General features: G+C 42.7%; 5 protein-coding genes across 16 annotated transcripts; 1 reads left to right on the forward strand and 4 right to left on the reverse strand.

Annotated features, from left to right (window-relative positions):
• Positions 1-788: 788 nt before the first annotated feature.
• dyrk3 (dual specificity tyrosine phosphorylation regulated kinase 3) lies at positions 789-11,428 on the reverse strand. 5 transcript variants are annotated; one of them, XM_040115616.1, is made up of 7 exons: positions 10,739-11,428; positions 10,540-10,593; positions 8,561-8,670; positions 4,679-4,884; positions 4,248-4,551; positions 3,693-4,109; positions 789-3,582 (listed from the first exon to the last, which is right to left on the reverse strand). In XM_040115616.1, the coding sequence occupies exons 2-7, from the start codon at positions 10,580-10,582 to the stop codon at positions 2,851-2,853; spliced, it is 1,812 nt and encodes a 603-aa protein (XP_039971550.1). In that variant the 5' UTR covers positions 10,583-10,593; positions 10,739-11,428; the 3' UTR covers positions 789-2,850. The 5 variants fall into 5 exon arrangements, with proteins under 5 accessions (XP_039971550.1, XP_039971551.1, XP_039971553.1 ...); XM_040115617.1 differs by having other exon boundaries at positions 11,316-11,417; XM_040115619.1 differs by lacking the exon at positions 10,540-10,593 and having other exon boundaries at positions 11,316-11,428.
• Positions 11,429-14,857: 3,429 nt separating this feature from the next.
• rassf5 (Ras association domain family member 5) lies at positions 14,858-43,901 on the reverse strand. 2 transcript variants are annotated; one of them, XM_040158634.1, is made up of 6 exons: positions 43,073-43,901; positions 27,446-27,573; positions 18,405-18,518; positions 17,046-17,379; positions 16,842-16,957; positions 14,858-16,590 (listed from the first exon to the last, which is right to left on the reverse strand). In XM_040158634.1, the coding sequence occupies exons 1-6, from the start codon at positions 43,899-43,901 to the stop codon at positions 16,447-16,449; spliced, it is 1,665 nt and encodes a 554-aa protein (XP_040014568.1). In that variant the 3' UTR covers positions 14,858-16,446. The 2 variants fall into 2 exon arrangements, with proteins under 2 accessions (XP_040014568.1, XP_040014570.1); XM_040158636.1 differs by lacking the exons at positions 27,446-27,573; positions 43,073-43,901 and adding an exon at positions 23,712-24,787.
• A 1,762-nt stretch (positions 43,902-45,663) lies between these two features.
• ikbke (inhibitor of nuclear factor kappa B kinase subunit epsilon) lies at positions 45,664-57,602 on the reverse strand. Of its 4 annotated transcripts, none has more exons than XM_040115652.1 (22): positions 57,482-57,602; positions 56,195-56,294; positions 55,820-55,957; positions 55,232-55,361; positions 54,973-55,154; positions 52,991-53,151; positions 52,518-52,628; positions 52,120-52,299; positions 51,274-51,470; positions 50,875-50,933; positions 50,664-50,755; positions 50,404-50,505; positions 50,022-50,079; positions 48,997-49,109; positions 48,839-48,915; positions 48,702-48,741; positions 48,487-48,588; positions 47,248-47,344; positions 46,913-47,004; positions 46,225-46,296; positions 46,017-46,103; positions 45,664-45,922 (listed from the first exon to the last, which is right to left on the reverse strand). In XM_040115652.1, the coding sequence occupies exons 1-22, from the start codon at positions 57,493-57,495 to the stop codon at positions 45,907-45,909; spliced, it is 2,220 nt and encodes a 739-aa protein (XP_039971586.1). In that variant the 5' UTR covers positions 57,496-57,602; the 3' UTR covers positions 45,664-45,906. The 4 variants fall into 4 exon arrangements, with proteins under 4 accessions (XP_039971586.1, XP_039971589.1, XP_039971588.1 ...); XM_040115655.1 differs by lacking the exon at positions 57,482-57,602 and adding an exon at positions 56,984-57,154; XM_040115654.1 differs by lacking the exon at positions 57,482-57,602 and adding an exon at positions 56,714-56,977.
• Positions 57,603-58,197: 595 nt separating this feature from the next.
• srgap2 (SLIT-ROBO Rho GTPase activating protein 2) lies at positions 58,198-108,997 on the reverse strand. Of its 3 annotated transcripts, none has more exons than XM_040159338.1 (23): positions 108,610-108,997; positions 81,345-81,537; positions 75,583-75,745; positions 72,512-72,574; positions 70,915-71,130; positions 70,446-70,574; positions 69,044-69,265; positions 68,858-68,959; positions 68,529-68,726; positions 68,294-68,378; positions 67,650-67,677; positions 67,374-67,404; positions 66,555-66,615; positions 66,252-66,329; positions 66,012-66,146; positions 65,820-65,925; positions 64,616-64,840; positions 63,817-63,896; positions 63,244-63,424; positions 62,071-62,208; positions 61,567-61,780; positions 61,369-61,479; positions 58,198-61,282 (listed from the first exon to the last, which is right to left on the reverse strand). In XM_040159338.1, the coding sequence occupies exons 1-23, from the start codon at positions 108,674-108,676 to the stop codon at positions 60,719-60,721; spliced, it is 3,390 nt and encodes a 1,129-aa protein (XP_040015272.1). In that variant the 5' UTR covers positions 108,677-108,997; the 3' UTR covers positions 58,198-60,718. The 3 variants fall into 3 exon arrangements, with proteins under 3 accessions (XP_040015272.1, XP_040015270.1, XP_040015273.1); XM_040159336.1 differs by having other exon boundaries at positions 63,244-63,442; positions 108,610-108,996; XM_040159339.1 differs by lacking the exon at positions 108,610-108,997 and adding an exon at positions 82,092-82,240 and having other exon boundaries at positions 63,244-63,442.
• A 1,410-nt stretch (positions 108,998-110,407) lies between these two features.
• fam72a (family with sequence similarity 72 member A) lies at positions 110,408-114,661 on the forward strand. 2 transcript variants are annotated; one of them, XM_040116521.1, is made up of 4 exons: positions 110,410-111,075; positions 111,310-111,387; positions 111,916-112,040; positions 112,131-114,661. In XM_040116521.1, exons 1-4 carry the CDS (start codon positions 110,924-110,926, stop codon positions 112,223-112,225), a joined length of 450 nt encoding a protein of 149 aa, XP_039972455.1. In that variant the 5' UTR covers positions 110,410-110,923; the 3' UTR covers positions 112,226-114,661. The 2 variants fall into 2 exon arrangements, with proteins under 2 accessions (XP_039972456.1, XP_039972455.1); XM_040116522.1 differs by lacking the exon at positions 111,310-111,387 and having other exon boundaries at positions 110,408-111,075.
• The last annotated feature ends 29,518 nt before the right edge of the window (positions 114,662-144,179 follow it).

A 144,179-nucleotide genomic window follows, 5' to 3' on the forward strand; every position in this document is an offset into this window, starting at 1 on the left:
CCCTTAAATGTGAATGTGGACTTAGAAAGCTGTTTCATCCCAGTTATCCAATGAACTTGGTCTTTAAGTCCATAGTTAAAGAGTATTACTATAGTAACATTGGTTTCTATACTGTTGCCTTTGACTTCATACTCCTAGATAATATCTTATGAGCCGAATTGCTAAAAATTCTTCACAAATGTATATTAAATGCTTTTCTGATTCTGTTCTGTATTCTTCAAGACTTTTATGGAAGTGCATAATAACAGCTGAAGTGGTGTCACTGGCCACTGACTCCTCAGTGTCCCACTGTTCACCGAATCTATAGCCTAATCACAGACTGAACTCCAGCCCACTTTATAATGATTCACTATAGCAACTGAACCAGGGGAAGTCTGGAGATACACTTCTGTTTCATAACACAGGCCCCAGGTATCAAGTAACAACACTGGTTATCGATGATTACAAGAGCCTCAGGTTTGGAGACAAATGATGAAAGATCATCTGAATTTAAGTTTCTTTCCATCTATTGTCTCACTGTCTCTACAGATCCCACCAGAAAACAGCTTTCCACAGAACTGAACTGAAAATCAGATTATAAAAAATTACTTTAAGGGTTCATGGGCAAGGGTCCTTATCTGGCTCCCTGTGGACAGTATATACTGGATTTGAAAGATCTTGGAAATGTCGCCTCAACCCAGCCTGTTAAATAGATCAACTACAATTCTGCTTTTATAATGTAAGCTAGCCAGTTTTATTCATGTTAAAATATTCCTGTTTTAAACCAGAAATCACCCCAGAGCAGCACATTTCAGTTAATAATCATTTTTATTTTCTTTAGAAAAAGAAACTATCACAACTTCATTTGGTTACTGTACAGTTTCTCTTCTCATTGTCACTCAGTCTGATAACAGCTTGTGATTTCATGCTGGAACACCAAACACCCTCCTACTAACGCACACCACTAGTACAACATGACAGTATACAATTTTCTCTTTTTCCACTTTTGCATTTTACATCGTCTGATATTCTGGAGTGAATAGCAATAGAAACCACTTCTATAAAAAATGGAGACATAGTAGAAATCCCCGACAGTTAGAAAACGAGGGATGAGAGAAAGAACTCTTTGAGCGGTGTGGTCCATACCAACATGCACCGGGTGTGTCTGTGTGTGCTTGCCTATGTGTACGTGTCTGTGTGTGCGCGTTCTGGACAGCACCATAATTCACTATGTGTGTGTGAGTTTAAGAGGTTCCCTGCCCTACATGAGACAGAGTGAGAAAAACGAGAGAGAAAGAGATGGTGGGGGAGTAGAGGAAAATCTAGGTCAGATTGTGGAGCATGCAGACCCCCTTTGCAGACACATACGTGTCTGCATTCTCTCGCTCTCAGTGGACAGAACTGCATGCATGTTCATCCATAGTCGGGACAGAAGACTGTAAGTGGAACAAAGTTAATATAAGATTAAGGGATGTATGAAGTATGTCTCCCTGAGAAACACTTCTTTCTGCAGTACCATAAAAACTCTCATGTGTAACTGGCCTGTCCTGTCAACTCATCAACACTCCCTCAGAGGGGGAAAAAAAAAAAAAAAAAAAAAAGACCATGGCTCATATTAAACATACTGCCCTTCATGTTACCCCATGATCCTTCTCGCCTTGCACCATTCTTCCATTAGGATTAACGCACCACTGCCAACAATAACAGCAGCCAATTAGGGGAATGGGCAGGTGACATTCATACAAACTTTAACTTTCCAATGCAACTTTCCTAGCAATCACCCCACAGGTGTGTCATGTGCAATGACTTGCAGCGCTCTATCTCTCTGCCTCACACGGCAGTCTCATGCAAACCAGTTTGTGAAGTACCGAGTGTGACGGTGACACCTTTGTGACAGAGTTCGAGTGGAGCTACTGTCCTCCCCACCCCCCTATTTCCACTCAAACGGGAGAGTTGGGAGAAGTGGGAGTTGGGCTGTAAATAGGTTGTCCTACACCCTCTCAATGTCTACCACAGTAGCACCACAAAGCTAACGCACACACATATTAACGTCACATATTGAGCTGTCGTGCAAGCACCAGGGCTCAGGAAAGGTAGAAAAAGAGCGCAATTAGAAATATGAGGAAGTGAGACTTATTGCTAAAAAATGTTTCATAATTATTCACTACATAATGCCAATCCCTCTTTACCTATGTGAAGGCATTTATGTTGTATACATTAGGGATAACTGTCAGTGTGTGCAGGGACCAAACACTACAGCATGAGCCTTTTTTTTCTATTCACTGATGTTGGCTGAGTAAATCTTTGCTTGCTAACTCTAACCTGATAAGAGTAATCTCTGTAGCCCTTTTCAAGTGTCACTCATACAAACGATTCCCCAGAAAGGGGGCGTCCTATGAGCGTTAAGTGTGTGAAGTGAGGCAAGTGACAGTGTGCTTGAGTGTGTTTTACTAAAACACAAGACTCACGTGACAACACACATAGGTTAAAAACATTTGCTCATTTACGAAGCTGTCCACTCACACAAGGAAGATTTTAAAAAGCATTATCTTAATCAAACCTTATCTGTTGGCTGTATACAGAAACTCCACAGCCGCTCAAGGAAATCCTCTGTATAAAAACTTTTTTTTAGAGTGTTTCTTTTATTGTCTCTCTCTCTCTGTGTTCAGCTAATATTAAAAACCAGGAACTGGGGTGTCGGCACCTGTCAGTAGAAAACAAATAAAAGAACAACCAAACAAGTTTTAAAACCTGGGCTCCACTTTCTCCTATACTCTGACTCCTCCTGAGAAGTGCAGAGCAGGAGGGAGGGAGTGGAGGGAGAGAGGAGATTAGAGGACTCTCTCTCTCTCTCTCCATCTCTATCTCTATCTAAGAGACAAGTTTGGGAAGGACCGTGCGAAGAGGTATGGCCTCCCCTGAATCACCCATCATGTTGCTCCTCAGTTTGTTGTTGGCAGCTGTGGTGCCTAAGCCAGGCCCCCCTTTGGCCAGGATGGAGGGGAAGGAGGTGCTGTGGTGCTCGGGGAGTCTTTTTACTGTGGCCCCTTGGCTCTTCTCGGTCCCAGGTAGGGGCTTAGGCAGCCTGCGATACAGCCAAGGGTGCCTGAGGGCCTGGCTAGGGGTGAGACGAGATGAGGGGTCCCAGTCCAAACACTTCTTTATGAAGTCAGTAAAGGTGGGGTCCTCACAGCCCTTGAGGGCAGCACTCCACTCCTTGCTACCAGGAGGGCCTCTCATCTTGCCACGGCGGGAGCGTGACCCCGTCAGCACAGTTGCCCCTGTGGGCAGGGTGTTGGCTCCACAGTAGCGAGGGTGGCCCTTGGAGTTGATGAAGTTCTTTGCCCTTTTGGCCTGCTCCAGAACCTTCTGCGGAGGCATGCCCAGCAGCTCCATGACACAGGCCAGCTGGTCACCCTCATCCTCACCAGGGAATAGGGGGTAGCCAGTCAGCAGCTCGGCCAGTATGCAGCCGAAGCTCCACATATCAATAGGAAGGCCATAACGTGAACCGAGAATCACCTCTGGAGCGCGATAGAAACGAGACTGGATGTACGTATACACTCGCTGGTGTTCAAAACAGCTCGAGCCAAAGTCAATCACCTGCCGGAGACGAGAGAAAAAAAAGAATTGTATGAGTGAACATCAACAAACCTGTTATAGGGCATGTGTGTAGTTTCACAAGACATCCATGACTGTTCCAGGTGTCTTACCTTGATGCCGCTGCGTCCTTGCTGTTTGAGCAGGATGTTCTCTGGCTTGAGGTCACAGTGGATGATTCTGTGTCTGCTCAGGGCCTCCAGGCACTGCAGGATAGAGTGTGCAAACTTCCTGACCAGTTGTAGGCTGAAGCCCTGGAACTTGTTGCGCTTGATAAGCTCATATAGGTTCATGCTCAGCAGCTCAAATGTCATGCAAATGTGGTTGCGGAACGTGAAGTTTTCAAGCATGTGCACAACATTCATGGTGCCATTACGATCCTGCTTGCGCAAGTGCTCCAGGATGCGGATCTCCTCCTGTGCCTGCCGGTGGAAACGCTTCTCGTTACGCACCATTTTCAGAGCCAGGTGTTGCTGCAGTTTGTGGTCGTATACCTTGGCCACCTGGCCAAAGCTACCCTTACCAATAATCTGAACAGGGCAAAGAAGAGGGAGATAAGAATTTGGGGATAGCTAAAAACAACAACATTATTAGTTTACAGGCACTCAGGTATAATTGTGATAGCCTTCGCAAAACTTCACAGTATCAAAATACAGTATGTATCTGACCTTGAGGAACTCATAGCGGTAAGCCAGGTGGTCATGGGGGACGTGAATGTAACCGCCTTGCTCATCATCATAGCCACAGTTGTTGTTGCCTCCAGCAACGGCAGGCCTCTTCTTGGCATTGGGTCCCACAAAGTAGATGTCTGGGTAGGAGTGGATCTCTGTCTGCTCCAGGGTGGTCAGCTGAGATCGGTACAGTCTCAGAGCCTGGTCAGGAGTGAGTGGACCACACAGCTTCCCACTGTTCCCCCCATTCCCCACTCCATGTATACCAGAGGATTCAGAGGAGCCCTTACTGGATTCAGTGCTGTGGCAAACAAGCAAGTAGTATTACTGGTGCACGTGAATTTGTTTTGAATTTTTTTGAGCAACTAAACATGCCTTGAGAGGTTTTTTAAGTTCCTTTGGTGTCTTCCTATGTGTATTTCTCTCACCTGTCTACACTGTGCTCCTTAGAAAGGCTGGAGACCGGGGCAGATTTACTGGGCGTCTGACCAGTGGTCCCACTGTTCTGAGTGGTTGCTGTGGTTATAGCATTGATCTTTCGGTTGTTGGTAGAGTCTTCATACAGGTACTTGACCTTCAGCTGGCCACCTCGCACAGTTACCTGATCCCTCATTACAGCCTTGTTACTGAGAACCTAATAGAGAAAGAAGAGAGAGAGATAGAAAATCCACTTGGTAAACACTGGACCATAACATATGCAGTCTTCTAACAGGGGTGTACGTATTGTATTTTCTTGTGTAAAAGACACGGCTTATTGTTTTCTATGACTTTATTCAAAAGAGTTAAGAGAAGACCTCTCTCTGTGAAAATTATGCTAGCTACAAACTACTGATTCATTGTGTACAACAGGGACTTCTTGAAGTCTCCAAAAGCTCATTTGAGAGGTTGGTAAACACTATCTTTCAAAAAATATTTCTTTGTTGAATTGAATGATATCAATATTTCATATATAATAATACAGACTAATTGTCGGTTTTAAGCTCATTTTGCAAGCAAAGTGGAGGGATGGGAAAGAGATGTAAACGGTGAAAACAGACAATGGCTCCCTCTGGATCTATCTATTTAAATATCACCACCACACACTAATGTGCGCTTTAGTGGAACCTATTGGGATGTGCCCAGAGAAAAGATAAATGTGCGTACAAGGTTTCCCAATGAACTCATGACTCACTGTGCAAACGAATGTAAAATGTGCAACTAGCCAGCAGATCTAGGGTTTTTGTTTTGCTACATACAGGCCTAAATATTAACAGCTAACTTCAGAGTCATGGGCAGTGAGGCCCTAGCAGAGATGCAGCTAGCAGTGGATGAACCAGCAAAACTGGGTCTAGTTACAGTCTGGTAGGAAATTCAAAAGAACAAACCCACCCCTAATCGTAACACATGCAAAAGAACCCAAGTCTCTGCCTACTTGTTTATTTGCTAGTTGTTAGCAATTAGGCAAAGGTATAAATGATCTTTGAACCAGCATTGCAATATTCCTTTACTTTGTGAAGTCCAGCATTTAACTTCTTGAAAGGATTTAAACAGTTTGATTGGGGTTCAATATGACTGCTAATAGTGGCTATCCATTGTCACTAAAACCTACCACTGAGGTTTGCACAAATGAAAAACAAAAGCAATGCAATTCCAATCGAGTAACAGGCTATGTATTTGTACTGGACTAAATCACAGTCACTGTACATTTCATAATCTCTTTTGGAAATATTTGCCCACCAAATTTAAAAGTGACAGGTCAACCTTTGTTTGAGAGGACCTCAAAGGTTAGAAGAGTTTACGGAAAGCTCTAGAGTCTTGTTCTTGCCTGCCAGTAAACAGCTTTATTTCAGCAACCCCAGGAATTCATTCCTCCTCACTCTCTGTCTCTCCCTCTTTTCTCTCTCTCACCAGCGGAAAGAACCCTCCACAAGATTATGGAGCACAAGGGAAATGACAGTCATTAAAGTTAGATTATACTCTTAAATTGTAGAAGCAGAATGGCTGTTAATAAGACACGCTTTCATAAACCCGGCATGGCGTTCCTATATACAGACACATAGGAGAGGCATATTAACTGGGTCTTTCTGGCCATCTCTCTTTCACATGAACACGTTTTGTTTTAATGGCAGCGTGGTTTCACCCATCTGGGGGAGGGGAAATGTTTGGCCTTGATGTTTTCTTTTCTCCCATTAGTTTTCTATGCTGTCCTGTGGAGCTTCTGGCCTCTAGCATGTACACATATCTGAGCAGGTCTATGGCTGAACCCATGTCAGCTGATAAAGACAACACAACAAGGAAACATGTTGACCTGTTCCACTGGAAAAGAACTCAGCTTGGAGTGTGTTTGTGTTGTAAGTTTGAGTCCTAAAATAGAGGTGGAACGCAGCATGTGTTTCCATACATGTAACCATATAGTCTTAAGTTATTACAACAGCCCTCCTGCTGACCCAGGGTTCCATGCAGCCGTTGTCCCAAGGCTGTGCTGCAAACACAGTGAATGTCCTTGATTGAGCCAATTCACCCACAGACACAGACACAAATCAGGGGCATAAAAATCAAAGCTTTCTACATGTAGAGCACCAACTGTGCTGGATCACTGATTGACCGGGCAGGGGGTGCCATCAGTAAAAAAAAATATTTTCAAAAGTGGCCAATCATGGGAACAAAAACCAGAGTGTGAGAATCTTCTTTAACACAGGTAATACTGGGGCTGGAGAGTCTTCTGTGAGCAAATCTGCATTGTGCAACAGATGGAGAAGAGCTAATCTCTTTGCTGTCAGAGGAACACCTAAGTATGCTTTTCTCCATCTCTCAAGCACCCACATACACAGTTGCACAACTTGACACATGTAGGAGACACAAGCAGACTTTTGTCACACACATCGGGAAATCATAGTCATGCAGAGAGGGAAATTGTGTAAAAGACATAACAAAATTGATGTCTGTTGTAGTGTTGAGCCGAGCTGTCCACCCTCTCACTCATTAATGTTGTACTACGACCTGGAACTAAGTGCTGCTACAAATTATTTGTTTGTCCCTTCCTCTAACAGAGAACGGGGATGACATCACTTTATTACTTTAATAGATGACGAGGCAACTCTCTGAGCAATGTACATGCTGAACTGGGCCGGGCTACCGTCAGTCACATTCAGCAGAGTGTATTACCTATGTGAGCGTGACAGAAAATACAAAGGAAGAAGGACAGGACTAGAATAGAAAACTAGGCCTAACCTCTGTGCAAGCACACTGATGGAGGATTACACGAGACAGAAGAAGGGGAGGAGGGGGAGAATGTTGATTGGTGATTCTGTTAGTGGGTCACATTTTCAAGCCCAATAAATCTTTACAATATATCAAACCAGCCTTTTTTCCTCTGCTGGTGTGAGAGGCAATGGAGTATCATTGTCTGTGTGTGTGTGTGTGTGTGTGTGTGTGCCTTTTCTGAAATAGGGGCTTTTCAGAAAGGCCAACATAGCGGGAAGGTACTCCACTAGGGCTGCAACTAACATTTATTTTCAGTGTTGATCAATTAATGTAAAACATATTGAATGAGACAAATGCCCACGACAGGTTGTTATCGAATGTCAAAGTGATGTCCTTGTCTTACCAACAGTCCAAATAGGTGTTCAAAGTTATGAAACTAAAAAAAGCATCGAATATATTTACTGATCAGCAAAAAGGTGACTTACAATGATATCCTTGGATAAATCTACTGAAATATATAAACTCTGCTTTATCAATGCATTCATTATATCTGTATATCAAAAATCTGTCATTTTCTCTGTCATTTGACCGAGCAGATGAGGACAGTCGTGTATCAAGCAAATGGAGACCATAGAGTACGTCAATATACTGTACGTTGGTTAATTTACATCCTGTGAACTGCAAAATACACTGTTATTGAATGTTTTGCACATTCAAATAACAAATGTTCACAAGGCTGGTAATTACTGTTGCTGGACACAAAATGGCTACTTCACTTCAGCTAATCTGATACAGCCACGGAGAATTGCCTGCTGTAACACACATTCTTGTCTCCCCTCTGGCAGTCAATCAATATTACTCACATGATCACGTTATTTTCATTTGAAGGAAATAAAACTTGACTGGATTACACAGGTTCGGAGAAAAAAGATAAGCGATAAGCTATCCACCCTGCAAAGCAACGCTGAGGAAAAGATGAGGGTTACAAAAGGGGATGAACAGGAACAAGGGTGAGTGAGGAATATCTCTCTGAGGAACAGGATGTCTGGAGACAGAGCGTGCTTCAACACAGGAAATAGGGCTTTGCTGGCTTTGAGTGTATGTTGTGTGTTTGTGTGTATACTTACTGTGTGTTTGGACATTGGGGGCAGCCCAGACGGACTGTTTGTATCTGCTTCGTCTTTAAGGATATGGTCTGTCCTCATGTAGGAGTCATATAGGCCGTCACCATGGCGTGCTGAGTGGACAAAGATGAACAAAAAATAAATAAATCAGTGTGATAATAACAGAATCGCCCAAATCTGCAACATTGACACACTCATGAATAAAAGCTGAGGATGAAGCCCAGAGGTAACGTCTACAGAATGCAATCTTATCTTTTCCACAGAGGCAGACAATTCCTTGTTTGTTCAAACCAGGCAAGGTCCCACTGATTATTTCATCAATCGACCTACCAGTTCCAGCAACTACCTTGAGACTCAAACAAATGATTTCGCTGTGGGCTAAAAAATCTCTAGAGCTAGCCTTATCATGACAGCCCCACTACACTGCTCTCTGTAGACCAGGGGGATGCATTTTGTCTGCCACAACATCCTAACCCACATTTACTGTGAAAAGGCCATTATTAGCAGATACACCATTGAATCTATTGTGTCCCATACAGTGTATCCAAGGCCAGGGCTCCGACCTGACCAGCTTAGATAGGGCTTAGGGTCTCAGATCGCTAGCGCTGCAAGTGGTATTATTGGCCTAATGGGGGTAACAGATGCCTCTGTGACGACAGCATCTTTCCGTCTGCCCATCTGTCCATTCAGGCCGAGTCATATAGTGCGTACACCAGGTGTGCTCAGAAATAGAGCTCATATGGAAGGATGCAGGTGCTTGTCATTCAATAGTGCTGTGCGTGCACGTTCATCTCGGTGGCATCAAGCCAAACACCTAATGTGAGATGACACAGACAAGAGTAGATGGGTGAGCCGACCATTTGGGACTGTAGGAGGAAGCCAGCTACTCAAATGACAACCCCCCCCCCCTTATGCACAAATTGCCACTTCAATAGAAGTAAGAAGCCAGTATAATCTCTGATAGTTTCAGATGATGTTGTAAGCCATTTACAGAGCTATTGTGTTGGCTTAGCTCATGAGCAAAAGCTCAAAACTATGGCAGGGTTGGTGTTCTCTCTGACTGGCCCCTGAGAGTGTTGTAGCTATGTGCAGGTGCATCAGAGCCCATGTCCCTTGCGCTAGCTCGACAACAGACCAGCTCTGGGACAGATTAGCCCTGCTGCCTGGAAACAGACGCATTAGACCTGCACAGCACAGCAAACAGAGGCATTAGGGCTCCAAACACAATATTAAGCAAGTACAGACCCCATTAGCCCTCTGCAAACTCCTAATCACTCAGTGGGGGCTCAGCTTTTTTCTGTCCACAACTGACTTTGTTGTACAAGAAAACGTTCCTGAGGGGGAAAAAAAAATTAAACAGAGCCCAAAACTGCTATGTAACCAAACATCCAGCCTACTACGTCCAGCTGGCGTTCAGGTCTCGGCAATGTGAAAAATTCCCCTCTGCACAACAAATGGTAGAGAACAAAGTTCATACCAACAGACATACAGAAGATCATCTGTCATAAAACGTCACTGGGAGTGTGGTGGACAGACATCGAGGCTTATAAAGTCTTCCAAAACATTCACAGTCTGAAGTCTCGTGACTGATATGGAGTTGCAAAGCAAAAGAAAACATGTTTACAACCTCGCGTCTTGTGAAAAAAAAAACCCCACGGCATTGTGACACTAGCGACATCTGTCCGTTCTGTCAACAGAATGACATGGCGTGACATTTAAGTTGGGAGCCACGGGATAGGAAAAAAAAAAAAGTCAATCGTAGACATTTTAAGCACAAGGTATTTCCGTAAATGCCAACAGCTGCTCGATGATGAAACGGATGAAACGAATGCCACGAGATAGGTACTTTAACACCACCTCATTTTCGTACAGTTAAAACAAGTCTGCATTAAAAAAAAACCAGGCAAGAATACTTCGACAACGTAGGAAAACAAGGAAACAAAAGGTACTGACAAAAGAGTGCAACTATTTGTTGTGGTTACCTGTTGCTATTGGGCCCTCTGGTTTTCTGCTTATTATCATCATGATTGCAATTGCTATGGGATGCCAGCATCCGAAGTGGAAAAAAATCCCGAATAAAAAAAAAAGTGGAAAACAAAAGGTTCAAACTAGTCACGTAGCCAACTTTGCTAACAGCATTTATAACTTTGTCTTGTTTGCTAACGAGTGGAGTCCCAGTACCTTTGAGCTGCAGTTTCGACTGAACTAACTCAAGTTGGGGTTGCCTAGCTTTTTTCTCGGCTTTGTCTGTAATTTATCCTTGTTCTACTAAAACAAAGCTGGGTATTCAGTTTGCTACTCTCACACTTGCCCTGGCTGACATTAGCCTTGGCTGCCGTTTGAAAAACCTGAGCAGGCGGTGGTGGTCGTTTCCCTCAGCTAGCTAGCCAGCTAGCTCGCACAGCCACAAACACACTCGTCCGCCCGAGAGCCGCTCCCTCTGTTAAAAATAGTCTGAGTCCAAATATTACAGTTTGGTGGTCTGACCCCAGTGCCCCTCGCCTTTCTCTGTCGGTGCAGTGAGTCGATCCAGAGCACCATTCCCGTGTTTATTCCCGGTTAGCTGACTTTGTAGCTAGCAAACAGCGATGCTACCACTCGGTGAACCCCAAGGATTGTGTCCTCCTTCGGGACAGCTTGGGGTGCTTCGCTCGTCTTCGGGGATGGCTAGCCAAAATAGGCTAGCTCGCTAGCTGTACTGATGCCCCATGTTAACTGCAGAAACAACCGGAGCATCCCCCTCGCAGGAAAGCTTCACCTGAAGTCAGTGCAATAAAGCGGCAGGGTTTAATCCTTCTTCTCCGCGGTAGGAGTATCTTATTCGACGTAGCTGTGTGTTGTTGCTAAGGGCGTCTTCACTAAGCCTGGAGTCAGCAGGCAAGCAGAGGGAGGGCGCAGGGCGGCGCTTAGCATCGACACAACCAGCAGAAGGGCGCCCCGCCGCGGCCAACTGGAGCTCTGCAGAGGAGCCGACATGGATGTACCCGAGCTGTCATAAAGTGTAAGTTTACTCTATCATAAAAGTGGCAGTACTGTAAAGCATGAATTATACATACATATACATACCTGTGTGTGTATATATAGGTTATTAGGGTACACCCATCACTAAAACTAATGTAGTCTAATACAACAGTCCTGCAATTAACCCTAACTTCATGAAGGTTATAATGTTCAGCTTTTATTGAACTGAGGTGTTAATTCAACTTTATGGTCATTTTGGAGGCTGCAGTTTGTGGTGCTATATACATACATATACATATGTGTATACCTCTTTCTGATAGTTCACGCTTTATAACGTGTTTATAACTTCTACCTTATGGCTTTATGAATGGTTAAGAAGTTTAATGATGCTTTATAGATAGGTTGTAAGCAGTTAATAAGAACGTCATTTGGATTAACGCGCTTTGAAATGGCTGTTGAGTCATTAATGTCAATCAGTAGATTGAACTGTTTGTGCACATGCAAATTATTTTACAGGTTCATATTTTTCACAGTGCAAAGCTTGAGACTGGAGGGGCTCGGTAGAGCTGAAACAACTGGTTTACTAATTAAAAAGCTGATTAATATGCAACTATTTTCATTGTGGCTTAATTGTTTATGTCATTTTTATGCAAAAGTGCTGAAATTCACTGGTTCTGACTTCTAAAATATAAATATTTGCTGCTTTTCTTAGTTCTCGATCGTAGTAAATTGGCTTTGGCTGGTCAAACAAACAGACAATTTAAAGACGTCAGCTCGGCCTTTGGGAGCCTGCATTGGGCATTTTTCACTATTTTCTCACAATTTATAAATTGGACAAAGAACTGATTAATCAAGAGAATAATCTGAAGATTAACTGGTGATGAAAACAGCAGCACAGGGGCTAAGAAGACCTCTCCTAAGGCCCACACAGTGCTGTTGGTCATTCACTTTGCATACCCTGTCAGGAAAGCTGAACTGTAGATTGAAACTGTAGAGGATATGGAGATCTATACAGGTCTGGATATAGTTAGAAGCAGGGCAGAGGACAGACCAAGTGAGACCAAGCAGGCATGAGAAGGGGAACAGGCTAATTTCAGACAGTGATACATGCTGGGCAGAGGGTGATGCTAATCTTAGCTCTTTCTCAGAGGTGAGAAGAGGGGTCTGTCTATATTTGCTGCCATAAATAAGCATACTGACACAGTTTTAGGTGGTCCTCTGGGATACAGCCAGCCCTTAAGGCCATCTTGGCAATGCAGATTATTCTTAGACGGTGGTGTATAAAGAGAGTAGGGTGTCAATCCCTATAAATTGATCTGCTTATTGCATTTTCATCTCTTCTTCATAATCACGGCCAGTGAATTTACAACCACAGCAAGAGATGGGACCAGGTGCAAAGCTACCTATAGGTCTTTGCGGGGGTTGGAAGTTCTGGCTGTATTTGGTCTCATAGTCTGTGACAGACACTGACACCTGTGGGTGTATTGGTCTAACGCCTTATTTTGAATGCTGTTTGAAAACAGAATCAGAGTAGGAACAGCCACGGAGAAGGATTGTGATACTGTGAGTGTCACAGCAAAATCTAAATGCTTTATCGTGTGAAGCTTATCAGAGTATATGAAAACAAAATCACACACGTCTATTCGGGTATTCATATACACAGCTTACCATCTGCAGGGTCAACATAGTACTGGCAGTTCGGATGATGTATTGCCACCTGCTGGTGATTTGAAAGCAATACAAGCTAGCTTCTGGAGAAGAAAATGAAATGAAAGGCTCAACATCTCCTACTTGGGTCATGTCTGGACAACACCCAAAAAGTGGTGCACATCTGTCTCTCTTAAGAGAAGCAAACAAATAAATAAATCTGATGCCACAAGCACTAAAATTTTTACTGTCTACAATACGATGACGATGTGCACATGGTGACAGTAATAACAGCTAATAATATCATTTCAGTTTCATGTATTTATTTATAAGATTTTCTGAGACCAACGAAGTGATGAATCCTTTGCAGCATTACTAGCTTGAATTTAGCTCACAGAAACTTCTGCTGGATGAACCACCATCAAGAAGTGAAACTATTGTAGGTGGTTTTAGTATTTTTTTTTTTTGTGTGACCAACCCTATAATGTATAGTCAGTCAAAGCAACTGAGAGGAATCTCTATGGGCTTTCTTCTAGGATACACCCTGTAGGTTATAACTTTCTGAGAAAGTTTCTGTGTTGAAATATTTCATGTGATGTGATAAAGGTCTACATATAGTGTGCTCAAATTAGGGATGAAGTCCTACACGCTGGGAGCTATTTGGGGCCTCATGATGTACAAAGAAATACTGAGACATGAAACAACTTAAGATGCTGAAAAGGTCTCACTGACGTAACTCCAAGTAATGATTTATATTCCTGTATTGCCTTTAATGAAACCATGAGGAAATAAAGAACATTTCATTAAAGGGACGACCTTTTTATTTAATTTGATATTCTGTACAGTTCTACTTATATATTTATACACACTTCTTAAAATAAAATAAAACAAAATAAATTGCAAAAAAGCATTAAGTCTCAACATCCTTCATATAATACCATGTGGATGGTGTGAACCATGAAATAAATAACATGCACGCACGCACATGTGCACACGCACATGTGAACACACACACACACACACACACACACACACACACACACAGAGGGTTTGTTGAACAGACACACGAGTGTTAAGGATAGGGGACAGAAAGAAAAGATACAACACCACTTAAGAAACACATGAAAAAGCACCCATACATACACTCAGGCACCTGTGTGCTGAAACACACCTTACATAGATACATGGGGGTACGCGAAACAAAAGGCACTGCCAGCAGAACAGCTTGGGCTTTGGGTGGTGACTTTTAAAAAATGAATAGGTTTGGGTTTACCGAGAAGCATGTGCTTATGGACAATTGGCCTCATTTATCAGCATGTACATGGAATAAATTTAGAAACATAAGGATCTATAACTTTTTTTTGAGTGATTGGGTTCAATGCATTCATTTTATGATACATGTACACCAAATACCAAAACAACCTAATTTGCAGTTGTAATGTGTTACATGTGCACTCAATGCATGTTTTAATACTTGATAAGTGAGGCCCAATGAGGGAGTGCTGATGACACACAGACACTCATTACAAAACACTATTCACATTTTCCTCACTGCCCTAGAAGAGCACACAGACACACAGACACAGACAGACAGACAGACAGACAGACAGACACACACACACACACACACACACACACACACACACACACACACACACACACACACACACACACACACACACACACACACACACACCAACCAGTAGGAATGATACCAAAAGAAAATTAATATTTGTAATCACAACAAAGTTAAACCTTGTCACTCATTTCCAGTGTCTACATAATACATATGCATTGCAAACACATCATTGGTACATCGTAGCCATTATCATGAATTTTATATATTTTCTGTTTCTTTTTTTGGGTGGATGATAGGGAGATAATAGAAAAGGAAAACAGCAATGCATGCCCAGCCCCGGAGTTGTGGGCCATTCAGTGACCTGCATCAATATGTGCAAAACAGAAGCTGGTTTAAGTTTTACATACACCACCTTTAATTCCATAAACTTCCAAATGTCTCTCGTCCCTTTAAAATCCTCTCAATAGATCTGTACCTCTAAGCTTTGGTGTAAAAAAATCATCTCACATTCAAATACAACCCATATACCATAACAGTATATGTAAAGTGTAAAATCTGTGAAGGTATGTGAATTGCCTCCCTTCAGGCTTCATTTGACGGTGGAGTTCATGCAAGGTTGGTTAGATCAGGATTTAGGGAGGGAAAATGGGAATGAAATCACAGTTATCATCTGAGAAGAGTTTAGGATTGCGTGTCTGTTTGGAGGAGCAAGGAGAGAGGTGGTAACTGGGTCTGACTGAAGATCTCCTCTGTCAGGTGAAGCACCTGACGGCATCTTCACACAAGTCTTTCACATGGCATTTAGGTGGGCAAATAAGAACAGATAAAAGCGGCTAAAATAGGGGGGTGTAGGGTGGAAGAGGGTTCTCTTTCCTCCTTTACGTTTTCTCTTTGCTCAACACATGCTCCCTGAGAAAAATCAGAGAATGGATCTCGCTTTCTTAGTCTTCCATTCCTTCTTGCTCTAAGCACTGAAAGCAAACGCAGCCTTATAATTCCTACTCTTGCTTAAGGAGAAGCACTGATATCCAGTAATCCAGCCCTTATCCTAAACACCTCCCTCACAAATTCACACGTGTTATATTCCCAGCAACATAAATAAAACATCTTGTGATAACCCTATACATCAATTCCAAGAAAAGAAAAAAAGAAACACACAGTATGATTGTCCTTCCATCCCAGAGAGATGCAGAAAAAAGTAATCATGCCTTCCGTTTGTATTCTAACGCTATGTGCAGGGGGGATGAGCTGAGAGAGACTCATGCATAAGTAACACTTGCAGTAGCAGCAGCAGTAGCAGAAGAAGACGGAATCTTTAAAAACAACATTGATTCACATCAGTCCCAAATGAGATCCCAGGTCGGAGTTTTAGATCTTTCTGTGTGTGTGTCCTTGGCAATGAAAACACTATTTGTCCAATCAGCAAGCAGACCACACACCCTGTAGCCTTTCACGTCCCTTTCAACCCCTGATTCCCTCAGGGTGTGGACGTATGGAAGGTGGGGTGGGTGGGCTTGTATGCGTCCTGAGAAAGGGTATGAATCTGTGTTTGGATGTACTTTGTGTTTGTGTGTATATGTGGAGGGTGGAAACAAGTTCAGCGCCGGCTCCAGTCTCTGAATAGATCACTGGGTCTTGAGGGGTCAGCGTTCAAAGGGTCAGTCTCTCCCTGGCTTGAGGTCATAAGGTAACAGGTGAGGGGTCAGGGGTCATGTTGTTGTAGGGCCTGTTGTAGTTTCTGTCGGTACATGGCATATTTTTGCTCCACTACCCGCACATGCTCTGCTTCCTCTTTTTGCAGGATTACCAAGAAGTTTTGTAGCTCAGGGACAGAGAATGCATGCCACTGTTACGAGAAAGAGTGAAAATGAGAGAACCACATTAATATATTATTGCAGATACTTATTATCTTTGGTTACAAGCCTTTCGAGAATGTCTCCATAACAGTATATTGCCTCTGCCCCCCAGCCATGCCAAATAGAGCATGTAAAAATTTGACTGTGAAAAAAGTGACATACTGCAGATACATAGAATCTGCCTGCCAACTATAAGTGTGTGTGTATATGTGTGTTTGCGTATGTTACTGTGCTTTCTCACCTGCACCTCTTCAGTCTCATTTTCCTTAAGGACAAAGCTGAGTTGCCCCGGGTCAGGCCCCGCAATCAACCTCAGAAGAAGAGGACGCTCACATAGAGGAAGCTTCTGGAACAGATCTGCACGCACAAAGAATAAAAAATGATTATTCAGTGCTGTCTATTTATATTCTGCAGATGAGCTGGTGACTAGGTGTGTTTTCCTTACCCTGACCGTCGCGGTGCATCTGCCTGTACAATGCAAACTTGCGGGGATTGTCCAACACCATGAACTTCTTCAGCAAGGCCTGGATGACCTCTCTGGTGGTGGTCAGAGAGGTGATGTGGAGCTGCTTCACAGAGTCGCAAGGTAGGTAGAAGGATGTTCTCTTTTCATTCTGCCCCCTGTCCGTCCCCTCCTGGTCCTCTGACGGTGCTCGATTGCGACCGCCCATCTGCCTGGACTCTCCCTCTGAGCCCGCCGGCTCCACAGCAGTGACTGTGACTGGTCGACTGAGCCTCAGGTGGACCTTAATGAAACCTGTGTAGGATCCATTTGAAGCCTGGGACACAGAGGGAGACAGAGGGAGACAGTAAGAGAGTGGTAACACATTTCAGTGTTGATATGTGCGCTACAGCATGACTGGAAAGAAATACTGTACGTGGTTCTTTATGGGAACATTTCGACATTTTAGGAAATACACTTATTCGCTTTCATGCTGAGAGTTAGATCAGAAGGATGATATGCCCGGCAGCAGCCAGTTAGCTAGGTTAGCATAAAGGCTGGAAAGAGCTAGCATGGGTGTGTATAAAAGGTAACAACATTTCTTTTCGGGTGTAGTACCAGCCAAGAAATAGTGTGGAATATAACTCCTCATAAAACCAGTGTCTCCTTTTTTTTTTTACTTTGGCTTTTGCACAGATTAAGCAAACAAGATATAATGTTGATAAGTGAACTTTAGAGGTGCTGGGAAGAGGACTGTGTTATCTTCTGACAGACGCTGGCTAGCTGTTTACCCCTATTTCCAGTCTTTAAGCTAAGCTAACATGCCGCTGGCTGTAGCTTCATATTTACTGGACAGGTATGAGAGTGGGATCAATCTTCTCATCTACTGTTACTCTTGGCTAGAAATTGAAAAAGTGTATTTTCTAAAATGTCAAACGTTTCGTTTAAAATCACAACATCATGGAAACTGTTTTTGTTTTTTAACCTCTTTCACCTTTACCAATGTCCAAGTCATTACATATACACATTTATCAATAAAAAACAACAGATATAAAAGTGTATTTTATTCTACTGTACATCAAAGTTACTTCATGTTGATGCAATCATGCACCTTTTAATAGTTATTTTACTGTACATCACTTAAAATTTTAAATCAATGCCATGTTACTCTTATCTCTTTCAAACTAATATCCTACTTTTGTTCTAACTTTTGCATGATTGCTTGCTACACTATGCCCCAGCTCAATTTCCTATTTCTATTGTATACAGTAAGAAAAAGAGGAAGCTCTAAAAATCCAGTTTCCTTGTTAGTTTGACATTATACAGTACATTCACCAGCTACAAAAACTGTTCAGAACTCACCAGTTTCATGCCATTTTCCGTGACTTGAGCGTTATACTCCTCTATCCTGGTCCGCACTTCTTCCTCTGACAGGTCTTTTGTTCCTCCCGGTTCTTCTTCCTTTGCCTCATTCTTCTGTAATGTGAAGGAAAGATAAAATGTCGGTGTTGAAATATCAGAGTCCTCTTAAGAGTGGTACGAATGTTTTTATCTTAACCAGCAAATGATGCTACTCCCCCCACCACGAGTCTTTTAAAAAACAAATGGTCTATCTCGCTTTGCTCAATTATTTATGAATACTTATCTGAATACACCAGAATCAAGGGATTTAAAAGAAAAGTGGACTGAGGGATTTGTAGTTATGCCGGATGTCATATTTGGTTGCAAACAAGACTAAACTGCATCTAAGCCGGTTCCTGCGCTATGTGGTCTTTCTCCTTAACAACCACTTGTGACAACACTTGCCCTTCCCGTCCTCCATCTTTGCCATTCTCAGAAAGAAAAGCTGCTACCCTGACTGTTGCTGATGAGGATTCTTACAGACACTTCGCTAGCTCTTCCTCCTCACAACTCTGCAGCTCTACATGGCGAAAGGAAATGCTGTGAATGGAGCAAATCACACATTCAGCATCACAGTGTGAGAATAGTGACAGCATTTCCTCCCTCTCACTGGTTGTCATTTCCCCCTGGGACTAGGAATGAGTGAGAGAAAGAGAGAGAGAGAGAGAAAGAGAGAGAGAGAGAGACAGAAAGAGGGAAGAAGTAATGAAATGAGGACGAGAGGCAGGGAGGAGAGGGAGTCAAAGAGGGGGAGGCAGTGAAAGAAGCAAGTAAGGGGTAAGGACTGACAAAAGAGCGGCTGATGAGCCAGCCTTAGCAACACAGAGTTCGACTAGGTTATTTATAGTACAGTGGGATGCATCCTCTCTATCTCACAATAGTTGTCTTTTTTTCCTTTCCTGTTCGTTTGCATTTTCTGGGGCAGAGAGAGCGAATCGTTTCTGTAGGGGGAGTCCTCAGGTTGTGTGGTGAAGTCACTGGTTCATTCAGAACAGATGCAGTGTGCGTAACTGCATGTGTTTCTCTGTGTGTGCGCACGCATATGGATTGAGGCACCTTGTGGAAATAGACAACATAAATACATAGCAACACAGGTGTAACTTAGCTCATCCTGGCGGACACCCAGCAAAAAGAGGAGATAACATTATAACATTTCAAATTCAAGGCTGGCATTTGGAAATATGTGTCCATGTGTGAACAGAAACAGCGAGAACAGGGGGATTTTTTATTTTGCCCACCACGAAGCTCTTTCTCGCTGTTGCTGCCGTTATCTCTCTTCAACACTTATCATCAGCCACTCGTCTGTGCAATTGTGATCCTGTTATCATGGTAACTTCAGTGAAACAGCAGTGAAAGAAGCTAATGCTATTATGGTCACTGCATGTCAAAAATAATTGAAAGCCTTGCTAATCTAATTTGTCTAGGACAAAAACACATTTAAATATAAGAGTTAACCAGGCCTGGTTCTGTACCTCATAAAGAGTCACTGAGTGCGCACAAGTGTACTGGTCTAATCACATTCATATAAGACTAAAAAGAATCTGAGGGATATGGGGGAGCTGACTAGTATCTAAAATTCCTCCCTAAATCAACAAAGTGAAAAGAACCTTGCAGGAATTCCTGCTTTTGTATGCAAGTTTCTAAATGTATCAGAGGCAGTGCCCTGCCCTCCCTTTCTGCATACCAGTGAGAGTGGTCAGAGGACAATAGAGAAGGACAATAGAGCAATTTCCTCCCCTGGGAGTTCCACAAAGTCCTGGGACACTGCCCTGACTGGACCTGGTCAGGAGGGAGCCAATGACCGGCAAGACACAAAAACAGAGAGACGTGAACACTGAAAAAGCTTGCGCTGTCTACAAGAAAACACCAAACACTTTGGTCAACTATTTATGAAGTGGTAAAAACTGTGACATCAAACTCATTCACATTCCCCCCAGTAGATTAATGTTTTTCATGCTCTCTTTTCGCTCATTAGTATAAACTGATTGATACAGTAGCTATCAATATGCAAGGTAGTAAGACTGATCTTATGTTTTGCCAGCACATTCATACATATATTAACACTATATCATTGATTCAATGTGAGTGATGCAGCCAGGGTAATCTGCAGATATAGTCTTGGCTACTTTTGTAGTCTTCCATTGCTCACTTTGCTCATAGCATTTGTTAATATTAAGATAATTTGTCCAAAATTTTCCAATCTCATACACAAACCTCATACACAAACCTAGCCTCTGGCAGTAAGCGTACCCACTGAATGATTTGTCACTGTCTGATAATAACAACATTACAGATGACAGAGACAGGTCCGGGGCCTATTTTCCAGTTTTATGGTGTGATTCAGATAGATGCAAGGCAGCTTCAATGTTTAAGATATCTAGGACTGTTACATAAGGGTCACACACTCATATATACACACATGCTGTCTAGATGCACACACCCTCAGGGTGACATGGGTAAGTGTTGATGCTCTCATTCTGATGAGATCAGACGAGAGAGGACTGCTTGAAATGTCGCTGCAAAGTAGTCCGTTTTAAAACATTGCGCTAGACCGATCTCCGCATGTGTGTGTATAACCTGACCACCTTTTCCTTAACTTGAACTTACTCTTGACTTTGTCAGTCAAACCTGTAAGTGTGTGTGATTGTTCTTCCAATTGAAATTCTGATCCTCAGGAAACACTAAACTCTGGGATCTATTACAACTGGCATGTAAGTCTAAGGACATGATGGGCTCTGCCAAAACTAAACTGACAATGGTCAAATAATAAAAGCCAAAAAAGGTGGTAAGAATTAAACAACCACACATTAACACACACACACACACACACACACACGACACACACACACACACACACACACACACACACACACACACACACATATGCACACACACTGATAACAGCGTGTGTTAGCACAAAGTGATGAGGAGGAGAAACACAATTGAGAACACACACGCTGATTCTGTTTCACAGCTCAGAGACTGCTGCGTGTCAGCACTGCCAGCAGTACACACACACACAAACACACACACACAATGGTAAAAGTATTCTGACCCTTTGCTTACTTAAAATTAGCATACCACACGGTATAAATACAAGCTCACAAGTAAAGGTCCTGCATTCAAAGTTTCACTTATGCGCCAGTTGCAAAAGATACGTCAGTACCAAGTAAGTGTATGCGAGTATACTCATAATGAAAAAGGAAGCGCCAATAACTCACTAAATTGTGTTATTTTGATGTTGTATCTGGTTCCGGGGATGCTAAGTCTAACTACTTTTTATAGTGTTGTAATGTATAGCTATACATCATATTATATAGTTTAATACATTTTTTGTACATACAATCTTTATCTGTGACAAAACTAACTACTAAAAATATCTTATTTCCATCTGAAATGTAGCCGAATGGGGGTTTAAAGTTGTGCTCATGTTAAGTACCTGTACTCCAAAACTGCACAGTACATGAGTACTACAATAAGTACTGTAGTAGGTCCTTGTCAATAACAAACAGGCAATATTAGTTTCCTACCAGTGTTCCCTGAGTGTGTGCTTTGATAGAGTTTGAACGTGTAGCCAACACATGTATGCGAAAATGCACTTTGTAGTTGACGTGATGTAACTCGTTCATTTTCACTGCATCTGCATCGACTCTCGTTCTGGAATGCTTTGAAAAGCAGACCAGAGAAAATTGCACATACCCTCCACTCTCCAATGGTACACTCAGATGCACGTGCACACACACAAAACATATTAAAACCGGCTGGCTTATCTGGAGCAAAAGGCTCAGCTCTTGAAATAATTCATAAAGAAAAGAGGATCTGACCTCCTCTTCCACTGTTTTGGTGAATGTAAGTATCTCCCTGTGTGTCTGAGTACATAACTGTATGGAAGAAGACTTAACAGAGTGACACATATTTAATGCCTTATACGCAAAAAACATCATCATGTCTCTATTCACAGGATGCAACACAGACCTTTGCATATCTCTTTTCCATATTCAAACACAGGAAAGAACAGGACACTTTCTGGGAAAATGCAGCACACTCCAGGGCTACTGTTGGAGCCTACAATTCATCTACTGTTGTAGAGCAATTCCCTCCCATGTTCACTAGCTAATAGTGCAGCTATATTATATTTCACACCATATTTCTCCGGCTGTGTGGTGCCAGAGAAATCAGTCTCCATCCGCCGGCAGCTTCTGCGCTGGCAGCCCAGACAAGCTAACCCCAATACCCTTGTGTCTCAGCATGGCAGCAATCCTAACTACACACACTGACAACACAGCTGGTCCATTATTCAGAGATTACCTTCTCCAAGTCAGACACCAAAGGCACTGCCCGGAAAAGGACAGTAAGAAGAGTGCTGAACATGTTTTGCATGAATGTAAATGTCTATGTACTGTAGTTTCAAGAATTTCTTCTCCAGGCTTCTTGTGCAACCAGACACACTTTCCTCATTTCTATCTGTCTCAATCCTCCCTCCTTTTGCTATAGAAAATAAATCAATCACTTCACGTGCAGACAAGACCCAACGACAAACAAGCAACACCTAACACCCTGCAGAGCCAGTAGTACTGTATATACTGTAGTTACAGGACTGTAGTTGACACAATTATGTGTAATCAAATGTACAGTAGACCAAAACAAAATCTCAGGAAGTGCATAGAGGGTGCCAACAAGTCTATGAGTTGCTATGGTAACTAGGAAAATGGTTTGCTACAGTTAGGTAGTTGCCCTGCACACACACACACACGGAAACCTCTCCCACGCAGTGTAGAGAAGTGGCCTCTTAGGAATCGGTAGGTTAGCTTCAGTATCGCAGTATCTTTGCTAAAATACATGCATGATCTCTGTTGACTGCTGTTAACAGTCTGAGATGAACCCACACTGCGGTACGTCTTCGGTCTCCAGGCAGTGTTTTCAGACTATGATGCTAAATCTATGCTAGCATGATAAATGAGGTGCCAAAAGGCATCAAGGCTGAGGAACAAGGCAGAGAGGACGGCAGATCAATATTACACAACACATGGCCGACACTAACCCCCTCCTACACTCTCACATACATTCACACACACCTAGAGGCCCACTTAAGCATGCACAAACACTACCACTTCCTCTCCAGACTTCTGCTATTTTGCTGCATGTTTTTGATATAAATGGCAGTACGTTACCCAGCCCAACTGAAACATCAAGTATCGGACCCATCTGAGTTTGTCTAACTCTTACAATCTCATCTATCAGAGTCAGAGTTTTATCCCGATTCTATACCTTCGCTGTGTTCCTGGGCTTGTGGAAGAATGAGGTCTTGGCTGTGAAGAAAGTGAAGTCTTCAGGCTCATCTTCCTGGCTGCAGTACCCACTGCTCATGCTGTTACTGCTGGTCATGGAGGGGGTCAGCACTGTATTGACAGTCATGGAGAGGTCCAAGGACAGCCTCCGACACTGGAGCAGCACCAGAGCAGCAAGTTGATGGCTTGAGGAAGTGCAGGTTTATCTCGAAAGGCAGGGCTGATGTGACACTCAGCCACAATCACAGTCTACAAGGATCTAACTGTCCTTTACTCGTCCAGAAAAAGTCAGCGCTCCTCTGATGATGCATCCAGAGAGTTTAAGTCCCACCTGTGAGGGCGGGACAGGTGAATTCGTCTCAGATTCGGCACTTTGCTTGCCACCAGAGAGGAGAGCAGGAAATCCGAGAGGGAGCGGAGACGTGTCACTTCCTCCTGACGTGTGTGCGCGTGTCTGTGTGTGTTCTGATGCCGGTGTCACAAACACGCACAAACCATACTGTATATGCACCTGGTGGTTTGCAGCTAAACATACACACAATGTACAAACTCATACACAACATGTAACTGTCTCACACACACACACACACACACATATAGGCACACGCCGGTGTCATGGAGTCAGTTTACAGGTTGGTTTCAAGTTAAGCCCGATCACGTGTGAGCACCTGCTATACCTGCAAACAAACATAAAACCATGCCTGCAATATCACATCCTTCTTTGGTCTTGCTCTGTGTCTCTGTGAAGACCCACGACAGTGTTGTAGGTTCTGTTCAAGTCCTGGTCAAATATTCCGGCATTTATGATTGTGAGCATCCATCCATCCCTTGTTTCCAGAGTAAACAGCAGCAGAAGATCTCTTGGCTGCAGCAACAAGACACTCACAGACCCTGCACTGCCTCCTCTCTCCTCTTCTCACCGTTGCTTTGGTAATAATACCAGAGAGACAGATGCCTCCCACTCAGCTCTTCTATATTTCTTGCTCTCTCCTGCTCCTCTCCTCTCCTCTAATTCTGTCTGTCTTTGCACCCGCTTTGCTCCCTCACTCTCCTACAGCCTTGCTCAATCGTCTGTGGTTGAGTGTGTTATCAGCCTGCAAGCACCCTCCCCCTTTCCCTCCACTCTCTCTCTTCCTGCAAGCAACTGCACCCTGCAGAGCACGGCAACTTCCTCTTACAGAGAGAGAGAGAGAGAAAGAGAGAGAGAGAGAGAGTGTGTCATGGGTAAGTAGAAAGAGAACCGATGCTGAGAGAGAGATATGAAGCCTTGCAGCTCCTGTTTTACATACATAAGAGCAGCAGTGACAGGAAGTGGCTCAGAGGCTGGGAAAGATGGCTGCTTTGCTACTAACAATCTGTTCCAGCATGCAAAAGACTAGAAAGCATTACATCCACTGTAAACATCTGGCTTTTATGTAGGAATACGACATATTCAGAACTTTTTTAATCGACGCTGAAATCAACCGGGGACAGATACAGTACAGCAAAACCCAGAACAGGCTCCACTACCAGTGCTGAGTTGCTGGTGGAGCTGTGGGCTCACAGTGCTGAAAGTGAGATTAAGAAAAAAATAAATGACTGCCATCAGGAAAGAGATTACAGTGACCTCTAACACTGCACTGACCCTAAAATCTGCCCTCTGACTCTGGCAGTGACCCCCTTGTCAAAAAGCAGCTAATACCGCTGTCACTGTCGAGATTGATTGCGCATGTGCGCATCTGTCTGCACATGCTGTTTTTGTTTGTGTAAAATGATGTTAAAATCGACTAAGGCTCGATTGTAGGTAGGCCTATATTCTGCTGGAGGGCTGCATCAGGCAGGGACAGTGTGTCATCCTTTCATCGGGTATCTTTCAGTCAGGTTTGAGTCAGCTCAAGACTGATTACTAGCAGCTTTGCTCCTTGCATCCATCAGTGTAATCACTATGAGAGAGGGCAGTGTGCAGGTGGGTGTGATGCTACACACAACCACACACACACATGCATGCATATTGAACAACGCGCCTGCTGGCCTCAAGTCGATGAAGCCTGGTCAGTCTGCTGCAGGTATATTGGGACTCTAGCAGTCACAAAAGAGGACCTCTAAAGATAAAGGAGAAAGAACCCACAACCACATACACACAGAGCTGCAGCTATAAAACAGAGTGAAGGGGAGATAGGGGAAATTAAGGAAATTAAGTCTCATCGCTCCTCTTGTCTGCAGCACTGGTGCACTCTATAAAACAAATGGGAGTGTGGAGAGAGACAGGCCTTAATCACAGAGAGTTCACATACCTCTAAGACAGACATCATCAACATCATCAAGGCTCACTTAATTCTGACATGCAGCTCATCATCTTCAACTACGCAGTTAACAATCGTACTGATAGTAGCAGTGGTTAAGCTAAAAATGACTCTACAAAAAAAAAAAAGGTTAAAAAAATGTATGCCATTATTTTGTTCCAGTAGATTTTGTATATGGAAAGAAATGAGGATGGTTTTTGTTAAACAGTCTAAACTGTAGTTTGAGCAGTTCCTGCTCGGCACCAAACAATCAAACAGACATTTGGTGAAGGACGTTTAGTAAAATTTACACTGTTTATCCTCCTCCTCCCTCACTCCGATTCTCGTCATCCCCATCGATATGTTCAGAGAAGCATGATTGTATTTATTTGTTGGTGCTCTCTAGAAGCGGAGTGGTGCCTGGCACACTACCAGAGGACTAATTTTGTTATCTGCCCCCTGGGCATAGATTATCTGCCAACATTCTGTTGCCGGCCTGTGGGGATACCCAGCTTTCTCTCGTGCATGATATGTGAATCTGTGTATATCTATGTCTGTGTGTGTGTGTGTGTGTGTGTGTGTGTGTGTGTGTGTGTGTGAGCAGAAACACATTGCGTGGGTGACAGAGGCTGGGATGCCAAGAGCAGTATGCAAGCTTATGCTCTCTAGGTTCCTATACACATACATGTGCTTGCACAAAGAGTGGGTGCACATAATTACTGTGTCACTGGATATCCTGTGGATCGAACAGCACATGAGTATGAAAGCTGAAATTATAGATTTTGAATTTAACTTGCTAGAAAACATTAAAATAGAGGATAACTGAATATAGTCCACTAGCATGCAAAGCCATCCTAGAATAGCTAATAGCTAATACAGCTATGCCATAATGGAGGTCCCTTCAGAGAACAGTGATTAACCTAATTAGTTTGCATTCATTTGACAGAAGCCAAGGAAGTGAGGATGTCAGGATCCACCACCGCTTGAATAAAACAGAGCAATTCTACAGCGGGGAGATGACAGAGAGACTCCAAACAGAAAGATGAGAGAGGCCATGAGAGTAAGAGAGCAGGCTGGAGAGAGGGAGGCGCATCAGGTGCTGAAGTGACATAGTGTAGCAGATTCTGTCCTGAGAACATTCTGTGACCACAGGGAGCAAACAAGCACATATATAAATTTATAATTAGACAGCCGAGGAGGTGGGACACCTTGTCATGAAAGAGGAGGATGGCTATGTAAAAGTGCAGGCTCTAAGAGATGCCGCAGAATGAACCTTGACATTACCCCTTCCTGACTCCTGTAGACCTCTTCACCACACACACACACAAAAGTTCAATATATTTAAAATGTTAGCTTTTCATCAACGCCTTAAAAATGCCAGAAACAACCTAAGCATCCCTTTTTTAAGACTTATTTAGACAAATTAAATGTTATTTGTCTTTGAAATGCTCACCTTGTGCTGAGGGGCTGTGGAGGAGCAGTTGCTTCTGGGAGTTGGAGTTTTTTCGGGCTGTCTGTCCCTCTGGTTGCAGTCCAGCTGGACCTGGCTCTGACACCCCAGGTGACAGGTGTAGCTACAGTCTGATGAACACAAGAACACACTGATCAGAGAGAAGAGCACACACAGTAGGACAGAACCACTGAAAAGCAGTGAAGGAGAAGTCATCAAACACTGATCCAACACTGTGGCCCATACTCCTCTGTGGTATTGGTACATTGTCAGAATGTGTAATGCCGATCAGTCACCTGTAACTGTGTGAGTCAGCAATGAGAATTCTGATTTAGTCCCCCAAACACTCCCCTCACACAGAAAACTAGCTCCATCTAGTGGCTAGTGCCAGACTCACATGCTCAAGCTATTAAACCGAACAGACAGTATTCCTTAATAAAACAAATCTGACAATACATGTTTGTGTGTAGAGTGATTAGATTTAGGTGCTTCCCCCAAAACTTCCGCAAATGGTCTGCTGTTGTTCTTTAATTTTCAGTTGGTTCCACATATGACAGGCTCAGCTTGTTTATGCCTTGCGGACTTTATTGTGGCCAGAGGCTTTTCCACTGAGATGCACAGTCTCACATATCACTTTCCCCGCAGTTGGTGAGCTACTCCATGGTAAAGAAAAGAGAGATTCAAAACCAGATGGGCAAAGGGAGGACTGTAGTTTGGGGAAATTCTGAGTCAGATCATTTTTATGGTCCTCAAGCAGGAAAGCTTCTTAAATAAAACACTATAGGCTACACAGAATCAGCAAGACACCTTAAAACCCTGTAGACAATATTCTGTTTAATTATAAGCTTATACTAAATGTTTGTTCACAAGAATCATATTGTTTTCTGCTGCACCTCTTTGTTGCTGCAGCCGGAATAAGCTGAGCTAAGCCTGGCTGTTTTTCTGTCTACTAATATTAATGTGTCTGTCCTTATCCTGCTTAGAGAGGGACACCACTGCGTCTCTCATGCTCAGCAGCAGCACCGTAACCATGGCGACAAGCTTCTTGTTGACCATTGTAGAAAGAGAAGAGCTGTACTTACATAAGGTCACTGTTTTGTTTTTTCTTCGTTATTAATTTGCAATAAATCTAAGCTGAATCACCAAAGACTTCCACTTTCACGCCGGGAATTAAAGGTATTTTTTTAAAACAGCTTGTTCGGGAATTAAAAGCTCCACGTATTTTGCACTGGAAAATAGCAGGCCTGATTAGTGAAGTAGGGACAAGTAGGGGAGAGTAAAGGGAGACAGGACAGGGCTTACTGACAGGAGAGACATGTCTAGCAAAGAGGAAAGGATATTTTGCGTGTGACAGTTTAGAGGTCACTGCATTAAGAGAGGAAGACAGGCATAAGTATGTGTGTGTGTGAGAGACAGGTTGGCAGAGAGAGAGTGAAAAGGGAAGGGCCGCTATGCCTTGCTGATAGCAGAGATGTGTCGAGGAAAGAGGAGAGTTCAGATAAGGGATACTCTGCTCGTGACAGTTTAGAGGTCACTGCAAAAAGAGTGAAAGAAAGGAAACACATAGGGGAAGGGAAGAGAGAAACTCCTTTCCTGTCCTGCTTCACTTCGTTCACTCCATCCAAGAGACTGCGCTTCTAAATCCCTCTGATATATTTAAAAGACATAATTTGACATTTTGGGAAATAATCTTATTTACTGTCTTTCCAAGAGCTAGATGAGAAATTGATACCACTCACATGACTGTACAGTAAATATGAAGCTGCCACCAGCTAACTTAGCGTAGCACAAGGACTGGAAAAAAGTGGGAAAGAGCTGGCCTGGCATTATCCAGAGACAACAAAATCCACATACAGAACTTCAACTAATGACAAATCACCATTTAGAGGTGCTGGTAGGCATATTTTGTTACCTTTGGACAGAGCCGGGCTAGATGTTTCCAGTCTTTGTGCTAAACTAAGCTGGCCAGCTGCTGGCACAGGCTTCATATTTAGTTTATAGACACAGGAGTGGTAGGGATGTTCTCATCAAAAAATGAATGAGCGTATGTCCGAAAATGTCACTTCTTCTTTAAGGATGCCCTGTGGAGTTCTCTTGTAAACAAACATCAAAGTCATTTTTACATTCAGCACCAAAATGCACTGTGTGTATCCTTTGTATTGTGTTTCTTTGCATCACGTATGCGCATGTGTTCTCGTGCGCACACATGATAGAAAGAAAAATGGGACCTACTTTTGAAAAAAAAAAAACCAAAACACTCCAAAAGCCCAAAGTGGCCAAAAACTCCACAGCGTACCTTTAAACTTGTTTTACTGTTTTTCTCAAGACAGAAATCAGTGTTTGTGCTGGGTGGTGGCTACTTAGAGAAGGCCCTGGCTCCTTCCTTGGCCTTTCTTGTGATAATTCATTTTGAAGACAGGAATTGGAAAAACCTTCAAGGAAAATGGGAGCAACGCTCAGGAGAGGAAACCTTTTCGTGGCCCACACCTACAGAATGATACACCACTGTCAGCAAGTCATGGTTCACCTAGGATCCAGACTATTCCCACACTGATAAGACACACTGTTTCTGCCTCTCATTTGCACACATATATACGCACGAAATCTAACAAAATATAACGAAATCAGCATTTCAGCATTTTGGCCCAAGTGTTGACTGTCTGCTGCCTGATTACAAACTGACAGACAAACACATAAATTAACAAATATTTGTGGTTTGATTTTGTGACCACAGGGGCAGTGTGTATTTTTGCTGACATCCTTATGAAAACATGTTTGTTTTACAACCCCCAGGGTATGGACTTAAGTTAAATTAAATTATAGGATTTGGCTTAATTTAAAGTAATTGTTAGAGTAAAGGCACAAGGTTCTGCTTTCAGTGAATTCAAGGCTACTCTGTTGAATGTGGAACTCAAGGGATTTAGGCTTTTTCCAGTATGTATGCGTGGGTGCGTGTGCAGGCAAAGTATTAGGTGTACCTCTTTGGGATGCAGAATCATGCATGTTTGAGTGCTAATGAGCAGGTGAAGAAACTGCAGCAGTGATCCAGTGACCCAGAAGGGCTCGGAAGGTTACACCCACTTGGCATTTTCTTGGGAACATCTGTACACCTGCTTATTGATGCAGTTATCCAAATAGCCAATCATGTGGCATCAGTGTATAAAATTATGCAGAGACAGCACGGCAGTCTGGAAACGCCTCGTTGATGAGAGGGGAATGGCCAGACTGGTTGGAGCTGACAGAAAGGCTACAGTAACTCAGATAACCACCCTTTAAAACTGTTGTGAGCAGAAAAGCATCTCAAGATGGACAACGCGTCCAACCTTGAGGCGGATGAGCTACAACAGAGAAGGACCGCAGTGTGTTCCACTCCTGTCAGCCAAGAACAGGAATCTGGGGCTGCAGTGGGCACAGGCCCAGCAAAACTGGACAGTTAAAGGCTGGAAAAACATAGCCTTGTCTGATGAATCTGGAGTTCTACTGAGGCAAGCATATGGTAGGGTCAGAATTTGGTATAAACAGCATGAATCCATGGACCCAACCTGTCCAGGCTGGTGGTGGTGGTGTAATGGTGTGGGGAATGTTTCTTGCTCACCTTGGGCCCCTTAATACCAATCAGTCATCGTGAGAACGCCACAGCCAATCAGAGTGTTGCTGCTGACCATGTGCATGTACAATTTACCATCTTCTAATGGCTACTTCCAGCAGGACAATGCAGCATGTCACAAAGCAAAAGTCGTCTCAAACTGGTTTCATTATGATTACAGTGAGTTCAGCGCACTCCCATAGCCTCCCCGGTCGCCAGATCTGAATCCAGTAGAACACCTTTTGGATGTGGTAGAACAGGAGATTGGCAGCGTGAATGTGAAGCTGACAACCTCTTGTGGAATCCTCGCCACCAAGAACTGAGGCTGTTTTCCTAGTGAAGTGTGCGGTGAGTGTATACAGGCATGCTGACACAGGCACAGTCACAGGAATTGCGAGAGAGAAGAATGAAAGAAAAAGGGGAAAGGGAGTCAGCGAAAAGAACATATTTTCTTGTGTGACGTTTTGTTTAACAGTGGTTTGGATGCCTCAGACAAAATCCCCTTCTGGACTACATGTTAGTACTTGCAGGGCTTCCCTTTTGCTCTTCTGTGGAAAGTCCAGTATTACTCAGACTGTCGAATGGGGAAGTTGCTTGAATTTAAAGAGACCAAAGCCGTTTCCCCTCTGCTGGAGTTTTAGGGGAAGTTGTATTCAAGGTCCATTTGTGGGAATGCAACAGCATGTTTTTTAGAAGAGCCCCCAATGTGAATTCTGCACATACATAGACACCTATTTTGCAACAGCAGTCTTGCTATCCTGCCTCTACATTTATCACTCCAAATTAGGCTGGGAAGGACCTTATACTCCCTATATTTGCTTTTGATTCCTCATTTAGTCTACTCCCTTTGACTGGAAAGTGCGTCAGTCGCACACAAAACTTCAAGTGCCTGTCTCAATGGTCTTTTTGATTTGAAGGCAAGCTAATCTAGCTGTCAGTGTTCATAGAGCATTTGATTTGATTTGCCTTTTAAGATTCTTCGTCTGGTATGATTCTTCTCATACTCACATCCATCCTCATATCTCATATCCAACAGGTCAATTGTTTTTATTATTCCACTTTATATTTTTTGGATTTTAGTATATTTCTTGTGTATTGGTTCTCTACTTTTCTAATTTACATCTTTGATACCATTTTACATGATCCTTCAGACCGGATTCTTTACATAATTCAATTATTTTATCATAAGTCTGAATTATATCTTTTGTAACTGCTATTTCCTGTGTGCTGCTGTTCCTGTAAAAGAGCTTTAATCTCAAATGAGGCATTTCCTTTTTAAATAAAACTATTATAAAACTACTGAATGTGCTTGGACTCGTGCATCTGAGGACGGGACACCATGAGATGACTCTAATGAAATTGAGCCATAAACACTCACACAGAGCCATAATGTCTATCGTGTGTGTTTGTGTGTGTGTGTGTGTGTGTGTGTGTGTGTGTGTGTGTGTGTGTGTGTGTGTGTTGTCTCAACATGGAGAAGGGCTGCAGTGTTATGTGTCGCCATGGTAGACTGGCCTCGGTTGCTCCTCCACGGTAGGAGATACGTGCACAGACTCCCTCTTTGTCTCTCATCCCATCATTCCAGTCCGACTGCTTTTTAACTTACACTGCCTCCGGACAGAGAGAGACGATAATGCAGATAGATAGAGATGGAGACAGAGACGGCACAAGGAAACTCCAGGAGTGCAGTGGAAAGAGATGAAGGAGCATAGAAGTACAGTATATAAAGATCTATATGTAGTGGCTGTGTTAACTTCCACTGCTGCACTTGGGTCGATAACGCTCTCTGTGAGGCAAGACAGGAAAGGAGGAGTTTCAATAACAGCATGTTTAATGACAACAGGTCAGATTGTCTAGGTGGAGGCTGCTAAATGAAAATTTTCCACGGTCATGCTTCTCTTTTCCATCTCCTAAAATCTCTGTCTTTTGTTCTCGTTCCACTCCTGTCATTCTTTGAAAGGCCAAGGAGCCAGAAAATTGTCCCATTTCGGCTGTACCTGAGACTGTAACCTGAGATGTTGCTGTGTGTAAACAAAACTGGACTAAGTGCTGTGTGTGTGGGTTTGTGTAAGACAGAAAGAGACAGGAATTGGAAGATAGGGGATCTGGGTGGTTCGTTTTTTCTGTGAGACAGTGGGTGTGGGACAGACAGGGGAGGGTAAAGACACAGATTAGCCGTGTTTCTCAGGTCCTGGAGGATGTCTCTTTGGCGCCAGACAGAGACAGAGGGAGGGACATACTGTGTTTTCTCCTTGTCTGGGTGAGAGGGGAGCGGGTAAATAGGGGTTAGGTAGCTATAATGTTGGGGCGATGATATTAACACGGTCACTAATGGAACTAAAGGGAGCTCTGCAGGTCTTATGAAGGAATTAAGAGCAGCTTGAAGGTCTTTGGGGGGCTTTAAGCAGTCTGATCCCATCATAGCTCATTTGGAGCAGTAATCCATGTTCTCCTACTGTTTAGCTTATGCACACACAAACACACACACACACACACACACACAAACACACACACACCACACCAAGGTTCTTATACTAATGTGTCTCACTCATTCATACACAAACTCAATAAACTAAAATCTCCCCTAACCTAAATAAAATCTGACCCTTCGCCTTGACATCTGTGTGTATTTGTGTGAAGAGTAATTTGATATTTGATACTGACACAGTTTATCTCCACAAACGCAGCATCTCTATCTTCCTCTCTTTCAGCACCTCCATCTGTGCAGCCACAGAAGCTCCCTGAATTAACTAAACAAACAAGACAAGGAGGGAGCCCTAATTTGTTTTTTAAAGGCCTATTCTGTCCAGTGAGCTGTGAATGTGCAGCTGAAAGCTTTAAGGGGTATTTGTTGCTCATCACTGAGATTTCATGTTTTGGTGATTTCACATTATAATTTCAGATGGATGCTCTAACTGTGGATTAATAACACTGGCGTTATAAGAACCTCTCAGGATTAATTAGATAATAAAGGACGCATTGTTGTCAATCTTTAAACGGCTGTGTCTGTTTTAGAAAACATTTTGAAATTCTGAAGACATTTCACCCATGTAACGGCAACATACTGTAGCTCTTGTGACTACCTCGCACTGAACAGACTGGTCAGTATTACACTTGAGCCTCCGGACAAGGTAAATCTGGGTGCATGTCTCTTTATGGTAAAGTCATCTTGATTGTTTGCCATCTAATTGCAGTAGTCTCCCCAACAAGTCTGTGGATATATCTCACCCGCCTGACCATCTGTGCAGAAGATGGGTTATATGTATGAAATACATATAGCATGTAATTTGAAATTTCAAAATAGTGAAAAATATATTATTCTGATATGGATATAATGATGTAGTAAATGTGGGCAAAATGAAAGGAGATAATTACATTGATGTGACAAAAAAAATTCTTAACTCAAGGTCCACTTACCATATTTTACCATATTACCCCCCCCCCAAGATTGTCCTGTTCTACTGGGCAAATGTCCACACTTTTCTAATCCCACGCCCCCCTGTTTGTAACACAGGCTTTCCGTTATCAATTTTTAGTCTCTAATTTGAATCTAAGATGACCCTGATGACATCACTGGTGTTTCTTCCTCAGACTTCAGAAGTGACCCCCCAGGGCCACAGACTTTCTTCACATGCTGAGTAGTACTTCTCGGTACTCCTCGTGATGAGTTAGCTGACTTTTATATGCAAAATTAATTTGGAAAATAGATTTTTGGAAAATAATAACTCAATGTGATCTTGTCTTCAGATGCAATTCCCCAATACTTTACATGGAGTAATACTGAAACACTGTCAAAAGCATCCTCTGAAAGAAATATGGAGTGTTGTCTACTCTAGGCCTTGAACATATACAACCTCTTAACAGTCCAGAAGCTGATGAGACTACACTCCGCAAATTATTATATTCGTAGTAGTTCATAGCATTTGAGAGGAATTTCCAGACAGCTGGCATCATCCCCAATTATGACACACTTTGGCAGAAGATAATTATAGATTGAAGATGCAACAGAAGAGGAACTGAGGAATCTGGTTTGGGCCAGTTCATTCTTAAAAAGATTAGCTGGGGTTTCCTTTACAGGGAACACCATCTAAAAATATCCATTATCCGTCTGTGTTAGCTGTGTTGATGCTGTTGATGCTGTTGATGCTGTTTCCTGAAGCTTTTGAGGCTGCAGCATGACGTCACTCAGGTGGAGTGGTGCGCTCTTGATGAGCTGCTCCCTTGACTCATGTTTGGTCAGGGTCTTATCAGGTTTACACAGGAGTGCGTGTGCCTGCCGGGCACACACACACACACACACACACACACACACACACACACACACACACACACACACACACACACACACACACACACACACACACACACACACACACACGCACGCACGCATGCACGCACGCACACAAAACAGCTGCAGTAAACATCTTTTTTTTATTCAGCTGTCAGTCTCTTGGATCAATAATTCTGCAGCACCCAGCCACTTTGCTCTCTGCCTCTTTTCACCCCAGCCACACTTTGTGCTAATGTTACATCATGTAAAAAAACGGAATAAAAAACTGCATTAGCCAGTCATCTATTTGGAGAAAACATGGGAAAAATCGATGCCATGCAGCCTCCAGCAGGCTCACTCTTATCTCACATTCATGCTACAAATATAAAAGTCAATATGGTAATCCACTTACATAGGATTTTCTCGGCATATTGATAATGTGTAGTTTTTATGTGTTTGTCTGTTTGTTTGGATGTGAAAGATGGACGTCTGTCTGGAGCCAGAATAAACTGTAGATCCTGCTGCTCTCATCTGACCTGTTTACTGGACTATTCTACCGTTTACAACCAATGTGCAGCCCCTGTCCTCACTGTTCACACACAATCTTACACGCATAGACACTATGTGCTCTTACACAAAAGCGTGGGGGATAGCTCAGCCAATAGAAAGGGGGTATAGACAAAGAGTAACAGGGCTTGAGGGCATTGCAGTTCACAGATAGACTGATGCACACAATACCCAGATATTTTGGCCCGCAGCCGCCCTTTGAGGCCAACCCGGCTCAACCTGTCTACTCATCATCTTTCCCTTTTTCCCAAAGTACTGTTCCCTGTGGTGGTTTTCATCACCACCAAAACGATTTGGATTCCTTGTACAACTTCTAAGTCTCCACTCCCAGTTTTTACTACTTGTGCACACTCCATTCTCGTCTCCTCTCCATACCTGAGGTGGTAAGCAGAGATCCATTAGAGGATGATCGTCGGAGGATCCGCAGGCTGTCACTCCAGGAGCGAGACTTGGGCAGCCTCTTCAGTAGCCGCCCCAGCCGCCGTGAGACCTGTCCGAAGCAGGCGCTGCCAGCCTCCCCTTCTGAATCACCCCTTACCTCCTCCAGATGCAGCGACACCTGGCCGAGAAACGTTCGGCCCACCCTTACGCCTTCAACTCCCCCGGGCCCGACCCCCGCACCTGCCTCCCCCTTCGCCTCCTCCCGCCCCGGGACGAGAGGTGCTATCTGTGCCATGGAAGGAGCATGGTGGCACCATCCGGCAGGCACCGTCCTGTGTCCGTAACCCTCGCTGGCTCTCCTGTCCTGCCCCCGGCTGCCCCTGTCCCTCTGAGGACTGCCCCAGCGCCAGCCCCCCCAGTTCCCCCCTCTGCCATCCCAGCGCAGCCACTCTGCCACCGGTGCCACGCTCCGAATAAACAGCCCCCTCTCCACTCGCTCTGCCACCCCTCCACCTGTACTCCTCACACACTCCCTAATGCTCTCACCTCTCTACTTGCCTCACTCTCTTCTCCTCTGGTCTGCACCTGACCGATCGTCCTCACACCTCAGCGTGCGGACGTGAGCCCTGATTCTCTGCTGTACTACTTGTTCCTCTCGAATGTCGCTCTCTGCTATCAGTGCTCCCTCATCCGCTCTTGTTCTCTCTCCCTCTCTGTCTCTACTGCAGCACCCACACACTCTGCAGTAACAAACAGCCAGCTTAAAGAGACAGAGACCCCCACATACAATCGCAATCCTGGCTCCTCTGTTCCCCTCTCTCCTCCCTTTTGAGCAACAGGAGCCTTTCTCCGTCCTGTTCGCTCAGTGGTTGACTGTACGCTCCTCATTCAGTAGCTGAGGACATGGTGGGATCTCCATACAATAGAGCGCAAACGTCACATACCACTGCAGAGCTGGTTACCGACGCTGCCTCCTCTCTCTTCTCCCCCTTTTCTGTCTCCTTGGTGTGAAACCCCACAGCCTGGTTGAGGGGAAGTGAGTCAGCCATCCTGTCTAACCCCACAACAGTGACATATCTTGTCACTGTGAAGGACATGCATCACCTCAAGTGTGTGTGTGTGTGTGTGTGTGTGTGTGTGTATGGATGCTGGTATGTGTGGGATGAGGTGACGTGCAGTCCGTCTCTTATTAATATGCAGTGTGAAAGAGGAAAAGAGAGAGCTACTGGGAATTATCCTTCTGCCCTACTTCTAAAATTGAAGAGTTTGGAGGAACAGGATGTGCTTCACTCACAAGTGTATGATATAATCACAGGCAACGCCATAAGAAGGGTTGGCTCTGATGTCACCTCTTTTTCCACTGCACTGCCCGTCGTGTTTGTGTAGGGGGTGAATATGATGTAATGCGTGTTCTTTTTTTATCCAAATTTTCAGAATCGCTTTCAACTAACTTGTGCTTACGAATGTATTTGTCCTGTCCTCTCTGCCCTAACCACTTCTTCCTCCGCAGTCCTCCTATCACTATCCACCAAGGGCGACCTAAATATAGCCTTCTTGAAAACCCCCACTGTTCTGCCATACATACGGCAGAGCGGCAATGCACAGTGAGGAGAGCGCACAACACCACGCAGGTGTTTCTGCGAGAACAGAGTGCCCCTTTCCGCCCGTCCTATCTTGTCACTTCCTATATTTATCAAGGCCAAATAATGTCAAACAAAAAAAACCCCAACTGAATCTGAAGTGTGATGTGGTAGTGTGTTGAACATGTGTTCAGTAGCTCTCTTCAATACTCAATGCCGCTTTGTATTGAGATTCTATGATTTCGACTTAAGACATATGAGCTCTGAAGGAATGTTTTGGCTGAAGTCTAGTAAAAACTATATTCATCACAAGTCTGGCAGAGCAGCAGCAGTGGGATGCCGAGGCTAGAAGGTTACGAGCCATTTAACACAACCCTCCTCCCGTGTTTTCTTCTTCCGCTGTGAATGGAGCTTTGACAGGACCAACGTCAAACGGATGAAAAGGTTCCTAAGACAAGGCCTGTACTGTGTAGACCAGGGGGAGAGGTAAAATAAGGAAGAGATGGAGTTAAGGGAAAACATACATCCTCTAGAGAGAGATCAGGAATGCCATGTGGCATAAAGAATCCACTGGGAGGGTAACTGTGAAGGTCTTTGGCACGTGTGTGTGTGTGTGTGTGTGTGTGTGTTTAGGTGTGTGTGTGCATGTGGGGCCTCCTGGCAGCCATGTACCGATGCGAGTATCTCTCCATGTCTCGGCAGTGACCAGCACATGACCCCACATTTGCTGCTGCTGCTGCTGCCGCCTCTATGGATCCACTGTAACAAGGATCTCTACTCAGCTTGCAAATATTTAAGCACAAAACCCGTTAACAGGGCTTTATCAAATTCTGATATCTGTGCGAGCGAACGTTGCTCACATACATTGTTCATGAAAGCTGTTCCTTGTTGTGAAATCACGTTTCGAGGAGCTCTGATCTCCAGGGTGTTCACCTTGTCGTACAGTGCTTTGACACGGGGAGCAGAGACATACAGGCTAACTGGCAGGACCAATAACAAACAAAGTACACAGTGAGGTTGAGGAGGGTCCAAATTCATGCAAACATGGCCACTTTGAACAATCACTGGAGAACAAAGTTCTCTGATTAGAATATCTGATTAATTGATTAGATGAGCAACAGAACATTTTGATTTTCAATCTACTGTGTGAGTCGTTCATCAAGCAAAAATGGCAAAGATTCTCTGATTCCAGCTTCTGAAATGTTAGGATTTGCTGTCTTTCTGTTTTACATCATTGTAAACTGCAAATTTGGGGGTTTCGGTCAGACAAAATGAACAATTGGAAGACACCCTGGGCTACACTCAAACAATTAATCAATTGTAAAAAAGACAGATTATTCAGTAATGAAAACAATCATTAGTTGCATTTCCAGCTGAAAGGGTTAAGTATTTTTAAGTGATTTATTGATATTTGATTACACACAATCCTTACAGTGTGCTACAAGACATTATTAATCATTTTAGATACATGTACAAATTACTCAGGTGGGTTTATAACTGTTTATGGATGTTATAGTGTTTGACAGATACCTCCATAAACACTTGAAAATGACTTTAAATCTGCTTAAAACTACATTATAATGTGATAAAAACCAATAATTGATTATCTGCTCAGATGCTAAATAGGGAGGGTTAAGTGTTACTCCAGTGTGATTTAAATGCCTACTATGTCACTGAAAATTGTGTATATACGGTAAAGGGTGCATGTATCCTTGCTTGACCGGCAACGGTTGCTAAAAGCGGGAAACAAACGTGGCACTGGTGCCACAACAGCATGGCTCCCTGAAAGCTTTAATTAAATATTAATCTGATGTCTGACTCTGTCTGCCTGCCTGTAATCCCCACCTCTCCAACCCTGAGGCATAATCCCAGGCAGGAGACACCCAGAGCTGGGATTAAAGAGGCCGCCATTCCCCTCCCTCCAGCCCCCCGCATGCCCCGACCAACGGCACAACGTGAAGAGACGACAAATCAAATCACGAAAAGAGTGATAAGCAAAAATCGCTGTACACCTTTATGCCACTGTCACACACCTTCCTGTGCAGTTCTGTGTTTCGTGCCTCTGACGACTATGTTTTCAGGCTGTCTGCCCATCCATCCGTCCGCCCGCCCGTCCGTCCCTTTCTCGTGAACGCAATATCTCAGGAACGCCTGGAGGGAATTTCTTCAAATTTGGCGCAAACGTTCGCTTGGACTCAAGAATGAACTTCTTAGAGTTTGGTGGTCAAAGGTCAAAGGTCAAGGTCACTGTGACCTCACAAAACCTATTTTTGGCCATAACTCATGAATTCATACACTAATTACGACAAAATTTCACACAAATGTCTAATTGGATAAAATGATGAAGTGATGACACTATATGACCATAAGATCAGAGGTCAACTTCATTGTGACATCATAATGTCTCATAAAAAAGATTTTTCTGGCCATTAATCAACGACATAACTCAGGAACGGGGGGGGGGGAAATTGTGACCACATTTCAAATCCTGGGTGACCACCTTAAATATGTGGTGACTGTTTAGATCTTCTGTGCTGCCAGGTTGAAGATGTGTGTGAAGCATCTATGTTTTAGCATTTGTAGCTTCTTTGCAGGAACATCCATATTTCAAGCATTGTCTACTTTATTGGCTCTGTTTCTTGTTTCTCTCAATGTGATAAATTTCATTTCACCAAAAAATACACTTCATAACTTTTAATAAATCCCTTCAAAGTTCTTCACTACTTATATTATATAAGTCTGGACAGACACGGATCTGAACTACAGCTTGACTGGTTGGCAGAGGCATACGACTGCTGTGCTAGACATACCACAAATCAAACTCCAATCGAACTCCCAAGAGGAGCAATAGAGATTAAAAAAGAGCACAAACACGGCCGAAAGCCAGCACTAGGAATTTATTCAGACCAGCAGACTATGAGACTGTGAGCTCTGGCTAGATTGACAGATTCAGCCGTAGGGCAAGGCCACATCACAGCAGTCCCTGCAACTTCTTGACTATCCCAGGCAGGGAAGAGCTGCATAGCTGTTTCTATAAGCCTCATATGCAACAAGGCCAACACAGATAGAGAGAGGGGGATAAATTAAAGACAGGCAGAGGGAGCGAGGCATACAGTAAGACAAAGACACAGCATGATGGTTGTTTATGGTTGCAAGGCCTCCTACTCTCACTCCCTGTCATTTGCTGGGTGTAGTTGAAAGAAGAGCATGTGTGCGTGTGTGTGCTGTTTCTATTTTGGCAGTTTTGGTTGGTTCCTCCCCACAAAAATACCCTGAAATGCCTAAATTTGTATTGCTTGTCATAAATGTCCTGGCGACCCCCACGACGGTATACCGCAATCACCTCTGATGTTTTCCGAGAAAAAAAGAGATCAGAAAAGACGGTTTGCTCCAGAGGACAGCTGCTGGCAGCATAAAACTACATCTAATTACCTTGATCCATAAAGAGACTTCTGAAGAGAAAAAAAAAAAAAAAAGCTCAGTGAAGTTCTGGGGTTATGAAGAAACTCATGACTTTGTATGTGTGTGAATCGTGCTCCAATAATCTCTGCTCTCGCTCCATTGAACTCTTGCTGATAGCACACTAAATCAGACAGCTCTGCAGTGCTGGACAAACTCTCACTCTTTTCCGCTATCCCTTGCTCACATCAGCTCTCTTTCCTCCCCATTGCTCTTGTTCTATCTCTCCATCGCTCCTCATTTTTATCACCCTGCCTCCCTCCACTATTTCTGTCGTCCCTGTTTCCAACTACTTGTCATCCTTTCCCTTTCTCATTCCATTTCCCCTTGGTTTTTATTCCTCTGTTTCAGCCGGTCAGTTCTTTAGCTGTCCCTCTCTGTCCTCACTTCTTTCTTCACCTTCAATCCCTTCAATTTCTTATCTCGCAGGGCTCCACAGCCGCAGCCCCCCCCGTGACAGAGGGCTGCTGACACAATGCTACCTCAGCAGCCGCACGCTCTCATGGACACACAAATTCTCTCACACACACACACACACACACACACACACACACACACACACACACACACACACACACACACACACACACACACACACACACACACACACGCGCATGTACAGTAGGTCCACGGAAAATCCCCCCCAAACAAACACACAAGCACACACACACACTCAAACGCTCCTCAGGCTGAGCTCAGTGTTTCCAGCAAAAGGGGTGCGTGTGTGTGTGTGTGTGTGTGTACAGTATAACAGAAGTATACATATATACAAATATATTCAAACCAGATTAAGCTATATCCAACTGGCTTGGCCCAAACACTCTGTGTCCCACAGCTGTATAGATAGGAGTGATGTCATCAGAGCCTGAGCAGCTCTCAGCAATAAAGTGGAGACTTTAAAGTCAGTACATTCGGGTATGTGACTCCAGAGATACTGTATCAGGCACCACTAATGTAAAGAGTTTTAAATGGCCTTAAATAGGCATTCTAATATGCAATCAAGGAAAAATATTGCTTTCCCAGAATGTCCCCTATGTGCAACTCCTAGAACTTTGTTCTCACATCCGCATCAATTTAAAAAACACCACAGACACGAGTTCATGCACACTCACAGCTCGGTGTGAGCTTCACAGACGTTTCCGTCGTATTTCTGGATTTCACCAGTGCGTCACTGTGAATTCTACCATCTTTCCTTGGCTCTTCGAGCTGAGTGCTGCAAATCACAGACTGAGACCTCTGGGAGGCAAAGCTGGAGGGGCAAGATAATGAGCTTTCCATGGAAGATTTTTGGCTGTCTTTGGAGCAGAATGCTTGGAAATGTCCTTCCCTATCATACAGGCTCACTCAAAAAGGCACATGCTCTTTCTTTTCCTTTGTGTGTGTGTGTGTGTGTGTGTGTGTGTGTGTGTGTACAAACATACAGACTCCAGCGTGGAAGAGCTTAGCACCCGGCTACTTGCACCCTTCCCAAAATAACCCAACAGTAACAGAAGCAAGTAACGGGCCAGTAACTCATTACACCGTGTACTCACCAGCACAGCCTATTCTGCGTGACCTCGGAGGGGAAAGCAGCACGCAACCAATCACACAACTGACACAACTGTGTACTGTATGCGTTCGTGTTCATGTTCTGGATCCGCATACTATGAAAACGGCGTAGAGCAAGTCGCTGACAGAACCAGTGAGTAACTGTAATCACTATCACTTATTTCCACTCGGCATGTAGCAACAATATACAAAAACACCGTCGAGACAGAGGAACGTGTGGGAGGACTCTACCTACTTACTTTGACATTTGAGCGCCTGAGCCGTGATCTTACGGCTGCAGGCGTCACACCAGTCCCGCGCGACTGGCTTGGCCTCGAACCGGTGTCCTTCGCCCTTCTCGGTCCTCACCCGGGGGTCCATCCCCCGGGGAAAGATGGACCAGGCCTCCCTGCGGGAAGGCTCGGCGCGGGCAAGCCTCACGACGCCGGTCTTGCCCTGAGTGAGCCGCTGTAGCGGGAGACCACCGCGCTCTCCCGGCGCTGACACAGACGAGGAGATGCCCTGATGTCCCCGGTCTCCGTTCCGAGGGTCCCGTCCCCAGTGCGGCGCTCCTTTGTGTCCGTTCGCTACCGGTTGGCTCGGCATGACATTGACGTCCGACCTCCCGAGCGCAGTCCCCCTCAGACCGCCGGCGTTGCGGTTTGAGTCACAGTCGATGTTGCAGTTGCGGTCAGCGGTGATGTGCCCTGTTGGACCTTCTCGGGACCCGGCCGCGGTGTGCCTCTCGCAGTCCGCGCTGCCCTCCTCCGTGTCCCGGTCCGGGCTACGTGGCGCAGCAGGGGCGGCCGGAGCTCCGCATCCCTCAGCAGGCATCATTCCTCCCCGCAGCGCCGTTTCTCCCGCTGCTCCTGGAGACAAGGGTCGAGCCTCCGATCCCCCCGCAGCGGTGCCGGACCCGCACTCCCCGCCGCTGCCCGAGCTTCTCCCGCACATCATCTTCTCCCTGGACGATTTCCTCGACGGGGCGATTTTCTTCCTGACGCCGGTGAGTTTGAAGACGAAGAGCGGCGGTTCCGAGTCCAGCCTGTGCTGACCCGGGTGCTGCCCCACCACGCTCGCAGACGCCATTGTAGCGCGTGTGTGTGTGTGTGTGTTTGGCTGCCGAGAGTGCGTATCGGTGTGTTTTCACTCCGTGCGCTGAATGTAAACTAAACTCGCGCCCGCGACAAGCGTGTAGTAGTGACGCAATGGAGCTGACAGCTTCAAAAGCCGCGAGCGCGCTCCCTTTAAAGCGACAGGAGCGCGCGCCGATCCCTGCCTCGCACTGTTGGTTTGAATTGGCATTTCTGAATGAACGCCTAAGCCCCGATTCACTGGATGACACAGTGCGTTTTCTGACGAGTCATTGCAATTTGTTCGCTGTTCTATTACTATTGAACAGCTTTTTTTTTTTTTTTTTAAAAAGGAGCGTAGCAAAAATATTAAAGACCAGTGTCTTCTAGTACCCGTTTTTGACAATATGTCATCTACTTAATGTCAGATTCAAGTGTTGAATTAGTACCGAAACTGTAAGACATCAAGTTGATATCTCAATAACAAAAGACGTATAGGTAATTCAACTGATGTGTGGGTATGAAACAGGACTGACACAGCGAGACCTATAAGTGGGCCAACAGTATGTGGGGATTATTGCTATGATGTAGAACAGTGAGTAAATGTAACTGCTTAAAACACAATGTCACACTTGTTTGTGTGGGCTAGAAATAGGAAAGTCAAAAATTTCCACTTCGCCAAAAGCATATCATATGAGCTGCAAAGAAACCACAGAGGCATGACAGCTAGTCCCCCAAAGTCGAGAAACCCCCCCCAGGACACCCACAGGATTGAGTTAAAAGAACTTTTAGTTTCATTCTCTGCACTTAGCAGTGTCACAACAGTTCACTTGTTTTCTGTGTTGTTTGGGACCTTTCATTTTCCCAGTCCTGTTACAACTACCCACACCAAAGTTAATGTTAAGGAATTTGAGTAGAGACTCAATATGAGGGTGTGCTGTGTCATTTGGGATCTTATCTGCTTCTAAGAACATGGGGATTCATCCTCACAGAGGTACTGCCACTGTAAATTTACAAGCCCGGACATGAAAAGGCTTTTAATTTCACTTTCACAAGATACTATCATTTCTCAATAAGAAAACAATGAGAGATTAAAAAATGTGGCAAGAAAGGTTTATTAGTATAGTTAAAGTAAAGTATTTTTTAACAATTTTCTCTAAGCTCATGCATGACTTGTGACCCCTTCATAAACAGAAAACTAACCATGGGATTTCCCCACCTTGTTAACCATACTGGTTAAAATCATTTCATACTGTAAATTTTCTTTGCTGTCACTGGGCTGTGTTAGCCTTATTTAGTTCTGTTAAAAAGGAGATACTGTGGTGATTTCTGAGTTTCCCTGATTTCATCTCATCTCTCACAGTGAAACCTACGATAAAACACAAACAAATAACTTATCATTATGGTTAAACATCAACAGGTACAGAAACAAATGTAGTTCAGAACTACTGTACTGTGCTTGGAGATTCTGACAGCCACTGATGTGATCAACCGCTACTCATTCATTGAATTGACAATAATATACTTTAAGTAAACCTAGAAAGAAAGTCACATGGAACCATTTGACTGATCGAGCATTAGGAAAAAGACAGAAGAAGACTCAAGCTCTTCCTTTAACAATCACACACTGACACAGACACACATACAGCACAAACACTGACAAAGAGCTAGCATCAGTCTGGTTCCATTTTTAGGTAAAGGTTCTCCAGATTCAAAAGTGCTTCTTCTCTGGTAAGAAAGAAGAGACAAGGTCTAGGAAAAAACAAAAAAAACAAAAATACTCTAGCAGTTGACCTGGCATTTATTTCTTTATCTTGACAGTCCATCACTTTGGCAGCCTATTAGAAATACAATAACACTAAAGGCATAAATGAGGTTTGTATTGAACAACAACAACAACACATACACACACAAAAATTCATCAGTAGCATTTCCTCCTCCAGTCTATGCATCTCATTTTTAAATTGAGATTCACATTATAGTGATTGTCTTCAGTTGCTTCCTCTTCATATACTGTGACATCAATTACAGTCGGTCCTTGAAAGAAGATCCAGTACATTGTTCATAATTGTTCATTAAAGTCAATTAAAATGAGGTTTTTGTTGGAGACAGGGTGTATGTATGAATTTACATGCATAGATGCTGCACTTTTGTCACAGCTGTAGAAGGTCTGGCCAAGTTTGGTTTAAGAGCTGCTGCAGAGTTCACTGCTCCCAAACTAAAAGGACAAAACAGGTACAATCATCATTCAGATCATCTTACTGTATCATCTTCTGTACATGGGGGTGTGAGTTTTGACAGAGAACATGTATAAACAAGAAGTTGGTAACTCAACTGACCTCTCTATAATCGTATTGTTACTCTGTAGTTCCCTCACCAAAATCTCCATTTCCTCCTTCAGATGGTTCATCCTAGAACAAAGCAAGGTATGTTACCTGGGCAATTGTCTCTATCTTGTGCATGCACACATACACTCTCTCTCTCTCTCTCTCACAGACTCCCTCTCTCTCTCTGTCTCTCACACACACTCTCTCCCTCCCTCTCACACACACACTCCCTCCCTCCCTCTCACACACACACACTCCCTCCCTCCCTCTCACACACACACTCCCTCCCTCTCTCTCACACACACAATCCCTCCCTCCCTCTCTCTCTCTCTCTCTCACACACTCCCTCTCTCTCTCTCATGAAATGTGTCCCCAAAAGTAGCTTTTGACAGAAACGCACACACACACACAAAACACATATGTTGACTTTGGTCACTTTTGGGGACATTGCATTCATTTCCTGTAGATTTACCTGAACCCTAACCTAAACGTAATTCTAGCCTGAACCCTAAAAGCAAGTATAGCAGCCCCTTAAAGTTGTGAGGACTGGCCAAAATATCCTCACTTTCCCAAAATGTCCTCACTCCGTAAGCTCTATAACTCACACTGGTACGCACAAAGATAGAAGTACAAGCACACATATGCACCCACACATGCCACACAGAGACACACACACACAAATACACAGAAAGACACACACCTGGAGACCATCTGGTCCTTGTCCTTGGACGCGATTCCAGGCTGCTGTCCTGCTCTTTTGGACTGCAGAGTGAAAAGGATTCTGTCCAGCGCCTGAGGACGACAGATGAGACATTGCATCATCACATCACTGAGATGCTACATTAGTGAAATGACTAAGATGAAAAAAATACCCCCATATCAATTAAGTAAAAACAAAAATTCCAAAATAATAAAGCACAAATGCATGTTGGACCACATGTTTGTGAATACTGTATGCTGACAGAGACTTTTTTCCATAGACAGACAGCCTACAGTGCCCAGTTTCAAGTCAGGGATGAAAGGTGAAATGCTGACTTTATTCTGGTGCTGCTCACTCATCTCCAGGTCTGCCAACAAGCCTGTCGAGAAAGAGTTGAAGTCCTGCAGCCGGGTCTGCATCTCCAGTAAAACACTGCAAATAAAGGAAGAGACACAAATGGGTAAGTCAAAGCTGCCATCTACATTGTGCCACTATCTGGTTGAATCCAAAGAAAATTAAAACATTTAAAAAAAATGGAGAAAACCGATAGAAAAAAAATGTTAAAATGGTATCCAGTTAAATTTGCAACACTGAAATCTGAAACATCGAAATCTGCAATTGCCAATTTTAAATTATCAAAAATATATGCTGACAGATAATCTGGATAATGTGTTAACAGCAACGGATTGTTATTTAATCCACAATCATGCAGAGTTTAGATTTTTTTTTATTTTTTTTTAAATAAACTGTCTTTATAACCTAAAACTTATTTCAATTTTCTCTTTAGACCAAAACAACACTTGAACCTTAACCAAACTGTTTTAGTTGCTTGACATTTATCAAGGCTTTAGTTACATATCTTCACTGTAACCTTTGGCCATTTGGTGGGTATGTAACCTAAGAACAGTTGTATGTTTGTCTCTCTGAAGCCTTGTTTCAATGTGCAATATACAACCATGTCACTTAAGTGAGACTTTTACCTGACTCTCCTTACTTTATATGAATAAACACAGTCACACAAATAGATTCTATATTTTAAATCAGGTTATCCATTCATGTAAATCAGTTAAACGGTAGTTCTACAAATATTTTCGCTTTTCTTGACACAGAAGCAAAATAAGTGTTTAGAATGAACTACAATTCATTTGGAAATATATGGAAAAAAAATACATTCGTACCTACCACGTTATTTTGCAAAATTACATTTAAAAGGGTAATTTTAATTATGAAAATGTATTTCTTTATCCGTACAAAATTGAAAGCAATTCGAGAATTATAGACTGAAGTGTAATAAAATATGTAATCTGAATAATCACTTGCTAAACATGTGAAGTGAGCATTAATAATGCAGACTACCAACTTAATCTGTTTGAGGGGGACTGCTGATCAGTAATGTCCTACTGTCCTGGGTTAATCTTCTTCATAAAGGCCTCCATCATCTGTGTGAATGGCTGTTAAACCAAACAGTTATCGAGCTTTTTAAACAGTCCAAGAGTGGTTGGGATACCACAGCTGAGGTGATTCTGGTGCAAATGTTACACTGTGTTTGGAGTTTAAAAATGTGAGTTGAAAACCTGCTCCATGTCCTTGTCGAGGCTAAAAGCTCTTTGTATCTCTGCACGCAGTCCTCTCTTAGGAGAGATTTCACTCGCTTAATGTGGGACGACAGGTGGATTCTGGAAAGCAAGAGCGACAAGCAGATTACAGGAAGAGCTCACAGTAACACCTTCACAGGCTGGGTGAGCAGGACAGCTGCAGTTGACGCACAAATCAACAGACATATACTCACTTCTCAAACTTGTGGATTTGTTCATCATTATATGCCAACTCTGTGGTGAAAATAAGAAAAATGTCAGGTCTTGTCAATCTTACCATGAACAAAATGAGTAAATTATATATACAGTATACACCAATAAACAGACATACTGCCAGTAAGTCTGTCTTTACGATAATGCTGATGAATTGCCATTATCTTCTGCAGGAGCATCTTCATCTTCTGACAGCTGTGGGAGACAAGAGGTCAGAGTTTAAAAATTTAAAAACCAAAGAGCCTAACCTGAAGTTTTGATTCCCTGCAAGAGTACCTCCTGTCATTGGCCAGGGTCTCTGCTAGCTTGGCCTGTTCTATCTGCAGGTGGTCCAGTCGGTTCTGAAACTCTTGGATGCCCGCAGCGTATATAGGTAGGTGCTCATGGACCTATAGAGACAGCAGCAACAGACTAATGCCTGCTAACTCAACAAATCACAAGTCAGCCATTACATTTATGATTCACACTCTATCATCCTGGATTAGTTTACATTTTCATTCAAAATGAAGTGCACTGGAGTCCAGCTACTGGATGTTGTACCTCCTTCTATTTCCTATGCTATTGCAATTTTCATTTAAAAAACTGGAGAAGCGAGAACTCCCAGGGAACTGTGGTTGCTTAGCATGCAAGGTTTTTGCTATGGTGTGATTTTAAAACCTGCTACAATACCAAGACAACATAACAATCTATCCACAACTACATATTTTTTTCCAACTTAGCACAGTATGAAGTACAATATGGCACTATATTAAGGTGGGATTCCGTGTCTCCTTCAAGAACATACCATTAGGGCTGATACTTGCCATTAGGTTGCGTTTAAAACAGGTACTCTGGTTAAAAGCTGGTTTCCCTTTTCTCAGCAAGGCTCTATGATGCTTTGTCTATGATGCATGTTGTTTTATTCCCAACTGCACTCAATTGCAAGTTTATAAGGTACACTTTGACACTAATGCTTTTAGTCTACCCTCACTGATATGAATGGGGTGTACAAAATATTAGAAACACCTCTTAGTATAACACAATACAGTTTAACAGCACCACAAATGTCAGCCTCCAAAATGACCACATCTTCAACAAAATTTTCAACAAAAAACTAAATTACAACCTCATGTAAGTAGGATGGATTGCAGGACTGTTGTATTAGATTGCCTTAGTTATAGTTCAGTGAACCTACTAAACTGGAAATATACTGTTGAAGAAATGGCAAAAAAGGGACTTCCACAACCCAGTTCTCAGTACCACTCACAGCAACCACACCTGTCAAGCTGGTCTCTCTGGTGTATTTTCTTGATGGCACTTACCAGCTGCAGCTTCCGACTGTTATCAGCTGAGCCTTGGTTTTCTGAAGTGTAATAGCCACTGAGAAACATAAAAGATATAGGAGGAGAAAAGGGGGAGGATTATTATGACATTACCAGAGATATTAGTGATGTTTTTGGTTTACATTTGTCAGCAAATGACAAATGCCAGATTCCGCTGTACTGTAAGACCAAGCTTTATTGATCAGGATGGCAAATTCAACCTCAAAGAACAAGTACAGCTCAATTCGTCTTGCTGTTGACCATTATAAAGCTTTTCATACAAACGAGTATCAATCAGTTATTTTAATCAGTGAAGTTTCCCTCCAAGCGTGACATGATGGATCAACTGTATTTAAGCCAGAAAGTGTGTAGATAAACTCACAGTGTGTGAATTCTGTGTTCTAAGTTGAGGCAGGACTGCAGTCTAATGGTGATCATCGCAATACTGTGAATGGCTTCTCCACACTCCCTGCGCAACCTCATCCTGAGGATGAATGAGAGTGTCGAAGAGGGAAACATGGAGGAGAAATGGAGGTGAGAAGAGTTTGAAAAGGGTCATTACCTGATGTCATCAGATAACCTGGGAGGTACATAATCCAGTGCAGTGAAACAAATAGTTATTTTAGCGAGGGTGTTTCTCACATGTAGCTGTAGTATCCTTGCAGTAGCAGCTCTCGGTGTGTGTGCAACAACTGTATTATCCTCAGATACTGATGGACCACTCCTACGATTACCTAGAGATAAAAGGGATTAAAGGTGGGTTGGAGCCTTATAGTACACGACAGTCATAGAAAAATTAACATAATATTAGGCATGAGTGGGATAGAAAATCAGCAGAGCAGCAGTGCAGTACCTTGGAGAAATTGTAATCTGCTATGACGTCAAACCTGGATGGGATGACAGGAGTCTCTGCTACAGAGAAAAGAGGAAATCCACACCTCAAAAATAAATGATTTATAGAAATGATGTCTCCACATGTGTGTGCTTATGCTGGGGCATTAGTATTCCTATGCCAACGTTATGTCAAATTTGATTACTGTCCTTTTTAACCAACCTTCATTATGCACTCAACTTTTGCGTATCGTTTGTCTATAACAGCCGATTCACAAAGATATTATGTGTTGAGTAAGTGAATGTGACACTGGAATAAACCTCATATCAGAACTCTTTATTCTCTCTATATGAGTGAAGAAGCGAAAAGCTCAAGATTCAAAGAAACATATCAAGATGTACATGTCTTTGTTTGTCTTACGTTCTCTGAAGGGCAGGCTGGTGTTTGCTTCAGGCCCGTAGTTGAGCAGAATGAGGGGCCGGGCAGGTGAAGTATGTGGGAGGTTGACCACCTTCATGTTGCCCTCCAGAGGGAGTTCATGCCCCAGGTACAGCAGATGTTGCTGCTGAACCCCTATACCAGTCTGAGACGCCACCTCCTCAAAGAAGACCGACACCCTGGGTGACAAGGGGGAGAGTTAATCCCTGATTCACCACTATAAAATTGAAGCAAATTATTTATAGCCACAATTCAGCTCAGGTCTGCCATAGGGATTCAATTAATTGAGAGGGAAAGTCTTCGTGATTGCAGATATAATCTAGAGCTCAGTACAAACTCTACTGGCATTATCACATTAAAAGTATAATATATGTTATGCCACATTATTCTGCCATTGCTGCACATACTGTAACCTTTCATCAAAATGCCATTTTACACATTTACATGAATCCACTTTGATTGAAGAACCCTCCCACTCATGTCATGCCGAAAAAAAAAAGAAAAACAAAAACAGGCAAAGCGTTATTTAAAGGTCAGGAAACAACCACTTGTCATAACACTGAATGTAACAGTTGCTGTGCTGCCGTGAAAACAAAACATGTTTTCCCTCCTCTCATTTTGTGGCACTAATATAATTTCAAAATTATATACAAAATTTAAATCAGGACAAATATGGGTTAAACTCTGCAGTTTGAAAATGTAGTTTGTAAAAATTGACACACAGGACATGAGCAAGTTGCAGCATCGGCAAATAATGCTTTTTATTTCAGTTTGCTATGGTTTAAATGATCCTGTAGTCTGTAAACTGACACACCTGCGCAGACTTACGTGTTATAGTGGTGTATATAGATACAGTGCGCCATGGCCTGCTGCAGAGAGAAGAGGTGAACTGGCTGACGCTGCAATATATCTGTGGTGGCAGTGAAGAACTGGTCAAAACCCCAACACCTCTCCTGGTCAGCCTCCAGTATACCTGCTAACACTGGAACTAGCTGCACCCTCAGACCCCTGCAGACAGGCAGGCAGGCAGACGGGGAGAAAGGAAGGAAGGAAGGAAGGAAGGAAGGAAGGAAGGAAGGAAGGAAGGAAGAATGAAAGAAAAAAAGAAAGGGACAGGACAGAAATAGATGGAACCAATCAAGGAAAAAAAAATAGCATTTAATGTTCTCATTAAAGTGTCACTGATGCATTCTGAAATTCTGAATGCTCTTTGTAATGCGGCATACTGTGACAGTTGGCAGCTGTGAGGTAAGTGGTAGTTCCACTCTATAGGTCCGCCCTCTACCCGCTGTATTCCAGCTATTGCACCCATAGGTTTCTCTGTAGTTATTTTGAACCTACACAACAAAAACACACAAGTCAGGTTGATGTATCATTGATGGATATTCATGTTCTACCTGATATCCCAAGATTTCCAAAGAAACATCCATCTTTCTTTAAGGGGATATTCTAAGCCTTTGGCACTATTAACACAATTGAATGGAGCTTTCATTAACACAGACAACATTTCATCTATTCAGTGCATAGTGGTATGCTTTCCAACATTGATATGGACATTGGCTGGTGGAGATGGATGATTGAAATTGGCATACATACTTCCTTAGCTATGGTTGAAGGAGCGGAATTTGAAACTCAATGTTGCTATCAGGAAAAAATGTGTGGTCTGTGATTTTTAATAAATGTGAATGTATTAACTCACATGATGGGCTTGTTCCTGCGGGGTCCTTCATACGGTGTGAAGGGAAGACTTCCAGTAGCAGCATGGTAAAATGTCACTCCAATACTCCACAAGTCAACACTGACTCCATAGGATTTCTGATGCGCCTTACGCAGCACAGCGCGTTCATACATGTCCGGATGCTACAAAAAAAACCACACACACACACACACACACACACACACACACACACACACACACACACACACACACACACACACACACACACACACACACACACACACACACACACACACACACACACACACACACACACACACACACACAAGTTTCACTCCGGAAGCGGAAGCTGTTACACAGCAGTCATTTTACATTCATATGGTGACAGCAGTTTATCTTACTGTATCATCTAATCCTGAGTATAATCTGAGTAAAAAGTGACTAGAGAGTTTTGCCACACCAACATGTAGTCATGTTTAATTTAGCAGCCTGCAGAAATTTAACAGTGAAATGCCCCCCCCCCCTTCACAAGATCCTACTTTGAATAACTGTAATATGTGTAAATAGAAGTGACTTATACTATAAGTGCATTGGTTACAAAAAAACATTATATTGTGGCAGACATGTACACTCACTGTGCATCACATATGCCAATGATTGTTGGTCTGTCAAAATGTTCTATATATGCAGCATTTCCATGCTCAGTTATTTAATACCTTTGTACCTAGTATATTTATTTATTTGGCCACTAGAGGGCTACCCAGTCTTAATAATACAAGTCACTTTGAGGTATTAAGATCAGGGATCTACAGGCCTTTTTCTCACTATGTCATCTCAAAACAGTCAGGTTGTGTTTGCTGTGAAACACTGGCAACACAGTACACCAAGTTGTAGTGGAACCACAGACAATGGTGGGGTTGTAACCAACCCCCAATCACATGTAACTTAGAGAGATTAAATCAGTGTTAAAGGTAGGCTTTCTTCAAGGGGGAATGGAGCTTTTATACGTAGTAGCAACGGTAATATGATTTTGCGGAGAAAAGGACAGGTTACAAACTGTAAACACACAACCATTTTATAGTAATTTAGTGAAGGAAGAAATTTAATTAGTGGGGAAAAGACAGACTATATTGATATTGAAATGTATTACTAACATACACAAGTTCTTTTTCAGGAACAAGCTCTTACAATAGTAAGGCAATGCTGTTTCTACGACTGAGCCTTGAGAGCTTTCTCTGGAGATAGAGAAGGTTACTAAATGCACAGTAATCTTATAACTGCCCATCAATAGGGAGCATTGAACATACTCTTTATATATGCAACATTATTTCATCACGTTTTATTTCATTTTACTTTAATGTCTTTACTTTATTTTTCCAGGCCATTGGGTGAGTATGAATGCACTCTCTCAGCAACATCCGCCTCCATTGAAACACTAAAGAGACTTTCTGTCCATAAAGTCACTTCATGTTCTTTAAGGCAGCAGCAATGGGAGGTCTCACACACAGAGGTCTCTCTATAAGAGACCTCTGTGTGCACCATATGGTGGAAACAAAGACAACTGAGACATTAAGGGGGTTTATGAAAATGTAATTTCAACCTGTGTTTCCAGTGGGAAGCAAATTTGTAATTTATTGCCTTCACTAAGTGGGTTATATTCTCAGATCTGGTTCATGTTTAGTTAGTGGGATATATATTAAAAGTATTTCACTGATTTCACAGACATTTGCTGACATTTTAAAGAAAATCCTGGATTCCTATATTGCAACACGTATAGGTCCTGCTAATGTTTGCCTATAATGATTTTCACACATTTTGAATTTTATGTAAAATACAATTTTCACTACTAATTGCTACATTCCATACATATCATATTTAGATGACCCCAAAAAGTTAAAGGACTGTGCAGCCTTGGCTTAGGTATTTTGACTGCATAGCATGAATATAGGCTTATTATGTTTATCTTATTAAGTTTATTTTAATAAGCCGGTACGTTGTCTTACCAGATACTCTTCAGTTCCGTATATAGACACAAACTTCTCATCATCCTCCAGCTCTCTTGCTGCTCCAAAGTCCGTCAGCTTATACACAGACTTGCCGTCCTCCCCGACCTGCCGCATGATGTTGCCTGGCTTAATGTCCCGGTGTACCACTCCGTTTTCACGCAGGTGGTTCATCCCCTGCACTGAAGAGAGCAGACAGACAAATACTTCAATAACAAGTATATGGAATTATTCAACAATACTAGATACACCCACCCACCCACACACTGCAATACAGTGAGGAACTCCGTTTCAGGCAGGCCAAAGGCATTTTCTGGCTCCTCCAACAGGCTGAGAAGACTTCCTCCTGGACAATACTCCATCACCAGCACCTTCTGCTTCGAGGGCAGCTGATGAGAGAGAGGTAAGGAGATAAGATGCACTTGTTATCTAATCTGTAAACATTATGAAATTCTTAGAAAAGACTTCTCCCCCAATTTCCATGATAGATAAATAATGACATCCTTCCAAGACTGCAACTAATATAATAATAATAATAATTCTTAAAGAGGAAATTCATGAGGAGAACTCAAAGTTGAGTTATTATTATTATTTTCAAGAGTGTATTATTTTGGACTGCTGAGTTTCATTGGACTGTTGGATTATACTGGAGATTTTATCACTTTTTAATTGGCTGAATACATTAACCGTAGAAAAAATAATCCTATTCCAGCATCCAACCACATAAAACCAGGGGTGCAAATGCTATTTGATGAAGATGTTAAATTAATGATGTCCTCCCAATACCACATCTGTCTTCTCCCCTTTGTCCTTGTTTCTGTCTTCCCTCCTCTCAGGGTAGCCTTACCTCTTCCACGGTGTACAGCCTGACAATATTGCTGTGGTTGAGCTTCCTCAGCATCTCAAACTCTCTCATCTGGACCTCATGGGGGCGGTTGTAGCTCATCATGTTAAACACTTTGACTGCTACAAGCTCACCCGACCTCTGCAAGCACACGCAGGTTTACATCAAAGCATCATCAAGAACGTCGGAAAAGCGGCCCACACATCAGCCCTGCGACACCACAACCTTTTCTTATCACACATCCTTGGAACAAGAAGGTAGGCTGACAACATCTGAGATATCTGAGATGATGGCGGCAGTGACGCGAATGAGCTGCTCGGTGAAAAACAATTTGACAGAGTGCGTTGGGATGATGAATTTATCCTTAACGTGGCCTACCTTGTTGCGTGCTTTGTATACACTGGCAGTGGCCCCTTGCCCGAGGACATCCTGTAAAGACCACAGGTAATTTGTTGTACTGCCCGTCAACCCCGACATACTAGCAGGAAGAGGAAGAGAGAGAAAATTTTTTTTTCCAGCGAATTAGAAACAAACAAGCATTCTTTGTCTTTGTGGTCTTTAGGACATAACAGCTAGCTAGCTCATTCATGACAAAAGTTTAAAAAAACAAAGACGTGCATACTAAGACTCGCCAATAAGATGAGCAGCTATGTTACAACACTAAAGTATAATAAAATGACAGGCTCAAAGTTACTATCATAGGCAAACCAAGTTCCTACAGAGGTGATAACATTATGTCCTGGTGAATTTTCTCGAGCTGTAAGATAACGTTAACCGGCAGCTTGACTCTTCGTTTTATCACAGCAGAGCATGTTAACAAATAGCTACTAAGTTAGCTAACAAATAATTAAGCTAGTTTATTTTACTAACTGAAATCGTAGCTGCGACGTAGCTTACCCGGATCGGTTCCGTGGCTGTTAGCCCTTAATTTGACGCCAGCTAAATCAGTAACGTGGACAAACGTCTCACGATAACAAACTCTTATCAGCTACGCAGGGTGTCTCGGCACGGCCGTCTTATCCCGTGTTACCTGGCGTCAAAAATAATCCTCGGTCTTGCCAGTTACAGGTCAACCCGCTCCCTGGTTTTACGGTAAACCCAGCTTGTCTGAAAACAAAACACGCCCACGGGGTGAAGCTCGTCCAGTCGTGACAAACAGCTGCATACCTGCAGAAAGGCTGCTGTCTCAGCTAGTGAGGTACAGGGAGGACCTGCCGTTGAAGACAGAGACACTTTCCTGAAGTTTCCTCCTAACGCGGAACCAAACCGTTCGCCGATTTCCTCAACGGCAGCGGCCGGCGGCGTTGCATTGCTACGCCTGAGTCAGGGAGTGTCGGCTTTGATGGCGGAAATAGAGCGAAGCGTGGACTTCACGGTCGTATATTCTCTCCCTAAACATCCGACTGCGTTACTCTAAACGGGAGGTCAGAGAGTAACACGCTCCCATTTTTGGTTTGACAGCAGCACGGCACCAAACCAATAAATGTCATCCCTTTTTGGAGTTCGTTTTTGTTTTTACATGTTTAACGCAAATGGGTTTTTTTGCCTTTATGAACGGTCAGATGTGAATGCCTTCTCATGTCTAAAGTAAAGTAATCACGAGTTCCCTCATAACACGAAATATGGCCAGGGAATACATTTCCCTATATGAATCACATGAAGCACCTGATTTTGTCCATTAATTTGTCCAGACGAGAATATTTAGGACAGAGAGTGGATACGTGTGCATATTATGCAGAAATTAGGAAATGCACGGGCCGGACAGCTGATCTCTGAGATTGACTACATTTCTCTCTGAGGTTCTGAAGTCTTTGCTGTAGAGATGCACTGATCCAAGTTTTTTTCTCTCCCATTACAGATTCCAGTACTTCAAGGTATCTGTTGATACTGAGAACTGATCTAATACCAGTGCCCTATTTTTCCATTAAAAAAAAAAAAGTATTTATTTATTTTTTGTAATAAAGATTTAAAGCCCAGATGCATCACTGTGTGGAACTCACTGGAATCTTGCATCTTACAGACACATTCAAGAGTCGGTTGGACAATTTTTTGTGCATCGGAGAGGTTAAATTATTTTTGCTTCCCGGCAGTAAATCATAATGTAGATTAACAATGTTTAATGTGATGTGTAATTTAGTATTTGAGAGACCCTCTCCATGGTCTCCGTGGTCTGAAATTGCAGATACTGTACGGTTTGTGTTTGTTTGGCCAGACACAGACATTAACATATTTTATTATTTTTTAATTAATACTTTGATTGATGAATATCTGAATTTAAAGTGTAATTTATGTTCATTGTAACAAACATCAAACAAGTTGAGAATCTTTATAGCAAGCAATGTTTATTAAAAAACAGATCTACTACAAGAACTACACATAGAATTATATAAGGCCTATTTGATTAAACTACTATTGCTATTACTGTACAATATTGTACCAAAAAAAGAGTGTACCTCTGTAATGTACAACATTGTATATACAAAGTACATCTGAACACAGGATTCTCCAGTAATACAGAGACAACTATAAATAGATTTGACATTACAGTCTTTTTTTTAGTTCAGTTTTCAAATGGACACAAAAATGCATATTTAACAATACTCAGTTCTGACAAATCATCCCCACACAGTTAGTCCACACGCAAGCCAAGTTGTTCAAGTGCATGATGATTGATTTGAGATCGCAGAGGGTCCGAGCTCCTCTTGACAGCACAGCCAAGACAACACACACCAACCACCCACATGCATGTCCGTATGTGCGAGAGTGTGCGTGTTGGTAAGGTGAGTTAATCTCTCACCACAAACACTCACACAGTCACAGTCCCTCCAGTTGTCATGATGAGGTAAGAGCAACATAAAATACACAAACAGTATACAGAAATTAAAACGAAAACCTTAAAAATTCTAATGCATTACTGGGTAAAGAGAATATATGAGGACAGTACGTGTTGTACTTTTGGGGAAACAGTTGTGGAGAAGGGGAAAGGTGTGATAGAAGGGAATATGAGGACACCGGGGTAAAATTAGTTACTTTCTCAAGAAAGTGAAATACAGTGAAAAAGTCTTTATTCAGTTTATCCTGAATTACATATCTCCACATTTGAAGTCCATATTTGAAAAATTATTCACTTATTCCACAATTCATCATCAGATCAAATTTTGCAAAGATACATTTTATAAAATAATATCAGAAGAAAGAAAAGTTTAAGTCCTTGGATTTGGGTTCCTTCTTCTTCTTTGTACTTGGAGCTGGTCTGCCACTGGTGTTACAGCAGTGACTGAGGGCAACATTTCATGTATCCCTGCAGGCTTTTTACCCAATCGCATGTACAGAGTGCATATTTATTCAGGCGGGTGGTACTCCAGAACACTTCCTGTGTGTCTGCAGACAGCTGTTGCTGTTGGGTGGCATCCCTTTATGATGAGTGGGCAAGGGTGGGGTGAGGCGCATACATACTCTACATCCACACATGATCAGAACAGGCGCGTGCACACACACACACACACACGCACGCACACACACACACACACACACACACACACACCCAGACTGCTACACAGTTCCACATTTTACCATAACAGATTCTGAGCATTAATAAACACCTGGGGAAAAAAGTAATAAAGCAAACTTTGCTTAAGAGCGCATTGGATGAGGTGGTTGGTTGTGCTTCTATTTAAAACACACTCAGGAGGATCCTCAGCTCCATGCTTCCAGTTATCATGATTAATAAACATACATACACACCATTAGAATAATAAAACCCCCTTTTTACTGTTAAGTTTTAAGTATATATTTAAAGGAGCAAGCTGTAGCTTTGTTTGAAGTTGATGTATAGCGGGTACTGCAGATACATAAACTGATGCAATCAGCCAGCTTGCCATTGTAGCTGCTGTCTGTGGCCCCAGCATGCAAGGTAAACCTGAAAGGCTTTTAGCTGCCACAAAACACCACCACACACAGATTTGGAAAACGTGTGTGTGTGTGTGTGTGTACAGTCCAACATTACATATAAAAATGCTGGGTTTCAGTGGTCCCCTACACACATAATAGAGCTGCAGGAGAGAAGCAGCAGAATGCTTCACACTACCAGCTTTCATTATTTTTTATTGCTATATATGTATTTAGAATTACTTTTGGCCATGTGAAGTATATTGGATGAGACTGCTCCTCTTATCACCAACATATCAAACACTGTAGGAAGAGATAAAATAAAACTCTTGATCACATGATTTACACTGATATTTGGCCCAGTTTTCTTTCCTTTCATCATCCAAAACGTCTACCTTTATATCTTCCACTTCTGGAGCAGCAAGTCAGTGTGTTTAATTTCTGCACAGAGCGAGAGCTTAGCATTTCACAGTCTATTCTTAGGGAATCAAACACTCCTTTCCAGTCTGCTAGTCATGGGGTCATTAAAAAGGAAAAAAGAAACTGTCATGTCTACTATACAAAATCAAACAGTGCTTTTTGTTCCTCACATAGATCTGTGTGTAAAGGCAAGTAACACTCTTGCACGCCCACTCAAACACAATTTCAAACATCACAAACTAGTGTATGTAAGCTCCAGGTGCTGTAGGCCTGTCGGTGTCCATCCTGAGTCCTGTTCCCTTGTAAAAGATTTTAAAATCCAGTGATCACTGGAATCTCAGTGGTGGCGAAGAAAAAGAAGTGTCTCTGAAGGGTGTTCACTAACCTACACCTTGTGACAGTTAAAAACTGCCAGTAGAGGGCAGGAAAAACTCTAAAGGGAACATGGCGTCTTAATAACTCGCCTGGACACCAGGAAGTGAATGCTACACATGAGTAGTGGGTTAGGGCTCTTATGTGAAACAAATGAAGTGCTTCTGGCACCTGGTAGAAAAGTTTGTAAGGATCAGTATTGTGGTTCAGATTGAGGGGGAATTAAGCCGGGCAGGATTTGTCGTTAGGCTGGGGTGGAGGTGGAGGAGGAGGAGTGTGAGGGAGAGAGTGTGTGTGGCCTGCAGGTGGAGGTGGAGGTGTAGGGGGAACAGTGGAGGTTGGGGAGCCCATTGCTGGGCTGCCACCCCCTCCTCCGCTCTTTGGGAACACCACAGGCTTGGGTCTTGTTGCCGGGGGGCGCAGCTCTCTAAAGGAAGGTACAGAAGAGGAGAGGGAGGAGGAGGACAGGGAGGGGGATGTGGCAGAGGGCAGGGGGCTCCGCGGCTGGCTCTTGGCGGGGCGGAAGGAGGAGGGTACATCGCTAGCAGAGGAAGCGCTGCGCTGTAGTGGGTGAGTATGTGACGAGCCCCCCTCACTGTCCCGCAATAGACGGGAGTGGAGTGGACTGGAGGGCTCTGATGCTCCTCCTCCTCCACCGCCACCCACACCTTTCAGCTGCTCCAGTGTGTCCAGGACCACATCAGGGGTGTGTGTATGTTTGGAGGTGCTCTGTCTCTCTGACTTACTAAGCTCACCTAGGGCAGAGCTCATTGCTGCCTCGATGTCCTGCAACAGACACACATAAAGTAAACACCCACACGTACACAAAGTTGCAGACGCAGTGCTAAGTAGCTGTGAACTGAGCGCATTACCTGTGAGCTGTGCTCCACCTGGGCGATGACCTCTGGGTCCAGTGGTCTGTGGTTACTGAAGCTCTTAGAGCGCCCTGCTGTAGTCGTCTTCCTTAACTGCGGACTCTCTACCTAAATGTTCATAATGGCCCCCGTTAAATGCCTACCAGTCCGTTCACTACATTAATTTGTTGAAGATACATTAAGATGTTACAGTACCTTGGTCTTGAGAGAGGAGTGGCGGGTGACTGAGTTGAGGATGCTATGAGCACTGACGGGTCGTTTGTCTCCAGTTTCTTTCACCAGAGCCCCCCCGACAGGAAGAGAAGCTGTTCTCACCCCTCCTCCTCCGCTGGCTCCTGGACTGGTACCGTCGCTCTCTGAGCTCCGGAACGTTCTTCGGATGCTCCCAGACTCTGGACGTTTCCTTAACCTGAATGAGAGAAATATTTTAGTTATATCTTTCTATTATTTACTAGGTTGTCGTGATTCAGTTCGAGGGCCAAGTAAAAAGACAATTCAGGGTCAAAAAGTCTGAAAACAACAACGAAAAAAAAAAAAAAACACTGACAAGAAATCAAAATCAAAAACAATCAAGAACAATTTTGTTCATGGTTTTGGTACATCGGTTACATTTTTTGATTTTTGCTTTGCTGCACTTTTTAGCCCCGAATTGATTTTCATTGTCATTCAATGCAACTGTAAACTGAAATTGCAACGCACTTGTTCAGGTTGGCCAGGTAGATGTCAGCCACATGAGCTCCAGTAGGGGAGGCGGCACTGCCTCTAGTGGAGACCCTCTCCTCCAGCAGATCCCTGGAGTCAACATCAGGCTTTGGACTACCCCTACCCGCATCAGACCTGTAACAATCATTCTGTACTTTAAAAATCATTGCTGTGAAAGACAAAGCTGACTTTAGCGACACTTCCCTTCTAACTAGCAACTTCTGTACAGACTCTTCTTGACTCATATCCAAACTGGCCACAGAAGAATGATGAAAGGAAGCATGAGCTGTGATTTAACTGTTTTTCTGCTGCACTAACCGAATAGTTCAAAGACGAAGACTAAGCCTGATTGGCTTTTCTATTTTTCAAAAGTACCCAATAGAAAAGCACCTGCAATGTAAAGGGAAAATCCTGTATTTGTCAACCTGGGTATTATTCTTATATTTTACTCTATAACCATTGGTCAAAATACCTTTCTTCTCACAGCCTGTTGCTGAGTATTGAAAATGTGGACAAACAACTGAGCCTCACGCAGTTGTCTGTGTTAACTTTAATGCATTCACAGAAGGTATTCCACTGTAAATCCCTTTAGTTGTTGTAGTCAACTCCTTAGCAGCTGTACTGCAATCTGCCCCTGTGCACCATGCACCTTGTCATTTTATTTATTTTTTAGCTGGGAAACTTGGGCACCTAAACCATCTTCCCCTGTTTGCTACTATATAGCTAGCATGCACACAGGTGTAAAAAGCCGGACACTTAGGGATCAAGCCACTCTATCTGCATGAATACGACAGCTAAAGTTGACGAGGAAATTGATCTGCTATGATATGCAGTTCTTACCATGGCAGATCAACTTCCTTAGCTACGGGCATTTCCAGTGGACTGACTTTCCGTGTTTACTTCTAGTCAGACTAAATACTTTTAGTCAGACGAACCAGTTTATGAGATCATTTCTTTTTATGTTTTTTGTAGAGTGCCCTTTGCCTAGAGTTCAAATTTCCCAACACAGAGGAGGTACGAAAATATTGTCGTGATCAATATTCATACCAGACAAAAATGTGAAAATAAGACACAGGTTGACAACTATTGTAATTTCTCTCCAAAAACTCTGTACCATTCTTTTCCTTGTGCAGATATTTGATTGAAACTAATGAATAGAACACGTCTTACGTGTCTTGGACCACAATATACTGGTGTGGCACCAGTCCATCCACTCCATTGTGTCGTCCCTCCCACCAGTCGTCAGAGGCTCGCTGGTACAGAAGCAGAGAGGCACCCTTTTTGAATGACAGCTCCCGACTTGTCCGTCCGGAGTAGTCGAACCGAGCAATGGCTTCGATTGGGTCGGACTCTGAAACAGCCAAGGAGCCTGAGATTCAGAGAATGGTGGACAGGGAGAGGGAGTGACAGAGAAGCAGAGTGCAGCAACAATTGAGAGAGAAAAGAGAGGTGGAAGAGAGGGGAAGCCAGATTAGTGCATAGCAGGTTAGTGCTGCTGTTCTGGGTGACCGCGCAATGGTTAAAAAATGCTGGGCAGTAACAAAGCAGCATAATAAACAAGTTACTGAGAGCAGGATGTGAGCTGGTTTAATAGGTTAAAGACAGAGTAACTGGTGAGGAAAACAGGGTGTGATCTCGTAACTGGTGACAGGCAGAAACTGTATTTGTGTGTGTGAGTGTGTGTGTGTGTGTGAGTGTGTGTGTTTGTGTGTGTATGTGTGTGTGTGTGTGTGTGTGTGTTACCATCTTCGCTGTTGTGGCTGACAGAGACGGTGTCAGGCGCAGGCTCTTCCACAAGGGGGGGCTCACAGTGCGGACTGTCACTAGGGTTAACAAAGAGTGCAGATGAGGTTAGAGGACAACTACAAAAGACTGAGACTGACAACATGTGTTGATGACTTACAGCTTGAGCTCATGTCCCTCTACTCAGACACATAAGCTCATGCTGTAAACTGTGTGGAGGCTGAGCTAAGGGCATAACCATCTTGCAAATTCGTGCACTATGTGCAGTGAGATTTTTCTTAGAAATGTCCTAGGTTTCTGGCACTATGCGGCTTAGAGCTGAGTCTGAGTCATGTCACAAGTGAAAGTCAAAACAATGCCCCCCCTCCACCCGATTGAGACTGAGAGCTGCTCCTCCCATGTGACTTACAGTCTAAACAAATGCCCTGAGTGGCAGTAATCATAATAACTGGTGCCGAGGCTAGTCACTGAAAGTTGGCCCTTATGTGCATTGTGGTGTGTGAGTGTGTGTGCACTCTGTGGTCTCCCAGGCTGATGTGGTCAGGAGGTACTTTGATCTCCAGTGTGATGGAGAGTAAGCTGATCCTTATGGCCCCCTGGCCCTGAGCGGCGCAGACAAGCTGAGTCCCCCATCACTCCACAGCAGCCCCTTAATCAACCACCTGTCCCCCCCCACTGGTATAATAATTGGACAAGACATCTCCTGCCCTCCTACTACCTTCCTAGTTTATACCCTACATGACTTATCACTCCTCAAACTCCCCTCATATGCATACACCTTCTTTTCCCCAGCTCTCACCAGAAGTCATCCCCAGTTCCAGGGATGGTGTAGATGGGGCCCTGCAGGTCCTGTGGTCCGGGGAAGATGGTGTCATGGTGGATGATGATCGTTTTAATGAGTTCGTTGACGTGAGCCTGGCAAGAGACCTGGTCGTGTCCCTCTGGGACAGACATCAGGGTGGGACCGAAACAGATGGCCAGGTTGTAGGGGTCCATCATGTTCTCCTCGCTGTACTGAGACAGGCTGAGCGGAAGGGAAAGCAGAGTCGTTTAGTGGGCATTCTCTTATCCTTTTCTCTTAAACATATTATATATAGTATATACAAAAATGACTATGCACACAAACAACCAAGACATGTCATGTATAGCCTACATCACCCCCAGCTTGTAAATAAGCTGTGAATGAATATCTGTGTTTCTCGGATTGCACATGTTCCAACAGTAAACACTACCCAAGCCTGCGTCAATACATCACTTTATTTTTCTACGATGTGGTGAAGGAGAGACTCTACTGATGTGTGTTTTTCAGTGTGTGAGAGGAAGCAGGAGTATTGGAGTAGAGTGTAAATCACTTCACTGAGGAAGAAGCCCCCCCGTCTCCAAATGAGCTTTCTGGACCGCTTGGTTTATCCAGGAGTCTCAAATTTCAGGTCTCCCACATCCCGTTTCATTTCATCTTTCACTCCCTTTTGCTACTTCCCCTTACTGAAAGGCTTTGTAAAGGATTTTAGGAATTGATGGGACAGTATGGAATGTGTGTGAATGTGTGTGATTGTGTGTGTGTGTGTGTGTGTGTGTGTAAAAATCTGATGTTCAATTCAACCGAAACTGCACCAAAGCACACATAGAGAAAAAAGTGTTACAACCTTTGGCTTAACATTACTATGACACAGGCCCTCATGTGTGTCTCTATCTGAACTGCTGATGTCTCTAGAAATACTCCCTTTTGTCAATGCCAGTTCTTTTTTTTTGTGGAGTTCGTCCTTGTCTTTTTAAAGAGCTTGGGTTTGTGGCTGATGCGAGGCTGTGATGCCCATTGAGACACTGTTTGTGGTATGGGACCATACAAATAAATTTAACTTTAAGTGGGCAATTAAACCATTTTTTAAGGAGGAAAGCTTCCAGTTCCTTGAGGAGGGGTAGAAATATTTTTTACACTTTGGACTTTAATTAGGGTCCATACTTGACTTTCCATTAAGGTGTGAGATTTGTGTGCTACTCACTGGTTGAGGAAGGCGAACAGGTATCTCATAATGATGAGAGTTTTGCTCGGCAGAGATTGCAGAACTTTCTTAATGTGGACTGCCCGCTCCTGGAGGCTCTCCATCGCTGGAAAATAACACAACCGTGACACCCAGGAGATTACTCACACAATCAAGCACACACACAAAAAGACAAAAGCATGCAACACTTACAGACACAGGATATGAGGTCATGGAAGACTTCTTTAGGGAAGAGGGCGTGATCCAGTCCTCTAAAGTAGAGCTTCAGGACACCAGCAATGGAGTCCATGTCGTGGTCATTCTGGTCCCCTGCCAGCGGGTCCTCACCTACAGCAGGATGAGAGAGAGGTGGGTGGAGGGAGGGAGATAATGAAGCACTGGGTAAACACATTCCTTTAAAAATGCTCTTTTCCTGTTGGATAATGGTTGTACCTCTCTCAAAGGCATTCTTGATGTCATTGACTTCCACCTGAGAGCCTGACACTCTGAAGATGCCCTCATGCTGAAGACCTATACAGACATAAACATAGTGTTTTCATTAAGACTCCTTATTCATTTTCAAGATTGTACAGCTCTGGAGATTTTGCATTTCTGTTGTTTAAAGCTAAGAAGTTCTGGTAAAATTCCCAGTTTCATTTGAACTAAAATCAATCCCACTCGACATCAAAATGTAACCAATCAGTACACAGAAAACGTGATGCTAAACCTATCACTTCATTGGAGAATTTCACTCACCATGGCGACTGATGAAGCGGATGCAGCTCTCGACCATCAGAGGAATGGCCTCACCCGAGTCCTAAAATAGGGGGAGAGGAATTACTCCCGGTATAGAAAGAGACCAGACAGGAAACCAGTGTGGAAATAAAACACAGTGCACCTCTCGTCAGGAGGATTTCCACACACACGTCTGCACACGCACATGTAATCGGTGCGCACATTTAGAAGGAATTGGGTATCAGACATTGGGGACTGAGGGAGGGCGCAGTACCCAGCTGTTGCTAGGAGATGGTGCTTTTCCCTTTGTTTGTTTGGGGTTTCCAGAAATCTCCGGGAGGAGAGGCTGTGTGTTGTATGTTGGACAATATATGGACACGATTGTTGTTATGCGAACACAATTGTGCTTTTATATGTTGAAACTTGACTATAATTTGAGAGGAACGATCAGTTGATTTCTTTGTATAGTTAGCACTTATGACCAAAACACAAGTCACCCACAAGAGGGAGCCACAAACATGAGATACTCCAATACTTCCACTTTTTTTGATCATTGGGGTTATTTCAGATTGCATGACAGTACCCCAACAGACTGTGCCGTTTCACTGTAACTATAGACGTATATATTGTGTAATGGGTTAAATTAATCAGGTTGATGTGATGATTATAACCAAAATGCTGTCAAAATCTATGTATCCATGCATCCTATGGGCGGAGGATACTGTGAGATAACATGTGGGTTGAGTTAAAACCAAAGCTACGGCAGCTCTGCAGCTCTGACTGAAAAGCTTACAGCCACTCAGAAACAAACGTACGCACACACTTATGACAGATAATTACCTGCTTCCGTACTGTCGAGTTTCTCCGTCCACTATACAGAAGGGAGAGAAAGAAACAGCACTCTGTCATTATGTCTCAGAAAAAGTCTATTTATATTCACAACTCTGGTAACGCTCTATTTGTATACTCAGAGACATATTCACATGTATTGAGAGTATCTGTAAACAGTCAGAGGGAAAATAATACCCCATGCTGCCAAGAAATCAAGCTTAAATGCTGCTATGGTATATGCAAGTGTGTGTGTGAGAGCATATTTCTTTCCTTCACCACACCTACCTGGCAAGGCAACAGTCAGTCTTCTGACCTAAAGGAGGGAGAAACAGGAAGAGGGGGAGGAGAGACAGGGGAAGGGTGCGAGGGTATGACAGGAAAGACAGAGAAAGAGATAGGCCGTTATAGTAGAATGAGGAAACAGCTTCAGATGGAAAAGAAACAGGGAACAATCTTCTCACTTAAGCTGTACACACACAAATTAGAGAGGCTTTTCTTGTAAGCTTGTGGAAACGCAGACACATTCAGACCTGTGGAATAACCCCCCTCCACCTACACACAAAGACACACAGACACAGACACACAGACACAGACACACACACACACACACACACACACACACACACACTTAAACATACAGCTGCACCCACATATGTTCTCTGTCACTTTGACCTAGCCCTCCATGCACACAGCTTGTGATTATTAGATGTATTAAACTCATTCTGCTTCACTGCATGGGTTCTGATGTGTCCCACTACACCACTCATCCATCTGATCTGCTCCCTGTTCTGCCTCCAGGCACCAGACCTTTACTGAATCCATGTCCCTCCTGCTGTACAGCTCCCGGCACACTTACACACACGCACACAGACGGGACAGAAGGAAGATGTCTAAAAAGTTATGACGGACAGTCTAGTAGCTCCACTCACTCTCTCCCAGGGTCTTCTGGATGAGGTCATGCTTGGCCTCCAGTTTGGTGATCAGGTTCCTGCCTTCCAGAAACTCTTTCAGCTTCTACAACGAACAAAGAGACACACAGTGGAGTCACAATATGTGCAGATTATGCTCATATATAACTGCAATAAAGTCCGCAGCATCATCAATCAGAGGTTTGATCCCATTAATTCTTCTGAGAAATCATCTAGGCCCATAACTGGCGCTGACCGTGAAGTAAAACTGCTCCGTCTCCTGCTGATTAGCCCGTCGCTTGGCCAGGCTGGGCTTGCTGAGATAGGATTCACTGAAAGTGGACTTGACCGACTCCATGCTGTTGCTGTGGTGGAAGCATTCGGAGACATCGTAGTCCTCCACTGTCACCATGTCTTGGATGGTGGACAGAGTGGCCTCCATGGTCTTCTTCACCTGAAGGGCATGAAAGAAGAAAAGACAAGACATAAAACAAAAGCTGTGATTAACACACAACACGGTTAAAAGGGGGTGGATGATTACACAGATGAATGAATAATATTAGAGGAAGCAGAAAGATGTCTGACCTCTTCATTCTCAATCTTGAGTGTGGAGAGACGGGACTGCAGCTGCTGACACCTCTGGAGCAGGTCACCTTCCAGCGGCTGCTGTGCACACATCAATCCCATCTACAAACACAAACATATTATAACACTGATGTTTAAAAAATGCACTCACTCTGATAGAGCCAAACCCAAGCACTTGCACTGTACCGTGTCTCCCATGTGGGACTGGAAGTCAAACCGAGCTGGTGGGCAGAAGACGTTGTTATAGGTCTCCATCAGTTTCTGTTTGTCCCCATTGGGCTCCAGACTCTCTGCGGCTCCCTCCAGAGTCTCCAGGCCGGTGTGTTTGGAGGTCTCTACGTTCTGTTCTGCAGATAAGTAGGTCCTCAGGGCTCGATGCAGGCTGGCATGGTAGCCCAGGTCACAGCACTGTCTCACACACACACACACACACACACACACACACACACACACACACACACACACACACACACACACACACACACACACACACACACACACACACACACACACACACACACACACACACACACACACACACACACGAAGGCATATACATTTAAATAAATGGCATGAAATGTGAGCATGTTGGTACAGTAACAGAAAATATAGCACAGAGAAAGTAGTTATAATGTAGTACAGTTTTGTCACCTTGTGTTTTCGTTTTCTGTCTCTTTTTTTTTTTCTTTTTTTTGCCATTATGCATTTGACAGGAGAGACAGATGGGAAACATGGTGAGAGAGCCAGGGGAGATTACATGCAACAAAGTCCCCTCTTAGCCTTGAACCAGGGATATAGCAATTACATGGTATCAATCCATGTACACACTGTTTGGCTGTATATTTATTGCTTCTATAATCAGTTAAATATGATAAAGATCATATACAATAGAATAGTGGTTGTTATGTGACATGATAAATCGCTTTTGGGATAGCTGGTATAATTTCACTGGTTAGACTAAATTACTTAATTAAATACTGTTAAGATGTATCATTATTAAATTGTAAAATGTCTGTAAAATGTAATTTGGTATGCTGAAACATTTTGCAAGTAGGATGGCTGAATGAATAAACAAAAAGACAAAATATTGTTCTAATATTGTGAACTCCGCTGACCGTCAATCAGAGCACTGTTTGTTCAATACGTGTGTCAGTGCCATCAACCAGGGTGAGAGAATGAACACCTGCAATAGACTGGTCCATCAGTCCAGCAGGCAGTGAAATGTTTTTAATCGAGCCGAGAGTGAACTGTTTACACGCTATCTAGATGTTCTGGACGCTGGCTGTCTATGAGGGCCCAAATACTCAGGCAACACACACAAAACACACGGACAAAGAGGAGAAAACATGGAGAGAGTGCCCAATCCCCCTTCAATAGGAGCACTGAAGCTAACGTGAAGAAACTGACCAAAGGGGCCACCACTGGAGCTTGACTTTAGGGACACTGGGACACACACACACACACACACACACACACACACACACACACACACACACACACACACACACACACACACACACACACACACACACACAATATGTCAACAAATGTTAGCTCCTACCGAGTAACAGAGTGTGTTTATACTCACATCAATGATGTCAGAGAGGTCGTGGATGTAATATTTGAAGACACAGCTGTTGGTGGCCTCAAGAGCTAGCAGGTACTCATTCCTGGCCTTGATGGCCTTCAGCTTGTTCTCTGTGTACTTAGCTTGTCTCTGATAGGGAAGAGAGATAGAGACAGAGATGAAAAAGGGGAGAAGTAAGGAAATCAGGCGAGAGGGAAAGATGCAGGGTAATAACGGGTAGAGAGAAGGAAGGAAGGGAGAGGGATAGTGGGTGTTAGAGTAAAATGCCTCAGTATTGATTATGGATAATAAGCGGTGGGGACCCATGTAGCTGTGACAAGCCCCAGCTGTAGTAGACAAGTTTAGCAATAAGCCAGTCTTGCACTAGTAAATCATTCATGAGACACACACACGTAAGTCAGTGTGACAACAGGTGGTTTCCTCTCATTGCCCTGCATACCCCTCCCCAGCCAGGCCGGGGCCTGCTCACCTTCTCCTTCATCTTTTCAATTTTTTTGACACTGGAGCGTCGGACGGGTTTCTCTTCGGTCTTGATGCTGGCCAGGGTGTCAGGGGAGCGTGGTGTCTGACGATCGTCCTGTCGACCGGAGCGTCCCATCTGCTTCTCCTCCTGCTTCTCCGCCTCCTTCAGCTTGGACTCGGCATTGATGCTGTCCGTGTTGTACATGTGGTACGTCTTCATCACCTGGGAACAAGGGTTGAGATTTGCAGACGAGCATGAATGTTTGTTTTCTCAGCGTCTTCTCCTTCAGTTTTGGCTCTGGATCAAAAGTGGGATTATGCCAGTCAGCATGATGATGAAGAGAGTGGAGCACTGAGGCTCAATACACAGACAGCTTGGAATGGGCCTCCAGCACTGGCACTCCACAATATTACAGCCAATGAGTCACACACACAACCTCCTCTACTGTACAACACTACTGTTAAACACGTGAAATGAGCATGTGTGTTTGCAGTGTCAGCCTTATTCTGGTGACCACCATCAGAGCCCTCATTATACTGCAGAAAAACCCTCCTCAAAACGCTGCAGTCAGACCCAGCAGTCTGTCTATGAGTGCACATGTGAGCATGTGCACATCAATCAAACCAGATCTATTTCTGTCTCTTACTATACACTATAATTACAGCTTAAGAACTGCTTTTATGGGCCTTGCTGAACTGAAGCTATATGGCTGCTTGCTGTTTAGAGCTTCGGTCTCACACATTGCTTCAGTCCTTTTGGCAGTACCGTTGACATGTGTAAGCAGACGGTATGATGCCCCTGACAGCGTGAGAAGACCAAGAAAAGAGACAGCCAATGATGATTTTCTGAAATATCAACAATCAATTCACACCATGATCACCATGATTTATTTAGCATGTTAGCGTGCCAACGTTTGCTGATTCGCCATAAACACAAAGAACAGCTGAGGTTGTGGAGAATGCCATTAGTTTCGCAAGTATTTGATCATTAACCAGATTAAATAAAAAAAAAAAATTAATAAATTCTGATCTGATGATGGCACAAAATGAAAACTTGAGGGATCACCACAACTGTTAAGGTTTCATCTCGAGGGGACCATGTATATGTGTATCAGATTTCATGGCAATCAGTATAATAGTTGAGAGGAATTTCACTCAAAACCATAAATATGAACTTGCTGGTGGTGGTAGATGTCAAGGGAATCGCTGAAGTCAGTAGGAATCATCCTCTAGGGACCATATCTATTCAATAGTTAATTGCTGAGATATTTCAGTCTGGTCCTAAAGCAGTGGATGGTGTGGCTGTATGTCATGTTTTTGTCTTGTCAGCTTTTGTTACATTTGTGTAAGAATATTTACTTGCAACCGCTCCTTGTAGTCAAGTACTTTGTACCTCTGGTTTTGAAAAATGCTGTTAAATAAGCTAATAAGAAATTTTTAAAGCAGTTTTTAGCATCCCATAACCCCTGTGAGAAACAGACTGCTAACCGTGGGACTACAAGGGCAATGCTCTCCCTAGTGAGCTACTGTGCAAGATGCAGGGTTTCATGACATATAATTAGGGATTCACATATTGTGAGTGCGATGGCAGTGGTTTCTCTTACCGTATAAAGCTCATTAAGAACTTTCATCAGGTCCTCCTGCAGCTGTACACCGACCTCTTTGCTCTGGGGAGACAAAGAAAAAGATACATTAATGTGAATGAAAAGCTCCAACCATTAGCTTAGTGTCACTGTTCATGGCTTCTACCGTATCCACTCAGGCATGTGGTCAACCAACAGCCCCATCATCAATCAAGACTAGAAAATCTGGCTGAACTGGAGTGGATGAGTCACTAGTTCAGATGAATGAGCAAGGCGGTTGTGGACTTGATGGATGAGGAGTTCAGGGAAGAAGCTACAGATACTGATCAGTATATAATGGGAGGGAGGCAGAAAGAGCAAGACAGAGGAGGCAAGAGGAAAAACAAGCCAAGGACAGAGGGCAAGATGACAAAGTTACGAAAGATAAAAAAAGAGACAAAGTAGGAAGACAGGGAGTAATACAGGAAGTACGATTCTCCAGACAGTGCCGGGAGCTACCACTGAGTCATGACTTCACTGCATTCCACACATCAGTAGACTCAAAACACATCCACAAATGTACACACAGGAACGCACACATGCATTCACAGCTCCTCTCATACTTTTGCGTGAATATGGTGGGACTCTCCCAAACTATTAAAAGGACGTCATTCAAACTGGGTTTTAATAATAATTAAAAGAGAGGCATAAACTAGCAACACATGCAGTATACACACTAAATAAAATTGTCATTGTGCCGTATGCAAATAAAACGTACTTAAATCGAAAGCAGATAGGTAAGAGAAAGCAAGGGACAAGTATTGGAGAAAATAAAGGAGGGGAGAGAAAAAAAGCAGACAGTCAACTGAAAAAAATGGATTAGGAATGCAGAGAGAAAAGCAGGAACAGATTTTGCCAGCGCATGTTGAGCATCTGTCTCCTCCTGGAGGAGGGCACAGTAAAGGTGTGGGTTGTAGCAGTGTGTCAGAGGTGAGTCGGTAAAAAAAAGTTGGTAAGAAAGAGGTTTTGGGAGGGTTATGGAGAAAAGGGAAACAGAAATCATTATGATGAATTTATGTGGATTTATGTGAATTACAGAGAGCAGGAAGGTCAGGAGCGGAGGGATACGTGCTGCAAAGGGAGAAAGTGACACGGGGAGAGATTTAGGGTACTGCAGCAGACAAAAGAGGTAACAGGATAACTGAGGTTGTCCCGCCCCTCGCTCTTTAAAGTGCTATCGGAGGCTCATATTAGGTGACAGTCAGCCAAAATGCAGCCAATCAAAAGCAATCAGCCATAGCTGAGCCCTCCTATCTGTCAACCGGGGATCTTGACCTTTGGCCTTCTCATCTGCCGTCGTCTATACTCGCTCAGCAAAACTGCAACTGAAACTAGCATCAGCAAGCTTCATTAGCCCTGATGTCTGTGGTCCAGCTTGAGACTGTGTACTCATTAATGCAGTCTGACTCATTACAGCTGTCTCTCTGTCAGTGACAATATCTCACACACACCACCACTGCACTAACAGTATCGTTGTGCACTACTTTTTCCAAAGCGGGTGAGATGAATGGTGTGACTTTTCTAATATGGGCCGTGGTGTTCGTCTCCATGAGTTGTGTATGCATGAGTTGCACGTGTCATGGCCCCTGGCAATACTGGTATTCATGCCACTGACTGGAAATGTTATAAATTAACTAATTATCTACTTAATTAGCCATCAGAGTATTCTGTGTGTGTGTGTGTGTGTGTGTGCAGCCTGTTTATGACCTAGACACGATGAAAGCAGAACTTGTGCCAAAGAACAACCAGTGTTTGAGAACAATAAAAATAGAAATCAACGTCAATGAGTGTACCAAGAGTGAGAGGCAGAGAAAAAGAGAGAAAGTATGTGGTTTTTTTGTACTGGTGTATCAGACGGGCAGTAAAATGAGGGTTGAGGTTTGTGTGTGTGTTTTCATCGCCTGTGATCAGACTGTAAATGTTGTTCAAAGACAACCTACCGGGATAGAAAATCAGCAGAGTCTGCCATGACATTCCATTCACAGACTGCTTCACTTTGCCTCACATACACACACACTCACTTTACTATACTTGTGAGGGCTTTCTCTTGATTACATTCTTTTCCATCCCCACTACAAGCTTAACTTTGAACGTTACCTGAAGCTTAACCCGTAATAGTTCAGTCTAAGCCTAAATCCAATCTGAAATCCAGACCAAAGCTGCATGAACTCATTCTTTGAAGAGGTTGCAGTCAGCAAAAATGACCTCACCTTGCAGAAATGTTCTCACTCTGAAACTCTGAAACCTTTTTTTGCATGTAAATCAAAACGTGAAAAGTGATTATCTGTACATATTTACGAAACTTCCTCTGCAATCCTATAGTTAAAACTAGATTCAAAGTACAAATACACACATTCACATACAGAATTCCTGTTTGCTTATGTGTGTGTGATGCACTGCCTCTCAGAGCTTGTGTATTTGGTTTAATATGTCAAGCCTGGAGAAGAATGACTTTCTTCCAGGGGAGAGCTAGGCCATGGTATTTGCTCTGATCTCTAGAGAAATCACCCTCTTTTCTTGTCCTCACATGATGCCCCCTCGTTCTACTCCAATTCTCTCGATTCTTTCTTCTGGTCTTCCTCCACATTTCCTCTGTCTTTTCTCTTTTTTCTCTCAGTCAAGCAAGGCAGAGATCAGAGGAGACAAGAATGGGGCTACTGTATGAGCAAACGGCATAAACTCTCCTGGCCTGAGGTTCAGCTGATTTGCTGTCAGTCAGTAAATCAGCCAAGACGGAAAACAGATGTTGGAGAGACGAATGGACAGGGCAAAAATATGACATGGATTTTAGAATATCAGGCTGTAGTTGGTTCATTCTTTTGCTCCTTCAGTGTTTGAAGCTTGTTGAGGAGGAGCTTCTACTTCCAGTTGCACCTTTTCAAAAACACCCCTCCACATATGAAAACGACTTTGAAAGAAGTGTAATCCATACTCTGTGCAGGTCCCACACACAAAAATGATGGTAACCTCAGCAGTGAATGAAATCAAATTCCACTCGAACAACCAATGTGAGTAAAGCCCTGCGGTGTCTGTGTCTTTGAGTGCCTGCTTACCTTCTTGAAGAGGCGTCCTGAGTCCTCGCTGATCTGTGCAAAGCGGGGAATGATGTTGTTGAGGTAGAGGTCGGACAGAGTGGCGTGGTCGCGGCTCTCCCTCTTCACCTGAAGAAGCAAGAGGTTCCAGCAGTTCACTGGAGATAATATGCTCTGCTCCTTCCTACAAGCACACACAGAGACAGAGAGAGTCTCAAAATGTATTCAGGGACCTCCAAGCAAATGTTTAGATGAATGACTATCATAAAGTCTCTTTCATCTTCTAAAGTTCCCTTTTCATGCTGCTGATAGATGCACACACACATATACACACAGATTTTCTTCATGTAAAATGTAGAGACAAGCATACTGCACAAAAACACATTATTCAACACACTGTTTTTGTAAAGATCAGACAAGGCATTGGGCTAACAGACGGGGAGGGAGTGATGCCCAGACAGATTAATGCTCAAAACAGCCACCCTCTCTCTTACATTCACACGCACACACGCACACACACACACACACACACACACACACACACACACACACACACACACACACACACACACACACACTCAGGCACAGCGAGCCAGCCTAAACAGGGGATTCAGCCAGGGTACAAAACCCAGCAGGAAGAGGTAAGACTCCCCCACAAGTACAGCTGTTGCAGAAAGAAATAAGAGAAAAGAAGAGAGAGAAGAAAACAAAAAGACAAAAAGAGAGCGATTTAAAGACTGTAATGGTTTCACTAACAGTTAAATAGTTCAATAGTGTTTCATTGTCATTTGTCAAGTACCCATAAAGCCATTACACAATTGCAAGGCTGACAATGCCCTGCTTACATGACAACACAACCCCTTTCAGAGTGTGTGCACAAAGTATGTGTGACTGTGTGTTTGTGTGTGTACAGTATGTGTTATGGATGATCCATGGATGATCTAGTGGGTAAAATGGATTATGAGTGAGTGTAAGTGGATGAAAGAAGGTCTTTGTGCCATTAAGAGCAGCTTTAACTGGATAGAGAGAGCAAAGATCTGCAAGGCATTTACATCACACAGACACATGGACACAGACACAGACACAGACACACAGACACAGACAGACACAGACACACACACAGACACACACACAGATGAGGGTCAGGAAAAGTAGAGCACTGCCCCAAGCATACACAAGGTCAGAGACACAGAGGAAGTCTTTGAGTGGGGGGTATGGAGCGGGGGTGGTGTCTGTGGGGAGGTGTGCATAAGTGTGTGTGTGGTTGTGGGTGTGTGTGCGTGTGTGCGTGCGTGTGTGTGGGAAAGTAGGAATCTGATGAGATGAGTCATAGACAGTGATGTGATATGTTGGCACTGGCCGTCACTGGTCAGATGACTGACTGAGTGTAATAACAATAACGATTCCAAGGGGGGGGAAAAAAAAAAAAAAAAAATCCACCTACACACATTACGAAGCCAAAATACTGAAACTCTCTACATTTGTATGCTAAACTTGAGCAGTGGTCATGTGGGTACATGTGTGTGTATCACTTTCTACTGCAACTTCTCTCGGCCGTCCGTTTCTTTTCCTGGGTGTCTGTCTTCACTGTTTGCACAACATTTTTCTACACCAGAACAGGGCCGCAGTTCCTCTATTTGCTCCACTGGTCGGCCTCCATGTGACATGTCACCCTGAGCCCACCACTGACGATCACCATGGTAATGGCACTGCAGCACTGGGTGAAATACCAACTAACTCCCTCTGACCCTCAGCCATCACAAGGTAAACACTGAAATGTCATTGGCCCTTCTGAAGGTCACATGGTGCACGCTGGGAACATAGTGGTTCTTGAGGTCAGGTGCTGCCTGTGACTCGCAGTGGAGGGAAAATGCTAAATGGTCATTTACTTTCAGGATCAAACTGCATAGCATTAAACGGGGAATTGCTGCTGGCAGTTCTGTACAACCGTAGCATGCTGAGCAGTCAAATAGTTCTTGCACCGACTGAACTAAATACTAGGACCAGCTGCTCTACAGAAACACTTGCTGTTTGTGCACAGCTTTAATGATTGGACTAACAACATGATGCATGAAGAGACAGGTCTGGCTGTACAAAATACTGGCACAGTGTGCACATAGTCAGTCAGACTCACTCCGTATTGTTACACTCGATTATATACTCTTTTGTGTGTTATTTTAGTTATAATAATATTGTGAATTTGTTTAAATTTGGTCTTTTCTTGTGCTCTCAGAATGCATTACAGTTAAACCTTTAAGGCAGTCATATCAAAAATCACTTTTTGATGATTTCCTATTCCTAGCTTGATTAAATATTGTATGAATAGACATAGGTGTAGCTGTTTGTTATCAGTTTTTCAGTATCGATCGCGTTGGGTATCAATTTGATTTTATCAAGCTAAATTCCAATACCAGTTCTGTGAATCTATTCTAGTTCTTATCAAATCCTTGCTCCAATTCTTGGCAGATTATATCAATGAGGAAAGAAATATGTTGAACACAAATGGCCTCTATTTTTAGGCTGTTCTGAACAGCAATGTATCATAAGGATCAATAATATAGCTTGTGATTCTCTTTTTGGTCAAAAGGTGAAATAAGGAAATGTCTTGTCTTGCAATGTTCAAGTTAAATGTTTACTCCTTAACACTTGTTTTTATTTGAGTTGGTACGATGAACATTAGCTGATTCTGGGACAATATAACTATGTCTGGGGGCACCTCCAAAATGTTGCATTCTTTTGCTATGAAATGCGGAGCTATATTAGACAGACTTCCCCTTGCATGGAAATATTTTCACCAAGTGATTAGAATTTGTTCTACTAATACAGTCGTAGATGAGGTTTAACTATATTTTGAGAGGTGTGTTGAACTTTGCTATCATGAATCAAGAAAAGTTGACTCAAAAAGGATGTTTCCGAATGTATCCCCAGTTCTTATAAATTTGAAATTGCTTTCAATTCAACTTTTGACATGGATCTACTGAAAAACACGCGGTTTGATTTTGTTTGTGTATTTTTAAGCTCCACAAACATTGGAGAAAAGCAGAGAAAAGCACTGGACAGATTTAAATGAATACAGCCACAACAGATGCAAAACAGCAATTTTCACGCCACGTGTGGTCATACGATCCCAAAAACCACATTGAAATAATGCGTAGCTGCAGCCATGAGCTGTGTAAGGGGCTGCAGCTTATTAACAGTGAAACTAGCCTAATATTTAGCATAAGGTTAGGCTTTGAATCTGTGTGCAACTTGTGAGGGCTTCTCCATGTGACCAATCAGCCTGTCAGCCTCAGGGCGCCCGCGCGCACACACACGCGCACACACTCACACACACACACAAATAATATGGTTAAACCGTGTAACCCCCCACCACTGCTGTATGCAGTCTGCCAAATAGCAGGAATACCAGGAGTCTCCATGGGATCAACACACACACACAACCCTCACACCCCACAATTCTTGGAGCCACATCAACGCCTGGCTGTATAAAGAAACAGCCACATACACACACACCTACATTCAGACACACACACAAAAATACACACACATAACCGGAAAATAGCTGAAATTCCAGCGTGGCACCCGGACTGAGCAGCAGCAGATGCAGGGAGACTTTTAAATACACAGATGTTGGAAGAAGAGAAAAGCAAAATGAGAGTGGGAGAGGAGCAGATAGAGATATGAAAAATGGAGATTTAACACTTGTCAGTCAGTGAATTATATTTTTATTGCCTTATGGTGTCTTAATAGATTATGACGTATAGATACCTTGTGTAGCAGCTGCAGCAACTGAACTGCTCAACTACATATTTTATTCTCTGTCCTTTGCCCTACCTTCTCCTCTGTTCTCCTTCCCTCCCCCCCAATAACACAACACAGAGAAATATACACTCTGCAGCTGCCTCAGTATTGATCTGAGCTGGAGGGGGGTGTGTGTGTGTGTGTGTGTGTGTGTGTGTGTGTGGTAGATGCTGTGTGCGTGTCGGGGGTATGTCCTCTTGGCTGGAATTGGGTTTCGTTTAGAAGACCTATCGATTCCTTTTAGTCTGTGCCTGTGTGTGTGTGTCAGAGAGCACGGGTGTGGGTTTGCCCCCAGCAGAGAAATGAATGTTTCTGCAAAAGTGCATGATGACCACATAAATAGAATGAGAACAGCGCAGGGAAAAAAGAGGAAGGTGGCTGCAGAAGAGGTCATGGTTAACAGGAAATCAGTGAGAGAGGGAGAGAAAGAAGACAAGCAGAAGAAAACAAAACAAACAAACAAAAGAAAACAAAGAGTCCAGTCCTTCTCAATAGTTTCAGTAATTTTGGAAGATATAGTCTATCAATCAGTCAGGGAATGTTTCTTCTGCAGTAATGAGCTATCAAAAAAACCCTACCATACTTCTAAATTTAATTTAAATGATAAGTGTGAAATCTGGTAAGCAAAGAAAAAAAAAAACACAGTTCCTCCTAATTTTTCTCTCAGAGACATATTTATTAATTCTCTCTCACGGTGCTCCTTGTTTCCTCACTTGCGTCTTAGCTCCTTCCAGAGATGCAAGAAAGGATGGAAGAACAGTATAGGCCTGAGGGGTCATCTCTGTTCAATCCAACGCCATCATTTTGAAGAGTACCCAATTACTGCTGAGGCATAGCTGTCTCTCAAATCATGACACAACTCGATAAGGCTACTTTTGATGCTGTTGGTTCTTAAAGAAAAAAAAAAAAAGCAATAATGGTGCATTAATGATGCTGCAGTAATGATCACAGAACCCTACAGACCCTTCAGATCAGTAGCAGTGATCAATCATTACACATATTTCCATTGAAAGGGTGTTGCCAACTGGTTCAACACCCCTGCTTAATATACATGTGTTCCTCTGCAAGTCGCCTCATTTCTCAAAGATACAGAAGAGTGAGGATGCAAGGACTCATAAATAGCTAAAAATAAAGCACCCCCAGCCTCCATTTATCTGTGGTAGCTCCACAAAATTTGTGTGTGCATGTGTGCACGCACAAGAGTGTGTGTGTTTTATGATTAGCTAGCAGTTCAGTATCCCTCCCCATAGGGAAACAGAGCACTCTCTCCCACCAAAAACTGCCAAGTAAATTATACAAGAACAAATCAGGCTGCTAAAGCGGATAAGCTCTAGTGTGTATGCGTCTGTATAGATCCTACTGTATGTAGTACCTGCCACGGAGCGAGAGAGAGAGACAGACAGACAAGACAGAGAGACCTTCTTCAGTGATAGAGATTTCCCATCTGGGCAAGGTTACATACACAGCTAGACACTGAAAAATAGCCGGAGCACAAAATCACCACCTGGCCATTTCTGGCAGAAGTCACATTTATACACACGCACGCACGCACGCACGCCTGCACACAAAGAAACATACACAGACTCACAACAGAAATGAGCATCTTAATGAAAAGTACAAGCTGTAAATCAGTTGGAGTTACATTAGTTCAAACAGGAAACCGGTGAGTGATGTAAATCAGTACTTCACAGAATGACAAATAGCTACGTGACCTCCATCACCATCCCTCTCAGACATCCCTCTGTTTCATTTTCTTGAATGCCTCTACTTCTCTTTTCTCAGTAAGGAAGTCACCGGTTTCCAAAACACTCGGCACTCTGTTTAAAAGTCTAAATAAGGAAATTGGGTGATGTTTCATCTTTCTTGGAAACTTTAAAAGGGAAGAATATTGGCTATCTTGGACACTTAAACTAAATATACACACTAACAAACTACAGCCCAGTGTGGTAGTGTATGTGTGTGTCTGTATGAGTGGGTCATACTTGAGAAGATGATCCTTGGTACTGCGTGTCTTGGTGAGGAACCTCTCAGCCAACTTCTCCAGGTTGCGGCTGTAGTCCATCTCAATCTCTGCCTTCTTCCTGAAGAAGTCCTGCAGATCCTGAAGCAGCTGCACCCTCAGCTCACACTGCTGGTCTAGACACTTGAGCTGTTCCACCAGCTGGGCACGGATCTCTGCCAGGGTGAAGAAAAGAGTGGTGGAGAGAGAAAGAGGCTATCAGAGTTTGACACATGTGCATGTGTGTACATCATATTTATGTGCATGTGTGCGGTGGTCATTTATCCCAGCTTTTCACTTTTAATTTGCCTCCTGCCTCCTTCCCCCTTCCCCTCTCCCTCCGCCATGCTGCTCTGCAGTCTGGCCTCAAATTAATAGAGTGCACTCAGTGCAGACACACTCAGTAACCATATTCAATCACTGACTACAGAAAAGTCCTCTGGAGAGTCCTGCCCATTGCAGCTATAGACCGGGACACACAAAGCATCCACAGCAACACGTGTACACATGTAAGCACCCAAGGACACGTAAACACACACAGGATGGTTATAAGATGGATCGGGGCTGACAGCCGACAGGTTAATGCTATGCTCTCATAGCTGCCTGCCAAGGCTGAGTAGGTTGCGCACACACCCTTTTTAGAGAGTTGAGAAACAACAGCAACACACACACTTCTCCATTTGCCAGCCTGTGCAGCTCCATCATGGCAAGTCTGCTCAAGCTCTCCTACCTTTACAACGCTGGCTGTAGAGAAAGCGGACCGTTTTGGCCTCCATCCTGGCTTCAGTGCAGTACAGACTCCCCTCACATACACACACTCTTTCAAACACACATACCCTCACAGGCAGGCAGAAACTCAGCCTCTGGCTGACAGCGACTGTTGATGCTGCCTTTGTGTTTAACAGCTGAGAGTGCAGTTTCTCATTACCACAAAGAGAAGTGGGATGTCTAAATGTGTCTGTGACCTCCCCACTCCTCCCCCCTGTCTCCCACTTCTCTCTCGCTCTCTCATAAACACAGACCTAAACACTGTGCCACTAACCAGTGGCTGTGTCCACTAACAGACATTCTTTGCTGATTTAAAAGGCCAGAATGGAACAGTTTTGTGGCATTATGTAACTACAGTGCAAACACTCACATACGCAACTAATAAATGCATACACACAGTCTGTGACTGTGCTAATGACCTGGTGTGAATATTTGCTTTGACAACATGTGTTATTGTCTCGTGGTCTGTGCATTTGTGTGTAATTTCCTAATCGCACGGTGTTGTCAATGATGGGGAGTGAGTCAGTGTCCCGCCTCTCAAGGCTGCGACAGAAAACCTCGACATGGCGGCCTTGTAATTAGTCGACCAGAGACGACAACACACAACACATGCACAAAAGCCCCAACTGAAGACAAGAATTCCCATCCATAAGGAGTGTAAGAAGGTGACAGAAAGCATAAGGTAATCAGCCGGGGTGAAGGATATGTAGAGAAAAAAAAGTGGCAGCAGTCCCATGTGAGCTCAATGTTTAGAAAGCAGGTTTAATGGGGGTAAAATTAATTTAATAGGGAGGCCATGTCCTGAAACCCCTCTCAGGCCTGTAAACTGTCACATTAGGATGAAGAGTGATTCTGACAGCACGCCCCATTTACAAAATATATGGCTGTGTGACCCAAACAAAGCTAACCCTCAACTCTCCACACCATACCGTGTTGATACTGGCTGCTAACCTGAATTAATTTCCCTGAGGGTTTTTAAAAAAAAAAAAAAGTCTTTATCCATCTAGACGCTGTAATTGCCAACAGAAGTGGAGTGTTAGCTGAGAGACCGGGAGCTTGGTACAGCAAAGAGGAGGGAAGCTGTCAGAAAATATTGATGCAGGTCCTCTTTTCCGTCTCGTCCCCCTGTAACGATCAGCGACCCCTGAGCCAGAAAGAAGTGGGATGTGAACTGCAATGTGATGCCTCCACCCTCTCCAGACGGCCCAGTCACATTTTCCAGGGAGATGAGAGCAGGTCTTGCAATCAGGCTCTGGGATTCTACTTTACTGATGCTCTCCTCGCTCTTCTCCCTCCCTCCTTCTGTCCCCCCTCCGCCTCCTCTGTCTGTAGTGCTGAGGGCTGTCTGGCTCAGTCTGCGCGAGCCTCATCCATACAGTTATCACATGCGCACCAGTCCCACTGCACCACGGCCAAAAAAAGAACAACTTGGCAATATTAGATGGGCAGGTCTTTCTCTCCAGGAAATTTTCATGTATAAAAACCTGTCTACATACTGTGCTTGTCACAATACACCGAGGTCTATTATAACTATAAGATTCAACATTGCCATCATTCACAGAGAGAAACTGGTAAAGGTGAAAATGAAGACCAGGCATCTATGCCCCTTCAGAATGTGTTTTTTGTAACATTACTTCCCATTTAGACACGTGTTTCATGACAGTTTCTTTTCCAAGATCTTTTTGTTTTCCTCCTGTTACTGCAACTCCAGTCATAAGAGCCCCCTGTCGGTTTCTTTTGGCACTAAGTGCAGGTGGAGGGGTGGTATTGTGTGAATAAGTGACATCAATGCATCCATATGTTACCATCCATATGTCTCTCTCTATGTAGAAAAACAGTGAACTCACAAACTAGCATGAAATGGTGGAGTTCAATGTCTTTTTCTGCCTCAACCCATTTCACCCAAAAGTGCCACTCCTCATCATCCATTATTGATTGGTTTGCTTGTCCTGACCCAGAGAAAAGAAGGCAAAAATAAAGAGAGATGGTGGACAGAGACGGAGTAACCATATAAGAATAACAACCTGGTTAATTTTGCAGTGGGCTGAGGCTGAAGGCAGCTGGTCTGGGTTGCCCCGAATCAAACCAGAGTCAGACATTTTGCTGCATACAAATGTGTGGATGGATGCTTTGAAGGAAATAAAACTAAAAAAGGAAACAGACACTGCCAAAAGGCAACCCAACCAGTCACGTAATACTGGAATCCCATTTTTGGCAAGCACAATGTGGAACCCAAAAGTCATGTTTTTCCTGCAAAATTACCTAGCTTAAGTTTTTTTTTTTGCAGCAACAAACCACCACCTTTAGCCTTTTTTCTTACGGAGGTGACAGAAGTGATTGCCTTGAATGCTGTTCTGAGCTGGCCTAGATACAGGAACCACACATACCACTGCGAGCACTCATTATACCTGAAAACACTCCAGGCTAATGGGCACAACCCAAACGCATACACACTTACAGCGATGGGACACCGTGAGTCCAAGTAGTTACTCTGAGCTGTTTTGACGGCAGCTATCCAGCCAGGACAGATCTGTCCTTCTCTATTACTGGACTGGGCTTGTAGAGGTGCACGCAAACAGACACATCTACACAACTTGTGAACAACTGTTCACAAGTAGACGTGATAAGTGTTTGAGACAAGGCTTGAACTGCCTGGAGAGGGAGTGTGAGAGAGGGTACAGACAACAGAGGAATAGCAAACTGGCACAGACCCAGACTGAGACGACAATCCAGTTCTTTAAAGGATAGTTCGTTTATTTCAACATGAGTCTTATTTTTATAGTTTTGACCATCTTTCCTATTCGTAATAAAACTCTGCTGACAGAGTTAAAGTGGGAGAAGTCATTTTGGATGCCCCTGGTTCTGGAAGTAAAAGTCCCATTCACTTTCTCCACAGAAAATGTTACACAACTCACATTTTAAGCACTTCCACAGCTTGGATGGGCATGAAACTCTCCTGGCAGAATTATCAGTACAAAAGATGAACAGCTGCATTAGAAAGTTCCAGTTCTTTGACAGAGCGTTTTCGAATTAGCTACAGCTCTACTTCAGACTGGCTTTCTGTTCGAAGCCATTCACCGTAACAAACTGACTGAAAACATCTGATCTCAGGAGCTACAATGAAATTATTATAACTGGTGGCTAGAACATGTACATGAAATGAGAACTCAGATTGCAACTCTACGGTGAAAGTCTGGGAACATGGCAACATCGCTACAAATCAGACAGACGGGTCGGGAAAACATAAGAAGTCCGATGTGAACAGGTGAACAGGTTTTAAACAAAGCCCCAGGTTAGCCAGACTTATTTGGAAGTCATGAAATTAAGTGGTTTAGATAAATATTACCAGACTGTTATCTTGGTCACAACCTTTCTGAATGTCTGATGACTTGTGTTTCTTGTTCTGATCAATATTGTAGTGATGTCTCAGAGTTCACAGATCTCAGCATCTGACAAACATGTTGTAATAATCAATAGAAACGACGGCTAAAGCAACAAATTTAAAGACCCAAATGGAAATAAACCGGGACAATCCTTTCAACACAAGATTCTTGGCCAGTATTGGATGTCAGTGCCCTTAATCTATGCCTGGTAATCATTTAACACAGCAGGAAAACACACATACACACACACCAGTTAACTAGTTATAAGAAATCCAAAACACCCAACCAAATCTAGCTACCAGCAAGGTTTAATATTACCCATTCTTCTTTTTCTGTGTGTGTTTTGCTGTGTGCGTGTGAGCACGCGTATATGCTGTGTTTATGCAGTAAGTCCTGGTCTTTGTTGCTCCAGGGGCTGATACTGCAGCACAGAGCAGTGGAGAAGGGGAGGGGGAGCAGAAGGGGCGGTAATAGTTTTGAGTTGTACCGCTGTGAGCTCATACTATTGTCCTCAGAAGAATGAAAGAAACAGAAAGAAAATGAAAAAGAGCAGAAAGCAGTGTAAAGGTTTGGGAGGGGGAGGGGGGGGGGCACTGCGTCACTGTGAATAATATGTCCATTCATCCCTGTGCACACAGGAAGAGAGGACAGAGAGACAGGAAGTCAGTCGGACCAGTTCATTGCCAGTAGGGAGTACACAGGAGAGGAGGGTCATACTAAAACAACTACAGGAAGCATGTGTGTGTGTGTGTGTGTATATATATATATATGTGTGTGTGTTTGTGTGTACACGCACAGACGGCGTACAGCTGGATTGGGGTCTGGACTGACGTTTGTGTGCGCGCCTCTGTTTCTCAAAATGAAAGGGCCTGAAGAAAAACAGGCAGCTGTGTTCACCAGTATAACCCTCCAAAACTGAAACCGGGCAGGAAAAGAGGGAAGAGAGAGAAACTGCGGAAGAGAAACTGGGCCAGGGGTTTGCAGTTTGGGAGGGGGGGGTCAGTTTGTATGTGTGTGTGTGTGTGTGTGTGTGTGTGTGTGGTGGTGGTGGGGGCATGGGACGTGATTTTTAGGCAGTTGAACGAGTTGGTAGTCTGAAGCAGGTAGTATTTCCTCATAAGATTCCTCAGCCGGGTGGAATCTATTAGTTCCACGCATGCTGGCCTAATACTGCTTCACTGTACACACACACACACACACACACACACACACACACACACACACACACACACACACACACACACACACACACACACACACATGCACAAACGAGAGAGAGGAAGGGAGTAGAGGAAAAGATAGAATTACAGTACAGTAAGTGTTAGAGGGAAAAATATTGCAGGAATGGAAGGATTCCAGCCAATGTCTTTTCCATGGGTCTGGGCCTTTCCTGAAAAACAAACACACACAAACACACAAACACACACACACACACACACACACACACACACACACACACACACACACACACACACACACACACACACACACACACACACTAAAACTTATATAGGCATTTCCTCTCTCACCCAGAGCTTGAAACCTTTAGGAAAAGCAGTGTCATCTGAAGGAGGAAAGTTAACTAGCTTAGTGATTTTTTTACATGGAAAACCCTGCCGAAGCCAAACCACAGCGGACCTGCTCTGTGTGACAGAGGATAGGATACAGACAGGCAGAGAGCAGAGGATTTGAGAGAAATACTACACTACGCTACTCTGTGCTATGGCTGGCTAGTGATAAATTATAACTGGGGCCTGCTGATATACCTCACCTCCCCGATAAATTATAGCCATGTGCCTGGGAATCACCGTAACTTGTCCATGTTGCACCCTTCATGGTGAGGGAGCAGGCAGAGGAGGAGGCTTCGTGAGAGGAGAGTGAAAAGAAGGTGACAAGGAGGGAGAGGGGGAGCAATCGTGGGGGTGGGGTACTCAGCGGGGGTAAATTCCTCTGCACTACCCTGCACCTCTCTGGTCAGATCGGGGAGTCATTAACCCTTTACTAGTCAGCAAGATGCCTTATCTCCAGCTGGGGGAGCACAGCAACAGGAAAGAGAGAGGAAGATGAGAAGCGTGTTTGTATGACAGTGTGTGTTTGTCTTAAAGCATCTGTGGCCCGCAGTCTGAGCCGTGTGAGCTCTCATCGGGGTTCCTCACACCCCATGAGCTCGGAGCACAGGTCAGGGGTCGCAAAGCTACTGGAGGGGGTCGGTCTCCCACGTCAACCAGCTGATGGAATGCAGCCATGAGTTTCGGCTCTGACACGCTGAAGGAGTTCCAACTACCCCCACAGCCTGAATCCACTTCTCTACCGAATAACCATCATAGGCTCCGATTCGCGTCATACAGCGGCAGAGGGATTGGAAGGGTTGGAGATTGGGGGCTGGGGTCTCTATGCATAATTAAATAGACTGCTTATCAAATGTTAACTAGCTCCTCACCCATTTACAGACCCTGCCTGTTCTACTAACCCAGTCTGGTAAAGAAGCTGACAGAGTGTGTGTTGGGGGAGGGGGTGTGTCTCACACAGATGCAGGGACTGGGGATAAATGGGACTGTGACTTAAACTAATGATTATTTACTTAATCTCTCAACTATGTCTCATCAATCATTTAGTTTGTAAAATGACAACAAATTGTGGAAAATGCACATAACCGAAACGTGGTGTCTCAAAAGTGGTAAACTTTCAAATTATAACAATATAGGACAGAGAAAAAGCAGAAAATCACATTGCAGACGCAGGAACCAGCAAATATTTTGCACTTTCACTTCATAAATACTTCAACATATAATTGTTGATCTAAATTGTCGGTTAATTTTCGGTCTACTGAAAATTAACTGAGAGTAATTAATAGTAAAACAATATCGATAGCGTCAGCACCAAATGAAATCACACACTGTCTTACAATTCCATCAAGTCACTTGATTTGAGACAGACCTTCCTAAATTCTTGCCCTCTAGGCTAACTTGTGCGTGTGTGTATGTAGTTCATCCTCAAGGGTACCATCCACCTGGAGTCACCTCTATTTCCTGTCTCTGCTGGACACAGCCATCTGGGCCCCAGTCTGTTCCAACAGCCTTCATCATATCTCTCTCCCTCTCTCTCTCTCACTAACACAAACAGTTCAAGGGGGGTTCAACTCATGGCCGTATAGTGACCAAGCCATCTGTCTGAAGAGGTATGGATAAGTATCAGACCAAAAAAAACGCACACACATACCATCCTGGGCTAGCAGGAAAGACAATATTAAGCAGAGCTGTCCCACTTTGTGTGTGTGTGTGTGTATACTCTTTCCAGTGTTTTCAAATGGCCAGTGCGTAACACCCCCCTTAATCAGCTTAACAGCCAGTCAGGGGATTTAACTAATCTTCAACACAAGCATGGGAAGGAGCCCACTGAGTGTATGTCTGTGTAGTAAGTTAAATCAACCTCGACAGCCTTGGACAGCGCTCTCTCTAAGAATCGAGCATTACAAGAATCATCCAATACTACTCTCAAATAGCGATGGATGGGCGTGGATTCTCTCATCACTCCAATCTTTATTAGCAGGTCAAGACTTGTCATAATGAGAGGATGACTGAAGGTGTGTAATCACTCCTTATTCTAGATTAAACAGCCATCACTTGCTTAGTCACCCCTTCTCATTTTTTCCTTATCTTTCTTACATTTCTCTATCAGAATCTGATTGGTCGGCACCAATGATTCATGGGGACCTTGAGGGCTTTCGTGTGTACACACACACACACACACACACACACACACACACACACACACACACACACACACACACACACACCCCAGTGGGAACAAGATGCATGATAGTAAAAATGTGTACGTGACTGGTATGAACGTGCTTATGCAGCAAACTCTGTCACTGCATTCCAAAAGATATCAGTGGCATCCAGAAAATGGCCGTAGGAAAATGGAAGAGATGGAGAGAGAGGATATAGTGAGAGTTGAGAGGAGAGGGTGGGCAGCGGCATTGCGAGTTAACGCCGTATCTGCTGAAGTCTTCCGATCCTTATCTGAGTGCCAGTGGAAAGGCAGAGAGGCCGGGAGAAAAGAGCAGGGGAATTTGTTCCATCAGACAAAGGATAAGACCCAGAACAGCAGCTGATTACATGAGATACCATCACCGCATCCACCTTGAGGTCACATCCTCGCTGTCTTCAGCTGCAACCTTCTTCCCAGACAGAGACTTTATGGGGCAGGTGCACAAGATATAGTGATGCAGTTGAAGGAGTGCCAGACACATGCAGATCTAGCCCACTTTAGTATAGTCTGTGTGTGTTTGAGTGTGAACATTTGTGTTGCCTGATGCTATGATGCCATATATTCTACCTTACAGCAACTACATATTTTTCATTCTGCTGCCACCACCTTCTTGTGGAAGATTAAAGATCATTGTAGAATAATTGTATTACTACTAAAATAAGGCAATTAACTACTAGTAGACCTGCAGAAAATTGATCGACTTTTCAAAACTTGTCAACTGATAATTTGCTTCAATCATTTATAAAGCAAAAACGCCAAACACTTGCTGATTGCAGCTTCTGAAATGTGATTCACTGCTTTTCTGTGTTTTATATGTCACTGTAAATTTTGAATGTCTTTGTTTTGTCTGACCAACAGTCCAAAACCCAAACAATTGTAATGGCCATTATTCATGTCGATAAGGAAAATATTCAATGTTTGTAGCCTTGGATTTAAACAGCTCCTATAGAACACATCGCCACACGTGGATCTATGAAAGATTGTCTGAGTGTGCTATGAAAGTATAAGTCTTAGAATAAAGCTGTGAAAGCTAATGTTATGTTGCAAGTAAAAGCTGTAGGTCATCATTAGTTTGTGAGTCAGAGTAGTACAGTGTTTGGCTCAAGTCCCTTCAACGGTAGAAAAAGCTGAATCAGGATCAACTGATGCAGCAACTGCAATCACAAATCCCCCCTTCTCTCCCCTTTTTCTCACGCCTGCTGATGTCTGTACACATGCATGTATGTGTGTGTTTGCATACTATGGAGAAGTAGCTGTGTAATGACTCTTGCAGAGGCGCAGCTCAGAGAGCTAAGGGTTCCCAGGAGTGAAAGACTGGTCAATGAAATATGACCACCATTTCAACCAGGCGGCGATCTGTCACAGTAACCCTTGCAGATACTAAAGCCTGGGTACATGAGGAACAGCTACGAATGCGTATGTGAGAAGATCAGAGACCCACCCTTCCTGCCCCTGATTGCATGGAGGATGTAGTGTTGCTGTATATATATGATTTCAGTGCTACTATGCAGTTTACTCATTGACTTTTTTCCACAGTGACGATTACATTCAGCTAGCTGGTTGAATTCTTTCTCACTTGCAATTCCACCCACTCACATACCCACCCAGGCATTTGTCTGAGTGCTGCTGACACATGGGGGGGTGTTGGATAAACTAGGCCAAGCTGCATGAGGAGACTCCCAGAGAGGACAGCTCAACACCTCAGAACCACAAGCCACCATAACAAAACTTTGTTGAACAGCACAAGAACAGCTCAGTGGACTTGGCTGGGAAAAAGACTCCTTTCTCTCCTCTCATTCTGTTTTTCTGCAGCACTGTTCCATCTTTAGGTGGTTTTACATTTAGTTTCTTTCATAATAACAAAACAACTCCGCTCTCGTGAGGCAGCACAACTTGCAACATCTTGCTATTACTCTGTTTTCTTTCATGTAGTACCTTTTAAACCGAGCCCAAGTGTAAGAGAGTTGTCCCCTAGTCATGAAGAAGAAACAAGGCGGGAAAGGTGATTAACTGTCTGATATAGACAGAGCATATATTCTCTTATGGTCAACAGCAAAAATTGACCATAGTTTCTGTTCTAAACAAACCAGAATGGAAAGAAATCCTAAGAAAACAGTCTCCCTTACAGCATTTCATATGAGAAAGTGGACTAGATAATGAATTTAATGTCTATATACATAGTTTGTCAAATTCATAAACAATAAGAAGTGATAAATGAAAAGGTTCAACTCATTATATATATTATTTTATTGTTGTCATGTGAAGGCATATGGGATGCATGTAGCATCAAGTGGGTTGCATTATCCAATCACCAAACTAGGCTTACAACAACTTTAGTCTGTGGGTAATTTAATACTGTGAGCTACTGTTTCAGTCTCTTTCTCTTGTTCTTTTCTAAAATACCAAAACTGGGTCCCTCATCTTGATACTGAGAGGGATCGTGAGCTGTGAAGATAACAGTTGGCCCCTCAGAATTTGATCACAGTAATGCTAAGAGGAAGTGTCATAGTCTTTAGGTGTAGCCGTGCATTGCAGTCACTAATATACACTAATTGATATACTTGTGTAATAGAGTCCACATTAGATAAGCATTGATGCTTGATGAGCAAGGACTCGGGTCTTTGTTCAGCTCACCACACTCTTAGGTTTCTACTCAGACTTTTTCATTAAAGCTTAGCCCTTTAATCAACATTTTGGGCTTCCAGACATAGTAAGAAAAGTAGGAAAATGAGCTTATAGAAAATGCTTAAGAAAGGTCTTTCATTTCAGCAGGCTTAAGAGTGAGACAGATTACACTAATCAGTGTCTGCAAGCTAGCTGGAAAAACCCCTTGCATACTCAACATTTAGATAAAATTAAATAATACATATCTGCATAAAACGTATACATTAGCACATATTTTAAATTAAGGAAATTGTTTTATATTGGGCTGGTTTTATTTTGAGCAGTCAAAATGCAGGGACGCTAATACATTTTGCTAATGCAGCAGCTGGCCGGGTGAAGTGGAGTTCGGAATTAGAGCACTACTGTGTTTTCTAATTCCTCTTACAGGATGAGCTGCACCATAGAGACACAGTGTTAAACTTCATTAGGTTGTATCAGAGATTACCCGTCCACTGAGTAGCCTGACATCACTCTCAATAAAAAAAAAAAGCTCAAGGCCTGGAACTTACACAAAGACCTGGTCAGCAGTATAAAAAACAGGGCACTATTACACTTCTCACACTTCTTTACAGCTTGGTATTCTGTAACAGCCTGGAGCCATTAAACTGTCAGTAAAAGTTCAAAGCCAGACAAGGGAGCTGGAATAGGTTTTTGTTTTTTTAATAACAGAGTTAGAGCTGCTTTAATATGACCATTTGTTTGCACAATTGTATGAATTTGTAAATGGACTAGTAATGCAGATTATTGCAAACAGAGCAACAGAGCCTCCTGTAAAGCAGGTGTGTGATTTGATATACCCTCAATGAGTGGCTGGGATTTATCAGAGTAAATTAGTGTCCCTGCATCAGGGGAAATCGGGGTAAGTTTGAGCTCACTTCCCAAATAAAACTCAATGTCTCTATAGCTTAGTCTTACAGGCTGCAGTAAGGCTTAAGAAACTCTTCCCAGTACTTGGAAAGTAAAAACTAGAACAAAAATACTCAAGTCAGAAAGGGGAATTGATAAAAAATAAACCACCTCCAAGAATTTTCAGAGGTAAAGTCTGACTGAGAGGATACTTCAAGGATTTGTTTGTAACCATTGGTGAGGAAAGCTCACCTGAGGTCAGCCTGAAGACACCCTGGTATACAATGAACATAGCCTTTGTGCTGTTCAAACACACAAACACAAACACAAACACATACATGCTGTTGTTTTGCTTTCTCATGCATAACTGCTTACTTAGCAAGCATTACCACCCGCATGATTTTCCCTACAGCTCAAATATCACCATCTCATGGGCCATAACAAGCATCTGATGGTCACCACAGTCAACCAAGGACTGACTATCAGCTATAAACCTGGCCACAGCCTGACTCGCACTTGGACAGACTTTACTATAATGTCCCAGACAACCAACTGAGTGTCAGGCTAACCTGTGATACGCCTATGTTTTGTACTGAATGAGACCACCAAGCTGGCGCAGTTGGGGCGCCATTACAGTGGGCTTCATCAAAGAAATGCAAGGTCATCAAATGCTCATGATCCGGCTAAAATTTTGTTATAGCACAATCCAACGTCATCAGCCAACACACTCTGCAGGCTAATTATAATACCTTGTCGTATAGTGGCAATTCTGCCATGTACCTCCTACATGTAGAGACAGATGAAAATTGTTGCTGCCATGACTGATTTCTGGAGTTGTAAAATCCTGCCTCAAAAGGAGTATAACCTGCTGAGCAGCATTTCTTTTTAGCCTTTGATAAGCCTTCAAACTCATGGATGAATTATTCAAACTGGAGTTAATGGTTCAGATTTCATTTTCTTACAAGTACCTGCAACAACGTGGTCACACCCACGCAGCTCCTTATATTTGTTTGACACCGTGCCTGTCAGTCAGTGGATTAAGCAGACGTTCTTAGCTCAGAAAGACTGCGTTCAATTCTCAATGACAGCTGGAAAACCGTCTGTTGGAATGTGCACAAGCAAAGATGCTGAATAAAGACTGGCTGCTCTCTAGCTGACCCTTAGCCTGGACTTCCCCATGGAGGAGGGTCAATGATGAGACAAATTTCTGGAAGTTTCAGAATCCTAAATTAAAGTCTAGAGACTTCCACCTGACATTCCTATGGTAGACCCTGTGGCTAAGTCCTACTGTTCAAAGCCTTTCTCTCTCAGTCTTTCTGCCCTTTGACACCATGGAAGCCCGGGGTCTTGTGAGCCTTGGACACATGATAGAAGACAAACCTATCTGTACTCATGAATGGCATGCCCTGATACCAAGAGACTACGCTTCTCCGAGGAGGGGAGTCTGGAACATAATGACTTGACACAGCAAGCATGTCCTATTTTGTGATGTGTGTGTTAGAGAGAGGACATGTCATAATCAGAGCAAGACAATAGAGTGCTGCAGTGTGGGCGGCCACACCCTTCCCTCGTAGCTCCCCTCTACGGCCTCCTCTCCGGCCCCTCAAAACTGCCTCAGTATGATTTTAAAAGAAAGGGACAGCAAAGGGAGAAGGGAGGGAGTGGACACACAGGCAAGTCAGGAATGAAATCCATGATATAAAAAAACAAGGGTAAGAGAGTAGGAAAACAGGAGGGAGAGAAAGGAACAAATAGACAGTATTGAATGCAAGAAAAAATGAGAGGTTTGACAGATTCTCTGCTCCAGTAGTGGAAACATGACAGAGAATGGAGAGAGACAGAGTAGGCAGAACTAAGCAGACTGGGGGAGGGTGTAAGAGAAACAAAATAGGGGCATAAAAACAGTCTAACAGGAGACATATAAATACTAAGGAATCTAGAGGGAGGGAAAGAGAGAAAAAGCAATGCTGTGTGTAGCATTGTGTTCTGCAATGTGTTGCTGAATTATTGATGCTGCCTCAGAGTTGAAGGGCAAGAAGAGGGAGCACTTTCACACCGTTTAATCTCTGCATCATAAACATGCACGCACACACATGCAGAGCTGTCAGGCTGTGGCAAATGTATGTACAACAACCGTCCCTCTCGACGGTAGGCTTGAGTGTTGGGATCAGGTCCCTAGAGGGGGTCTGTGGCTGACAGGGAACAGAAGAGGTCAAGGGTCGTGGTAGACCAGAGTGAGACATGTGGCCCACACCTGTTCTCAATTTGCCTCAGTAGACCCACACAGACAGATCATCACAAGGCAGACACAAGATAAAGTGAGATGGTCATTAGTGCTCTTAACAATTCTCTCTAGTTTGAAACACAGTAAAGAGCTCTCTTCTTTTTTTACCCTATCCCTTCCCTGCCTGTGTTTTTCTCTCTCCCTAGCTGGCTTGCTTTCTTATCTCCATAGCAATCCTGTTTGATCTAGCAGAGTCCTGCTGTTCTGACTGTCCTGCTCCCAGACATCAGGCATACACTCCCCTCTCTCACTCACTAAAGAGGAGAGCGCCCTCCTTTTCTTTCTATGCTCCCACTTTTTCACAAAACAAGGAAAATAACCCAACCTCCCCTCCTTGCTAGAAATCAGACACATTCTCCCCGTTGTACCAAAGACAACAAAATAATTCATGAATTCAAAATGGCCTCGATGCTGTAGACTCCGTGGCAAGGCCAGCAGTGTTACGTGTGTATGGACCATGTAGAATGTAAGCTATGACAGCAATGTATTTCACAGAGAGGACAGTGGTCATCATTGTCAACCCCCAGCAAGAGCGGGACACAATGGAGAGGGATACAGCCAGGGACCTGACTCACACATACTGAAAGCCTCCCTGGCCACTATCAGTAACAAAGATGCTGAAAACAATGGGCATTAAGTGCCAATGTGTCGTGTGGAGATACAATAGCTGCTTTAATACAGGGCGGTCATGCAAAAATATTTGCTGCAAGTTTGTTTTTCTTTTGTTTTACTGGAATTCAGTGTGTTTTTTAACCCATTAACAACAGTTTTTGTATATTTAACATTACTTTCAGCAATCTTTCAAAGTACAACATCTGCTCAAAGATGCTCTGACATTGAGGAGTTGAGATTCAGTTGCTGAAAACATTGCAATGTTGTTGAATACTCCAACCTAGAGGACTCAAAAGAGGCAAAAATGGTGTCTGCAGAGAGGATGTACTCGGTCCTTTGTTGCATTAATTTTATATTCCATAAGATCAAACACCATTTTAATGCTATTTATGGCTAGCATTTCTTTCAGCAAATAAACATTCAAAGTAATCAAATTCTGTAATTACCTCTCTATGAAGCGGTGTCTGCGGTTAGTAGTGGAATCTGCCTTTTCTCCCACAAGATTCAAATTTCATATCAACGATTTAAAAGAAAACAGCCAATGCACATATCGGACATGGTGCAGCCGGTGCATGTACGCAATGTGGAAGACGACATTCCATCGTGAGCTCAATAATACCACGTCAGACGCCACTGTTGACTGCATTCTTTAAATTTCTTTGTTAAAACTTACGGAATGAATCCTCTAAGCCCACAGTTAGTTTGGCTGCCCAGAGTAGCCACCCAAGTTTGTTTTCTGCCCCCAGGGATCGAAACAGGCATAATTTTGAATGGAAATCTTGAGCCTGTATTATTAATATGCACTTGTCATTACCACCAGTGACCACAAGTGGCCCAAATCAATCACAGCTGAAATCTTAAGGATTATAACTTTAAAAAGAGTTGGGGTTGACAAACATTTTTCAATAGGACATTTTCACAGCTAATGTACAACTGATGGTACAATGCAGCATGTGCAAAACCAATGGAACCACAATGATTCCTGAAAGCTGACATTCATGCTCAGACCAAGCAGTGGGAATCCACCACTCCAGACTGGGAAACTCTCTCCTCCACATTCCTCAGAGGGAATACCACCAGCACATGACAAGAGCTCCACTCACACTCAGCCACTTAGCCTACTGCCTCCCACTGCAACCTTTACACAGAGAATGCCTGTGTGTATGTGCATATGTGTCATGAACAGCAACCTTTAACGCGCAACACTGCCCTCAGACAGAAAGATTTCACAGAGAGAAAGGGAGTGGGAGAGGCAAACTTCAGGGAAAAGAGGAAGAAAAAAAAAGAGTGATGGGGCACCAGAACATGCTTGTGCCAGACTGCTATGCCACAAATGTGATGAGGTGACTGATGGGGGGGCTTTGTGCTAAAGGACATCCCCCTCTGTTCCCTCTCTTCTTCTCTTCCACATCATCTTCTCCATCACCTTAATACTCAGGGCTTGTCTTGGTTTAATTCGAAAAAAACAAAAACAAAAAAACACTTGGTTTATTCGACTTTCAGCTCAGCACAGGTCCAGGCAAAGGTCTGCTTTCTGACAAAGTGGCTACAGAGTGAAACACACTGTTTATAATATATATGGAAAGCACCCATGAGCTCCACACCAACTCCTGTCCTGCATGGGCCACTGCACAACAGGAATGAGTATGTGTGTGTGTGCATGTCTAAGGGGAGGGATATTCCCATTTCCACTCTGTTTGAAGCACATGGACTGAGTCGGAATGTAACGGGGGAGGGGGCCAGCAGGGGGAGGGCAAGGGGAGAGGCGAAGGCGGTAATCTGAGAGGGGTATCCCACAGCGCAGGTCAGTACGTGGTCTACACTCTCTACAGTGGGCCCAGTGCACAGGGAGAGGGACACCGGCAGAAAAGATTTCCCCTGCAATCACAGGCCTGAATGTAGCAATACAACAGTGCCTGGTAGGCATTGCCATATCAAAATTTAACTACTGACGACACTGGTATTATGATAACAACATATGACAGTGTCATTGCGTAGCAGTCTATTCCTACAGTATATTCACAATGTTAAACTTCAGCTCAACATACTGCTAATGTATATTGTTTATACAGTATATGATAATATTAGTGTGCCTTGTACACGAGTAATCTATTAGTTATTCAAGAAATGTCTCAGCACAAATTAGTGCAATTTGTTGTCAGTAATTATGCAAAACTGTCGAATCTCGATTCTTTCTTTGCTCCGTGAACCCTGCCATACTGTCTTGCTCAATTTAAATACTTCGACTATGAACATTTTGGCATTCAATATGACACAGTTCATCCTAGACACTCAAATCACAAAACATCCACCCACTCCTGCTTTGTGGGATTCTTGCTAACACTATCTGACTCTGGTATTGGCTCCCTTGGCTGATAGTTAGCAGCTTGCAAGGCTGCCTCTCAAAATTTTTACAAACATTGCATCTGCAGATATGCTGGCAGCACGTGGTTTACTATCTGTGATTGGATCTTCATATGTCAAATATTAACCCATATTCTTCATATGTTTCTGCTTTAAACACCACCAGAGCAAGACTGCACTTTGCTTAAAGTTTGGTTTGTACCTGAAAATACTTTCGATAGCCTGACTATTTTACTGAAGGATTCTCATATTGACCTAATATGACACAAAAATAACAACTGGATTGAACTGAAAGAGAGTTAAATGAAGTTCAATGAACCTTGGAAAAAAATATTTCATAAATATGTCCCTCAACCTTTTTTAAAAATCATGCTGTATTAAAACTTACATACGGCACTTGTATGCTTGCATATCACAAGTGCTGGAACATCTTCCTACAACTACATTTATAAACTCTATACTAAATTGACTGTAGTTCCAACACTTAACAAAAAGGAAAAAGGGTCATCTTTGCACATGCAAGTCAGTTTTTCTTTCAAAGTGTGACAGCTCTTCCAGTGAAAGTGCAAAGACAATAGCACAGTAAGCACAGCATTTACACTTCAGTGGTTTTAGGTTCAATAGAGTTGAATCCACACATCTCTAACACAGTGTCAACAAAAACTGAAGCATCACAAAGATGATGTATTGCACAGCTATATATTATTGAATGACAGCCCATTCATGTGTACCTAATAAACTGTTAACTCAGTGTATGTGATTATTGTCGGTACCTAGTGGCACAATGCAGATCTCATCATATTTGCCACCCAAGCTTAGCTGATGAGTGGATTAAAATGCACTGTGTAGTGGCAAAACAAAGATCCAAACACTGTATCTCTTGTGTTTGTCCGTGACAGGTTTAGGGACTTTGACAGTTCATACTCCACAGCCTCAGGACACGCTTAAACATGCATGAGTGAAGAGCACATATAAGAGTGTTCTTCACACACACCGTTGCCCCCTGGCCACGCTCGGTGAGAGGCAGAGCAGGAGAGAGTCTGCTTACAGGCGCCTGCAAACCAGTCAGATAAGTATCTCAGGTATGCGCTGCTGCCTCTAAACATCTCCAGTACAATGTCTGCTGCAACTAAACCGCATTTCCAGGGTGGGTTCATCCACACCAGGCATGGCACCGACACACACAAATGTATTCAGGAAGGTAAGCAATCAGACATGCTCATACAACCACACCATCCAACATGTACTGATATGAGACTGGAGACGAGTGTATACAGTATATGATGCACATCCTCTGAGTGTGTATTTAACTGCTGGCACTAGTCAACTTCTTGTGGTCACCGATCACAGAAACTCATATCTGCGAATGTAGTTCCTTACACATCAGGAATTTCACAGATTTGGATTATGTAATCACCCAAATAAGGATATGTTTCAGTTTCACTTCTCTCCACAAATACACAGACTCACAGTCTCTGTCTTTCTGTCCATTTCTGCCTGCTGTTCTTTGTAGAGAGGACATTGTTTAAACGTTGTTTGTGTGTCAAAAAACATTAGATTAAATTAGCATTGCTTCTAGATTCACCTGTTTACCAATCCCAGATAGTACTGGACTCATGTTCAAACCAGGTTGGTTGGATGGTTTTGAGGGAGGCAAAAACCTGTTCAGATCAACCACTAATGCAGGTTTCATTTATATCACTGTTTCTGGTAGCATGTATGACCTTTACCCTCCCTTGCTTTTGAACTGCCTATGTCTACACATATGCACCCCCGTTTCTTTGTTTGTACACAGCGGGAAGAGTTGTCCCACATGGGTGGCAGGAGGAAGTTTAATCTCCGCATCTACCTCCTGCTGCTACACAACCAGCTGACAGTGACCTCAATGTACCCTCCAGCTGAGGTCAACGTCTTAGCAGAACGCACACCCAAACACCGCCCACACAGTCAACATGCTGTGAAAGTGATGTTTGTGGTTGTGTGTAGAGGTATGTCCATCTGGTTTGAGTGCGAAGTGAGGCGATATGAGGGGGCTAGGGCAGGGAAAGAAGAGTAGAGATCAGAGGATGCTCCTCCTCAGGGGCAGTCACCTATCCATACAAGAGTGTGTGCTGTTTCTAATCATCATAATGCAGAAAAAGAGTGTGTGTGTGTGACGACTTTTGGAAAGAAAACTACCGTATTCCCACATTCAAAGTAGGTTTAAAATAAAGCTGGGACTCAGCACTTTAAACAAGCCTATCTAAGCATGCATGTGTGCGGCAACAAACACTGGGAGTAAAATGGGAGAAATCTCCTACAGAGCAGCTTTGATGCCGGGAACAACTAAAATAGAACTGGTGCATTCACGTAGCAACCAGGGGGAAGAACACAGTGTCCTCACAAACATTCAAATAGGAGAAAAGGACAGAGGAAAAGTGAGAAGCTGTGTTGGAGTGTGTAAGTGATGTAGATTCAGCTGAGAAGAGGTGATGAATGGCTTCATTAAAACAGCATTAGCAGAGGTGTGAACCCGAATGGTGAGTGCCAGCATGCAGTGATTGCTCAGTTCCAACAGACACACACACACACACACATACACACACACACACACACACACACACACACACACACGCGTCACAATACTGACATTCTCTCCTTGATACCAGCACAATCCACCGACCCTCTTAGCACTCAGTTGCTACTCATTTACAGCCTTTGATTTTAATGCAAGTTTTCAAATGAAACCTCTGGCGTTCGTAAATATCAAGCTTAAAACATCAATGACAAACCAAATTATTTTCAAGACAACAACAGCAACAATTCAGAATTTCCTTTAATCAAATGGTGCCTCACTTCATCTCACACACACACACACACACACACACACACACACACACACACACACACACACACACACACACACACACACACACACACATAGAGCATACTACCCCACAGCCTGAGGGAGATGAGGAAACCACAGTGACACCAAGGAGAAAGAAAGTGATGAAAAGAACGAATAAAGGAGGCGGAGGGGAGCAAATAAGGAATGCAAAGCAAGAAAGCAAGAGAGAAAAAAACCCCTGAAAAGACGAAGGTCTGAAGGTTCAAAATGGAATCGTCTGTATGTGTGTATAGTGGTAACCTGATTAGCCAGACCCCTACAGGGGAAACAAATCTACATTATTTTTTCTCATTTTCCCTCTGCTCCACACAAACCCAGAAAAATGGGGGCAATTCAGTAACCCTAGCAACCAACTCTGCCTACGTGCAGAGAAGCTGCTGATGGAGGGGGAAGGAGAAAGGAAGAGAGACGGAGATGGGGAATGAAAAGGCTAATACAAGCACATACTATACACACAAATATATTGAATTGAGCAGATGGATCATACAGTCCAGTAGTACCAGGGTTTCTTCCCCCCTTTATACCTCTCAATAAGTCTCTTTTATTCATGTCTTTTGCATGTTTTCCAGATCCCTCCTCCTCTTTCTTCTCCTTTTCCTTTCCTTTCCTTTCTGCCCCCTTTCCTCCCTTTTCCGTCCTTAGTCAGGCTCCTTGCTTTTTCTCCTCCTGCTCTCTGGCTATGTATGAGGGCTGTTCAAACACAACCTGTTTCCTCTGGCGTCCTTTGGGAGCACTATCCAACCTTTCTACTGTTGTGTTTTCTCTCCTTCCCTTCTTTTTGCCTCTCTCCTATTTACTTACAGCTGGATGTCTGCTCTCCTATTGATTGTTTTACAGAGGATATGAGTGTGCTTTGTCTCTGTCCTGCTCAGCTTTATATAGATCCCTCTGTTCTTAAAGATGTTCTCACCAGCACGCACACACACACACACACACACACACACACACACACACACACACACACACACACACACACACACACACACACACACACACACACACACACACACACTAACATCCTCTCTCTCAGCTGGTTGTGAGTCAGTGTCCGGTGGAGAGGCTCATGCATGCACGCACAATATGTGTGTCACATATGCTGAAAACATAAAGTGATGATTACTGGTTTAAGCTGCATTAGCAGGCGTGTCGCAAAATGTGTGAGACATTTCTTCATAACTGACAAAGATCATGAGAGAGGAAGGAGAGAAAAAAAAAGAGTGAGACAGAAAAGGAGAGGGGGAGAAAAACAGAGTATGAGTTGAAGACCAGTGGTTCTTTTCACAATGGTCTGATTGTTCATTGGATGTAGGCTGACAGAAAGAAAAAGATTGAAAAAGAGGGAGTAGGGGTTTGACAGACAGTGTGTGTGTGTGTGTGTGCACGTGTGTGTGTGTGTGTATGTGTGTGCGTGTGTGCGTGCGCACGTGTGTGAGGGAGTAGGCTGGACTACTGCTCTGCTTTTTACATTTTTACACTCTCTCACCGGTTGCTCTGCTGTTGCCGTGTGTGTGTATGTCAGATAAAGAAAGGGAAATTTAAATAAGGCAGGCTAACAGGGGTCAAGGCCTCTGTATTAACTATGGGCTCACGTCACAAACACATTCACACAAAGGGTTGGGCAACGTGATCGTATATATATTATAGCTGAAACAATAAGAAAATTAATCTGGATCAATTCTAATGAATGATTAGTTAATCTTTTAAGCAACAATGGCCAAAATTTACTGGCTCCAGCTTGTCAAATATGAACACTTGTTGGTTTTTAGTCTTCTATGATGGCAAACTGAATATTCCCAATGTGGTTAGTTTATCTATAGAAATGTTTCTTAACTGTAATAATTCTTAATGAATGTCTAGAAAATGTATTATATCACAATATTATATTATAATAAAAGATTTTATCCATATCGCCTACCCCTATTCACACATACAAACATGGACGAGTACTAACTTCTGCTCCACCATGACACTGCTCAACTTCATCTCATAGAAACCAACTGTCTGAGTGGAATGCCACAGTTGACATTATGCAAAAAACCCAGAGCAGGTACCAACAGTTTGCAAGGCCAGAGGGGTGTGTGTGTGTGTCAGTTACTGTGTTTTGCATGAATAAACAGGACATTGGCTTCATCGTGTTGCAAAATATCTGTACAAGAGTCAAGCCATTGACTGGACATACAAATCAGGTTTATGCAGGTGCATCCACACACACACACACACACACACACACACACACACACACACACACACACACACACACACATCTTCAACATCAAAGCAGGAGCATCTGAAAAGAGGGAGGGGAGATTTCAGCCAATCCCAAAATGCCTCACTTCTGAAGGCCTGGTAAATTGGTGGCAGCCAGAGTGTTAGGATTAGCCAACCAGGGCAGATGGAACATCTGTTGCCCAATCAGAACATCTGGAACATCTGGCACCAATGAAAAGCAGTCATCTAGCAGCTCAACTCTGACCGTACCCCATTTAGTTTCACTAGCTGTCTTCTACTTTTCCACTTTTACTTCTTTTTTTTTTTTTTCAGTCAATCTATTCACGCATTTCTATGTCACTGACCTTAATGAGCTGTGGGTGTTTTACAGCTCTGTCTTTTTACCTCTCATGTATCTACTGTAACCAGAATGTAGGGGGTAGGCAGAGATGGATTAGACATCTCGATCCAAATAACAATAACACACTCACTGACTTGTAGCCAGCGTTCTGTGTATTTCTGCGTGTCTGCACTGAAGAAGGCCAACTCAGCACTGGCAGTCTCAGAAAATTGTGTGTTCGCTCAGGTGCCGCAGCAGCCCTGTAGTGAATCGTCATATCGAATGCAGGTAGGAAGAGGGGAACAGAAAATCAATGAGTGTTTTCAGCCACGTCGTGTCTGGTGCTGACACAGCACACAGCACACAGCAACTGCTACTGTTCAAACACACACACACACACACACACACACACACACACACACACACACACACACACACACACACACACCAAAAGGACGTTGGGACATCTGGTATGGAACCCATTGTTCTGCTGTGACTTATCAAAGGGAATAAAGGATTTTCGTTCTTAAAAAAAAACTCCACCTTTATCTCTCGGTTCCCTTCTATTCTGAGGGGCAAGTATGCTGACTGCATAGCTAAAAATCCTCACACCACACCAAGCACAGTCACACTGTGTGTGTGAAAGGTAGTTGATTCCTTTGCAAAGACACAAAGCCGTGGGCCCAAACAGGAAGCATTACACACTCCCTGTATAATCTGTGTGTGTTCCAGCCTGACTCCTAAACCTCAGTTTCACACATACATCCTTCCTGAGTCATCATTTTAAACTCTGTCAGCTATTTTAATTCATCTCACAGTACAAAATTAACTGTGACTTGTGGTTGGCAATTGTACCACTGTACTCAATCCATAAAGTCCAGCCCTAATTGACAAGGGATTGTTAAAAAGATCACACACACAAAAGACCTGCAGGGACGTCTGATTGATTAGCTTAGAGATGTCTTCCCACAACCTTCCAACCACACATGGCTTACGTGAGGGCAACTGCAGCAAAGGGGTTAGTGATTGTAACAATTATGCTGTAACCCACCTTCCCTCTGCCTCTTGATGTTAATAAACAAGAAACAGAACCTCCCTGCTATTTATGTCAGAGGCGACTTTGCAATGTCCCTGCTCCTCCTGATCAAATATACATCATTCAACCACAACGCACTCACAAACAAAAATATCGGCCAGGCAAAGAGCCTCACATACACACATACACAAACCCACAATCCTGCTTGCAGACAAACCTCTTGCTGTGTCACCATCTTTTCTATTGTGTGAAAGTGAAAGCAGCCCTTTATCCAAAATCCTATGTTTCTCTGGCTGCCGTATGAACAGGCAGCTTAGTAACGTAGATGCAGGCAGATGCACAGTTTGAGTTTATGGCCACAGGCCCTCATTCCTCTTTAGAGAGGGAGATCAACATCGTACCTGCAGAGCTGAATTGGTTTTTTAGCCAGTCTGGAAAATTATAATAGTTTAGAGCTGTTTGGAGATGCTTTCTGTGTCTTTGTGTGTTTATGTCTGCCTGATTTTAGTCTAAAAATCAGTACGAGTTATTCAGCACATCATCCGATTGAATGGCCATATATACATCTCTGCATTTCTCGGACAAACTACAAGAACACCATCATCATCACGTTTTATCAGTGGCAACAGTGGTAAGTATTTGCAAAGGGAACCAATTCTTAACAGCTCTTTGCAAAGGGAACCACTTTTTACAACACTGACAGATGCTGAAGCACGGATTCAAAATGTACTTGAAAAATTAAACATCTGTCAAAATTTTTTAAGACTCAGCACTCCCTAATTTCCCACTAAAATGTTTCCCATTGCCTGAATTAAAGCTTGTCATTTAGACAATGTGGTGAGCTTGCAGATGGTGATAGCTGGTAAACATTCGTGAATGGACCAACATAATGGAGCCATAATGGAGTTTAGAGTAATTTGGAGTCTTTCTAAGAAAAAAGTAGCTTTCTGGATTCAATTTCAAATAAGTGCTCTGTGAACTAAGAATGGTAGGTGATAAGCTCATTCCTTAACTCCATTTCAGCGCTGTGTAACCATTTACGTCTGTGTTACAACATTCCTATCCCTTTTGAAATGTGTCTCACTTTCTTTTTCCATTTGTCCTTTTCTCTCTGTTTCTCCGTTTTTCTCTCGCCTTCTTTGCCCTCTCTTCCACCTTTCAGTCACTGTGTCTCAGTCACTCTGTCAGTGTCTCTGAACACACACAAAAGGATGGTGGTATTCAAGCACTGGTGTGGATTAATTAAAGGCAATATTCTTCCGCTCCCACGTCAACATGTGAAATAACAGAGTCCAATGATATTCCCATACCTACTTTAAGGAATCTATTCACATATACATTGCTGTTTTTCCATTTGTCATTCACAAAGGTAAGGGTAGACAAAGAAAAATAGACGCATAAGAAAAAATTTAAGGTTAAATACCAAGAAATAGCATTTGTCGGCTGTAAAAGTCAGGCAGTAAGCACTTGATATGTGTGTTTTCAAATTTTAAAAGCAAAAAGGATCAGATTATCCCAGGAATCTCACCGGCATTCACGAGTATGCGTAGCATCCATGCCATGTTATTATCGCAAAATGTTGTACATGGTATACTAAAACTGCATGGGAATACATGTATAACTATTTTGAATGTAGTACAATGGTGCTACAATAGAGTACAATGCTGCTACAGTGGAGTATCATAGTCCTACAGCAAAGTATAATAGTGCTGCAGAAGTGTTCCATCACTAGCCAATTGGGACATACATCTGCCAAACGAAACACATAATTAGAGGGAGAGTCTTAAATAATGAGGACAAATGTAGTTATCAACTGCTTAAGTTATTTTGTCAAGCCCTTGTCTGTGTGAATGTTTACATCTTAACGTGTATCATGCATCTTTCTCTCCTGCTGCAGAGCTTTATGATGGTAAGCCATGGGAGGATTTACATTTATTTCGCCCATGAAGCCGCTGTGTATGGCTGCAGCATGTAAACACCACTCCTGCGGCCTGATTAGAGGACAGACATGCAGGTATGTATGAATGTATGTACGATTCCTCAGCTAGATGGACTGAAACAACACAGCAGATCTAAAAAAAAAAAAAAATTGGGAATACAAGACAGACACGTGTTAGCAAATACAAGGGAATCAGATGGGATGTGTAGCTGCTTCATGTATTGCTGTTTGATACCCTCCATTAGAGAATCTCTAATAGCAGTGCACAGACTAATGACAGACTGCCTGCGTCTCCCAGAGAAGGCAGACTGCTGGGAATGTCACAGCAGACACAGCATCTAGAGACGACTCCACACAGATGGAAAAACACACATGCACCTAAAACAGTTATGTAGACGCACAGGTTAACCCTTTCATCTGTTCATACCAGATAAGGAAGATGGTATGTGGAAAAACATGTGGGCAGAGTGAGGAAAGGAGAAATAGTCCAACACAGCTGTTCACTAGGGAGCAGTGAAGTAACCGACGGGAGGAATCAATTCAGGGGGTCAATGGACAAACATTAGGTCCACAGTCAGACAAACACAGCAGACAGTTCTCAGAATGTAGCACGGACAGAAAGCCTTACAGAGGCTGCCAAGCATTAACAGCAGTCTACCGTGACACTAATGTCACTGTGGTGACAGCTAAATGAGCTTGCAGATAGGCCGGTAAACAAGAAGAAGCAGTTAATAAGAGGTGGTACACAGCGAGCCGAGTCGAGTTACCCTGTATTGCTCTGTCCATTAGGTCAACTGACAGGACTACCCATTAGAATGTGCCACCAAATCAAACCCCTGTCCAGATTACTATGTAGATATACAGTATTAACACCAGCAATTCCAGTTTGACAACACAGCGATTTATGATAACTCTCTCAACAACCACTTTGTTTCTCACTGACTTGCCGCTCTATCAAAGACAGTCACAGGAAACAGCGGCTCTACGTGAGAACAGGAGGGCCATGAGGTGACAATATGGAAACATGGCTGGGGAAAGGAGTGGTGTCCTGTTCCTAAATGAAAATGAGAAGCTGTAGTGATGAAGAAAGTTGCGTACCATCTTATCTAGTGATCTGGCACTGCAGCAGCAGTGGAAACATGCTGTTCAGGAGGAGGGCAATATCCTGTCCTCTCTGTTCCAGCCCCCCCCTTCCTGCCATCTCTATGCTTCCCCTCTCCTCCCCAGCCCACAGTATAAACCCCTGAACCTACAGATCTGATAAGCACTGGCTGTCACCCTGACTGACAGTGGCCAGCTAAATGCAGTGTGCCTGCCTGACGACAGAAACATCCACACACACACACACACACACCAATCAGCCAGTAAACAGTTAACATCCGAACACCCCTTTCTAACCACTACAATCTGCCCTCCCACCCCTGCTGCTCTCTCATGTCCTTGATCACCGGCAGAGGCGACACCAATGAACGGTGATCAATGGACAAGCCTTACCACAAATTGATCATGTACTTGCAATCTGCGTTTGAGACGCGCGCGCGCGCGCCCGCACACACACACACACAGACACACACACACACACACATTTGCGGCATGGACGAACGGCAGTGCACACCAGCATTACAGACACGCAGGAGACAGAGAGGGAGAGAAAACGCCCTGCCTTGTTCCATGTCGAAACCCCCAGTCCTCGGGGCAGTCTACACAACAGACACACAAACCACCTCCACATAAACCTTTATCTACAGACCAGTATAGAGGCCACATTTGGGCAACGACGCTGTTTTCCGAGCGGGTTTTTTTTTTTTCTGTCTTTGTTGGCTATCTGTGCGCTGAGTCAAAGGCGAGCGATCACACGCTTGGAGACACGCCGATCGTGATGTTCTACTTAAGATTGCAATTGCCGATAAATTACTGTTCCACCACGTCCGCACAGTGACAATTAGCCTTCTCAAATGAGTGGTGAAATACAAAAGCCAGCGTACCCTTTTACGCCTGATAGGAGAGGTGAGGGACCAGGAAAACTAGGCTTTCAGCCAAGTCAAGGAAAGCTCACTACATAGTCAGAAAGCCTAGATTTAAGGCTACATGGCGTTAGCTTGTCCCACCGTTCAACAAACGCGAAGCTTAAAAAAACTTTTACCTTTGACTTGAGTTTCATATTCGGCCACTATCTCCTTGTCCTTTCGGAATTTCGCCGGAGACGTCATAGCTGAGTTTGGAGATCACACCACTCGCCCTCGTTGCGAAGTCAATTTCCTTTCAATCAATCAATCAATCAATAAATTGGCCCTGGAGGAGGGGAATGCCAACGTGGAAGAGGTTTGGAAAAGAAAAAGAGAGCCCAGATGAGAGATTGCAGCTCCTCAGCGTGCCCGCGGATCTGTATTGTCTCCCTGCCTCTTTTCACTCCGGGCGCATTGTGAGTTTGGCGCTGCTGCTGCTGCTGCTGCTGTTGCTCTTGCTGTTGCTGTATGTTCCCATCCGCTGCCGCGCCTCACCACCTCCTCAAAACCGGTTATGGTGCAAACAACTTCAAGTGAAAGGAGATTCATTCCCCCTTTAAAAATAAAACAGTGATAGATTGTCAGTCAACACTTCCAAAAGTTGTTTATATATATAAATATATATATGTGTGTGTGTGTGTGTGTATATATATATATATGTATATATATGTATAAATGTGTATATATGTATATATATATATATATATATATATATACATATATATATAGATAGATATCTATCTATATATAGATAAATAGATATAGATATATGTATGTATGTATGTATGTATGTATGTATATATCTGCCTTGAACGGGTATCGGTCTCGCAACTGCCCGTCCGCCTGTCCCAACTAAACCGCTCTCCTGAAGTGAGAGAGAGGAGGAACCGCGTGGAGATTGAGGGGCTGGCTGCTGGTCAGCCTCAGTGCGCAGGACAGGCATGGATGCACACATAGATGGGATTCATTTAGGTATAAGCCCTCATTGGCTGAAAAAAAAAAAATCCCTTAACTAAATGTTAAGGTATCACTGCTAAAGGTGAGTGTCTTGTTTGGCCAGCGGGTTATATAACCTCAAGTTTCATTAACATGTATGACAGTATCACTAAGAGGCAAACTTTAATAACTCAATTTTTCCAAAAAAAAAAAACAAAGAAAAGGATACGTATCACATTGCTATATATCACCGATTCTAGTAGGATGACATACCATTTGCAATGTGAGGGTAATTTATTCCAGAGGTGGTAAAGTAAGGAAAACCGCGGTTTAATTTTCATAGCCTAAGGTTCCACCTTAGTAGTCTTTCAGTAACGTTACTGCTGACAGAAGGCAAGGTATCTTACATATGTCCTAATGTTAAGTGTAGGTGACTGTATAACTGAATATTTACCCAACAAAAACAGCAAATTATCACCAACTGTAACTAGAAATGTAACATTAGCCCAACATTGGTTAAAAGGTCTAACTGTAGCTTTAGCCTACTAGCAAAGAATTCCGTAACTGGCTATCTATACTCACTGCTGGTACTTTCGTATTCCATTAACAATGTCTTTTGTATGGACAATAACAATATGTACCATAAAACAGTATTATTTAAACTGTCTATTTAGAAAGTATCTCTCCTTTTGAACGTCAATGCATCAACTTATCTTGTTTGTTTGTTTGTTTGTTTGTTTGTTTGTTTGTTTGTTTGTTTGTTTGTTTGTTTGTTTGGTTTGGTTTGGTTTGGTTTTTTTTTTGGTTTTTTTTTTTTTTTACTACGACAAAACCACAGCCATCTTATAGGACAAGAGCTACACTTCCCGCACGTCGATTGGTGTAACGGAATTTGAATGACACGCATGACACCAATCGGCTTTCAGGACCTTTGAATCTGGGCGTATCAGCTCCAATTTTAAAACCAATCAAATTTTAGATTTTGTAATGAAGGCGGCCAATGGCGTCAGTTACTATGTGGTGTATCCAATCAAATTCAAGTCAGGGGTCTTTTAAAGATAGTTTCAGGAAGTGCCCTTAAATACCAGGAAGTTGTAAACAAAGCTGACAGCTATTCAGGTAGTTGTTAACTACATCCGAATGGATGCTGAGCCAGTCGTGTAAAACAGGCTAGTTATTCGCCTATATAGTGTATCTATCAATTATACAGCTAAACACTTTCTTTTATAAAGCGATCGTCTCGCGGAAATCGATATTTTTCCCTGCGTTCGTTCAACAAGCTAACGTTAGCTGCCTTCCGTTTTCTCGTTGTGGAAAAGCTAACGTTTGCACAAGGACGTTAGAGCTAGCGTTAACGCCTGCGAAGTTAACGTCAAATCGATTATTATTATCCTGAACAGAACGGATTGTGCGCAACATCGCTGCCCGATTCTTGTGTTTTGTTTTGTTTTTTGCTGCATTTGCTGTCTGGGGGCAGAAAGAGCGAGAGAGTTCGTCCATTTTAACAGGACAACAATGTCTACATCAAACGCTAATTTCAAAAACAAGTGTGTGACACAGGTGAACTGCATCTTTTGTGACAGTCTGCTATGCACAAGAGGCATGAAAGCTGTGCTTCTTGCAGACACTGAAGTTGAGCTTTTTTCGACTGATATACCTCCCAATAGGTAAGTGCTAATCTAGTTAGCAGTGCTGCTAGCCTTTGTTTATGTCTACTGTTGCCAAGGCGAGATGTACTTGACTAAACTGTAGCAAACAGATATGGAGAGAATGGAGAGACACAGTATTGGCAACCAAACGTTGATGGTTAACAGGGTTTGTTGCATGACAATTTGAAATTAGTGTGGGTTTTAATCTTTCATGGCCATGTTTGTTTCTCATTACATGCACCCTCCCCCAAGAACTGTTGACTTTGTGGCCAGCTGCTACTCTACTGAAAGCTGCAAATGCAAACTGAGAGACATCGCATGTCTCAAGTGGTATGTAAAGCCCTCCAATAGCATGCAGGGTTTGCTTTAGGAAGACCATCTGCTGATGTGAGAGGTTGATAAAAAGCACAGCAAAACAAGCCGGTCTTACTCATATAGCATTTTTTCCATAGTAAAAACCTGTAGAGCTGCAACTAGCAATTATTTTTCGGTGTCGATTTATATGATGATTCTTGTTTGATTAATCTGTTGGTCAGTTAAACACAAGAAAATAGCAAAAAAAAAAAGGCTATTGCAGAGAGAAATCTTCACGTCTTGTTTTGTCAGGCCAACAGTCCAAAGATATGAAAGAAATTCTGTCATCTGGCATTTATTTCTAATATTAAGCGAAAACTTGGGTTTACACTGAGGCATTATGGAGCCTCTTTTGTATTCCCAGGCCTTTGTTGTTGTACACAGGGCAAAAACAAATATGTTACATAATAGACACCCACCAGTGGAGTTAGCACTTTTCAGAAGTGCCCCCAGTAAAGTGCTGACACACGTTTCTTCTTTATTCTCTCTCCCTCTCTCTCCCAGTGGTAATGTTGTGGGCTATCATGTTGTGGCCCCCTGTAAACCCTGCTTGCTTTCGTGCAACAACGGCCATTTCTGGATGTTCAACAGCGATGCTGTATCTACTCTCAACAGACTGGATGCGACAGGTCAGTATTAGGTCCCCTTAGATAAAACTGAAATTTCAGTCTGTTAATTGTGGGTTTATAAGCCTTTGTCACCCTCCAATGTGTTTGCAGGCCTGAATCTGCTCCTGTGGGGAGACCTTCCCGAGCTGGACGACAGTGAGAACGAAGAATCAGAAACCCCATCAGAAGAGGAGTGCATTAGGTAGAGAGGGAAACGGACAATGCGAGAGACCTAGAGGGCCAACATTTGAGAGGTGGAGCTACAAGAGTGTACAAACCATGCTGAGATGAGAGAGAAAAGAGAAGCCTTAAAGGGTAATTGAACACTGAATCACAAAGGGCAGAAATGTGCTGCTGTACTACTCTTTACGGGTTTAAATATTAAACCACGGGGCACTTCTGTCCACACCCCAAACAGCGATGTCGTGGCAGATGTCTTGCCTTTGACAGCTGATGGAGGACAGCTGCTTTGACATCACCGATTAAGGTGTAGGCATAAACACATCATCCGCCACGGTTGTAAGTTGGAAGTAAGAAGTTTTTGGCCCTGTGTAATTCAGTGGTGAGTCACCCTTTAACCTGTGACCATGCCTTTCCTCATCACTTTTCACTGTTAAAAGCACAGACTCACACACTGTCACACACATTCTTCTCTCTCTTTTTCTCCTTTTTGTATATTTGCGTGGGCAATTATAAAACATGTGGCGGAAGTAGACTGAAAATAGCAGACAACTAGACTCCGTAATCTAGTGCGTTCTACTTTTCATTAGAGTCTCCACTGAGCTCATGGTTTTGATTCGGCCTCATGACATGCTCGGAGCGTGGTATGATAAGTTAATGGAACTTATCTGTGAATGCTGTGCTTTTTCGCGCTGTTTCTGTTGAGTCCAATTTTCTGATCAGATGACCACATGTTGCTTACCTTCTTTTCAATGGCAGTTCTACAGTAATCGGTACAGTGAATATGCTGTAATAAGCAAAAACTTCCAGTAACAGTCATGTCTTAAAGGCTTATATTCTCTCTATGTGGCTGGGTGCTGACTGAAAGTTTGAGTGCTTTTTGAATCCTATGTATTGGAGAAATAGCACAATTATTGAATGATATATATTTATGGGTTCCTTGCTTTTTAAGGGCATATTTGATTTAGGTTACTTTACAATCTGACCTACTATAAATGATACGTTCTGATATGCTAATATAGTGTTTCTTATACACCTGACAGCCGCAGTATGTGTTTAACACCCAGATGAATCTGACTGTAGCAGTGTCTGATACTAACATGCTAACTTATGCATAATCTGTGCTTCCACAAAGCCCTGGAGCCGCCGAATTTAGAGTCCTACTTTTGTTAAGACTTAAAATCAAGTAAAAACGTTGCTGGATCGATGACATAGGTGATATAGCCAAAATGGAAATTAACAAAGGTGTGTGTTTGTGCCACTCCACAATTTTTCAATATGGATTATTAAGCAAAATGATGAAAACAATTCTAAATGGATTTCAATGCCCATGCTCTGTTTTTGTCACACCACTGTTCAGTTTTATGTAGCAGCAGAATTGTAGCACCAGAAGCGAAGGAAAAAGTCAACTCCAAAGAATCATGGAACATACCAATAATGAAAATACAGACTGACTACCCTTCTAAAAGATAATTATGACATTTTTGGCCAGTTTATAGAATCGCATTTCACATTTTTAAGTCATTTGTGGTGAAGTCAAGCTTGAGTCAGTGCAGCTGGCCATGAAAGCCTCAACCCTCGGTATACTATTGGCCTTACTGATGTTGTGATTGCTGACATAGAACCTTTGTTAAGCTGTGGACTCGGGGTTGATGCTGTATATTAGTTGGTTAGTTGGACTTAACTCAAATCAGTCCTTTTTTGGCAGTGCCATCCTCGAGCTCTTGTTATTGTTTCACTGCTGTGCCCTGCTAATACCATGATCCTGTCTTAAAGTAACAGTCTTTCTGTGAGTGAATGAGCTGTGCCTGTATTGTCGGCAAGCATTGTTGAAGAAGCAAACATAGAATGTCACTTCTTACCTGAAGGAAAAGGATAAAGGCAGTTGGTCTTTTTTAATCTGTAACTGGCCTCTGTGTTTATCTATGCTATAGGCTTTAGTTGTGGAAAAACACACATATTGGAGGAAAACATTGTCCAGAATTTCACGTCCTTCACATTTTAAAGTTATAACTGACAGTCTGCTACACTTGCACACCAAATACTGTCTTATGTGGTAAACTGATAGGATACAGTGCATCAGCTAGGTATTTATTAAATCAACAAACCAAATATCTATAACCACATACTTAATTTTTGTTTACAGACTTTGTTTACAAATGCATTGGTTTGTATTGTGCTATAGTACTTATGTTTTTGTTCACGTATTTAATATTTCATTTGTGACGTAGTGCTTTGTTTTGTACGTTAAAAGATTGGATATGTACAGTTTTACCTCAAGAAGGTATCACTTGCGAGCTTCCTCTGGCTAGGACAATTGTCAAATGATAATCAAAATAATTATTTAAATGGCTGTTTCTGACGTGAATAACTTTGATTAACATGCCCTGCTGAAAATGTATATTTTGGAATTGCACTGAAACTGCATCGGTTGTTTAAAAAAAATGATTTGTTGTTTTGTATGCTTGTTAAATTAATAAACTTTTTTTTTTTTTTCAAAATATCTTAAATGCTCTGTAGTTCTGTTAATTTTTATTTCCTTTTTTTTTTTTTTCTATTGCTTATCCTGGGCCCGACGGAAAAGTTATTATGGACAAAATTTACATTACATGAACTATACACTGATCAGCCACAACATTAAAACCAGACAGACATGCAGTAGGTTACCTGTGTACATTGCAATATTACATAAACCATTAAAGTATAAAATAAATGTTTAATGCAATAAATCAGATGGTTTAAGGCAAGGTGTAAAACTCCCAATTATCCCACTGCACATCTGTAAATTAATCAAATATTCAGCACATTCTTAGTGACTGAACTTTACAAAAAATATTAATGTCATTGGTGGACATTTTAATTCCACAAGTCTCATTACTATGCTTGAATTATATTTGCGAGGTTCACCACACCAAGTCAATTGTTGAGTAAACATTTACAAAATGATAAAATGAGATTTTGAGCCTGCATCACTTTGTGGTCTCTGTTACTGAAAAAATGGGTGTGTGTTTGTGAATTTCAAGGGGAATTCTTCATCATCAATATCATTCAAACTGCTTAAGTGCTCTTTTGGCAAAAGGAGGGGACCTACATTTGTCTCTGTCCTACAGAGTTGGTGTGGACTTGTTTATCAATTCTGTTGGTGTGTGTTTCTTTTGCAGATTTATAATATTCTTCAACAACTTTCCAACTGAAGAGACATTTTAGCTGAATATTTATAAACCATCCTACAGTTAGAAGCAGTTTACAGAAGAGTCTTCTGTTTTGGAGGTGAGCAGTTTCATAATGTAAGGGCAGCATTTTAAATTTATATATATATATATATATATATATACATTTTCTAAATATAAATTTCTAAAATTCTGTTTTTGCTTTGTCATTATGGGTTATTGAGTTTAGACTGATGAAGGAAAAATGAATTTGAACAATTTTGGCATAAAGCTGCAACATAACAAAGTATACATACAGTATACTGTATACTGTAAAATGTATGCATCTGTGGATTGTGTTCTTTTTGGAACTGAGTGTGTGTTGCTGAACCTTCACATGTACAGCGAGAAAACTAGTCCTTTTTTGGAATGATCTTACAGGAGTTAAGCCATATTTTTTTTGCATACCTCCTTTTCAAGAGTTCTCTGCTGCTGTTGGGACATGTACAGGGCAATTTAGGTTGTGACGGCAAGAAAAATCTGAAACAAATAGTTGTGGCTTGATCTGTTTTCACATGTTTTTGTAGCATCTGCCCAAATTACAAATCATACCAACACAACATCAGCTTCATGTGTGTGTTTTATCTTGCACCATTCGACACACTTTACCAGCCTGTTGTTTTCTGTGTAATTCAATAATGTCCCCAAAGACTTCCCTGCAGATAGCCAAAGGTCAGGGTCAGTTAAAACCCGGTCTGAATGTTGTTTCAGTTAAAGTCCCACTCACCTTCAACATGGTATACTTCTATAACGGGGAGCTATACTCTTGAGACATTTTGTAGCCTAAAAGAGGAACACTCTCTCAACTAACTGTCAACATATCCTCAAGCCAGTGGTCAGAAGGAGAAGACTGGTTGCTCCAGGCAGCTTCCACGTATGTGTGTGTAAGCCATTGAATTTATGTGAAGCAGGGTGTTGCTGAATAACAGAATTTACACAGAGCATTCAGTGCATGGCCGCCGTCCCTAGACAAACAAAGGATACATTTAATCAAATATGCTGCCTCTCTGCCTCAGTGACTGTCAAGCTGGTTAAAAAGGCAGAGACTCCGCTTATAGAATAACATGCTAACACAAGTCTAGCAGATTGCGTCCTGGCACACCTGTGTGTTACACAAACAAACAATGCAGAGAAACATGATCTAGTAGCTATGCAGGGGTCAACTAAAGTACGTGATATGTTGATGATGAGTAATTTACTGTTTCTTTTTGGATGGAACATCATCAATGGAATTATTGTTTGGTGTTCACATTGTATGAGTCAGTAGACTTCAGAGTTGGCAGTTAGAGGACAATCAAGGTATTTACACCCAAGACCTTATTCCCTAAGATTTGATTGTTTCAGTGGTCTTTATGTGACATTTGTAAGAGCCCAGGTTTTTTTTTTATTGGCTGTTAACAATCACAGGATCAATAAGAGGAATACATACAATTGTTCTTGTCACATGTTAACCATCTAGATCAGTGGGGTTGTGAGTTCATTGACAGGATTGGCAATAAGAAAATAACTGGGGCGTTTCTCAAATCTTCGTTTTTTTTTATCATAAAGTATTCAGTTCCTTCTTTATTCTGCTACAACCAATTAAAATGAAAGCCTGAGAGGGGAACATTACTCAAATTCATTCAAGCCCTTTAAAGGGCCATAGACCAAAAAGGTTGGGGACATCTGGCTTATGACAGTGGGAATTAAAGTGATGTAATCCACTTTGTATTTGTTTCTATTATCTGCTCTGCTTTTCAAGGCTGAAATTTTCCTGTTTTTGTTTCCTTAATAAAAGCCATGACTGTAATAATAGTATTAAACAGATTGTCAGGCCAGCTAATGTCAGAGGCTGACTACTCCTGAGTCACACAGATCAGCTTTAAGCTAAGAAGGAGTGAACTGTGTGTAAATGGTGGACAGGTGTGTGGAACATATAGCAGCTAAGGGGGCAGGTGCACAGGTGTTTAACATACACAGCTGCCAGGTGAGTATACGCACAGTGAAGACAAGATGATAATTGAACTGGCCTCATCAGTTCTCACTGAACTGCGACAATAACGCATATCCCTACTAAGCATTTTTTTTTTTAAATTGCAGCATGTTCACAGACACTTTATCTTACAACGAAGAACAGGTGTAACCAATAACATTGGTCCATCTAAATGCCCTTGAATTCATGGTAAAGAGACATCATGGTATTTGATTAATGTTATTCATTACATCTGTGTTTTTTCCCGCTATAACAGGTCAAAAGTCTGAATATTCAAATATTCAGTGCCTCAGGTATAAGTGAAACAAAGAATGTGTTGCTTAATAAAAGATAAATGAAAGAACAACACTCACTTATGTTTCCACATTAAAAAAAAAAACATTGTTACAATAACATGACCAAAGTTATGCCAAATATATCTGTTTCAACCAAATTAAAACAAAGTCAATAATATAAGAAGAACTTTTAAAGACTTATTAGATAAAGGTAAAAACCGGCTTTGGAGAATAATCACAAAGAACAGTGAAAGTATTCTCATAGGCTCAGCACATGCCCCACAGGTGTCTTCAATCCAGACTCCAGCTGGTTGGAGCTATGTTGACATCACATCAGTTCACAAGACTTTTTTTATACTTATAAGAAAGACAAAGGTGTAAGTTTTCCTGCTCTAACAGGTGAAGCAAAACTAACCACAGAGCGAAGAAGATTTCTATCAAGCATAGTGTGTTCATGGCCGCACAGTCCTGAGAGCAGGTCTCAAATATGCCCTTGAAATATAAGTAATATCATCTTTGTGGTTGTAACCTCATTATTAGTTAATAATAAAGTCAGAGCTACAGTATTCAGTCATGCTACATCACGCAGTAGTCGGGTATTCAGTACACATCCAATACTTCCTACTGCTCAGGTGGAAATGTAATCTATCTATCTGGCGCTCTCTGTTGGATGTGAAGTGCAACGACACACAGAAGGATTGACAGAGACAAACCACCACTGAAGGCCTGGTTCGCTCAAGTTTCAAGTTCACTTTTCTTCTTTTGTATCCTAGTATCAGTATCACATAAACACAAAAATGTGTGTGGCGTTACAGACAGTAAATGTGCCTGCTGTAAAGTTACAAATATATTTCAAAAATTAATTAATATGTCGGTGAATTTTTTATTTTCCAAATCTGTGTATCTACTGAAAATAGACCAGCCTCCCATCCGATTACTTTTCAGCTGCGCTCGTGTTGTTAACTATCATTTTATTTCAATTGACTGTTGTTGAATGTGTGATCCTCCTCAGAGATTAGTTAAGGGAGAAAACACAGCTGGTTTTAGACACCACACATGCAGCTTTTGTAGGTTCCTGTCACTGCTATTTGGCAAATAAAATTGTGAAACTGGCCTGCGATTTAGGGGGTCAGGATGCTTGCTGCTTGTGACTTTGCTCTACTGGGAGCAGAGTGCTCATTTCTCAGGCCTCAATGTCCCTCAGGTCTCAATAAAAAAATATCTTATGAAAATTGAGAGCCAACTTTATGAAAGTCAAAATGAAATATGAAAAGGCTTTATTAAACAATATCAATGTTCTCATATCATGGAAACATTCACCACTAACTCCAGTAAGTCTGGCAGAACAAATATATCAGAAAACAATGTAACACATCTCTATATTTAAAAAATAAAGGCTGGAAAAATGTACTAAATTACATTCCTGAATCTGTCAATGCTGCCACATTAAAGGTCTGATCTTTGGGCCATATAAATGACATGTTTATTTACAGTTTTTTTTAACTTTTTTTTTTGGTCATGTTTTTTCGGTGCAGCATTGGGAAAAATACGTATTCCAACGAACCAATGATACTAACAAAAAACATTAAAAGCCTAGATGTAGTTTAGGTGTTGTCTGGCGTTAGTCCTTGTATTAAAAGACCAATTAAGTCTTTGCTTACATTTGGGTCTTGGATTGTGATTGTAATGCTCATTAAGCAAAATTCAGAGACTCTCTTGTCTCCAAACAAATTAACAAGCAGTTGTTAATAAGCACTGTACAATAGAAGCAATTGGTTTCCCTTGAAAAAGAAATGCTACTAATTTAATTTGTTTTCCCACAATTGCCAGTGTTTGGGGGATCGCACAGCCAAAATTACTCTATTTCCTCGACACTAGATGGAGCAGTTGCACCATTTATGGAAGCTACCACCAGATGAGCTGGGTACAGTAACAGCTGGATTCAACACCTCGGTGTTAAAGAAACGTATCGGAATGAAGACAACTAATTAACTCTGGAAAATGTATATTTATATTTGCTGTGTCACTATTGGTAGTACTCTATTTCTGGGATGACGGAAAGCGCGTTTCTGTCTTAGTAGTGACTAAAATTGAAGGTCTGGACGGGTTGTGGGGTTTATACATTAAAAAAAAAAAAGATTTCACTCAGCACAAAAAACAACATTCTATTGCAGCCTGTTGTTTTAGAGGCCAGCCATTTTAAAAGACTGAACTTCTTTCCCTTTTTCATGGAATAAATAATTTTCTGATTTAAATACTCCAGCTATCATTATACTTGCTAGGATAGACTAATAGGATTGCCATCAAATTAGCGGTCACCTTGATCATCAGAGGGAACAGAATATTTTATAAGAAATATAAGGAGGTTCATAAAAGCTCTGCGGTCTGTCATAGTCATCTCCTGATAATAGACCTAAAAGGCTAGGCTAATGTCCAGCTTTGCCTGATGATGCATATTAATGACACCTCCAGAATTCATCACAAAAATCTTTTTTCGGCGGTTCAGGAGGGCAAACGGTACTAAATAGCTGAATTTTATTCAGTTAGGAATAATACCTTTAATCAGGAGAGGAAACTTTCATGAGACTGGTAGGCTTGAATTCTTAAATAATTTAACTAAATTAATTTTACATGTAATATGATCACATTACCACGAAAAACAACAAATCCTTTTGGAACTAATGAGCCCATAAGCTTCAGAACATTAGCTTTATCATTAAGGGATAATAAAAACAATTGCTTTTCCATGCTTAGTCTGGGGAGACAATACTGCAGGTTCCATACGCAGTTGCGCAGGTTTTCTACAACTGGGCTGCCCACTGGCTTCAGTATTATACTCTGAGACAAGATGCACTGGGCTTTTGTTGAAGTGCTCGAGATAACACAAAGAAAACTTCAAACAAGCGTCTTATTGTGTTTTATTCTTCTGGGCAAGCTGATTACAGTTAAGGATAAAAGTTGTTCCTATACAGTAAACTAATGCGGAGAATCAGAGAGCACTAATTAAGTCATGGGGGATCTGAGGCGGTCGGCGTGGATGTGTTCCCCAACACCCAGACCATGGGGGTTTAGTGGGAACTTTACAGCCCAACAGCAGTCAGCATCAAAGGTGTTTATTGTCAGCTGAATGTCCGGTAAAGGCATGAACTGCTGGGTCTGCTAAGCCACCTGGGAATAAGAAGCAGAAGCTACGGCTCCTTAGCCTGAGTACTGATAGCCTTGTCTATTCCCCTCTTTTCTTCCTTCCTTCCTTAGAAAGTTGCTCCAAATGCCATCTTTGGCTGAAGCGAGCACAGCCACTGCCTGTGTGTCAAAGCAGAAAGTGTCTTAGTTTTTATATTGGCCCATGTACACAGAAGTGGTACATGGAACCTAGGCAGGTCTACACAAAATTAATATACATGTTAACATAATGAAACAGGAAGTGAAATTCCAAGGTCTGATGTGTTTTAACCTCTGGTCTACTCTTAATGTTTCTGGTCACCATGAAAAATAAATCTGATTTAAATGTTTTTTTATTTTACTTAGTGTGATGAAAATTAGACAGCGAGAAAAAACCTTCAGACTTTACATATCCCCTGTAAAATCAGACAAACTGTGATACTATGAACCTGTTTTTCAGGTCAGTGGCTGCGTGTTACATCTCATTTTCAAATGCAAACCAATGGAGATTTCATAGAATGAAAATTACTATCTATGTTTAAGTGGAGATGTTTCATACTTCATAACCACAGCTCTGAAAAGCCAGCGGTGAAGCATCCTCACTATTGACAGTGAAGAGCCAGAACTTAAAATTGTGTCTTTGTATTTTTGCATGTGTCTGTATGGCGAGGTTTAAGGATGCTGTAACTAGAGGGAGTGTGTGTATTAGCTGTATGTGATTTACACTTGTCTTTGCGTTAGTATACTGCAATGTCACATCAACTGACAACTGTGACTGACCATCTCTAAATATGCATCAGCAATATGCAAATATCACATCACTGACAACTGTGACTGACCAAAAAAAAAACAGCGCAACACAGGCAGACCTTGCCACACACACACACACACACACACACACACACACACACACACACACACACACACACACACACACACACACACACACACACACACACACACACACACACACACACACACACACACATAGTTTAAAATGTTTGGGCCTAAATTTCTTTTCTTTTCTTTTCATTGTGCTGGCTTTGTAATTTGTCCTTGTGTTAGCCTGGCCTTTATGCACTCTTAGATTTCCTGGATGCATTGTTCTTAATATTTCTTTTATATTTCTGCATAGCTTCCTACTTTATTTTCCCTCATATCTATAGTTTTAACTGATTTGAGGTTCGGTCTAAGGCCTTGCATCACGCCCAAAATCAGCACCAGAATTAACAAAAATGTTTTGACATACTCATGCAGTTGCTTGCTTCTCTTTCCAACCCTGTTTATCTTATTTAATTCCCTAGTCTTTATTATATTAATGAGAGTTACTCAACTACAGGCGTATTCTTTTTGCATCCTAAAGCAAATTATGTATGAATGAGCAAATTCTTGAGCAGGGGGAAAGTCAGCTGGGAGATTATTAACAACAGTTTAAACAAAATGTTGCTGTGTTTTTTACTAGTGTAGTTATGTCTTCTAAGATTTAGTTGTTCCTTTTTGTTGTGGTGCACAAACACATGCACACTTACACACACACACACACACACACACACACACACACACACACACACACACACACACACACACACACACGCAAGCAGACACACACAAACACACGCACACTTTTCTTAACCTCTTTCCTCATTATTGGGAGGGACTGTCCCACTGCCTGTAGCCACCTGCAAATTACAATTTAGTACTCCAAGAGTTAAGACTGTGTTCTTTCAACCCATTGTGTGTGTATTTGTGTGTACGCTATGTACGCTCGTGTGTGTGTGTGTGTGTGTGTGTGTGTGTGTGTGTGTGTGTGTGTGTGTGTGTGTCGGGGGAGGGGTAGAGAGAGTCTGGTAGAAAACCTTTAATCCGGGTGCTGTCAGGCCCAAACCCAGCTTGACGTCCCATTGATGTGGAACAGAACAAAACACAGGGCCCCTTGCTAAGCTCCCACTGGCTCACTCACTCACACACACACACACACACACACACACAAACACACACACACACACACACACACACACACACACACACACACACACACACACACACACACACTGGGCCCCACTCTAAAGCCCCCAGCCTGGGCCCCTGCTCCCTAACTGGGAAGGGCATTCCTCAGCCTATGCACACGCGTGTGTATACGCCAGCTCACTCACTCTCACACACGCACATACAGACACACACACACACACACACACACACGCACAGTGAACTTAACGCAATCTTAACTCTTTGAGTGCTGTGTTGCAATTAGCAGGTGGTAAGGGTTTAAAGGTTCCTCTCTCTCCTACAGGGTATGTGCCCAATCATTTCCATGTATAAACTTGAGTGTGTATGTCTGAGTGTGCGTGTTTGAGAGAGGTGGAAGTCTCTAAGGTTTGGAAGTGTCAAACAATCTATTTTCACGCACAAAGAAGACACACACACACAGACATACACACACACACACCCACACACACACACACACACACACACACACACACACACACACACACACACACACACACACACACACACACACACACACACACACACACATTTATCATAAGTTTGTGAAATGCTTGGATACAGTTAACAGAAGCCAGATGCTCCAGTGTGTGTTGCCAGTAATGAAAGTGTGTATCTGTGGTGACAACAAACAGTTATTATTGTCCTGCTGTTTGGACAGCGCCCAGCCCGCAGCATCTCTGTTTACTATTAGCTTAAAGAGAGAAAAACAGAAAGAAGGAGACAGAGAGCAGAGACAGAGAAAGTGAGAGGCAGCTGCATGTCTGAGCGGATACAAAAAGTGACTTATATTAGAATAAACATGTGTTTTAGCTAATGGTCTGGAACTGCCTAGAATATTAATGTTTATTTGGCTGTTGTTCTCTGGGTGGCCAGCAGGTGGGGTTGTGGGCGGCAGGCACTTCTGGAGCAGAACTTCCTACTCCAATCTTGACCTGATGTTGGCCTTAAGGCTGAAGCATTTTGGTTCATCGGTTCAGTTTCAGTCTGTCCCACAAGAACTGAGGTGGTCCTGAGTGGTTCAGTTTTTGAGGTGGCTGCCACGGGTTATCACTCTGCACTGGGAACATAGCCCAACACTTAAAATAACTACAAGGACATAAGGGAGCCACACACCTACCGTATGGAAAACATTCCACCTGTGGCCGCACATCCCCGCTCACAACTACATGGTCAGCTAGTTTCCCTCTTCACCTTTCAGGACTAAACTCACTCCTCGGTTTCCGCTGCTAAATTACAGGGATATTTATTCCCCAGCGCTGGAATTCTGCCGCTTCCGTTTTGGAATGTCAGAACTCCAAGTGAGTCGTTTGTTTGGGCTGGGCTTTGGTCCAGAGAGAAGCCTTAACAGTCCCAACTAAAATGTTTTTATTGACGGGCAAAAGCAGTCGGGCCGACAGCACCGATTGACTGTAATTGGTCGGCAAGTCAGTGGCGTGTTTGAAATACCCTATGTAAAGTGGCAGCCTTTAAAAAGCACACACACACACACAAACATACGCCCACCCCTGTTTCTCCCCTCCCGTTGCCTTAAGAGAAGCCAGATGGGCCACGGGGAAGCAATCACCCCTCTATTTGTCTTGGTGCTGATCAGGTTAGTGAAGTGTTCTCAGGCCTGGCCAGGAGTCTACACACTACTGCCTGTTGTCCCTGTGGCTCAGTGAGCTCCATGACTCCAGCCAGCTGGCCCGGTCAGACCGCTCTGGGACTATCAAAACAGCAGAACGGTGAGTGGGGAGAAATGCTCTATCACCAGTAAAGGGGCAATAAAGGGAAGAAGTAATGATTTGTGTCTGTTAGTGTCTCATTGAGGAAGTTTGATATTGCACTGGGCCCAGTTGAACACCAGCTTTCTCCCTACTGCAGTGTAAAGGGATAAGTAGATAACTTGAGTTAATGCATAAATACGAGTTTCAGCAAGGAAGCTGGTAGCTAACATCTTTCGTCTGCTGATATGGACACCACCATTTAGGGCTGGGTCAATGGATGGGAGGTGTGGAGGCAGCAGCGTGTGTGGAGAGCATTCCAGCCGCTGAATACACAGATGGTTTGGTTTAGAGCAATGAAATGAACACCAGACGCAGAGCAGTGACAGTGAATGAAAGCCTCAATGATGCATATACACACACACTTGCACATACACACACATACACGTAGCCCTGACTGCACGGGTTAATGGAGTGACGGAATCCAGAAGGAATTTACTCAAGGACTCAGGGAGTGAACTATTAGGTAGCCTCTAAGCTACCCCGCAGAAAGTCCAAGAGCACTGCTCAGTTTTTTCACTATGTTACGCATCTTTAGCTTCTTAACAAGGGCACAAATTAAAAAGTACGGTGCGCACAGAAATCAAAGGAGAGAATGAGGGACAGTAATATCAAAAAGACCAAAAGATGGTCAATCAGGGGGACTCCGAAGCAAAAAGATGGGTGAGCAAGTTGTGTCAGGGTAGGGCAGCATTGTCAGAGAAGCTCCTAGGCAGTGAAACCTGATCCCGTTCAGACTTGTACACCTCCTGATTGGCTGGCCCTCCCGTGAACCCTGACCCTTGACTTTGTCTGGGGCTTGTGACCTTGAGTGAAGTACAGACAGAGCATTGCGTCTCCTCCCAGACTCGTCTGTGCTCTTCCTCCTCTCTCTCTCTCTCTCTCTCTCCCATGCCTCTTCCTCTCTGCCCATTTGTCTCCAATGAGAGAGGGTCGGTGGGGAGGAGATGGAGCGCAGAAATGTCAGCGAGACATTAAACAGAACGTGTCTGTGTGTGCTCTCATAGTCCAACCTGTCTGATTTCCTTCTTCCCTCCATCCCTCCCCCTTTTCCTCCTCCTCACATCTCCTCTATATACGCTTCTCAACACAGCAATAAATTCATCCTCTTCCCTCCAAATCTCTTTGTCTTTTTTGGTCCATCAACACCCTTATCACTTTTTCTGCAGATCCTCTCTGCCTCCCTTTGCTCTCATACAGTTTATTATATCCCATGTCAAGGCCAGTACCACCAGTAATTCAAATAAAATGGTTGTATTTTGCATTGTGTATACTTGTATCGTTTTGCAAAGATGCTGGGGCTTTAAAGGGAAATACCAACCATTTTTAGAAGAAGTTGCAGGCTATTTATGTAGTCTTGAATGGATTAATCAGTCAACATGAGTAACTCATAAATGAAAAAGACCTATAAATCCACAAAACAAGGCACAACTCTTTAGTGTCATAACAACGGGTAATTATGAGTGAATTAAAAAAAAAACAACTTTTTCAGTTTATAAGGGAAGCTTCCATCCAAATGTGCTTATGGAAATAGTTCAACATTTTGGGAAATATGATAAGATTGATTGTTAATTATAAGATTGATCCCAATCTCATAGCTGTATGTTAAATATGAAGCTCTTGCCAACAGCAGGTTACTTGACTTAGCACAAACAGGGGAACCAGCTAGCCTGGCTCTGTCCAAAAAAACTGACCACTGGCACCTCTAAAGCTCATTAATTTTAGATTTATGGTTTTACAGGGGGTTATGAGCTGGACTGTTTCTTGGCTGGGATCAGTAACTTCCTGGAGGCTTGTCATCACCTAGCCGCTTCCCCCTATTTCCAGTCTTTGTGCTAAACTAAGCTAATCAGCTGATGGCAAAACCTGCACCTTACTGACATGTGAGTGGTATTGATCTTCCCCTCTAACTTTCAGCAAAATGCCAAACTATTCCTTTACTTTTGTTGCAGATGGGACTAATCCAAAAACTGTATCCATATCCATATGGATGGCATTGAATTTCCCTTTTTAAGCCAAATTGGTAAATCCTGTAAGTAAATAAATATATATATATATATATATTTAAAAGTTCATTGTCAAGGGACCATTATATCTTTACCACAGATCCAGTGGTAACAAAACCCCTATATGTCATTTCTATTAAATAAATACTTTTGAACCTGCGTCTGTTTCTAAATGTCTGTATCTGCTTTAAAAATCATCTTCTCTACATGCATTGATCCTCTCCTCCCTTCTCCCCTCATCTCCTCTCCTTCCCTCTCCCCTCCTCTCCTCTCACACCTGCGGATATACATGTGTATAAATACCTACATGTAGTGTTGGCAGACGAACACAGAAGTATCTCCATGCTATCCCAGTACAGAACATGGCAGCGGAGCACAGCCGAGTTGTGTTTATTTTATTGGATGTTTATTTCGCTTAGTAAAACATGCCACTCAGGGACCTTGTGGAGTGGTGTACTCAAACCCCTTTCTCTCTCTCTCTCTCTTTCTCTCTCTCTCTCTCCCAGCGTAAACAGTGTGTATATTGGGAGTGTGTCCTACACTAGTCTGTGTAGATGTGTAATCCATCCAGTCAGACATTGTAAACAACATCTCTACATGTTTATAAACACTGCCCAACCACTCTAATGAATTTATGGTAATGCCTTGTTCTACTGCTTCTGCTGTATGTATAAGTGTGTGTGTGTGTGTGTGTGTGTGTGTGTGTGTGTGTGTGTGTGTGTGTGTGTGTGTGTGTGTGTGTGTGTGCATGTGTGAGTGTGTGTATGTGTGAATGCTTACATGGGTAAGGTGTGGGTGTGCATGTATTTCCACCGTACTAAAGGGTACCGCTCATATTTTACTGGTTTCTGATGTTTCTAGAGGGGGTTTTATTTCCTGGTGTGCACAGCCTGGTAAAAGCTTAAAAACCTGTGACAGCAGCAAGCAGTGACTGTCCGTTGGCAAACCAACTTTGTTTTTTTCCATTTGCCTCACTTCAACTCCCCACAGGAAGATCTGATCTCTTAATAATGAAGTATGTGTTATATTTTTGTAGAAGTTAGTTCCACTGATCTTGGCTTTGATGATTTTTTTAAATACATGGCAGAGATGGCAACTGCCACTGGAAATGTCTGTACATTATTAAACTTGCCATTAACTTGTTGGAGTCTTATTACCCCACATTTTCTTTTTTGCAAAAAAAAAAAAAGGAGAGACATTCGGCTTAATTTCTATTGTTGGAAATACACTGAGGGGCAAACCAAAGTATTACTTATTGTATAAGTGGTGGTGACTGGTCTGTGACTGGTTTTTATTTGCCTTTTTGCAATGTGGCTCAGTCTGTTATGTTGCATTTTGAATACAACTGTGACTTAAATGTCCCAGTTTGTCAAACTGATGTTTTTTCTTCTTTCTATGAACTAAGTGACAAGTGTGGCTCCTTATGCTGTCAGAATCATTTGAACGACACTGTATCTCAAGTCATGTAAATCTACGTTATTTAGATGCACGCTCATGCTTGAATTGTATGTACCCCAGGAAAGTGATTTGAGGTTGTCCAAATTCTTGCTCTGCTGTGACTGAAGCATTGAAAAGAAAGGGGCAAGCTTATAATTAGGTCCACTGGTCATCTTGTCTAACTAGGTGGATCTACACCCCATTATGCAACCACTTTTTATCACATGATCAAAATTCCACACTTAGGTCATGCAATGATACCTGGGCAAGCTGCATTTGGTGATTAGGACCTTGAGAAGCTGTAGAATACATCAGGAAGCGGATCTGTGAGCTGTAGACCAAAAACAACTTGTGCTCAAGTGACAAAGCCCTCTAACGGCCGTAAGAATTACAATTCTTGTCCTCTGGGAGCAGAAAAAGGAAATAGTGGAAGCAACAAAGTCCACAGATCGAGGTGGTCAGGGTGGATGAATTAGTCAACAAAATCATTAGTTTCTTTTAAGCATGACTAGAATCATTCCCAAACTTAACCAAATATTTTAACCCAAACCCTATAGTGCATGTGGGGACCAGAGTGGGCAAGTGTCTCTATCTGGAGGCTGGACCGCCTGTTAGGTTTAGTTCAGTCTCACTCCTCTCATAGTGTCATGTTTGGCTGCAGCAGGTAAAAGGGCAAAAGGTGAAAAAGCTTTAAAAACCCACTGTCCACTAACTGCTCAGCACCAAAGTGCAGACAGACACAGTCAGAGACTAGCTGGTGAACATAATTGAGCATTTGGCAGCTAAAGAGCCAGATATTTCCCTCAGGAGTTGGTAGAGACCAAAAACAGAGCTAAAGGAAAGTGAGTATTGGACTTACATTCACCAGGCGGCCAGAAACACCACTTCAAACGAATTACAATGTTGCTCTGTAACTGCTGGATGTGTAAAGAAGCTGTGTGTGCTGACAAGTTTGCCATATCAACTTAAAAAAATGAAAATATGTCAGTGTTGCTACAGTTAGTTTTCACTTGAAAAGTCAGTTATTGCAGGTTTATTAAAAAAAGATTTAGGCTACTAATATACCATGTCAAATAATGGACTCATTCGTTGTTATGGCTATATCTTCCCCATTTTTCACGGAGGTTTCCTCCAACGGGCGAAACAGCTCCCCTCTGTAACAACAAGCCGGGGGCTGTGGTCAAACATGATATTGCAGTTTTACTGAGGCTTCCCGCAGGGGAAAAAAGGTTAAGTTGGCAGCCTTGGATTAGTTTATGACACAGTCAAATGCGGTGTGTGGCATGTCAATGTGAAACTGACAAGTCGCTGGAAAAGAAGCTGAAACCGTGAAGCCTGTGGCCCCACAATACACCGGGGAAAGCTAACATCAGTGGCGGTGTTTTTATGAGAGTTAGCTAGCAGCTTCTGCCAGCAAACAAAAATGACCATCACAGCAACACATGCAGTGGGACATTATGGATAATTCATCTCCATGAAAGAAGGACTTCGACGTCAAATAACATGAGTCAAATACACCCTTCTGTCTGTGTGTCTGTCTCTTTGCTTGTTGCTCTTGGCTGTCCGTGTGTAATAAACTCCCTCGAAAAAAACGCGCAGGTCTTGTTTTGTAGCCTGCTGTACTGTTTGTCTAGACATTGAAAAGGGCCTAGTTTTGAGTTTCCCCCAGTCTTGCCTTTATTGGTTGTTTGGTCACCTGCTGATGGTGTGTTATTTGTTTCTTGTTTTTAAACTGTGCTGAATATAGAGCAATGGGCTTAAAGTAACTAGAGACTAGGCCTGGTAAGCTATGTATGTTATCCATTGAGGTAAGACTATGTAAAGTAAGTCATGTACATGATGCATGCAATGGTACCTTTTGATGTCAACATAAACATTAATATATGTGATGGGTTTTTACTGTTCAATCTTTTTTCTTTGTAGAACTGTATATATCTTTGTATGCAAAGAAGGTACATGGGACACACGTGTAAGTCATGTATCTATGATATGTGCATTGTTTCTTTTTGATGTGAATATAATTCTGTTGTCTGAGAGTTAACTGATTGAGTGTTATGTGGTTCGTTGTATTACACCACAGTAGATGGTACTAGTGATTTGAAGACTTGTTGTTAAAGTGACACATTGTCCTACTTTATACTTTATTTCTTTAGATGTGCTGCCATATTTGGCCTCTGAACCGCTCCACTACTGAAATGAGGACTTAGTTTCAGAGTTAATTTAACACTCCGTCTGGCCCCCTCTGGCTTCCCATGCCATTTTATTTTTCCACTGGTTATTGTAAGATAAAATAGGGCATATGACATTGGAGAGAAAGTTTCCTCTTGATATAGAAGAGGCTTCATGTTCTAAATATCAACATCATCACAGATCAACCATAATGGAGCACTTCTCCTCTCAAACCTAATCTAATGTGTGTCTGTACCAGTATACAGGTAAATATGCTAAAACAGGTAATGGGGCTTTGTTTTTGAGTGGCTCTTATTGTGTGTTACATGTGTCTTGTTGATTTGATTATTTTGTGTCTATGTACGATCGTGTGTTAGCGTGTGTGTGCGTGTGTGTGTGTGTGTGTGTGTGTGTGTGTGTGTGTGTGTGTGTGTGTGTGTGTCCTTTGCTCTCAGACTAAGCCATCATGGCTCCTCCGTCATCAGGCCCGACAGGTATTATTACACTGAAATGAGAGCAGTGATGTATGCATCTGTAATGTGGACCTGTCCACTTCTGCTTGATGGAACCTGACGCTTCTCATTATTCTGACTTGTCTGAGAAAAGAACAAAGTACCAACACTTCGACTGATGTGCTGCTCATAAGGCATTATGAGGCATCGTAAGCACATTTCATGAAGACATTGACAGAAAGTGACACATCACAATTCTTTCAAAGTACTGACAAGTCTGGTGTCAGTTCTATTTAGTACAGATAAATGAAGTTTCTGTTGCAATTTCGGTGTAGGATGTTAAAGTACGTAAGAAGAGAGTGAAACGATAATGACAAGTCTGTGAAGATTCTCAGTCATCCAGGTCATGGTATTCTGTAAGTGCAATGCGAAGGCAACTGGACTTGCCTGACGTTCTTGAAGACGTTTCGTCTCTCATCCGAAAAGGTTCGTCAGTTCTAACCGACAAGTGGGGAGTTATTTATCACCAGAGGATATTTACCTGAAACTCCCCACAAGTCGGTTAGAACTGAAGAAGCCTTTCGGATGAGAGGCAAAACGTCTTCAAGAACTTCAGGCAAGTCCAGTTGCCTTTGCATAGCACTTACAGGATAATCACAAGATAATGCATTTTGTTTAGATTTGACTTTCAAAACAGTGTCACCAGGTGCCTACATTAACAACTGCATTAATAAACAAAAGAGACCTGTTAAAACATACATTGTTGATTCAAACAGTACATTTCTTTGACAACAGCCATATTAAAATAAAAAATAGATAACCAACCCCTTGTGTAAAGAATGACAACATTCAACTCCTCATCTTCTTCATAGAGAAATATCTTGACTGATATAGAAAAAGGTGGTGCTGCTGTTTGCCAAAATCTGGCCCACTGCTTTGGAAAAGCAATCTTACTGGACACAAACACATTCCAGCAAAGCTGGATATTTGACACATTGTTTACTATCTCCGCAGCTTTGACTCGGAGGCTTCATTTCTCTGCATACTGTACGACCTTTGAGACAACTTTTTATTCAGTTCACATGTCTTGGTTACTGATTTGTAAAAGCCACAATACTCCCTTGCCTTATTTGTTGTTCATTAATAAAGCTTCGATTTGTTGTTTGCCCATCCAGTGCACTGTTTGTTGTGCCACAGAGACATAAGAATGAACTCTTTTCTGTTCTTAACACACTGCAGCAGCATACTTGATTTTCGTGCCACTGTGATCACACACAATGAGCAGTGATAGAATAAAAGACAAAAGATAAAAGCATCCTTTTGTCACGTGTAGAAAGAAAAGGGAGAAAGAGAAGAAAGAAAGGGGGGTTAAAAGAAAGAGCAGACCAAATAAAGCCTTCATGCAAAGCAGCATTCATTTTTATCCAGGGAAAGTTTGGCCTCGGGAGGGGGTCACTCTCTGTCACCTCAACTATTCGTTGGTATGTCAGTGAAGGTTTTGTTAGTGAGTGTGTGCGTGTGTGTGTATGTTTTTTATTTCTGGGCTTGTTTACTTATTTACACTTTTACTGTGAATTCTGATAGCACTTGTTGGTTTAGTCTGTGCTCCAGCGGAATACCTGGTCTGTTTTTTGATTGGCTTCTTGTGATTGTGCTTTCATTCCTTGTGAATGAATGTTACAAGCTGCTTGTAACAGCTGTTTGCTGTTTGTGCTATCTTAAATTTGTCACACAAAACATCATGCAATTGCATCCAGTTCAACAGTGGATTATACAGTGTGCATAAGCACGACGTTACACTTTAACTCCACTTATCTTTGAACATATAAACACTCTTGATTACTATTCCAGGATCATGTTCAACTGTGACTGAACATCTGTCTCATTTGAATTCAGTCCAACTTATTTAATCACAACAAAACAGATGTCCTGAGTGATATAGCAAGTATGATACAAACATCGTTGATGAATGATGGAATTATTTGTCATGTAATTTTAACACATGTACCATATGTTCCGATTTCCTAACTGTAAACCAGGTTGCTTGGCTCTTGGTTTTTATGCTGCATTTTGTAATTGCCTACCACAGTATTAACCTTTATAAAATAGGAGGAGGGGGCAATGCTACAATCACAAAAGATAATCTCTACAAATGTATGTTCAATAATTTGAGGTCTGAGCTGCGGATTTGTAGCTTGAGACAAAATAGCATTGTCACAGGAAATAACTTTGTCATTTGCATCTTGTCACATGAAATTAATGAAATGCCAAAAAAGGAACATTTGCTCAGGTTGGTGCTAGTGTGACCACTCGACAGTTTGCACAGGTATGACCTGTCCTGCCAGCCTGTCTTCGCAGGCGCACCACAGGGATGTGTGCTCTCTTTCTCGCTCTCCCTCGCTCTCCCTCGCTCTCTCTCGCTCTCTCTTTCTCTCTCTCCTCTATTCACATGATACCCATTCATCAAGCGGCTTTCATTTTTGAACAATGCCACCTGAATGACACTGCAGAGAGGTGGCTAGCCCACTTGCTTCATCATTTTCTGTTAGAAATGAAGAGTTGAACCTGCCAACCGAGCCAGCTGGCCCTTGAGGAAAACCTCTCTTGGCTTTTCCCTCTGGCGGTAACTAAGAAAGCTCAGTGTCCCATCGTTCGTAACAGACTAACTTCGCTTTCAGTGTGTTGTTCGTGCTGCTGTGCTGATCACTGGCTTTCTGCTGGCTGAAAAAAATCTTTAATTCACAGCAAATGAGAGGATTGCAACTGACGCCTCACTCCCACTGACAGTTTTTTCAGTTTTGCTTCGTTTCCTCTTAAGACCTCCTCATCTACAGAGGGAGTCCTGCTAAGAAATGTGCGCCAGACTCTGGAGTCTTCCTCAACGCTCGTAAGACTGACCTGATTATTGTTGCACTATATTTATTCGCAAAGCACTAGCCTTGTATTACTTTACAACACTGCAGTCTGTATCACAGCAGGTTCTGCACACTGACCTTAAATAATCATTATCATATTCTATAATTCTCATAACTCAAAATATTTAAGTAATCATACTATACTAAAACTGCACTACGATTGTAAATACTGTTGAACTTCACAAATTAAATGTTTAGCTAGCACAGAGTCTTGTTCAGTGCAGAAGCGCATTTTACAAAAAAGAATAACAATAAGACGGGACAGAGGCAGTGTCGGGGCAAATTTTAACACCAAGGCTTCACAGCTTGCTGTGCTGCGGTGATGATGTTCTCAAACCCTTGCTTGGGTGAGCAGCCAATTCTGATTAGATAGAAAATGTCCATTATGATTACATAATGGCAACGCTGTAAGTAAACACTTCAAATAACACTTTAGGTAAAGTTTTTCCAACTTATTCAGTCTGAAAAATCTATTGGGAGTGTGAGTGTGCTGCTGTTTCCCATGGAGATGCTTCGGGTGAATAGAATGAAAGGACAGCTCAAGTGTATTAGCGAATAAAGTATACACATTTTATTATCCTTCATCCCTTTATCTGTGGTTGTGAAAGGGTCTAGTCACTCGGCTGGGCTTATGCAGTGCACGAACAAGCAGCTAGTCCCGTGTGTGCTGGCTGAGTTTGTTCCATGTTCGCTCCAACAATTGAGAGGGACAAAGGTGAACCAACTGATTTGTTGCAGTTGCTAAAATAATTGAGCAATTTCTTTCCTTAACGCTCATGGTCCGCTGTTGACTCACACACACACACACACACACACACACACACACACACACACACACACACACACACACACACACACACACACACACACACACACACACACACACACACACACACACACACACACACACACACACACACATGCAGACGGCCAGGTCTGCTGAGAACAGGCTGTTCGCTCAAATCGTCCTCAAACAATGAAGTGCTGAACAGATCACATCAATCTCTCTCAAGAGAAATATTAGTTTCCCCCACTGTCCTTCCCCCACCCACACATACTGGAGAATGGCGTGTGTGTTTTTGTGCCTGCTCTTGAGTGTGCGTGTATATGCGATCTGTGCATGTGTGTGACAGTGCTCGGTGAGCTAGACAGTGGAAAAAAGATACATTTTCAGCTTGTCTCAAATTTACCTCGAGTCCCCCCGTGAGGCTTACACAACTGGCGAAAAATAGTGCATGAGATTCCACTGCCATGACTGTCCCGCCGAGACATAAAACAACCACAAACTGGCAACTCCCTGCACATCAATTACACCTTTATTTGTTGGCTGGAGGTAGGGTGAAAGAGGTCTTATTTTCACAGCAACTTAAGGGATTTTATTGCAATAGTAGTGCAATGACTTATATTTTTGCTTATTTTAATAGCAGTACTATCATCCTATAATATACTTTACAGTAAGAAAATCATCTGCTTTCCCTGCCACGTAAATACATAGGATGTTACACGAGACATTGTTAATACAAAATTAGTTTTGCAAATTTGAAAGAGAGAAGAATGAAAATTGACTGAGAAGGCAGGTTTGGGGTTTAAAGAAGTTTCTCTTTTTTGTGCAGTTTGAAGATTTTTTTTCAAAGTTTTAGGAAAGGCATTCTCTCCCCGTCTCTCTCCCACCCCCACTAATCTCTGTATATTAGCTCTCAGGAAGGGAAAGCTCTCGCAGTGTGTTCTGGCTGTTTTTAATATCTGTCAGCTTCATCCTGTGCTCCATCCCTCTGCTTCCTCCTCTCTTATTTTGGCTCTCTATTTCCTCCTGTCTTCATATTTCACTCCTTTGTTTGACTCCTCTGTCCTCGTCTCCGTTCACTCTATCAGTCCTCGTCAGTGGCCGGCGGCAGACAACGGGTGTGTGTGCATAAGTAAGTGTGTGTGTGTGTGTATGTGTGTGTGTGTGTGTGTGTGTGTGTGTGTGTGTGAGTGTGTGTGTGTGTGTGTGTGAACGTGGTTTTGAGACGAATGATGAAGTCTACGCTATTTAGTGCATTGTCTTGGCATTTCTCATTTCACCCGATGCTTTTTGTCAGAGCAACCCAGGTTTCTTGACACCTCGTATAAACACACTGATTAAAGCTAGAGCTATGGGACCTGTGTGGGTGTGTGTGTGTGTGTGTGTGTGTTAGTGTGTGTGCGTGTGCGTGCGTGTGTGTGTGTGTGTGTGTTTGTGTGTGGGAGTGACTGATGCCTAGTGTGCACCTGTGTTTAAGTGTTAACTCTGCAGCAACATCTTTCAGCAGGCCATGTATTCAATTACGTTTGTTTCAAAACAGCTAATGTGGAGAGATACATCTTTTTTTCCCCATGTTAAATTCCAAGAATGTCTAATTAACTGAGAGACTGCATGAAATACCCCCACCAATGTAACAGCCTTTGATATCCATTACTGTCAAGATTGAATTCACAACATGCCCTTGGGACATGGATTTGATAAATGCATCATGAAACATTCTTTCAACTGATTCAAAACTATTGAATCAAATGTTTCTCTTTAGATTATAACGTCTGTGCCATGCTGAGGATTTCAGAATGGCACAAATTTTAGTACAGAACCACTAATCTATTGTGTAGTAGTGTGTCATTATAAAGCATTGCATAAACCTAGAGTATGTCCATACCTGCTCTATGCATCGCACACATTGCCTTTTAAACTTTATTTCTATAGACTCTGATGGTCACATGTACTTTCAATGATACAAATTAAACTGTCCTTTTGCAGTGGGTCTGTGCCTTTGAATTCATCAAATGATAAAGGCAAATAGTTGGAAAGTTTGCTGCAAAGGTCCTTGACACTGTCAACCTTGCTTTGCAACTTACTGTGACAAATTAAGAAAACGTCAGTGATCAAGGACCTGTTTATATGGAACAGGCTGTCTGGTCAACTCAAGACATCAAATTAGCAATTTTAGAAACATCTCTCTGTGTTATCCCTCAAAAAGTGTGTAATGCAGTGTCCAACGAGAGTCATATACATCATGTTTTCAGGAACTAAGGAAACAGGGTTGTTTGAAACTTAATGATAATACACTTTTATGATACTCTGTTGTGTTTTGAAAGAATTTTCACGAGTCTAAAAAGTGTGTGTGTGTGGGGGGGGGGTCGAGTCATACCCAATTTCATGTCCAATGACACTGCACACTTTCTGTTTGGCTCCGGCAGCATGTAAACCGCACCGTGTGATAGGCCTAAATAAGAACCTACCAAGTATGTCTTCTTCTCTGACAGCAGAGTTTAACCTGGAGAACACAGAGGAAGAGGCTAATATTATCTCCTCTAGATCCCCTCTCCAGTGGATAGTTGCCCTGACCAAACAGTAAGGTTGTTTTCACACGTTGTGTTTGTTGCTACCACTGTGTATTTTTCACAGAAATAAAATGGAGCAGCTGCAAGGACCTCAGGATGCTGAGGTCCTTGCAGCTGCAAGGACCTTGTAGCTGTGCAAAGTGCTGAAATTTTCTTGGCAGAGCAGACTGTTTCCAAAAGTTTGAGAACCACGTTTCTGTGTTTCCAAAAATAACAAGAAACATGGAAAAAGTAATTAATTGAGAACTTGGTCGATGTAATAAGTAAATATTTAAAAAAAATCAAATATGCACATAAACAAGATAAACAGTGGAATTACAAATGAAGTTATGAAAAACTTGTAAACAAAATGCTTATTTTTCTCTTTAGACCAAAACTGTTCTAGGAGGCACTTTTTCCACAAATTGAACTTTCCATAGGATTACTTATGAAGTTAGTGCTGGGACTAATTTGAATGTTTTTTGGTATAAAAAATAGGCACATTTGCAGTTATTTTTAAAATTATTTTTGGGAGGGCATAAAATCTTATGCCTCCAGTAGATAGCGATAGAGGAGAGATGACGGGAAATTAAATAGAGAGAGATGCAACAAAGGTCCCCAGCCAAATTCAAACCGGGGGCATTGATTTGATGATATCTTTGTTGTCAAACAATCATTGATGTGGAATTGTTTGCACACATTTTTGGAAGAAAATAAACATTTTTAAGTGCTGTTATATGGCTTTTCTTGCATTACTCTATCAGTTGAAGTGTTTTCGTGGGTGTGATGTATTTTTTCATTGTGTCTTGTCTTTTCCTGCTTAGGCACCCTACTACCCAGTTCTTCTTCTGTTACTTCCACACAAACTGCTGCTGGGAATCTAAAACACAGCATCTCCTGTGTGGTAGAAGACTTTTCCCCCTACCCGGCACTGTATGTATAGGACGGCAGTTGTTAAGGCTTTTATGGACTGGTTGTTGGTCGATTCACTATTGTGTAACTCAACATTTATTCGCAGTATGTGGAAATAATTCAAAGTATAACGATAAGTCAGAGTTCTGTAATAGTGAAGCGTCATTTAAGTGCTTCAATCTGAATTGAGTCCTGGAGGAACAATAGCTTGCTAACCTCTTTTAGAATCTTTGACCTCATTACCTTTACCTTGCCCCCACAAATATATAGATTTTTTCTTACTGTACACTGTACTGTACACATACTATCTAAATAATAGTCAGGGCTCACTGACTGTTTAGAAAGGTACATTAGTAATCTGAGACTGATTATGTTTAACTTTCAGTAGCTGATTATGTTTTATAAGCAATTACCGGTCAGCTCAGAGACATTTTTGGACTGATCTGCCCAGCCCTTTATATCACCTTGAATAGGTTTATTCCCCACACCTTCCTGTTTGCTGATGTTGGCTGAGCTTTGACTTTGCATGGCCAGACAAACACACAGAGCCACCCCTGTATGAATTGGTTATATTCATAGACCACTGTCCGTTCTGAATATCTGCAGTGACTGTTGTACTCCTTTTGAAATTCAGAGTGTTTTTCTGCTTCTGATTGTGAAACCTGAAAGGCCAAGGTGGAACTAATTCTCTCAGCCTTGTTAGTGGAGGCGGTCGCACTTTGTTTTTGTGCAGTAGAAATTTGTCTCTACCTTCCAAAGCTAGCCTATTCTCATTTCTCTATTTGCTTTTATGTCTCAAGTACATTATGTTGTTATTATTATTAACCAAAAAAGCGGGGCTCTCTCTCTCTCGCTTCCAAGAGTGCGGAAATTGAATATTGCATTTAAAAGTCAATTTCCACGATGGGATTACGCAAATCAGCCTCTCCCTGTTTCACCCTTATGCTTCCATTCATCTCTCATTCATCCTCCGCAACCTTGATGCATCTCTTCATTTGCTGTGGTTTAATCTATTCATTTGAAGACATCTTTCTTCACGCTCAACAGTCCGACTCATGTTTTTCCACTCCGCATTGTTACGTTGCTCTTGTCCAACCTATGTGTGAGTGTGTTTGTGTGTGCGTGCATATACAAATTTCTTCGCCAGGCCTTTTCAACTGCAAAAAACTAAGAGAGAAAGCGAAAAAGAAAAAGACAAACTCTAAAAGCAATTACTCCTCTACAATTTAATGCTTCTGGTCAATGCAATTTCACTATTAGATGTATGAGTTATTTATTTATCTTTCTATCTATTCATTTGTATATATTGCCTTGAAAGAGGGGAAAATGGTGAAATTGTGCCTGTGAAGTGGATTGGCTGAACAAAGGCACGCATTAAAACATTACAACCCCACCTCACCCTGAGTCAACCCGTCTTCCTCTCTGACTCTCAACATGAGTAAGAACATACTCTTAGGACGAAGCCTATACAGGCATTAATAGATTAACAAAACAGTCTTCTGTTAGGTTTTTTGGAAAACAATAAGAATTACTAAAAGGGCCGCACTGAGTGATGTTGCTCAGTTTCTGCTAGAAAAGTTTGTCAAAATATTCAGAGTTTATATTCAAGTGCAACCCCTGCTTCCAAGGCCAGTCCAACTGCAGTAGAGTAATATTTTTTTTTCTATAATTTGGTGTGTGTGTGTTTGTGTGCGTGTGTGTGTGTGTGTGTGTGTGTGTCTGAGAGAGAGAGAGAGAGAGAGAGAGAGAGGTGTATTTCTGAGTGAGACAAAAAGCAAGCAAAAATTAAAGATGGACACATCTTTAGCTTTTGTTCTCCAAGGTTTTTTGCCAAGTGCTCTGGTCAGTAACTGGAAGGTGTTGTTGGAGTAACCTGAAGCTGCAGCAAACGCCCTACACACCCGACACATTAAATCAACATTCATATCCAGACACACACGCACACGCACACGCACACACACACACACACACACACACACACACACACACACACACACACACACACACACACACACACACACACACACACACACACACACACACACACACTCTACCTACAGAGAAAAGAGCTATCTAAAAGGAATGTTTGGGAGAGAGGATTCTTTGTGCATTAAGTACAGAGACCATAGACATAAAATTATACATTTGCTCCTAATTAGAGAGGGAAGACAACTGATATTGTCTTGAACTGAGAATTTGTAGGACTTCTAAAAGTTAATTATGAGTAATTTTAGTTTTATCAGTTAGTTTTTGGAGAGAATATACACAAGCCAAATATACACAAGCCAAAATGGCTTTTTGTGTGTCTCACAGTAATAGATGTGATGAGCAGTGGGCAGATGTGAATATATTACATCTTGCTAATCTACTCTAGGAGTCAAAGATCTTCGGTTGCAAAATTAAAAAGCAGAATTCTCCCTCTAGCCATTGAGGTCGGTAGATTCATAAACGTGACAGATACAAAACAGATTGTCTGAGCTGTTTGATTTGGGAGAGGTGGAAAGTTAGTCCCAGTTTCTTTTGTTCTATGCAAACTATGATGATTTAAGAACGTCAGTCTTATTCATGAAATGGCTCAAAAGAGCCCTGAAATATTCTACCGCACAGATGATCAAAAACTGGAATGGTAGTTTAACTTTGATTGATTTTGAGTCTGCTATACTCTCTGTCACAAAAGCCTGGACTGAAGGACAGTTTAATTAGCATTTACTCTGATTTCTCATGCTGTGATCTATGAATTTTGCTGTAGACAATGAAGGTCAGAAAAATTGATTGTGAAAAATATTCACAAGAGTATAGACTTGATATCTGTGTACTACAGGCAAAGCATCTTATTGCCTTTAACTGGAAAAATAAAAGACAAGCCTAACATTGATACCAAGGTGGAAAAAAATGGCACGCACAAAATCTACACATTGAGAGGCGAATTGAGAGCCTATTAAGAAATCTGGAAACCACTTATCCACTATGTAATAGTAAGACAGGGAATCTTTAAATAGAATGTAATGCTATACCTTGCAAGAGATGAAAGGTATGTTTCAAATTGTTTTTGTTTTATTTGTTTCTTCTTGTTTCTGTTGAGATGGATGTGTTTTTTTTTGGTTTTTAAATTAAATTTCTATGTTGTATGTAACAGGAGATACAACTAAGAGAGAAAACGGCATAAATGGGAGGGAAGGAGCTTGCCATAGTTTGCTCCTTATAGGCTGATTGACTATATATGGTGGAAAATGGCATACCTGTGCAATGGAAAAATTAATTTTGAAATCATTTATTGTTGAAAATAGCACATTGTTGCAAAAACCTTGTGTATTATGGAAATTTGGCTTGAGTAACCACTTAAACAATGTCTTTACCTGCGAAGCACAAACTAAGTAGGAAAGTGTGGCCTCCCCAGTCCTCTGCCACTCCTCACCCTTCCTCTCCTCCTCTGTTCACCGCTTTTTTCATTTTCTGCACCTCTCCAGACGGCATCTCTCACCCGCTCCACTTTCCTCTCTGCTTGTTTACAGTAAGCAGGTCTGAGAAGGATAGTTTTACCTTTTATGGCCATTCTTCATCCATGGTAAAAGTGCACTAATACAACGGCATGTTACCCACATCCCCCTCCTTATTCTGACCTCCTGGATGGGGTACCAAGGGTGGGTGGATTGTGTGTGTGTGTGTGTGTTTGTGTGTGTGTGTGTGTGTGTGTCTATGCGTGTGTCTGTTTGTGTCTGTCTCTGTGTGCAAAGACTGGATCATCAAGTCTGTGAGGCATTCAGTTCCCAATGTGTGGTAAAAGCACCTTTTTAAAATGTCTCACTCGTCTACATAGACAGATAGTGGCTGAAGCAGAGGTTTGTTTTGAATGTCTGGCTGTATAAAAAGCTCCTCTTACAAGTGTTTAGGTTAGTCTGGGGGTCCGTATGTCTTACACACACACACACACACACACACACACACACACACACACACACACACACACACACACACACACACACACACACACACACACACATACATACACATGCATGCACACATGGACAAGCAGGCAGGTGTTACTGAGTTAGACCTGCTGTGAAGACATCCAAGCATTCAATGAAGGAATGAGTTTGAACAGGAGAGAAAGACATGACAGATGGCATTGTGCAGGCATAGTGGGCACCGATGGGAAATGTCATGTTTCAAAGCAATGTTAATGTCACGGTCTAGGCCGTGACTCCAGTTTTTCCCTTGTGTTTCTAGTGTTTCCCTTTTCCCTGTGTTTTCTGTCTTCCCCTTTCTTTCTATATGTGTGTACGTGTGCCTGCGTCGGGGGCATGGCGCTCCGCCCTCGCCCTCTCTCCCTCTCTCCCTCTCTTTCAGCCACCTGTTGCCAATCAGCCAGCACACCTGCAGTTCACCTGCAGTTCATCAGCTCATCAAGCCAGCAGAATATATTCCCCGGTCATACTGCAACGTTTTGCCAGATCGTTGTTTTTGCCTGTCGGGCAGAATATACTCAGGCTGTTATGGCGCCAGTGTTTTTTTTCCCTTTTTTTCTTTGCCCCCCCTGGTTTTAACCTTTCTTTCCTTGTGGTCAGGATCACTGCTTGCCTGCCAGCCTGTCTGTGTGCCATGCTCCAGATCATCTGCGTGCCTTGCCAGCCACCAGCCCTCTAAACCTGCCTTCCTGCTCATCTACTCCTTCCCCGTCTTCCCAGGACCACTGCATTCCCCTGCTCTCCACACAGCTCCCTCTCTGCCTGATGCCTGCCTCCCTCAGCCCCTTGCCCTTTACCCCCTGCGTATTCCTCAAATCTCACTACAGAGCTAAGCAATAAACTCAATCTATCTGATTTGAACTCTGAGATTCGTGTCCTTCATTTGGGTTCCTCAGCTGATTATGACAGTTAATTAATATGTGAAGACAGCATTAACTCATTTTCTTACTTAAGCTCTGTAATTCCAGTCTACACAGTGTAGCGTAAATTAAAATCCATCAAACCTTCTCCACTGATGCTCTTTGCTGCAAGTCAAAGCCAGCATGTTGGCGGGAGATTTCTCACTGTCACTATGAGCCAGAAACGGTTCTGGTAAAAGTCATTCAAGAAATGTGTGTGTTGCTGCAGTGAATGTGTGCACTTTATTGATATATTTGGTTGTATGAGGGGCTCTGTGCAGCAGCAGCAGCAGGGACTTAAGTTAGCCACAGGGTGTGTGCTGGGTTCTGACCTCCACTGGTTATGAAATGTCAACGTGTGTGTGTGTGTGTGTGTGTGTGTGCGTATGTATGTGTGTGGCTCTGGAATGCCAGTGTCAAGGGCCTGAGAAACATCCATGAACAAACAAACATAGGCTCGTCTTTCCCTATTGCTCTCCTCTGGTCCCTATCACTCACACGAAAACACACACACTCATACATATGCGACACAGTGTGGTTGCATGGGAGTGGTGTTTATTGTCTCAGTGTTAACTAACGTTGCTGCCATATCTGGCCTCTGTAATTAGATTTACCTTTCCTTGTTTTTCTTTCCTTTCATTCAGCCCTTTCCTGCCTTTTGCTTTCTCTTTCCCCATCAAAGTTGTTTTTCTTCCATAAGCAGCCTGTGCAGAGGGAAAGGGTGCAGAAAAGGAGGAGAGGAGAGGAGGAACCCAGTTCCACCTCCTTTTATTGCTTACATCTTATAATTTTTCTCCTCTGTTTTTTCTCTCTTTCCTCCCCTGACTCTGTCATCCGTCCTCTGCCTCTTTTATTTCCGTGGGTAAAGTAGCACACTGCGGTTCCTCCCAGAGCGATGCCAGCGGGATCTGCTGTCTTCCCCCTGTCCCTGAACAGCCTCACCCCACCTGAGGGGTGTGTCACCCTCACCTGGAGTGGTGGCATACCTTGCTGTGGGGCACACACACAGAAATCCCCCAAGCACAAACATACAGTTACACTTCAGTGCTAAGAGGCACTCGATGGGTCCCTCTCAGTCCCTACTGAGAACGCAGTGTCTCTGTGGCGCAGTTTGAAAAAGAGTGTGTGAGTGTGTGTTTTCCCTACAGAGCTGAGGTTGCAACCTACTAGCAGGGGAGAATTTGTGATCTCTCTACTGCTGTTTTACCTGTTATCCGTCGCCTCCTTCCATTATGTCTCTCGTGTCCTCACCAACTGGTCCCGGATGATTTGTGATGTGGAAACAAACACACAAAGAAAAACTGAGAAACACGCACACTTATACACAAGTGCTCATAAAAGCATGCACATAGCAACTTCAAACCATAAAAGTTTATTTTAATACTTATTATCTTGTGACACAAGCCCAGGAGAGAACATTTCCACAAAGTTTTGTTTAAAGTAAATGGTAATGTCTCTCTCCCTGTGTGTTTCTGTTTGTGTGTGTAGGGGGCTGATTTTAGCA

This window comes from Xiphias gladius, chromosome 21 (genome assembly GCF_016859285.1).
Source record: "Xiphias gladius isolate SHS-SW01 ecotype Sanya breed wild chromosome 21, ASM1685928v1, whole genome shotgun sequence".
NCBI lineage: Eukaryota > Metazoa > Chordata > Actinopteri > Istiophoriformes > Xiphiidae > Xiphias > Xiphias gladius.

Coding starts and splice junctions, on each gene's coding strand:
- dyrk3 (XM_040115616.1), bottom strand. CDS start 10,582: ATGATGATAATAAGCAGAAAACCAGAGGGCCCAATAGCAACAG. Junction 8,671..10,539: donor AGAGGGCCCAATAGCAACAG/GTAACCACAACA, acceptor TTGTCCACTCAG/CACGCCATGGTGACGGCCTA. Junction 4,552..4,678: donor AAGGAGCACAGTGTAGACAG/GTGAGAGAAATA, acceptor TGTTTGCCACAG/CACTGAATCCAGTAAGGGCT.
- srgap2 (XM_040159336.1), bottom strand. CDS start 108,676: ATGACGTCTCCGGCGAAATTCCGAAAGGACAAGGAGATAGTGGCCGAA. Junction 81,538..108,609: donor ATATGAAACTCAAGTCAAAG/GTAAAAGTTTTT, acceptor TCACCCTGGCAG/AGATCCGTGCCCAGCTGGTG. Junction 75,746..81,344: donor ACCAAGGATCATCTTCTCAA/GTATGACCCACT, acceptor GTGTGCTTGTAG/GAAGGAGCAGAGCATATTAT.
- rassf5 (XM_040158634.1), bottom strand. CDS start 43,901: ATGGCGTCTGCGAGCGTGGTGGGGCAGCACCCGGGTCAGCACAGGCTG. Junction 17,380..18,404: donor CGGAAAATGGCATGAAACTG/GTGAGTTCTGAA, acceptor TCTGTGTCCCAG/GCTTCAAATGGATCCTACAC. Junction 16,958..17,045: donor GATGCACCGCGACGGTCAGG/GTAAGGAAAACA, acceptor TTGTGCGTGCAG/ATCTGTTCCAGAAGCTTCCT.
- ikbke (XM_040115652.1), bottom strand. Junction 51,471..52,119: donor TATATACACCACTATAACAC/GTAAGTCTGCGC, acceptor CTTGTCACCCAG/GGTGTCGGTCTTCTTTGAGG. Junction 50,080..50,403: donor GAACACAGAATTCACACACT/GTGAGTTTATCT, acceptor TATGTTTCTCAG/TGGCTATTACACTTCAGAAA.
- fam72a (XM_040116521.1), top strand. CDS start 110,924: ATGTCTACATCAAACGCTAATTTCAAAAACAAGTGTGTGACACAGGTG. Junction 111,388..111,915: donor GACATCGCATGTCTCAAGTG/GTATGTAAAGCC, acceptor TCTCTCTCCCAG/TGGTAATGTTGTGGGCTATC. Junction 112,041..112,130: donor CAACAGACTGGATGCGACAG/GTCAGTATTAGG, acceptor ATGTGTTTGCAG/GCCTGAATCTGCTCCTGTGG.